At 50.8% G+C, this 142719-nt stretch overlaps 2 protein-coding genes across 6 annotated transcripts; one reads left to right on the forward strand and one right to left on the reverse strand.

Annotated features, from left to right (window-relative positions):
* Window positions 1-319: 319 nt before the first annotated feature.
* CUL1 (cullin 1) lies at window positions 320-30605 on the forward strand (the record flags this gene model as incomplete). The annotated part of the gene is made up of 21 exons (XM_084229737.1): window positions 320-459; window positions 9861-10035; window positions 11668-11835; window positions 12835-12885; window positions 13086-13176; window positions 13826-13989; window positions 14991-15153; window positions 15863-15993; window positions 17556-17663; window positions 17744-17850; window positions 21207-21255; window positions 21584-21715; window positions 22829-22946; window positions 23965-24041; window positions 24453-24584; window positions 25295-25387; window positions 28562-28609; window positions 28687-28769; window positions 29272-29377; window positions 29676-29789; window positions 30525-30605. 21 exons carry the CDS (start codon window positions 320-322, stop codon window positions 30603-30605), a joined length of 2331 nt encoding a protein of 776 aa, XP_084085863.1.
* A 4852-nt stretch (window positions 30606-35457) lies between these two features.
* Window positions 35458-90612, reverse strand: EZH2 (enhancer of zeste 2 polycomb repressive complex 2 subunit; the record flags this gene model as incomplete). 5 transcript variants are annotated; one of them, XM_084229341.1, is made up of 20 exons in its annotated part: window positions 35458-35518; window positions 36054-36138; window positions 36232-36312; window positions 36718-36799; window positions 37200-37295; window positions 39506-39684; window positions 40171-40296; window positions 40620-40660; window positions 41135-41229; window positions 41616-41785; window positions 42400-42640; window positions 43976-44067; window positions 47504-47667; window positions 48048-48150; window positions 49111-49251; window positions 49981-50101; window positions 56752-56868; window positions 67767-67895; window positions 68403-68526; window positions 90481-90612. In XM_084229341.1, the coding sequence occupies 19 exons, from the start codon at window positions 68517-68519 to the stop codon at window positions 35458-35460; spliced, it is 2241 nt and encodes a 746-aa protein (XP_084085467.1). The 5 variants fall into 5 exon arrangements, with proteins under 5 accessions (XP_084085467.1, XP_084085469.1, XP_084085468.1 ...); XM_084229343.1 differs by lacking the exon at window positions 90481-90612 and having other exon boundaries at window positions 67794-67895; window positions 68403-68519; XM_084229342.1 differs by lacking the exon at window positions 90481-90612 and having other exon boundaries at window positions 47489-47667; window positions 67794-67895; window positions 68403-68519.
* Between the last annotated feature and the right edge of the window lie 52107 nt (window positions 90613-142719).

Genomic DNA, 142719 nt, shown 5'->3' on the forward strand with positions numbered 1-142719 from the left:
CCTGGGCACGGTGACCTGGCTGGGGTGTGGCTGGGCTCCCGCTGGCAGGGCCATGTGCTGGCGCATTCCTGCACCCCGGGGCCTTGTCTTGGGGCTAGGGGGGTCCTGCCCGGTGGGGATGGTGAAGAAAGATTAACTGAGGCCCTTTATTTCTCCAGGTTTGCCTGCGATGAGACTGGGTTCTCTACACGGGACGGACATCCTTTCTGAGCTGCTGTGAATACGTTTGGAATGATCCTGTATATTTTCATCTAATGGAGAATTAGCTGAACCTCGGAGGAGGAGCGCTGCACTGACGACTTCAGAATAGCCATTCACAATGTCATCCAACAGGAGTCAGAACCCCCACGGGCTGAAGCAGATCGGCCTGGACCAGATCTGGGATGACCTCCGCGCCGGGGTGCAGCAAGTGTACACCAGGCAGAGCATGGCCAAGTCCAGATACATGGAGCTCTACACGTATCCCCGCCCCGCGGTGCCCGGCCGTGACGGAGGCGCCGGCTCATGTTTTCTCTTGCCGGTTCTTGCTGTGGTGTATTCGGAGTTCATTTTTAAGCTTTAAAAATTAATTCATTTAGTTCTTAAGATTTTTGATCGGAGGCGAAATCGGCTGGTTGTTGTCTGAAGCAGACTGTTCCCGACAGTGGCTGCTGGCCGTGTGTGGCCATTCACATGTAAAGTCAAACTTGGCCCCTCCGTTGCAGGCCCCACGTTCCAGTGCTCGGCAGTGGGTTCATGCACTTTGTGCGCGGCGCAGAAGGCGCTGGTGGCCCAGGGCCCGCCTGTTCAGAGGCTGTGGCTGCCGTCCCCCTGAGGGCCGAGTGGAGGAGCTGCCCCGGGGCGGTCTGTGCCGCACAGCCAAGGACAGGCCCTCGCCAGCCCCGGCTGGGGTGCGTGTGCCCACTCCCGGCCGAAGGGCCCCACGCAGAGCCAGGGTTGTGCTTTATGGTAAAGGTTTTCGCTGTGGCTATGTCTTGTGCTGAGAACATCCGCCACTGACCCATGGCTGGGCCCATGGTGTGGCGTGTGTGGAGTCATGAGGGTGAGAAGGGTGTGTCCTGTAACTTGTGGACGTTCTGATGCCCTTCAGGTGTGAGAGACGGGCGAGATCTGACCTCGGTCACGGGGCACGGGAGGCCGGCTTGCTGGTTCTTAGGTTTACAGTTGCTGGTTAGTTCTGTGGAGGCTTAGGGTGGAATCTTCGCGTGTCAGAGTGCCTTGCTGTCAGATGGGGTGTTCTAACTTAGTGCGCTCAGCTGGATGGTATCTGAGAATCTTAAAAAGTTAATTTTAATTCAAATACTTAATGATACTAACGAAACTTAAAATTTGTTGTTGGTTTCTGTGCATGTTCATGTGTATCTACACTTACACTGTGAAATGCTTTTTTGGAGACAGTTTTATTGCGATTTAATTGTATGCTATCTTGTTCGCCTCATTCTGATATGCCTGGCATCCGTGTCCCGTGGGTACCGGGTGGGTGCAGCAGTGATCGTAGGCCACTCCGTTCCCCTAGCCCTGAGGCCGCTGTCCAGCTGTCTCTGCACTGTCAGAAGGAGAGGTCACACACCTCCCGGCCCAGCCACCCTCTGGGTGCCGCCATGTGGTTGACCCGACTCTCTGGTCCCTGACAGCGCCGGGCTCCCCACGCCTGAGGTGAGGGCTGTTGTCAGGGCTTATGTGGACAAGGCCCTCAGCTCCTAGGCACGTGCCACAGAGGGACATTGAGGTCATCTGGCACATGAGGCCAGTAGGGAGACAGCTGCCCAAGGGCCACGCCATGTGCCACCCCCACCAGCTGGTGACAGCACAGAACCCTGCTCGAAGGCATCATGGTAGGCGCGTGCCCTTGGCCAGCGCAGTCTACCAGCCTGGGCCAGCAATCTCTGCTGCTTCTGCTGGTCTCAGGTCTGGGTGTGCAGGTTAGCTTGAGCGGTCACGTGGCTTTGTGGAGTCCAAGGCCTGGGAGGGCTGGTTCGTGGCAGGGGGCGCCCTCAGAGCTTGCAGAGCACAGCCCGATGGAGCAGGGCCGTCTGACCAAGTGGGTGAGGTCCCTCTTGGGCGGGATATCCTGTCACACCCCAGAATCCTTGGGCCTTTTCTCAAGCAGAACTGCCACCTTCACGAGGGCCAGAGTCGGGGCTGCATTCTTGCTCAGGCCTCCTTCTCTTTCAGCGTCTTGGGCTGCAGGAGAGAGCTCGATTTCCTTTCCTCTGAGCTGCAAATCCGTGATGGCATTTCTTCTTCAGTGTATTGACAGCGTTATGTTTCAGGCGCTGTTCTTGGCTCCGAGGTCAAGCTCGGGTCCTGATGAGCAGAGCGGGCCTTTCTGGAGGGGCTGCGGTGAGGCCGAGAGCGGCCTGTCGGTCCAGGCATCGGGCCATTGGTGGCAGCGTCTGTCTGTCTTGCTGGACCCCAGGCCCTGCCCTTCCAGGTCAGCTCTTTCCTCTGTGACCATCTTTTACAGCTTCCCTTGGAGTCACCTTGAACTTGCTTGTTGATTTGTTTTTTCTAGATAGAAAAAAATGTAGGTTCTTCCCGTAGTGCTGGGAGCTACATTTGCTCATTGTTTTCTTAGCCTGGGTAGATTTTCTGCTAAGTCCTCTTTTCCCAGCCCATGCACTAAGGACCAAACCTGTCTTTCCTAGTCCTGCTGCTTTCTTCTCCTAAGTCAGCCTCAGCACATTCAGAAACCACATTTAATCTCTGTCCCGATGCTCTGAGACACAACTCAGGATCAAGGCGTGCAGCCCACAGCAGCTGCCAGCATGTGCCATGCAGGGGACAGGCCAGGACATGCCGGGCCCGCTGCGCCCAGCACCCGCCAGCTGCGTGGCCTTGTCACAGCTGCCGCTCTGCCCAGGTGGGGAGGGCGCTGCGGGGGCCCGCAGCCCCCCTTGTGGGCCTCCATGAAACTAAGGGGGAAAAAAGGAAAGCAGATCAAACAGAATAACATGTTTTCACAATTGATTGGTGATGACCCTGAAGAAGCCATGTAGAGGTGTGCGTGCGTGCGTGCGTGCGCACGCTCTTATTCCAGACTCTCACTTTAATCTGATGCTGCCCACCTGATGGTCATGGTTTACGTTGCATAGACCGGAACGTGTAAGCGTGTATTTTTTTCAAGTGCAAGCCGTGTATTCAGAGACGTATCTATACTGCTAGGCCTAAGGCTCTGAAGGACATAACTGGTTCGCAGAGAGAAGAAATACAAATGATCGGTGGACACGGGGGAAATGCCCAGCCTCGCAATTATTATTTTTTTTTTTATAGAGGCATGTTTTTTATTTATTTTTTATTGGTTTGTTTGTTTGTTTTGTTTTATACAAGCACTGGGTACAGTCAGAAGCGCGGGAGGGTGAGAGGATTCACCAGAGCCAGAGCGGGGAGCAGAGCAGGCAGAAGGACCGAAGGACACTGCTGAGGGGAGCAGCGGGCGGCAGGAGAGGTCTGCGCGCCATGCGGGACCCTCCTCCGGTGGCCGGGGAGCAGCCGGGGATCGAACCGGCGCCGCAGAGGCCGCGGGCAGCTTTGCAACCCAGCGCTCAACCGCTGCGCCACCGGGGAGGCCCAGCCTCGCAATTATTAAAGAAGGGAAGAATTAAGCACTCCGTTTCCACCCGCCGGGCTGGGGACAGTGTTGGGTGCAGGCAACCTTGGCGGGCGTGCCGAGACGGCTGCTGTGCTCAAGCTTAGCATCAGTTTGCTCTGATCTTAGAAGCAAATTTAGAACTACAAATATGGAAAGATGAGCTTTGACTTGGTTTTTTTGTTTTGTTTTGTTTTGTTTTTTTTAAACTCTTAACTGTATCCCAAAGAAATGGTTGCGTTCACACTGCGCGTTGCCTGTTCTAACAATAGGAGCAGCAGAAAACAAGCCTCTGTCCTCAGCACAGAGGATTTGGTGCCGGGTGGCTTCTGTCTTAAACACTAGTATTTGTTCTTGTGTGATCTAGAAACAGGCACCTTTGTTTAGAGACAATAAAAATAACACTTTCCCCGGGTATCTTTGATAATCTTAATACTTTGGTCAGAAATAGGAATTACTTCAGCAGGCGGTTCTGGGACCTGGTGCCTTTAGCAGCACTGACCCAGGCCGACTGGCAGCGGCCCCGAGCATGGTGTGTTTCTGGTCACTCTTGCTTTATTTGTTCAGGTGAAGTTTAGGGTTCTGACCTGCATAGTGTAACTTTGTATCCTCGTTTTCTATTCTGCTCATCTTTTTTCTGGCCTTTTGCCTTTCTGTCATGTTGCATATATACATATTCTTTCTAGCTTTCCGATGCCTACTAAATGGGCTGGCTGGGAGAGTAACGGGACCTTGGGCTGGGAAATTCCTCTCGTGGATTAGCAGGAAGAACAAGACGGGCAGCGAGACCAGCTGATGTTGCCAAGGAGGGAGGAGCGTGCTGTCCCCAGGGTGGAAAGGCCCCTTTCGTGGGTTGAGTGGAGATGAGGAGGAAAGTCAGTGTTTCCTGGAGGGAAAAAGGTGCTCGCGGAAGTGGGAAGTGGCACCTCCAGGGCCTGGAGTTCGTCGAGGACTGGCCGTGGTGCTTGGCGTAATTGGCTACGACAAAGGATCCCGGGAACCTCAGAGGCCCAGTGAAAGAGTGTGTACATGCAAAAAGAAAAAAGGTGTATGTTCATAAAGATGGGTAGGACTTGAAAATGGATGACTTACTGTAAACGCGTGCTGGGCCGAGGATTAGTCTAGAAACTAAGTGGGATTAAAGCAGAACTGCGAGAAAGGAGTCTTCGTATCAGAGCCACCCGCTGTGGTTTGTGTTAGCAGCCTGGGTACACTGATAAGGGCCTTTTGTTGATGGCATCTTCCACCTACCATGTTTCCAAACTTCATCCATGTTGTAGCATTTATCAGTAATTCGTGTTTATGACCAAATAATATTCCATTGCTGGAAAGAACACATTCCGTTTTATCCATCACCCACTGACGGACGTTGGGTTGTTTCTGTTACAGGGCAGGGAGGGGGGCACCTCAGGCCCCACAAACCTGCCCGCGCAAAATAGGCTCTGCCATCGGCTGCATCAACACAAAACATATGAGACTTTCATGAAAAGGAACGTTAATACAATTAGTGAAAAATACAGGAAAGGCAAAGAATATACTTTCCAAATCAAGCACCCAAAGTGACCCGTCCCCTTGTGGGTAAAAGTCCACCCAAGCAGGATTGGCCCAGAGCAAGGCCCCAAAGCCTGTCTCAAGTCTAAGGCATCTTCCAGTGGGGACGCACAGAAAAGGATCAGAAACAACCAGACAAGTCTGAGAGGAGAAGAGCAAAATCAAAATCAAGACAAAAACTGCCATTGTCACCTCCCCACGGGTCTCACCCACATCTGTGTCACCCCGTCCACGACCAAAAGGCAAGCGCAGCTTCTTCGTGTGTCTTTCGGCTCCATGCGCCTCCTCCAGGGCTCCTTCTGGCTCCATCCTGCTTCCTTCCTTCCTCAGTCTCCTCTGCAGCTTCTTCTCTCCCTGCTCAGCTCCACCCTCCCTTGGGTGGGGCAGGAAACCTGGAACCTCCCCCTTTCCTGGACCCCCCTGTTACATTTCTACCTCTGGCTGTTGGTGTACTGGTATAAATCTGTCAACAGGTTTTTGCGTGGATGTGTTTTTGTTCTCTGGTAAATCCTAGGAGTGGAATTTCTGGGCCAGATGGTAGTGCTAAGTTGAACCCTTTTGAGACCCACCAGACTTCCAGAGTGGCTGCGCCATTTCATTTCCCACCTGCAGCACGTGGGGTTTCTGTCTCTCTGCACCCCAGCTAGCTCCGGGCAGTATCTGCCTTCCAGGTTCTAGCATCCTGGTGGGTGTGATGTCTCCCTGGATGTGTTTGTTTTGTTTTGTTTTTTAAAGAATTGTTCCTTTATTGTAAGATGTTTATTTTATTTATTTTTGCATAGAAGAACTGGGGTACAGGCCAGAGGTGCGGGGGTGAGAGGATTCACCAGAGACAGAGTGGGGAGCAGAACAGATGGATCCACTGAAACTCAACTGCTGAGGGGATCAGCAGGGAGACAGGAGAGGTCTTCTGCACCATGTGGCCTGCACCTCTCAGGCCAGAGAGGTGACAGCAGCAAGATTTAACCCCTAGACCACCACCAGGGAGGCCCCTTGATGTGGTTTAGATGTGCCTTTTCCTGATGACTCATGTGTCCATTGATTTTTACACCTCCCTTAACTGTGTATTCAGGTCCTTTAACCGTTTTCTAAATGGGTTGTATTTTTATTTTTGAGTTGTACTTTTGGATATATTGTGAATGCGGACACTCTATCAGACAGATGATTCACAGATGTTTCCTCCTGTTCATGTTATGGGTTGTCTTCAGTTTTCTCAGTTGTGTTCTGTGACACAAAAGTTTAAGTTTTTGATGAAGTGCGACTTTTTTCTTTGGTCACTTATACTTTGGTATGGTTTCTAAAAATCCCTTGCCAAATTCAAGGTCATGAAGATTTTTCTTTTTCTTTTTTATTTATTTATTTATTTATTTATTTTAGAGGCATGTTTTATTTATTTATTTGTTTGTTTGTTTTGTTTATACAAGCACTGGGTACAATCAGAAGCGCGGGAGGGTGCGAGGATTCACCAGAGCCAGAGCGGGGAGCAGAGCAGGCAGAAGTACCGAAGTACACTGCTGAGGGGAGCAGCGGGCGGCAGGAGAGGTCTGCTCGCCATGTGGGACCCTCCTCTGGCGGCCGGGGAGCAGCCGGGAATCGAACCGGCGCTGCAGAGGCTGCGCACAGCTTCGCAACCCAGCGCTCAACCGCTGCGCCACCGGGGAGGCCCCATGAAGATTTTTCTCTTGAGTTTTCTGCGAATGTTAGTAATCTTGGTTGTGTTTACATCTTTTATCTGTTTAGAATTGAATTTTATATGCGGTGTGGGGTCAGGGCCCCACCTGAGCTGTTTGCTTGTCCAGTCCTGTCAGCACCACTCACAGAGACACCATCGCTCCCCTTGAAGGGTCTTATCCAAAATCAGTTGTGCACAAACACACACACGGTTTCCTCTGGAGTCTCGAGTCTGTTCTGTAGGTCTCTGTCTTGTGCCAGAGTTGATTGCTATTGCCTTTTAATTGAGTTTTTTTTTTAAATCTTTATTTTTCAAGATTTATTTTTATTTATTTATTTATTTTATGTATTTGTACAAGCACTGGGTACAGTCAGAAGCGCGGGAGGGTGAGAGAATTCACCAGAGCCAGAGCGGGGAGCAGAGCAGGCAGAAAGACCGAAGTACACTGCTGAGGGGAGCAGCGGGCGGCAGGAGAGGTCTGCGCGCCATGCGGGACCCTCCTCCGGTGGCCGGGGAGCAGCCGGGGATCAAACCGGTGCTGCACAGGCTGCGGGCAGCTTCGCAACCCAGCGCTCAACCGCTGCGCCACCAGGGAGGCCCGCAATTGAGTTTTAAAATCATGGAAGTGTGAGTTTCTCAACTTTCTTCTTCCCCAAGATTGTTTTTGGAGCCCTTATAATTCCACGTGAACTTTAGGATCCGCTGTAACCTGTGTAAGAAGCTGCGGGGCCCTGCTGGGAACCACCAGCCGTGACTCAGTGGGGAGCACTTTCCTCCTACCTTTTCTAATTCAGGTATTTCAAGGTATAAATTTCTTGTGAGGATTTTTAACTTTATTCCACAAATTTAGATATGCTATATTTTCATTATCATTTAGTGCAACACATAATTTTCCTTATTTTTGTTTGACCCTTGGATTACTTAGAAATGTTTGTTGTTAGAAATAATAGTTGGAGTTTTGCATATCAGATCATTGGCAGTGATTTCTAATTTAATCCATTTTGGTCAAAGAATAAACTATGGATCCAGTTCTTTAGACTGTATTGAAGGCTGATTTAAGAAAATGGCCTGTTTGGAAAGTGGACTGTTGAAAACGGGGATTCTACAGGATGTGGATTGGTGGGGTGTCGACGGTGGTGCTGGGGCAGGAATGCTGCTGCTTTCGGGTCATGGCTGAGCACCTGTCCCCTGCTCCCTGTCGTGGGATGTCTTGGAGGCAGCCCGAACCTGCCGTAGTGGGGGGATTACACCCCTACACCTGGGAGGAAATCAGTTTGCCAGCATGCTGGGTTGAGAGCCAGGTGGAGGTAGTGGAGAGTGTCTCGTTATCTATGTCTTCATTGATTTTCCTCCCACTGCCCCCAGCTCCTAGGTCTGGCTGCTGAGAGAAGAGCGTTAAAAACCTCTCGGGATTGTGGACTTTTCTCCTCTCTTTCATTCTCTCAAATTTTGCTTCGTGCACGTTGAGGCTTTGTTTTTAGGAGCCTATACGTATATGTTTGCCTTCTGAGCGAGGGGACCCTTCCTCACTGTGTCATGCCCTCCTCTCTGGTGGTAGTTTTATGGAAGTCTGTTTTGTCTGATAGTTATTGCCTTTTTGGTCTTTTGATGCTTGGTGTCTGCATGATAATCTTCTCCCGCCCATTCGCTCAGCCCATCTGAGTCTTCACATCTGACTGTAGCTCCTGCAGCAGCACAGAGCAGCTGTTTGTCCTTCTGACCATCTCTGCCTGTGACTGTAGGTTTTACTCTCTTCACATACATTTCTGAATGTTAATAGGTTGATTTCAGGTCTACTTTTTTTTTTCCTGCTCTTTCAAAAACATTTCTTTTATTCCTGCTTCTTCCCTTTGGAATTATTTGAAGATTTTTAGAATTGCACTTGAATCTAGGCCTTGGCCTTCTAGCTCAGCATGTGCTCTCAGGCATTGCCACATACGTCCACTTTTTCTTTTCTTAACATGCTGGAGTTAATACTGTTTGACATCACAGCAATTATTGGGAGTTTCTCTGTGTTATTTCGTCTAACTTAGATATCCGTTGATGGAGAAACCTTACATTTTAACACACAGGAAATCTAACCACTAAGTAGTATCTTCAGCCCCTGCTGTCTCATGCTGCTGGCGCTTGGTTGGATGATGGTGATGCTAATTTGGAAATGAATGTGGAGCTAAACTCTGGGTGGGAGCTTTGATACAGCTTTTAAGAGGTTTCCTTTCCATTCATATTGTGCCTTTTGGTTTTGGGGGGTGGTCCTCTTTGAGGAGGTGAGCCTGGGAGGGAAGGAATAGCTTTGCCTCTCTGAAGAATACTTGGAAAGAACGAATTCAGTGGTTAAAAATTTTTAAACACTCAGCCCTGCCCTTCAGAGCTGTGAATGTCTGGATACATAAACTTAAGATTTTCCAACTTAAGCGACTGTTCCCCCTTGTCCTCCCTGCCACCAGGTGAATCCAGTTGCCTCTGTTCTGTGCTCAGTGAGGCAGCTGAGTAGGAGCCTGGAGGGCAGGGCCAGCCCGTCACAGTGTGGGGGCAAGGGTGCCCTGCAAGTCTCCTGCAGGCCAGGGCAGCCGCGCCGTCAGCCAGGGAGAACCTGCTCGCACCTTCCCTGCCCTGGTTTGAGCCGAGCAAGGTTTTTGGTGTCTCACTTTCTTCTGCTGCATCCTCCATGTCTCTTTCGCTTCCTCCAGTTTTAGGCAAAGTAGCTCCAGTTCTGGGGGAGCAGCTCCTTGGGTGGCACGATTGGGTTTCTCTGGGTCTTCACAGAGACCCCGGTGCCCCGGGCGAGCCCTGCAGCACCCTCCTCAGCAGGCACCTTGGATCTGGTGACTTGAAAGGCCCATTGTGCTCTTGGTGACCTTCCTGCCGAGTGTCCAGCCTCCTCAGCTGGTGCTCTGGGTGACATCCCACCCGATTGATTGTGCTGCCTCGGGAGGGGCTTTTGTTGCTACCGCCGGGAGCCGCCTGGTTCTGATATGTTTATTAGGAAAAGACTCTCGTATGAGTCGGGTCAACGACGCGTGTTGATTTCCTTGACGTTGCTCCAAGTCACGTCTACAACTACTGCACGAGTGTCCACCAGTCCAACCAGGCGCGAGGGGCTGGCGTCCCACCGTCTAAGTCAAAAAAGGGGCAGACGCCCGGGGGAGCCCAGTTTGTTGGCTTGGAATTATACAAACGACTTAAAGAATTTTTGAAGAATTACTTGACAAATCTTCTTAAGGTAAGAAGTTTTACGTACTAAGCATTGATAATAGTTGTATTTTGCGTGTGTTTGTTTTTTTTTTAAGTCGTGAAATGCTGGTTTTAACTTCAGTGCCAGACGTTTACTGTTACCTGTTCACTTTCTTCAGGATTAGGTGCAGAAAGGTGTTACCTGGTAGGAAGTTGAAGCATTCAACAATCATAAGCCATATTCTGTTTTTTGGTTAAATTAAAAGTTTCTGGTAACTGTTACATCACAATAGTGCTTCTCTTATTACTATTTTGTATTTAGTTGTTAGAAACTGGGGAGCCTTCTAATTTAAAGCACAGAATTGTGAATTCAAGTAAGCTACGCCTGTCCTGAGCCCCGTGGGCTGCGACGCCTTCCTTCCGGCCTCGCGATGATCAATGGCTCCTCCGTTGGGGCCACCACTGACCGAGGGTGGGGGGCCTCGGGCTCTGCCCAGGCTTGTGTTCTCTGGGTGTGACATTCAAAGATTTTTGACTTACACAGATAAGGCCACAATGGCAGCATCCACAGTTGTCTTAACATTGTCACAAACTAGTTGGCATCGTGCGTGTCACTGTGACAGGTCCTGCCCAGGGTGAGGTCACCTTCATGCTTCCCAGCCATGTGTCCACAGGCCCGAGGCCCTTGGCTCTTTCTGCTTAGTTGTTCCTCAGCGTTAAAATCAGGAGCCGCCTGTGAGCTGTGAGAAGCACGGGTGGCTGTACTGTCGGTGACATCGTCACATTTTTAAAACACTCACATAAATTTTAGCCCAGAATAGCTTCTTGTTAACATGTTACAGCTCACAACAGCTCACATCTTTCTTGGATTTCAGTGAACTGAAGTCTGGCTGTGTTGGGACAGGACCAAGTTCTCTCGGGCTTGTCGGGCCCCACGGGCGGGAGAACAGCCCCAAGGGGCAGCTCCTGGGTGGGGGGCTCTTCCCTCCTGGCCTGTCTTCGGCTCAGACTCTGCCTTTGAGGGCTCGGGTTTTGCAGACATTATTAAACCAAAGGAAAACTCCAAGTTCATTTCCATCAAATAAAAATTATGGTTCACGTCATGGACTTCTCAGGGAAAATGCGGTCTTATTAAAGAAGAAACGTGTACTTAGTTTATTCTCACGACAGTGGAGCTGATGACCACGAAAAACTTAATAGACTTTTATACTTTTAAGTAAATTTAATGAAGGAGGAAGAGGCATTAAAACAGTAATTAGTGTTGCCCTCATGACCTAGATTGTTAATAGGACATGTTAATTACATCTTCAACAGAAAATATCAAAATAGGGAAGATTTTGGAGTAAATTCCTGACTTGTTAACATGCAGGAATTATCCTCGTAGTCTAAAGTTTGAGGGCACCTTGCATGTGTGTATGTACGTAGTTCACGCCATGAAGGGAGAGAGGCCCATCCCATTTGAGGTACAAAAATTTTTATTAAAATTCCCTCTTGAGCCTAATCCTCGTGAGATGCAGGGGTGAGGATTTGGGTTAAGGAGCACGTTTTTGTAGATGGAGTGACTTGAAGAGCCCGTCTAAGATACCACATACGTCGGTGTGTTTTAGTCCAATAGGATTTGCCTGACTCTGACCTTTGTCATGTGACAAATGGCATCTGACCCCTGCTCACTTGTTCCCAGGACGGGGAGGACCTGATGGATGAGAGTGTGCTGAAGTTCTACACCCAGCAGTGGGAGGACTACCGCTTCTCCAGCAAAGTGCTGAACGGCATCTGCGCCTACCTCAACAGACACTGGGTGCGCCGCGAGTGCGACGAAGGCCGGAAAGGGATCTATGAGATCTACTCGGTAAGCCGGCCGCGGACGCCATCACCAGTGCCCTTTCCTGGTGGCCTGCCATCCTGAGGGGCGAGGCTAGCGCTGAGGTCTTCTCAGAGTAGCCGCCCCTTTCCTTGATGTTAGTATCAGGAGAGGGAGCACCTTCTGCAGTCTGTGGCTAGAGTGTCTAGAAGGGAGGAGGGTGAGCAGACTGGCTCCTGAAGTGCAGCCCGCACACTCAGCATGTGCTGTCCAGGGGCCTTCACCCTGCGCGGCCAGCCATATCAGTGCTGCAAGCCCCGTGTCCTGGCAGGCCTAGGGCCCCCCACCCGACTCGGCACCCCCTCACCTGGACTTGGTACTCCCTCACCTGGACTCCGCACCCCCTCCCACCCAGACTCGGCGCCGCCCCCTCCTTGGGACTTCACACCCCCTCCCCTGGACTCAGCGCCTCCCCACCTGGACTCAGCATCCCGGACACACACAAACACCCATCCCCATCCCCTGGACTCGGTGCCTGTGGGCTCTTGTGTCTGGGAGTCTGCTGGGGGCAGCTGGCAGCTCCATTCTCCCCTTTCACTTAACCAAATAGTAGGATCTGCCATGATTCTAGCAGAGTCTTAAGCTGAGAGGGTCTTTTTTAGATTGCAGGAAAAATACATTCTGAAAAGGCAAAATCTGTTTCTTCAACCAGTGGAGCTTTTACTTGGCCCATGGGCCTTCAGAGTGTGGTTTCCAAACCCACAGCGTGGTCCTGCCCACCTGCGGGGCCCCAGCCCAGACGTACTTCATTAGAAAGTGTTGAAGAAATGTCTGGGTTTTCTTTCTGTCCCGCCTGCTAGTGTGAGCTGGCAAGCTGCTTTGGTCAGATCCGCAGCTCTGACTTCACCATGATGATGGGTTTACCACGTTGGGATCTAGAAATCATGATGAGTGCACTTGGGGTCGGGCTTTTTCCTCTGCCTTCTCGGGACATCCTAGTGAACGCACAGGTGCTTTACACGTCCTTCTCCCTTTCTTCTCATGCAGCTTGCGTTGGTGACCTGGAGAGATTGTCTGTTCAGGCCGTTGAATAAACAGGTACCTCCTGCTCATGTGTGTTCATGTTTTCCTCGTAAAATCCATTGGAGATTCGCTGTGGGTGGGTCTCCCCTCCTTCTGGCTGTCTCGAGGTCATCTCTCCTCTTGGTGTGAAAGGTTGGGTGTTGACGAGACACAGTGATACGCGCTGTAGCCTGCAGTTTGCACGCCTTACCTGTTGTCCTGTGTCCTTTCTGAAGGTAACAAATGCTGTTTTGAAATTGATTGAAAAGGAGAGAAATGGCGAGACCATCAACACAAGACTCATCAGCGGAGTCGTGCAGTCTTACGGTACAGTTCCCTCATTTGGGTGACGTCTCCTCGCCGATGGCAGTCACAGCACTGCTCACCCAGACTCGTTGCAAATGTTTTATTACTATCAAGAATATTGTTAGCATTTGCAGTGGACTCATAGTCCTCTCTGGAGAGCCACTGTGATTCTCTTTGATTGTACAGTCATCATAAATATGCCTTTAAGGAACTTGGATGGGATAGACGTTGAATTGTTTCTGGTCTTATACTGAACTACTGGGATGATAATGTGATGGAGTCATTAGTGGAGCTGAGTCATGGCCAGAAATCTTTATCAGTTTGAAAAATCAAGATCAAGAAACCAATAAAGAAATACCATGTTTTAAAAACTTCAAGTAGCGTTGTATTTCTTTGGAAGTTTTAAATCAGGCCATTTTATTATTTTTAAGGGTTTTTTTTTTTTTTTTTAGAAACGTGAGAGTTCTCGAAATGAACTTAATGGGAGCTTTGAAGCATGCCTGACTAATTTTATGTATCTTAGGGTTTTTTCCTTTATTTTATTGAAACAGTAGACTTGATAATATGCCCTGCCATCCCACGCTTGTGTTTCAAGCGTAAGTTAGACTGGATGCTGCGCTCGGCCTGTTCTGTAGAACAGGGTGATGAAATGCAGTGTGTTTGTTCCCAGTGGAGCTGGGGCTGAATGAGGACGACGCCTTCGCGAAGGGTCCGACGCTAACGGTGTATAAGGAATCCTTTGAATCGCAATTCTTGGCCGACACGGAGCGGTTTTATACCAGGGAGAGTACCGAATTCCTGCAGCAGAACCCGGTCACCGAGTACATGAAGAAGGTGAGCGGAGCCCCACGCTGGCCGCCAGGAGCTGGTGGGCGGGAGCTGGTGGTGTCCACTGGGCTGGGGTGCTCCCGGCTGGCCAGCGGCTCTTATGTACTGACTTCAAGTCGTAGCCCAGAGCTGTGCTGTCCGGGGCACAGCGTGGCAGCTCCACCTGTGTGGAGAGAGCGGCCTCCGGGAACATGTCTGCAGCGCGGCAGCCACGGTTTGCTGTGTCTGTGAGGAGATAGGCTCTCAAGAAACAGACTTTCATGTCTGCAGACGTTGAGCTTTTGCTTCAGAAGTGCCCCCGACCATCAAAGTCGTACTAAAGCAGAGGCCCTTCCGAGACCCTGGGTCCTAAGTGCTGGCCTTGGCAGACCAGGCTTCTGCACCACGCATCTTGCTCTCAGCGCAGCGATTCTGTGAGGAGGCTCTGGGGCTTCTGACAAATACAAATACTCTGAGCTTTGTCACTTTCAGTCAAAAATAGTGGTTTTTAACTGGGTGTGCGGGTTTCTCTGAGTGTGAAATGGGGCTATTACCCCAAAGGGTGAAATAACCATTTACTGAAAAGTGTTGATATGAAGACGTTTGAACTGTTCGTAAGGAAAGGGGAATATTAGCACAGAGAACGTGGGACACGTCAGGACCATTTAAATCCTCTTGGCACTTACAGGGCCCCCTGGTCTGTAGAGGGTGGGTCCCAAGACCCACACCAGGGCCTGAAACCACAGGTAGCGCTGACCCCGTGATCCCGCCTTTGCTCCTGCTGCTGTGGACTGTAAGTGAGGCCCAGTAAGAGACAGTGACAGTGATAACAGCAATCTACTGCAGTGACAGGGAGGTGAGTGTGGGCCTCTCAAGATCCCTTCATTGTAGGTATTATTTTGGACCAGTGTTGACCGGGGTGCCCGAAACCAGAAGAGGGGGACTTTCTGTCGTGTCTTACCAGGCGGGGCTGCGGGTGAGCTGACTGTGGCTCAAGCGGCAGCCCTCACTCCTGACTGCACCCCCAGGCGGAAGCCCGTCTGCTGGAGGAGCAGCGCCGGGTCCAGGTCTATCTGCACGAGAGCACCCAAGACGAGCTGGCCCGCAAGTGCGAGCAGGTGCTCATCGAGAAGCATTTGGAGATCTTCCACACGGAGTTCCAGAACCTGCTGGATGCCGACAAGAACGAAGGTGAGCCGCCCAGCCTCAAAACGCGCAGGTCTTCGCCACGGTCAGTGGTTTGGGAATGTTCACGGCTCTGGACTCAGTTGACATTATCACCCCAGTCACTTTCAAAGCGGGGGGCTGTGCCTGCATGTCAGTGTCAGACCTCTGTGTAAGGTTCTGGAAGTGGCTTTAGGGGAGGGCGTCTTCCAACTTAACTTGGAATGTAGCTGGTGTTTTACCACCAAATACTCATACCCCTAATTTTTTCCTGGAGTATTTTTCCTGTGAAAAGCCTCCCAGGTGAGGTGTTACTGTGTTTCCCTGAGCCCTTCCCTGTGTCACTGGTACATGCCAGGAACTCAGCAACTGAGGTTGGCCTTTGGCATTGGGACTGTTCCTCTTTGGATCCCAAACACATAGTAAGTGGAAACTTTGGGGGCCCTTTTGTGACTTGTTTCCCAGTTGCGATGGGTAGTCACATATACCCCTTAAATTTTTTGTTCTTGAAATAAATGTGTTTCAGAAACCCCAGATGACGTTTCTGATTACAGAGATTTTTTCCTCTGCCAATGGTTTCTCACACGCAGGACACAGGGCCTTGGCTGCAGCGTGACGGTGTCCTCCCTGTAGCTGAACGCGCACACCTGTCTGGGGCCTGGCTCCTGCGGCCCGCCCTTCGCAGGAGCAGGTGTGCTTGGTGGGTAAGCAAGGCCTGTTCGCCTTCTGCTTTCAGACTTGGGCCGCATGTACAACCTTGTGTCCAGGATCCAGGACGGCCTGGGAGAGCTGAAGAAGCTCCTGGAGACGCACATCCACAACCAGGGGCTCGCGGCCATCGAGAAGTGTGGGGAGGCCGCGCTGAACGTAAGTGCCGGGCCGAGGCTCCAGGCCACTGCCGCCGGCGTGAGGCTGCGTGGCCCTGCACGTGGCTGTGTCAGGACTCAGTAAATCCTCCATAAGCCCCACCCCACCCCACCCCCGGCAACTTTTAGGCATTAAGAACGTCATTTCTTGACATCGTTTTCCCTTTGTGTTGTCTCACTATTACCTGCTGGCCTAGGGGGCTGCAGAGGCCCCGCCTGTGCACCCCACCTACCCCCAGGGGCAGGAACACTCAACTGGTTTTCTCTGATGCGAGGGTAGGCAGTGCCTGGAGTTTGAAGAGACGGCTAAGTGTCCGCTTCATCCCTGTTGCGAGCTCCCGTCTTGGGCGTGTGTGGGAAAGCTGTGGGGAGGGAAGCCGCAGGGCCGTGACTTACATGTGAACCAGAGAAGCGTGCCTTGTTACTGGCTCTGCGTGTTTCATGTTCGTTATTTCTGACATACAGTCTTTAATATGGTTTTAAAATCCTTTTCCACCTTCCATTTTGGGGGTTGCTGCCTCAGTGTCACATCTGTGAATTACTAGAGGGATGAATTTGAGCCCCTTCTGGAGGGTGGGAGGGCACTGACTTGGCACCAGGCTCTGTGAGAAGATCTCCAGGTGTCGGCCTGAGCTGGGGAGGAAGCGGGCACTGGAGCGGCGGTGGAGCGACGGGTGCGGGCCCAGGCCGTCGGGACTCACCCGGCTCCCCTGTGCCACACCTCGCGCTCCAGCGCATGTCCCCAGTGGGTCCATCCAGATCCTCCCCCCAGACTCTGGCCTGCCAGCAAGCACACCTGGTGGGGACCAGTTCTGGCAGAGCCTGAGCTTGAGGACAGCGAGTGGCGCTGCCGGGGCCATCCGGTTTGACTCCTGGGGGGACAGCGGTGCTGGGGCTGCCACAGGCCGCCATCCTCACACATCGGCAGCGCAGGCGTCATGCAGAGGATATGCTCCAGTTAGTCTCCAGCCACAACGAAGCCCAGAATATGAATTATGAGCAGCACATGTTAGTTAAGCAAAGCTATCGTTTCATAAACCTTTGTTTTCTGTGATCCCTTTTGATTTTTTTAAAAATCACTGTTTTTCTTTTTTTTAAGATTTATTTATTTATACAAGCACTGGGTACAGTCAGAGCGCGGGAGGGTGAGAGAATTCACCAGAGCCAGAGCGGGGAGCAGAGCAGGCCGAAGGACCGAAGTACACTGCTGAGGGGAGCAGCGGGCGGCAGGAGAGGTCTGCGCGCCATGTGGGACCCTCCTCCGGTGGCCGGGGATCGAACCGGCGCTGCAGAGGCTGCGGGCAGCTTCGCAGCCCAGCGCTCAACCGCTGCGCCACCGGGGAGGCCTGAAAAAATCACTGTTTTTCATACAAGCTTGAAATCAGTGATTTTGAGTCCCCAGAATGTGTTTTCTCTTACTGCACATAAACAGACATCCTGTGTGTTCTGAGGGCGACGCCAAGATGGAGACTTTGAGGCAGTGTCTAAACTTTGTCGGGATGTCTTACAGGAACAATTGATAATCCAGTTTAATCCCTGTAATTTTTTTTCTCCCTACGTAAGGACCCCAAAATGTACGTCCAGACGGTGCTGGACGTCCACAAGAAGTACAACGCCCTGGTCATGTCCGCCTTCAACAACGATGCTGGCTTTGTGGCCGCGCTGGACAAGGTGGGTGCCTGAGGTGGCGCCTCTGGCGCGTGAGCCCGCCAGCCCGCGTGCCCCCTAACTGTGCTGTGTGTGACCCACAGGCCTGCGGTCGCTTCATCAACAACAACGCGGTCACCAAGATGGCTCAGTCCTCCAGTAAGTCCCCCGAGTTGCTGGCTCGATACTGTGACTCCCTGCTGAAGAAAAGGTACCAGTCACTTGTGTTTTTCTCAGTAAACCCCTTTAATTCTCAACTATCGGATGAGAAAATAAAGTAACATTTTACATACATTAAATTATAAGTTTTTTAAATTTCACCTTGAGAGCTTTTGTTGAAGCACAGTGTGTGGAGACGCCCGGGTCTCGGGCGGGCCCCAGATGGGCCCTGCACGTGCTTCCCGCTTCCCGGCCCTGTCCTCATTGGGCCTTAGACTCTCGAAGTCTACTTTTGTCTTAATGAACTCCTTTTCTTCGTTTCTCTGTGTACCACGCGAGTGAAATCATGTCTTCCTCCATTTGACTTTTCCACCAAGCACAACACGCGCTCAACGCGCGTCGCAAAGGGCAGGCTTCGTCTTGCTATGGCTGAGCAGTGCCCCCGCGAACGCGCACGGCGTCTCCATCCTCCGGCGCCAGCTCCTGGCCTCTATGAAAAGGCTGTGTTGACCACGGGGTGTACGTGTTTCTTTGAGCTAGTGGTTCCTGTTCCCCGGGCAAATGCCCGGAGTGGGACAGCTGGATCCTGTGGAGTTTCTGATTTTGATTTTTATGCTGCTGCCGTGAGGCTGCGCCGGCTCACGCGGGCGGGCAGGCAGGCCTCCCTCTCCCCATCCCTGCCTGGTCTCTGGATGGAAGTCGTTCTCGCAGGTGTGAGGTGACGCCCAGGCCCGAGTCGCCTTCCCCTGTAATAGGAGGTGATGGGCCGCCCTGCAGGGGCCTTCTGACCGGCTGTGTGTCTTCCCCGGGGACAGACTATCAGGTCCCGGGGCGCCGGGTGGGCTGGCCCGTGGTGGGGTTGTGTGTGTGGTGTCTTCTGCGTGTGGTTTTGCCATGTAGGTGACGTTGGTCTCACAAAACGTGTTTGGTAGTTTTCCCTCCTTTGCGACCCTTGGACGCGGCCGAGAAGGAAAGGTGCTGGGTGACCCCTGTGGTCGGTGGCTCCCCAGAAGCCCGGGCCCTCCCCCGCCGGCCATTCTCTCTCTCTTCTGATAGTCTCGATGTCCACGTGTTTGCCCGCTTGTTCAGTTGTTGCCGTAATTGTTTCTGTCCTTTCTGTTTCTGTCGTGTCCTGTGTAGCTTCTCCTTCCTGGCTTTCAGTCTTACCTTCCCAGTGAAGCAGCTCTTGGTGTCAACAGTCTCCTAAACTGCCTTTGATCATTTTTATTATTTCCTTCCTTCCACTGACTTTTGGGTTGTGTTTTTTCTTCTTCGAGTTCCTTCGGTATAAGCTTAGATTTTTTGGAGTTTTCCTGTTTCCTGAGTTATTAGTGACTTTGTGTTTATTCTTAGTAAACCTATTTAAAATACTGCATTTTACATGCATCAAATTGTCACTTTTATTCTTTTTGAGAAAATAGCCTAATATGCCTCCTTTACTTCCCTAAACACACTTCATGTTTTATATCACACCCTGCTCACTTTCCCTTACGTTACCAACGTCCTGAAGAACTGCAGGGGACGCGACCTGTCAGGCGGCCCTCGCCCTCGCCCTCGCCCCTGCCGGCGCGTGCTGTAAGGAGGAGCCACTTCTCATCTCCTCCCCGGTGGGTCCTTCCTCCTGGCCTGCACCCTGTTTCTCCAGTTGAGAACTTTCGTGTCAGCTCCCACTGGTGGTTTTTTAAAACAGATGTTTAAGCTCCTTGTATTCTGGTACTTTCGCTGCTCTGTGTGTTTCACAAACCTGCCTTCACTTGGGGAGTTGTTTGCTGTTTCACGGTCTTTATATTTTCACCTTGTTACCTCTCCACCGGCGTTTCTCTGACCAGCATGCAAGTGTCCTGAGCTGGAGGCCACGAGACCTCACGCGGGCCCCGCCGTTGTCTGGTTTGATGTTCTCGGTTTTGTGTGTTTTTGTTTTCCTCAAATTCTCTTTCACCTAAACAGTTGCATTCGTTTCAGAAATTATCACGGCCTATTTATTTTACTTTTCCAAACAGCACATCTACAAGCGTTGTTGCAATAGTTTCCAGGCCCACAAATTTTACTGGTTTTGATACTGATAAATTATCATTTAAACAGTTCAGCCCCATTGCAATAAGCAAGACCAGGGGTGCTTATCTTCCCAAGAAAAAGACTGAAAATCAGCCTCACTTAGCAACAGTATTGTTGAAACTCAAGACATTAGCAAAGTGAATCTGTGAGTGAACTAAAGAGCGGTTCCCAGGACGAGATGGTGCTGGCAGAATGCAAGGCTGCCTCGACATGTTGGCTGGGACTCACCATCTGGCAGCACCGGGCAGAGCGCGACGTGGCGTCTGGTAGACGGGCAGAGCGTGTCACTGGCCAGAAACTTTCTCTTTGCTAGAAAACCGTTCCCCAGGCCAGAAAGGATTGAGCATTTGGGGGTTTTTTCCTATTTCTTGCACTGCCAGTCTAACGTGTGGCTTACTGGTAGCTTCTCTGATGTTGTGTCTCCAGCAGTGAAAGCAGACGTCACAGTGGAAAGGCCTCTTGTGACCTCATTTCATTTCTCAGAATTTTAGACACGAAGGTACTTGAGTTTGTTTGCAGAACACAGAAAGTCTTTTAATCCATTGTCCTTTCATCAGTGACCTCATCAGGCCTCTGGTTATGTGATCTGAGTGACGCTGCCGCAGCTGGCAGCGTGCAGACGGGCCAGCACGGCGCTGACCACCGCTGGGGACCAGGCAGAGTGGGCGCTGAGCTGGCCGCTCCAGGAAAGGGAGGTGCCGGCCTGGCAGGTGGGGCCGGCGCTGGGTGTCGCAGCTGTTTTTACGCAGCTGTCCAGCCAGAGCCCATCAGGTCTTTCTTAGGAAGGACTCTTGTAGCAAAACCTTAAAAAATCCATTTGCCCTAAACTGGCCTTCCAGTCGGTACTGGTTCACGGGACTGAATGAACGCGTCGCGTCCGGACAGACAGCCGCGGACAGAATGCAACCCTTAGCAGTGGTTAAACCCTTCATTGCCTTTCGTGATGAGGCCATTGAAAAGAAACCACACCTTTCTAATTTTTTAAAGCTAAAGCATATCTTAAAAGTGCCCCGAAAAGCAAAGCATTATAGAAAGCAATTTCTAAAATGAAGCTCATTTACATGTTTAAATTGACTGTCTTAAATGAAAATTCCACAATTGGAAGGACCTTTTCACAAGTATCTTCTGTTGATTTTCACCTTGAATATTGTACGTCATTGCTTCATAACCTGTTACCTCCTGGTGGAGCCATAGTGTGAGCCTGCGGGTCTCTGTAGGTGAGGAAAGTCAACCCTTCCCTTTCCCCACATGCTCAGCTGAAGAGAGCTGGTCGTTTCAGTGAGTCTGGCTGAGGTGATACCTGTGATATTTAATGATTTGTTTTAAAACACTGTCCTCTCTTAAATTTTTCAGCTCCAAGAACCCAGAAGAAGCAGAACTAGAAGATACGCTCAATCAAGTGGTAAGAGGCCTAATAATCACCTCCATTTCCAGTGACCATGTGTCTTCCAGTTGTTCTAAGGTTATTGTGCAGGGTGGCGGAAATGTGACTAGAAACTGAGTCAGTCAGATAACTTGGAAGCTGTGATTTTACTCCCTGTGTTCAGGCATTAATTTTAGCATCTGTCCTCCCCTCATACGTGCTAATTCTAGACCACCTTAGCATGGCTCAAGGGGTTGAAGACAATGGTGTCTGTGAAGACCCGGGGCGGTGTCCTTGCCGTGTGCGTGCCGCGTGCCGGGCACCAAGGCGGTGAGGTACTAAGTTGCTCTCTTGGTGGCTCTGCTAGATGGTTGTCTTCAAGTACATAGAGGACAAAGACGTGTTTCAAAAGTTCTACGCCAAGATGCTGGCCAAGAGGCTCGTGCATCAGAACAGTGCAAGCGACGACGCTGAGGCAAGCATGATCTCCAAGCTGAAGGTAGGTTTCATCTTTCCCTGAGACCTTCCGCTTGTTAAGTCCCCATTAGGTTCTTGGTTTCTCCGGGCCACGTGTCGTCAGTAGATAACGAGTTTGCACACCAAGCTCTGTCCCAGCTGGGAAAGTCTCCCTGGTGTGACCTGATGGGCCGTCCCAGGTCCATTCTCACAGGTGTTCCAGCCCCTGCCCACATTGGGGCCCCTGGGCCTGCTCACCTTTCCCCCCCGCCAAGATTTATTGATGCATACAAGAGCCGGGGTGTAGGCCAGAGGTGCAGAGGGTGAGAGGATTCACCAGAGACGGAGTGGGGAACAGAACAGGCAGATCGACCGAAGTACACTGCTGAGGGGAGCAGTGGAGAGATAGGAGAGGTCTGCTGCGCCATGTGGGTAGCTCCCTGGCCGGGGATCAAACTCAAGCCTCAGTGGCTGGGGATAGCTTAAGAGCGCTGTCTTTAACCCCTGCACCACCAGGGAGGCCCCCCTTCTGCTGGCTTCGGGCTGAGTGGGTGTCTGCTGCTGCTCTGGGCTTAGCTAACTGTTGATGACCTTTTGTCTGGGGGAAAAAGCTTCAGCGCTGCTTGCTGTTGAGTGTGTGTCCAGCCTCTGTTGCAGTCACTGCCCTGTGAGCTGCTGGCCTGTGTGTGTCACAGAGCATGTCTCCTGCCCTGAAATTGTAGTGACGTGGGTGTCTTCTTCAGCTTGGGCTATCGTGACAAAAACACACAGATGGGGAGGCTCAAACAGCAGGCATGTGCGCACAGCTCCAGGGTCTGGGTGCCGGCCAGCCCCGCGTCATCCTGGGGACTAGGGCTGCAGCAGCGGGTCTCAGGGAGCACAGAGGCACTCGGTCCACCAGAGTGAATAAGGAACAAATGGTGTCGTCTTCGACTGCAGCCGGTGTCAGGAGTCCTCACCCGCAGATGCTTGAGTGGTAGTCGTCTGTATTTAAAGACTTAACTCTTCAGTTTATAGGTGCATTACTTGTAAAAGTGTGTCTCCAGCCTTAGTGATAGTTACATAAAATTAAGCTCCTGTCGCGCTGCCACCCTAAGGTTCCCTATGTCCATGCATGTTTCTGCAGAAGATAATGGCGCTGTCTGCTTCCTTTCAGCAAGCCTGTGGCTTCGAGTACACCTCCAAGCTCCAGCGGATGTTCCAAGATATTGGTGTCAGCAAAGATCTGAATGAGCAGTTCAAAAAGCACCTGACGAACTCGGAACCCCTGGACCGTGAGTAACCCAGCTCGGAGCCCTGCCCCCCAGCCCGGATGAGGGGTGACAGGTGTCACGTCAGACTGGTGGACACACTGCCGGGACAGACGGCCATGACGCCAGGGCGTGCGGTCGGGCTGGTGCCAAGCACATCTGTGCGAGTGGCTGCAGTTGGGCTGCGCCTGGGTCCTGCTTGTAGCCAGGGCCACATAGCCGGGCCCTCTGCCAGCCTGGGCACCACATGCGGTTGTCCGTGTTTTGTTTTGTTTCCCAAACTATCCTTGGGATCATTTCTACGTTTTTTTTAATTGTGGAAGCCGGCTTGGCGGCGTCAGGAACAATCCCGCCGCAGCCTTTGTGGCTTCCGCATGGTGTGGGGCGTGGCCAGGCCCCTGCTGGCTCCCCTCGTAAGCCTGTCACCCCCCTAGTGAGGGGGAGGGTTACGCTGTGTCATCAGATGGAGTCCTGTTTTTTTTTTATGAAAAATGGGAGTTTCATTTTTCCACAATTAAGGAACTTCCATATTTAACTTGACAGTTGAGTCAGTGGGCGGTTGTCAGCATTAGTGATGAAGGACTGTGGTCCATGGTCACCATGCGTGTCTGTCACACAGAGTGTGCGCTCGCAGTGTACGTGCTGCACAGACACTTGCCGTGAGCCATCACCTCTGGGGTCCCGTGGCTCAAGTTTTGTTGAGGGCACTGGTGGCCCTGGGCCTGGCGAGCTCAGTCGGCCTTGAGTGACCAGAGGTTACTCACAGCAGGTAACTAAGGAAGATGAAGCAAGAGAGGCCGTTGATGTCAGAGTTTTGAGTTAGACGTAAAATGAAAAACTCTTTAGAACAAAAGAATCTCTGACTCACACCTTTTACTATTTTTGATTGGCTAAAATGAAATTAAATGCGTTCTATTAGTAGCTTTATATTGGGGTGGGGTCTTCACTAAGCGTGTGTTAATGCAAAGCCGCTCGCCTCTGAGACAGCAGCGTTGGCCCCGCCGTGGGAGACGCTGAGTGTGCCCTTAATTTCCACCCACAGTGGACTTCAGCATCCAGGTGCTGAGCTCGGGGTCGTGGCCCTTCCAGCAGTCCTGCACCTTCGCCCTGCCGTCCGAGGTGAGCCGCCTCCTGCTGGGCTAGTGCTGGGGACTGGCACACGCACCTCCAACCCGGTCTGCGGAGTTTCCCCGGGGCAGCAGGGGCGCCCACGCGGGGAGGGGGCAGCGGGGGCCGAGGACTGGCTGCCTCTGGGCCACCTCCACAGAGCACGTCATTTGCACGCTGTTCACGCTCGGGGTGGGGGCCTCGTTGGCCTGTGGTGAATCTTGACGTCCTTGTCTTGAAGCATGGCCTGTAGGGACGGTGCATCTCCGCGCAGTGGGCTCACGGGAGCGCCGGCCACCGGCGCTGGCCTGTGTCGGGCTGGTTTGTGCCATAAACCCCGAGCAGTGCGCTTCGGTTAGAGATGCCGGCTGTGGAGTAAGACGAGGTAAACCCTCCACATAATCCCACTCTCCTTCCGTCCAGCTGGAGCGTAGTTACCAGCGGTTCACAGCTTTTTATGCCAGTCGTCACAGCGGCAGAAAGCTGACATGGCTGTATCAGCTGTCTAAGGGAGAACTGGTAACAAACTGCTTCAAGAACAGATACACTCTGCAGGTAAGAGCCCTCTTGGTTTGGGTGTTTTTTAAGTCTAAGTGAAGTGAAGACAGGCGAGAGACCCCCGTCCCGTGATGCAGAAGGCGGCAGCAGGGCTTGGCCCAGAGTTGGGGGCAGCGGCTGAATCCTCCTCCTCCGTGGCCCAGACCTTAGGGTGCACCTAAGTATCAGGCGCCGGGTCCTCTGTCGGCGCTCACGCGCAGGAAGTGTGAAAATTAAATGAAAGGTGCCATGGATGCCCGGCTCCTCTCACAGAGCGACTCGCCAAGGCGTGTGGGGGGAACGGGGGGTTCTGGGTTGTGGAGAGGGTGCTATCAGGAGACCCCATGGACATCCGTGTCGGGACACCGGCGCAGCCCATTGCCGGTCACCTGAGGTCAATGGTGCGACCAGAGGCAGTTTTCTTCCACATTTGTGCAAAAACAAATCTGTGGCTGGTGGCTTGCCTTTCTCTGTGGGCCAGAGGGCACGCGTGTGTGTGGTGTGTATCACAGGGACGGGACACCTTAGACGGAAGTGCATTCGCTGGCTTCAGCAGGCGGGAAGCGTGGCGGCTGGGCCTTCGGCACGACTCCCTTTGAACTGGCCTTTATGTTTGGCGTCTGTCTGAAGAGTTAGTTGCGTAAACAAGGCCTTCAGACGTGGGCTGTGTTTCTGGAGTTTTCCGCACATTTAACTCTCCTTTTTCTTTCATGTGGGGAACCCCGAAGGCGTCCACGTTCCAGATGGCCATCCTGCTGCAGTACAACACGGAGGACGCGTACGCCGTGCAGCAGCTGACCGACAGCACCCAGATCAAAATGGTACCTGCCGCGCCCTGGGTGCAGGCGGCGGCGAGGGGGGTGGGCTGTGTGCTCGGCCTGAGAGTGCGCTCCTGCACAGAGGTTTCCTTCTGTGTTCGTCACAAAGCTGCCCCTACTGGGCACGCGCCGGGCGTCCCTCCTGTGTTTGGCCCGTCCTCGGCTCCCTCCAGCAGAGCTTTTCCTAATGCGCGGCTTCAGTCTCACTTCACGTCTCCGGTTTGTGGAGCATTTGATGGAGCCCGTCGTATCTTTGCCGTGGACGCTGCTGTCTGAGTCGTTGCTGCAGGGAACCCGCTCACAGCGTCCTCTCGTGCCACGGTCTCCCCCTGTGGGTGGGCCTGGCCGTCTGTCTGAGCGGCCGTCGGTGCGGGGCTGCCCATCTGTACTTCCTGACGACCCCCCACCCTGGGGACCCCACCTTTGAGCCGTTGGTGCATCTGGCTCTGTTGAGTCTGTGCGTGAGTGGGGCTGGCGGCGTCTCCGACTGACCTGCCTCGCGGAGCCCAGGCCCTCGGCCACCTGTGCCATCAGGCGCGATGTGTCCCCCTGGGCACATTCCCCGCGCGAGCGCGCCCATGGGCTCGTCAGCGTCTTAAGGAAGTTGTCGGGGCACCACACACCCCCCAGCCCTCGTCCTGACAGGCGTGAGCTGCGCTGGTGCCCGTTGGGTGCTGGCTGGCGACCGGGGACGTCAGCACCCTCCCTGCCTGTTAGTCCCTGGGTGTCTTCTCTGGAAGAGAAGTTTATTGAGGTTTTTTCCTTGGTTTGGGTGGGTTTTGCCCATTTTTTATTGGATGATTGGGGGGGTTTTGCTGTTTGAGTCCTGAGCTGCCGCAGTAGTCCACACACCCCGCGTCAGGCGTGCGCGCGCGGGCCTTCCTCTTTCCTCGGCCACCTCTTGTGTTTGCCGATAGCTTTTTGGTTTCATGTAGTCCCAGCTTATTTTTCATTTTGTTGCTTGTGCTTAAGTGTTTAGGCACTTTTCACGGCGCTGTATTTCATAACACATAAAAGCCGCCATCCCACAGCGCCCGCCCGCGTGTTCTGCGCAGCAGCACCTTGCTGGGCGCCGGCCGCCCGCTCCTTCCAGCCCGCGGGCTCTCTCTGCACTTCCTGTCTTGATTTTGATGACGTCCGCTTTTATTTTTCCTGGTGTTGCTTGCGCATCTGCCGTCGGTATCTCGGGGCCGCGGTCTCTCCAGGGCCAGACGTTCTCGCCCTGCGGAGGGTCCGGGCAGCCCCGTCGCGGTCAGGTCCCCTCCAGAGGGCGACTGTTTCTGGATTCCCCGGGTTCCCACCCATCTGTGTCTTCATCCTGATCCTTGGCTTTGTCCTGCCACGTTCTGTTTTTTGCTGTTGTTGGTACTGAGTTTTGGAACGGAGGCCTCCAGCGCTGCCCGCTTTGAGGAGCGCGCTGGCGTCTGCCCCCTCGCCTTTGCGCGCAAGGTCCGGGGTTAGCAGAAGCGGCAGCTGGGACGGTGGTAAGGATTGCATGGGGGCAGGGGTGTGGACAGCCTTCGCTACGAAGTCCTCTTACTCATGGACGTGCGACGTCTCCCCATTGATTTGGGTTGCCCTTAATTTGAAAGTTCCAACTTGGACAACTTCAGTTACGTCCGTCATGGCTTCTAGCGTGCAAGTCTCAGACGCCTTTGGTCAGCGTTGTGTTGTATCTAGTGCTGCTGCAGAGGAAACGGCGTGTCCATTGCTGGTGTTCGAGAAATACAACTGGTTATTCTCTTCCTCTTGGACCCTGCAGCCTTGCTGAACGCATTTATCCTGATACATTCTGGGTGACTTCTCTAGGGCGAGTCGTCGTTCAGTCTTGTCATCTGCAAATAGAGTTTCACCCTCCCTTTCTTACTGGGCCGGATCCCTTTTCTTCCTGATTTTTCTATCCTGATTGCTCCGGATAGAATTTCTGGTACAGTGTCCAATAGAAATGATGAGGGTCCGTTTTTCACTGGTGGCTGTGGCTCCCTGGCCGCCCTTTACTAGTGAGAAAAGATTCCCTTCCGTTTCTGCTTTGTCGAGTGGTTTGGTCATGAAAAGGAATTGGATTTTGCCAGAGTGCTTCTCCTGCTTTGCTGAGGCAACTGTGTGCGTGTGTTAACGTGTTGTCACGCCGGCTGGGCGGTTGAGCTAAACCACCATCGCCTTCTCGGAATCAACCTGCCCGGTCATGCTGTCTGTTAGCGCCTGCTGTGCGCTGCTGGGCTTGGCTTGCTTGTGTTTTGTGGACAATTTTCTTGTCTGGATTTGATTTCAGGGTATGACACTGACCGTGCAGAATGTGAATTAGAAAAGCCACGCATTTTTAAATCGTTCTCCAACTTACTTTCGAGTTCTAGTAACAACATGAGTTTCTGCCCCCCTGTGTCAGTCCTTCCTCATCCTTCGCTCCTGTCGAGGGCTTGCCCCGCGCCCAGGGAGGCGCTGCCTTTCAGCCCCTGACCAGAGGGGCAGGTCCATCTGGCCCACCTGGGCTTGGCTGTCCAGTCAGGACGCTGGCCTGTCCCGCCAAGGCCTGGTGTGGAGCCTTCTGTGGGAGCGGCCGCGCTCGCCCCGCCTTGGACATCGCTCGACGGCGTTGGCTCCTGAAGGGACGCCTTCGTCACGCCTGCCCTCCACGTGACCAGCGGCTCTCCAGGCTGGCTCCCCGGCAGAGGCCTCTCACTCCAGCAGCTTTAACGTGCACTCCCCGACTGGAGTGAAGTCCTGGGGGTAGTAAGCGAGGCCCCCGGACACGGGGGCTGTGGCAGTGCCCTCCTGTTCCCTGGGATCAGGACAGGAGGCGCCGAGGGCACGGGGAGGGCGGGCAGAGCCGCCGGAGACCGTCTGCAGCGGCCAGTGTCCGGGACGAGCTCGGGACGGGGAGGCCTCGTCCGTGTGGTCGGGGCAGCGGCGTGGTTCCGGGATTCACGCGTAATGGAGCCAGCAGCTTTTCTCCTGGGGGGCAGCGCAGAAAGGGGTGATTTCCCTTTCAGAAGTGGGTTCAGAGAGGTCGTGAGTTTGGGGGCGTTCTCGGGAGCGCCTCTCTCCCCTCCGGGTGTGTCTTCTGTGTGAGGGGCTGTGGTTTTGGGTGGAAAAGTGGGCTGCGGAGCGGCCTGTGTGGCTGCTGCTTCCTCCGGAGGGAGAACTGCCTCCCCCGACCGCCTCTTCCCTCCGTTGCAGGACATCTTGGCGCAAGTCCTGCAGATTCTGCTGAAGTCGAAGTTACTGGTACGTTCACGCCCTTCTCACGTTCCGTGGGGGAGCTGCTCCCCGAGCTGCAGCGCGGTGACACTTGTTCCCTGCAGGTCTTGGAGGATGAAAACGCGAATGTCGATGAAGTGGAACTGAAGCCAGATACCTTAATAAAATTATATCTCGGTTATAAAAAGTAAGGAGAATCTGCTGAGCAGGTGCTTCTCACCCTCAGCCCCTGGTCTGGCTGCAGGTGGGAGCTGGGGCCCCGGGGGGCTGCCCCGGGCGGCTCAGGGGTCTGACGTAGACCTTCCCTTCCCCCGCCGAGCCTGCGTGCTTCTCCATTGGACTGGCTTTTGGGTTCTTTATTTGGAAGATAAAGAAAACCCTTAAATGACTCACCCAGAGAGTCTGGTCTCTGGCTGCATTTCACCTGGTGAGGCGCGGGGTGGGGGGCCGGCGGAGGGGCTGAGTCTCCCGGGGCCCAGATACCCGGCTCGGGGCCGCCCGGGAGGAGCCCCTGGCGTTGGGGTCGGGGGCGTTTTCCTTCGCAGAGGAGGTGGTGGGTGGTGAGGACACCGCAGCGGGAGGCGGGTCGGCACGGGCGCCCCCACGGGGGTGCCAGGCACTCCCCAGAGACGCGACGCCTGCCTGCCTTGTAGACCAGGGGTGACGCGTGTCCGCCGTTTCCCTGACAGTAAGAAGTTAAGGGTCAACATCAACGTGCCGATGAAGACCGAACAGAAGCAGGAGCAGGAGACCACGCACAAGAACATCGAGGAGGACCGCAAGCTGCTGATCCAGGTGCCCGCGGTGGGCGCGGGGCGCGGAGGGGCTGGGCCGCACCGGCAGAGAAGCGTTGGGAAGCAAAGAAAAGCGGGCAGGCGGCGGCCTGGGCAGGCCGTCCAGAGCTGCTGTTCGCTGTTGTCTTAATGCTTGTGGCTGGGCTCAGGCGTTCGCTTGTCCCTAAGACCTCAGCGCGTGGCATCAGCTGTTCGGTGCTGGGACGTCACCGCGTGGGCGCGGGTGGCGCCTCGGCAGCCTTCGGTCATGACGGGTGGTGTCACGCTTAACGCACCTGCTTTCCTGACTTGGTTTCCAGGCGGCGATTGTGAGGATTATGAAAATGCGGAAGGTCCTCAAACACCAGCAGCTCCTTGGCGAGGTCCTCACGCAGCTGTCCTCGAGGTTCAAGCCGCGGGTCCCCGTCATCAAGGTACAGGGGGTGGGGCGCAGGCCTGCACTGGCGCGTAGAGAAGCCGTAACGAGAGGGCCTGGTCGCTGTTTCGTGGGAAGGAGCGTATCGCGCGCGTGGATGTCTGCAGAGGAGGCTTGAGGCCTCAGCTTTGTGCTGACACGATCCAGAGACGCGCGGATGGGAGCCCGCTGCAGAGCCGGCCCCCCGCCGGGCTGGACCCTGGCCGAGCCACGCTCCAGCGCCCCCTCCACCGGGCCTGTGTCAGTGGTTCTGGTGTTCACAGCGGAGGCCCAGGGTCACCCAGCGGGTCCCCTGGCGTGCTCGGTTTCGGGTATCACCCGTGGGCTGTTCAGGGCGGGAGGAGGCACGCGTGGGTGGAGGCGGTCCTGAGGTGGGGGCATGGCGCCTGGCCTGCATCTGGCCACGAGCCAGTTTGTTTCAGGAAGCCACCCCCCTTCCTGCTAGTGATGTGCTCATTAAGGGGGAGTCTGGCCCAGAGGGCTTCGGCAGCCCCTACCCTGTTCCGGTGTGGGAGGCCACGGCTCCGGGCCAGCTCTGGAGGACTCGTGTCACCCTCGAGGAGGATGAGGAAGAGACGCTGCAGGCTTCACCTTGGGGGCGAGCTTGCTGCCCCCCCCCCCCCCGGCTGTCGTGGGCGGGACCCACGCGAGGGTGGCTGGTTCCTGGTCTGATGATAAACGTGTTTTGCTCCCCCTTTCACTACTGCTCCGTTTCTTAAAAAACACCCCCCAGAAATGCATCGACATTCTGATCGAGAAGGAATACTTGGAGCGCGTCGACGGCGAGAAGGACACCTACAGCTACTTGGCTTAGCCTCCGGGGAGGGTCTCGCCGTCCGACCCGCAGCACCCGGTACCCGGCGGAGGAGCGGAGACCGCCACGTCCGCAGCAGCCAGCCTGCCCCGTCGGGACTCCCTGTTCAAGACCGAGACCCCGGCTCCCCCCGCCGGTCTCAGGCGCACATCAGAACCGCTCAGGATTGACACATTTCAAGTCTGTAAATATGGACGCCGACGCCATCGAGCCTGACCTGGGGAGGGCGCCGCCCGGAGGGCGCCCGCCCCGCATCTCCCCCCCGGCCGCCGGGCGCCGCCTGCAGCCCTTGGAGAGCAAGTCTGACTGGACCCACGTGTAACCTGCTATGGAAAACCATTTGTATAGTGTGTTTCATTTTTTAATGTGTGAAAATAAAGAAAATTAAAGGATTTCTGTACAAGTCGCATTTGCTTTTGTTTCAAGGTTTACTAATTTCTATATGTAAATAAAAGCTATAATGATTGTGCAAATTTATATTCCCAGTGTCTTCCTGTAGTCGAAAAGGCTGCATTCTGTAGGAATCTTTAGCATCTTCAAATTGTAAGCCCGTGTGATGTTTGTAATTCATTTTCTCCCAACACCGGGGCTGGTTCCTGAGACGCCGTCGGTCGTGCTGCACACCGGGGCCCGCGCGTGGTTCCTGTCTGCCGAGTGGTCCCGTCACCCCATCGGCCCCAGGAAGGCAGAGACGCAACGGCCACGCTCGCCAGCCGCAGCCTGCTGTCCACACCGGTGTCCGCGGCGCCCCGAGCCAGGCCGGCCTCGTTTCTCGCTAAGACCCCTGCGGTCCCTTCCCCGGCGGCGGCGGACGGCGGGAGCCACGTGGAGCCCCCCTCGCCCGCAGCTGCCTGCTTGATGCGGCCCCCGGGACGTGGGCCAGGCGACACCAACGCGACGCGAAGAGAGTGGACGAGGAAGAGGCCAAAGCCGCCTCCTCGCGGATTCCCAGGACATTTTAGAAGTAGCGGTGAAGCGGACGGAGCAGTGCAGCGGGCAGCTGTGCTGTGGACGCCGCCTTCCGGGCGAGTGCAGGGGCCAGTGGTGTCACTGAGCCGAGGGCTTCGGGGCAGCCCTCCCGTGAGCAACTCGGCGTACGAAGCGGGAAGCAGCAGGAGGGGAATTAGAAGCCTCCCGGGACGGCTTCCGAGAGGCCCGGAGGAGTAAAGCAGCTAGTTCAGTGCGCCCGGCGCTCACAGGCCCTTCAGGGGACACTAGGTCCTCACGCCCGACTTGCCACCTCTGCGCCCAGAAGCTGCACAGCAGCCACGGCTCCTGCCTGCTGGCGGGGCGTCCACGGGGCGTGTCCGTGAGAGCTCTCGCCGGTGTTTCCAGGCCCTCCAGGGTCAGAAGTGCCTGAGGTGAGTACCAGGGAGTTGAGGCCCAGGGGCCGGGTGGGCTGGGACGGGCACCCCACCGCCTCAGTTCAGTCCTGTGGGCCTGCCTCGCCCCTCCGGCGAAGGTCCTGTTCCCCGTGGAGGCCCCCGTTCTCCCCCAACTGCCCTAGCCCAGTGGGGGTGGCGCAGGGCCTGCACACCCCCTGCCCTCTGAGGTAGAGGTGTCCTGTGAGGAAGGTGTTTTCAGGGTAATGTCACCTCCCTAAGCTGCTCAGGGGTACCCGAGCACAGTCCTGGGAGGAATCCCCCCTCACACCCCCCGCAGCTGAAGGAGCAGGTGTCCCCGGGCTGGACTCTGCTGTCCACTTGCTGGTCAGCAGCAGCCTGAGAACCTGCAGGCCCGGGGAACGGGCACAGAGGAGCAGGAGATAGAGGACCAAGGGGCCCCTGGAGTTTCACGGGATGTCACTGAGCCTGTCAAGCTGACGGACCTCTTCTACTTTTACAAAGTTTAGGTGTTACCAGAGGAAAATTCTGAAGATCATTCTAGAAATCCCAGTGACGTGACAGTTAACTTGATGTTACCTTCACAGCCACGCGCCTGCCAGGGCAGGTGGACTCAACAGGTGAGTGTGGACCGGGCCCTTTTTGACCTGCCCGGGGTTCGGGAGGCCTTCAGCGCGTGGCACGTGTTAGATGCCCCGCGCCAGGCGATGCGTGACCCTCCCGGGACGGCTTCTAAGAGGCCCGAAGGAGTAAAGCAGCTAGTTCAGTGCGCCCGGAGCTCACGGGCCCTTCAGGGGACACTAGGTGCTTTCGGAGTCGTGTTCCGATGTGGTGGACATCAGGCCCTGGCGGCCCGGCCACCGTCTAAATGAGCCTTCGTAGCTGGCGGTGTTGGCTGGCGGAGGCCGCTGGAGACCGGGAGGCCCGGGGCTGAGCGTCGGCGGAGGGGCTGGGTGAAGGCGCGAGAATGACTGCGTCGGGGAACAGGAAAGCTGAGGCAGCTGGATTTTTCAGTAAATCACCGAATGCTGCAGAGAACCCGGACAGGCAGGACAGTGTTACCTCGCGGTGCCTCCCAGTCTGCCTGCGAGCTCGCTGGGGGCGGGTGCTGTGCGTGGCCTGCCGGCTTCCGGCCGGGGCCTGTGACCTCTGAGAGGAGAAAAGGCTTGGGAGGGGCCCGCAGGCAGCCGGCCAGGCGGCCCGGTCAGGCTCTCCTCCGCCTCCTCGACAACGTGGGCTCCCCCCAGCCGTCTGGATGAAGCGTCTCCACCCTGGTAAGATCCTTAACTCCGTGACCCTGTTCACACCCGTGTGCGCGCGTGTGTGCTGTGCACACACACCACGAGGGACACCAGTTCCTAAACCTAGTTTTTCCCCAAATTCATCTTTGTTCCAGGGTGTTTGAAAACCGGTGCGGGCGCCGTCTTTCCTCACCGCGGGGCCAGCGAGGGACGCCCTCCTGGTCTGGTCAGGGCCTGGCCAAGTGCGGAGGCGCTTGAGATCCAGCCGCAGCTGCTGCGAAGGGCGCCCCAGCGCGGGGCCGCGCTCCGTGGCACAGCCATGGGGTCTCGGGTCTCCTGGGTGCGGCCCCGCAAGCGAGCAGCGCTCCCATCACGCGGCCGGGGTGGCTGTTAGGGTGGCAAGGCCACAGCTGCGAGGAGCCCCCAGCAGGTAGGATGGGGGGCGGCGGGCAAGCGCTGAGCAGGCCCGCGTCAGGGCAGGGCAGGCTCGGGCAGCTGCTGCCACGGTGGCACCATGCGGGGTGGCTGGAGACGGCGGGGCGATGCCGTGGCCAGCGTGACGGCCGGCGGGCTTGTGGCCGTGGCAGCAGCACAGGACACGCGTCGCTGGGCTCAGGCACCGCGCGTATTTGCTCCGGCGAGTCCCACGTTCTGTCACGCACGCGTCCTAAAGGCAACGAGGACCCCGCGCTGCGGCCTGACTGCAGCTGTGCAGGGCTGCCGGGAAGCCGGCACAATCCGCGTGTTGCCTCTCAGGCCGGTGAGGAAGCCACTCGCACTGCCGTGTTTCCTGGTCTTTGTTTCATGTTGGAGCTTCTAGACGGCGCCCGAGCCGCGCGGGTGCCTAAAACCCGCCTCCCCCGGGTGTCACCTTCTGCATGGAGAACGGGATTGACACGCAGCCCCCCACTCACAGCCCCCCTCACAAACCCGTCGTTTGTGCTGCGTGAGCGTCTACCTTGCGCTGCTGACGCCCGCGGCCCGGTCATGCAGCTGTGCTCGGAGACGCGGGCCTGAGGCGGCCGCTCGCGGCGCCCTTGTCCGGACTGCGCGTCAGCCCTGCTGACCTGGGGAGCCGAGACGTGCCCCCCCTTCAGCTACGGGCGTTGGGTAGCCCCCACGGGGACGCCTGCTGCCCCGGGCCCTAGATTCTCGACCGCGTGGCCGGCCCTGAGCGCGGCTCGGCTCCTGGTCTGGGGCTGATGTCTCGTGAGCCGGGCCCAGAGGGGCGCGCGCCGAGGAAGGGGTGCGTGTCTTCTGGGCCGTCCCCGGCAGCAGGGCCGGGGCCGCCTCGTGCCCACTCTCCTCCTCCTCCGCGAGAGAATCGGGTTTGCCGGCTTTGGTTTTGCTCGAAGCAGCTCCTAACTGGTCTCGCGGCCCTTCCGCCGTCTCGTTCCCTCATTTCTGACTTTACTCTCGCGGTTTCCGTCCGACTCTGGGCTTCGCGTCGCGTCATCTAGTCCGGTGAAGTTCGTGTCTGCCTGGGGCGGGACCGCGGTTCCGTGTCCTCCCCGTGTTCTGGCCGCCAGGGCTCCTCTCGGGAGCCGCCCCAGGCCCGCCTGCGGTGCTGGCGGCGCCCGTCCGTCCGGCGGCTGCCGCACGCCCCCCCCCCCACCCCGGTTTTGGGGTCATTTTTCTGCCTTTTCCTGCTTTCACTGGTGACCCCGTAGCGTGTTCGGCTCCACGTGTGTGTTCTTCCCGCTGCTTACAGTGGCCGGCTGCCCTGGGGCCGCTGTGGTGGGGAAACGTGGCTGGTGTGGCCGGTGTGTGTCCCTGAGGTTTCATTTGCACGTGAGGAAAACGTCTATCCTGCTCCTGGGCTGGACTGTTTTGGGGTGCGCGGGCCCCCACCCCCGCAGCGCCGCTACTTCCCCATCGCCTGACCCCCTGCGCTGGGTGCCTGCCCTGGGGGGTGACTCCCCACAACTACCCCGTGCCCGCGTCCCTGCGGAACTAGAGGAGTTTTCTCAGCCGGCGCAGCTGCAGGAAACACACCCCACGAGAAGTTCAAGTATCTTTATTCAAAGTTGAAAAATGTACCACACTGCATTATTGCAAAAATTCACTGGTACAAAACACTTTGCAGCTGGTGAGAAGGCAATAAAAAGTTGATTTTTTAAACTCATCACTATAAATTATTCTTACAGTACTTCGCAAATTCAGAATTTCAAACTGTATTTTCTGTTTCTAGATCGCCCACAGTACTCGAGGTTCCTGAAGCTAAGGCAGCTGTTCCGTAGAGGAGGAGGGGGGAGGAGGTAGCAGATGTCAAGGAATTTCCATTTCTCGTTCGATGCCCACGTACTTGAGGGCATCCGCCTGGCTGTATCTGGAAGGACACGAGAAAGCCATGAGCGCCTCCGGCCCGCAGGGCGCCAACGCGCCTTCACTCAGCGCCTGCCCCAAACCGTCGCGCAGGAAAGCTCCGGGTGCGTCCAGATGCCCGCGGCGGGGACGCTCAGGCCTGGCTCCAGAAGTGCAACGACTCAGGCCCCGGTGGCCAGGGCCAAGAGCAGCAGCTGAAAGAACCAGGCTGCGGCAAGCAGAAGGCACCCCCACCCCTGGCGCCCCGCATGGGGTCACGGGCTCTGCCCTCTACCACGGGCCCTGGTTCAAGCAACTCGGCACTCGGGAGTTTCCGAATGGGGCGGGGGACGCAGGCGCAGCGTGGCCGGCGGTACGGGCCTGCCCTGCCCTGCCCTGCCGCTGAGGCTGCCCCTGTGAGCGCGAGACCGTCCGCTCCAGAAGGCAAGCCCAGGCACGCCATCAGGGCCCACCGCCTGCAGGAGGAAACGGGGGCTTTCTCGTGGCATTTTCAAGGCTGTGTACTTGGCTACAGCTACGCCCTGGCGCCCGCCACCAACCTGTAATCGAAGAAGAGCTCTTCGCCAGTCTGGATGGCCCTCTTCGCAAAAATCCCTATCCTGTGGTCGCCGTTGACCATCATGACTGGAAAGAGACAGGCGTCAGGGACGGGCAGCCCCCCGCCGCCCCCCATCCCAGCGGTGTCGGCGGGGGTGACCGGGCTGCTGAGACGCTCACCTTTTGCATAGCAGTTCGGATTCACCGAATGATTCGCAAAACGGATTTTATTGCCCTTGCGGGTTGCGTCCACCACAAAATCTAAAGAGGAAAAAATAGCACAAGCCAGTGAACAACTGGTGTTAGATCAAACGGCGAAGCGGTCATCATTCCGGAACCCTCGGCTTTGCCTTCGGAGGTGCTTAGACCAGGGAGCGCGGAAGCCCTGCCTCCCGAGCACACGCTGCGGAGGGTGGGATCCAAATGCTGCTTTCACACTTGGAACTTTGTCCCCACGTTCATGGGCAGCTCGGGCCTGACGCCGTCACCCCCGCGCGCCCCCCCAGAGCACAGCGGCGCCCTGCCCTTCTCCGGTCCGAGGCCAGCCGAGCCCGCGCGACACTCACGCCCCTGGCACGCATCCGCCTGCCGGGACGGGGGCTGGCGCGGACACGAAGGGGAAGGCGCCCAACGGCAACCCAGACGCCCTCGGCCGCAGAGACCTACCGTTATTCAAGTTGAAGAGGAAGCTGCACATGTATTTATCGTACACTTTCCCTCTCCTGTCTGCCTCATCTTGGGAAATAATCTGAAAAGACAGGGCACAGGCCGTTTTGGAGGTGACGACCAGGCCCGGTCGCCTCTGGACTTCCGGGCCACCCCCAAGACGCCCGCCGGGGGCGGTGTGGCACTTCACTCGGTCCCGTTCAGTTTCGACTCAGGAATTTCCACACCCAAGTCACTGCTCGGAAAGTCGTCAGCAGGCCCCAGTTCCTGCGTCCTCGTGCATCGGGCCAAGGATCAAGGAGGAGAGACTGTGATGTTCTCCCCAGGGTCCGCTGTGGCAAAAACTGACCGGGACTGACACAGACGCTTTAGACCAAACCCACCCGCGGGAGCCAAGTCCAAGTTCATCGAACCCAACGGATCTGCGCAAACCCAGCCCCGGGAGGGGTGCGTCACCCCCGCGGAGCTGGACCAGGCCTCACCTCACCGCAGTACTCGGAGATGAACTCGTTCTTCTGCACAGGGTCTTTGATGAAGATGCCCCAGCCCGCCACGTCAGACGGTGCCAACAGCAAATGCTAGAGAACGAAGCAGAATCACAGTCAAACAAGGAGAGCAAGAGTGGGCGGGTGGCAGCTCAACCACGGCTGGTCACTGCAAACTCCCAGACCTGCTCTACAGCAGAATGAAGGCCGCGGGGAGGAAGGCCGAGGTGCGCCCGCGCTGAGGGCACAGCCCAGGGCTGACCGCCGCTGCACGTCGGCAACGCGAGTTTCGCACCCACGTTCACCTTGAATGTGACACAGGAGACCAAGTCCGCTCCCCGGGACCTCGACCCCTTGCTCCTTCAAGTCCAGCCGCGGCCCTTCCGGCTCTCCAGGGGCCTCTGCTGCTCCCCAGGCCCCACGTCTCGCCCCAGCTGCTTCCTCCCTCCCCAGAGCACGCGGCCGCCAGGAGGTGGCAGGGGCCTGTGGGCCAGCACGCAGGCCTCAGCCAGTACGACGACCTTTGCTGGCGCCTTATTCTGCTTTCACTGCACATTTCCTTCCAAGACGCGTCCCTGATGGCCCAGGCCATTCCAGCCCCGCCTCGGCACCGTCCGGTGCGTTCCCAGCTCCCTCCCTGAGCGGCATGTGAACAGAGTACTGCTAAGTAGATAAAACCCAGTGATAGAAAAACATCAGTTATCTTTTCTGTTGTAGGGATCAAAGGGTTTCTGGAGGCGCACACGTCAGCATGAGCCGAATTACCCACTTTGTGAACAGAGGGAGTTTCTCGCACTACAGTAAGGATGGCGTGGTTGAGAAATGGTGAGATTTTTTGGTTGGAACGATGTGCCGGGGGCACTACCACCACGGCGACCTGAGGGCCTGAGTGGACATTAACCGCCTGGGGTCCGATGCCGTCACAGAAGCCACTGCAAGGCTGTTCGGGGTGAGCAGATCAGCCCCACACCCAGATTTTCTAGCACAAAGGGCCTGTATCCTCTGGCCAATGGCGTGATCTCAAGATACCACAGCGCCTGGGGCTGGTCTGGGGGCAGAAGGTACGAACTTGAATTTCTGCTCCTTTTAAGTCTTTTTTTTTTTTTTTAATAAGATTGATTTATTTATACAAGCACTGGGTACAGTCAGAGGCGCAGGAGGGTGAGAGAATTCACCAGAGCGGGGAGCAGAGCACAGAAGGACCGAAGCACACTGCTGAGGGGAGCAGCGGGCGGCAGGAGAGGTCTGCGCGCCATGCGGGACCCTCCTCCGGTGGCCGGGGAGCAGCCAGCCGGGGATTGAACCGGCGCCGCAGAGGCCGCTGGCAGCTTCGCAACCCAGCGCTCAACCGCTGCGCCACCGGGGAGGCCCTCCTTAAGTCTTTGAACTTGGCGTTTCCTTACCTATAAAATGGGGTTAATTATTCCTAACACCTGAGAGCGAAGGACTTAGTTCAGCACCTGGTATGTATGTACAAAACTACATACAGCTCTGTATGTATGTACCATGTTGGCTTTTACTGTTACAAAAGTGACTAGGGGAGAAGAAACACATCATTTACCCTGAAAAATAAGATACAGGAGTAAAATTCCTGACCACACAAGCCACCTGCCTCTGGTTCCCAGGCTGCTGCTCTGTAACTCTGGCTGGTTGTTTTCAAGGCGATTAAAGAAACAGGAACGGAGACGGCAAAGCCTCCATGGGAACCTCACGCTACACGCCAAGGAACCTAGAGCCTGGCCGACGAGGACAGCCCTGCCCGGGACGGGAGTGCTGCTGCACTCGGCACCGGGGACACCAGGGAAGTTTACTATTCTTTTTTTTTTTTTAAAGATTTATTTTTATGCAAGAGCTGGGGTGCAGGCCAGAGGGGAGGGGGGTGAGGATTCACCACAGACTGAGTGGGGAGCAGAACAGGTGGAGCTACTGACACACACTGCTGAGGGAGCAGCAGGGTGACAGGAGAGGTCTGCCACGCCATGTGGGTAGCTCCCTGGCTGGCCTGCCGGGAATAAAACCTGCGCTGCAGAGAGCTTCACAGCACTGCGCTCCACCCGCTGCACCACCAGGGAGGCCCTAAATGTACTAGTTCTGACGACTAAATGTACAAAGAAATTCCATCTGTTGCGGAACTAGGCAAATGCTGCTTACTCCAAATGTGGTACTACTAAGGGCTCCTCTCGTGCCAAGTACAGTGCTCTGGGGCGGGGGGAGGTGCGGGGGGGGCGGTGCCTCAGGATCTCAGCTGACTGGCCTGAGACCGCCCCGGCACTGACAGGATCCCCTGGAGGCGCCCCACCTACCTTTTTGGAGCCCCGCTGGATGCTGCAGTTCTTGCAGGACACATTTTTACTATCCCAGTGGTCAGCAGCCCCGCAGGTGAGACAGAGGTCAGGGTCGCACTCTCGGACAGCCAGGTAGCATGGGCACTGCTTGGTGTTGCACTGGGCTTTGCACCGGCATCCAGGAAAGCGGTTCTGACCTTGAGAGAGACGTTCTTCATCACCACCACCACCACAGAAAAACTCGCAGAACAGCAGGAGCAAGCACGGGGCTGAGGGGCCTCCCGCAGCAGAGGCCAGCCCAGCTCCAGGTTTCAAGGGCATGACAGCTCTACACGAAACAGGTGTGAAGGGGGCGGGGCTCAGAATACCCACGTTCTCGTCCCCAGGCGCAGACACTTCTGGGATCCCCGCTCACATTCCTCGACTCCGCAGAGTACACCACCTACCTCGGACGCCATCTCTGGCGCCCACCAAGTACCGGAGCGCTCTTCTGTGGCCTCTGCGGCCTGACCTGCCCGCTGCGCTCCCTAGAGACGCCTAAGCCCTAGGACGCTTGGGCTGTGGGGCTCTGGGTCCTGGCAGGGTAAGTGGGGTTCCTCAAGGACACTGGGACGCGGCCGCCTTCTCTGGTGACTGAAATGACTACTCGCAATTCCCATGCAGCAGCACGAAGCAACACTTACATTCTGAACTACACTGACAAAACTTTTCGCAAAAATTTTGTGCGATCACACAAGGGCAGGAGCTATCGCAAGGCTGCCGCGGATGGTCACAGGGCTGATAGTTGTAAACGTGGTTGGAGGAGCCGTCTGGAAAGACAACAGCGTGCAGGTCAGTCACCCACGGCCAAGGAGCCGCTCTCCCCAGGGAGCGGAGCGGGCGCCTTGCTACAGCCCTAGGCCCGGCTCCAGGATGGGCAGAACCACCCCCGGCCAGGGTGCGCGCTGGCGCCCCACCGGCCTCCACGCCGCAGGCACGGGCTGCCAGGGCGCCCCCAGACCTCCGCCGAGCTGGCCTGGTGCACAGACGTCCGTTACGCCAGAATCTCCCAAACTAACGCAGTCGCTACTCAAAACGAACGAGAAGTCGACATTTTTAAGTGACTAATGACGCTGAAGGGAACGCTGCTCACCCTTCTTCAGCTGTATTTTCCTGCAGTGCGCAGCCCACAACCTGCAAGAGCAGAGAGAACAAGGTAAGGCTTCCCAGGGAGCAGGAGAACGAGCACCGCACCCCGGCGGGGGGGGGGGGGGGGGGGGGGGGGAAAGAACACCCGGCTGCGTGTTCTCATGTGGCTTCTACTCTCTCTCAGCTCGGGCATCTGCCGCCACTCCGCTGAGCTACGTGATCAGAAATAAATTCCACTGAAAATTTAGCAACACCTACTACGAAAGCCTGGACTCCCGTGGGGACATTTCCCAAGCTGTCTCCTTCCTAAAGCACGCTGAGCCTGAGTTGATTAAAGACGCGCGCTCGCACCGTCGTCTGAGGCAAGTCTGCCGGGCCACGGCGGAGCCCCCGTCCGCTGCCCCGGCTCCTAACAGTGAGGTCAGTGCACAAAAAATGCCAGCAGCTGCCAGTGTTCGCCCACAGCTGCCCCCGGGAAGCGCCCCGCAGCCCTCCCTGAGGCCCGGCGGGCAGACTCACCTGTGTTTCCTCTTCTTCTTCCGAGGAGGGGTGTCCACATCCTCGGCGGGGGCTGGGGCGATGATACTAGACTCTTTGACTCGAAATTCATACACCTGACGAGAGCACAGACCCGTGAGCCCCTGGTTCACGAAAACTGGCCTGACGTTCCTTGCCCCCAGAACCGCCGCGGGTCTCCAGGGAGCGTCTACGTGCTGGGGCCATGGCAGGAAGCCAGACCACCGCTGCCTCGCCGGCCCCTTGCAGGGCAGTGCACTGGGTCACATTCAGAGCCAGAGTCACAGATCCGCACCCCTGCTGGCTTCTTGAAGGCACTGCCACCTTCACACCTAACCTGGGGAAACTGCGGCATGGCAGGAGGGCGTTCCCTCAGGCCTCTCGGCGGGCAGTGTCCCAGGAGGTAGCCAGGAGCTCAGTCCCCAGCACGGGCTGCACACGGGCCCTCTCCCCGAGTTCTCTTTGGCACTACCAGCCGGCTTACCTGTCTACATGTTTTGGTCCCAATTAGCCTAGCGATGGCGCAGAAGTTGTCATAGTAGGTGCCGATGAGCACCCTGAACATGGAGGCCTCGGCGCCGCTCCACTCCACATTCTCGGGAGGCTCAATATTTGGCTTCATCTTTATGGGTGTTTGACACCGAGAATTCGCTTCTACAAGACCAAAGGTAAGCACTGGCTGAGAGGCAAATGGGAGGCCGGCATCAAGTAAACCCCAGCGTGTGCCTCAGGAGGCAGAACGGGAACCACACTTACACGACACCGAGGCTAGAAACACGAAACATGGGTGACGTCTCCCCCGTGGATACCCGGAGCTGTTCTCCCCTCAACAGTCTTCCCCCCCGCAAAAGCCGACGGGGCTAAGCTCACTCTCGGGCTGCAGGCCCACTGAGACCCCCACCAGGAGGCGCTCGTGGCCGGCGGCTGTCCTGTCCTCTCCTCCCCGACCACTCCCGGGGCCTGAGGGCGAGCCGGCCGCATCGGCGCAACCTCGTCAGGCCCTGCCTGGGAAAGCAGGACGGCGACGGTGACACGGGAGAGAATGGACAGGACCGCCAGCTTCAACCAACCCGGGCGGGCACAGAGCGCTGGCCAGTCAGGCTGGGAGCAGAGACAGCAACAGGGTGCAGGGCCGCACCCGTGAGAAATCCCCTGCTCCGGGGCTCTCATTCCAGTGGAAGCTCATCAACCACCAGAGCTACTCCGGGCCCCCCAGCCCCCCACCGCACAGCTGCCGACCGCCAGGCGCAGCCCCAGGTCTGTCTCACCAGAAGAACTGGAGGTTTCGTCTTTCTTCTCCTCTTCCTCTTTGTCGTTGTTCTCGCCCCCCGTCTCAGCCCCAGCCTCCCTGTCACTGTCCGTGTCCTTCGACTCCAGCACGTTGATGGTGGGGGTGCTGGGGCGGCTGCTGTTGTTGGGGAGCCGCCCTCTCCTACGGCCCCCGGGGCGCTTTGGTGGGGTCTTGATCCGCTCGGCCGTCAGGGCGGCAGCAAACTCCTTCGCTCCCTCCTGCAAAGTGAGAAACGTAGACATCGAGGTCAAATGCCAAGACTCATCTTGATGGAGGGAGGACAACAAAAGCATGGCAGTAAGGCAGGTCACTCAAGAACATGTTCAGAAACGCCCCTCTATCACAGACAGCCCCTTGCATAGAGATTACTCGTTCTCCACATGCTTTTGATGGTCTGAAAACTTTAGGAAGGTAACTCTGAGTTCCACACAGGGCTCAAACGGTGCCAAACCAGGCACAGCAAGGCAGCTCTGCTTGAGAACCCTAAATAGTGATTGTCATTAGCAAACTAGCGTCGAGACTGTTTTCTGTAACGTGATCTATTTGAAGAGAACTTTTACAAAAAGACTCATTTGCCTAGCGCGCGTGTCCAGGCAGACTCCCCCTCACCCCTCTCCACAGTCATAAGTGAAGTGCACGGAAAGAAACCAAAACTAGCATGCCGGACACAGTCCCCTCCTTCCTCACTACTAACACAGCCAGCTTCGCCCGTGACGCACACAGCGCCCCCAGGAAGACACGAAAGGCGCGCTGGGAGTGAGGCTGGAGGGCTACATTCTGCATCACAAGGTATGATCATCCAGACTCAAAGCATGTAACGTCGGTAAGGACATGGGTTACGGAGATATTTACATGTTGCAAATAAAATTCTGCCATGTAAAGAATATTACAAAACAGTGCTTAATTCTATTTTTTTAAGTGGCAATAGAAGGGAGAAGTTGAGAGCAGCCAACAGTTTATACTTCATTCTACAAAAACCAAACTGCTTAAAAATAAGATACCTTCTGCAGGTGCCATTCAATGAATCTTCTGTCCAAAATCCAACGGGCAATATCTACCCATTTAGTTCCTAGGTGGGAGTGGCTTGGTTCAAAGAGGGGAAATGGTAAAAATAAGATAGTACCCATGAAAGAACAGACTTCCTACTTCCTATTTTCCTAACCCCTTACCTTTTCTCCAGAACATTAGAAAACCCTGTGGCTTGTGATAATACAGCCGCGGCAACTCTGGTCTGCAACTCGCCGGGCCCAGCGGCCGCCAGCTACTAACCCCCAGGACTGAGAGCCTCCGGCTCTGGGGGCCACCTGTGCCTCGCTCCAGACCACGCCTGGTCCGAGGCTGGCGCCTGGTCCTAAAGACTGCGCACTGCTAAGAGACGGCAGAGCGGAGCCGTCGGAGAGCAGCACGGGCCCGCGCAGGGCACAGGCTGGGGGCTGCAGCAGGGGACTCTTACTACACGGCCCACAGCAGGGCCCAGCCGCAGACTCTCACTTCATAGACCTCCCAAGTGCAGCCAAGCCCTGCACACCCTCTGGCTCTCAGCACGCGCTTACCAAGTGCTGGTAACACTGTGGCCCACAAGGCTTGTTGTCCAGAGCTGTCTCTGTGTTCTTCCGCTTGTAAGTGTTGGGTGTGGCGTGGAAAGCTGCAAAATAAATGAAACATAAAGTAGCCAAATACAACATGAAATATTTGCTATCCATCCCACTGTCCACCACCCCATGGAAAAGGTAATGAGCATGCTCAGGGCAGAAGTCCCCACCTTCCAGGACCTTCCCCCCTGCCCATGTTGCAGCACTATGCCGCCCACCAGCCCCCATCAGAGAAACTGCAAACCCTGCCATCTTTAGCAATATGTAATTTGTCTCCTTGCAAACAAAATCGATGCACGTAACCTCGAAACTCTGATTATAAATATTTGAGTATTTAATCACCATAGAAAAACAATTGATGCTTGTGCTATAATGAAATCAGACTTCCTACTTCTTCATTTTTAAGACGATGTCTTGATTTCTAAAGAAGGCTGGCAATCAGCTAGTCAAATGGGGAAGAGAACTGGGGCACCCCTTGTTGAAGACTAGTATTTTAAGATAAAGTAGACAGCCGCAGGACACTGAAAATCCATTTCTTTGAACCATACACAAGTCAGAAATCTCGTAAGAACTTGTAGAGTCCGCACCTTCTCACAGAAAAAACACCAATAAAAGGTTTTAAAAAGAGAAAGCATTTGAAATTTAAAATTCCCAAACAATGTGATAAGAGGAGGCCGTAAGTGAGGACAAGACAAGGGTGCGCAGGCCAGAGACCCCGGGGAGGCAGGAAACCGGCCCCCGCAGAGCGCTCTTTAGGGGCCTCCTCATAAACGCTGAAGGTGGTTTCGATTTGCATAAAAACAAGTGTCATATTCATGAAGCAAAATCATTTTCTAAATATTTGTAAAAAGCCAGACACCTTGGAGAGAAAATGAAGACAGAAAAAGGGAGGAAACGGTCAAACTGATTGTGTTTTTAAAGCAGGAATTCAAGGCTCAGATTCTGCTCCGAGTGTCTCGTTTCCCCAGAACGTGTGCTCGGCGGTGGCCGGGGCGCCCAGGGAAGGCCTCACGTGCGGTGCGGCCGCCCACCGGCAGCAAGCTCTTCGCAGCCAGAGCTCCCAAAGACAGTGTGGGTGGCTCAGACGGGCCCCTAAACTATATACACCACAGACTGTACCTACAGATTGACAGTCTCACCAAATTCAGAGAAGACAAAAAGTGCACGTGTCTGCGTGTGCACACGGCCCCTGCCAGTCCCGAGCTAGAACACGCCCCTTAATCAGAACTCGCTAGGGGAGACTCATCAGAAGCCACAATTACACAGTCTAAGATGAGCCAAGAACAAGTTCAAGCTACAGTAGAAAATTTACATAGTAGCAGTGCTGTAAAAAGCAAAGTATTTTTTTTTAAAGATTTATTTATTTACGCATATAAGAACTGGGATACAAGCCACTGATGAGGGGGGTGAGAAGATTCACCAGAGACAGAGCAGGGAGCAGAGCAGGCAGACTGACGAAGTACACTGCTGAGGGGAGCAGCGGGCGAGATGGGAGCGGTCTGCTGCACCATGTGGGTCACTCCCTGGCCGGCCGGGGATCAAACTCACGCTGCAGAGGCTGCGGATTGCTTCATAGTGCAGTGCTTAACCCCTTGCGCCACCTGGGAGGCCCAAACCCAAGTACTCTTAATTTCACATTGCATTTAGTTAAACAACACAGGACTGACTAGGAGGTTTCTCTTAGCAAAGTTCCAGCCTTCAATTCTTTAGGAAAACCAAGTGTATAAACAAGAGTCAGCAAAGCGGACAGAACTGTTGTTCCTTCCCTGGGGTGAGGGCTTGACCAAGGCCCAGTCCTTGTGGCTCAAGGAGGAAGAGGAGCCGCTCCAACTGCCCCGGAACCAGAACGGGGGGCCGCCCCCGAGACCCCAGCGAACATCGCCACCGCTGACGGGACTCGGCAAGAGAACTTCAGAAAATTCAAGAGGACGTAAAGTGCAGGCCCCGGAATGCAGCCCGAGAAAGGGCGTGCAGCCCGGCCTGCGCGCACCCAGGCACCTAGGCATCCTGAGGGATCTGGAAACGGGGGAGGGGGCTGGAACCACACTGCTATCAGGATAACTCCAAATGGAAAGGGCTAGAGGTAAGAAATGAAGCCTAAAATGTACTCAAACCCGAACAGCACAATGGGACACCGGTGACACCACAGTGAGTACCACTCGTGCTGCACAGTCTACACAGACGCAGCAGCACCGACACTGCCCGTCCATTGTCCATCGATTTAAAAGATATTTTAAGTGTGTTCTACTTCTTTGGTTCATTTGTACAACAAAAAAGGTACATTAAGGGTTTCATCTATATGACCAATTAAAAAGGTTATTTCAGTGACTCCAAAGTAGAGTTTCCACCTTTTTTTTTGTTATAGTGATCACTGAATGCAATTTACAATGGTCTTAATAAAAGTCAGAGGTATTTTATGAAATGACAGTGTATAAAGCGGAATTAATTCAAGAGGACTGTTCTTCAGGGCTGTGTGAAGACAACACTGACAAGTCCACTTACGACATCTCCTGAAATCTCACGTGCACACTGCTATTTCCAGACCAAACACTCATCAGCCGGCAAACCAGGCATGAGCCGCGGCTGATGGAAGGAGATGGAGCGAAGACTCAGTGAGGTGATACAGCTGCTCAGGGGGCTTACTTAATAAGAGGTGCCAGGGACTCGGAGGGGGAGATTCTGTAAAAGGTGGCACAAGACACAAAAAGGCAAGGCCATTGGGGCGTTTTACAGGGAAACAACTCACCCAGGGGAACAGGCCCCAAGGGTGCCACCGCGCCAGGCGGCCGCCCGTCCATGTAATGCGAGAGGCTGGCTTGGGTCAGGGGAACTCGGCTTACAGAACTGGGAGGTAAGAAACATTCACACATTTGAACGTATTGTTCAAAATATGTGCCTCAAAAGTAACAGAAGCGTACTTTCAAATTATGCTTAAAGAAATTTGTTACCTAGAATATTTACTAAAAAACCTCGTTTCCCAACAAACATCAGAAAAATACTGCATATATGATCACGGACACTTCGTTAAGTTTACGCTTACCTGCATTCAAGTGCAGGGATTTTTAAAAGGAAAAGGTGACGCATGTATGTGGAATTTTAGTAGTTTAGTTATATCGAAATAACTTGAGATAGATTTTTAAAAAGAACCGAAACAAAGTAAATTGAACACTAAATACTGGGCTCTCAAAAAACTCATGACACACTTCTTGCTTGAAAAACAGAAAAAATAGGTCATGCCTTTTCCAACAACCCCACAGGTAGAAATTTATATCAACAATCGTCTTTCCAGCCAACTCCTCAGCTGACACACTTGGTCATCAGTATGGGCAGCGCTGCCCGGCCCTCAGCAGCAGGTGCACAGTAACGAGTCACTGTAAAGCAGCCGCTTGGCCAGCAACAAGCCAGGAAGTCAGAGCCTGCTAACCCCGTGCTCATCTCACCCCCGTCGCGGCAAGTCGGGGCGGTGCCCCCAGGCAAGGTGGCACTTACGGTGCAGGAAGCAATCGTACTTGAAGCAGCGCCGGCAGAAGAGCGTGTGGAACGAGTGCAGGCTCTGCTCCCGCTGCACGGACTTGGCGTTGGGCCCGTCGATGTTCGGGGTGCACTCGGGGGGGAGCGCGCCTGGGAGCTGCTGCTCAGTGAGCTCCTTGTACCTGAGCAAAGCAATAAAACACAGTAAAGGTAAGCCGAAAGGCACTTTTCTGGACGTGGTTTCTGGGAGGTTTTCTGCTTGATGTTCACCCTGCCTGAGACCGGCCTGTTCAACACGATGCATTCACAGCAATGATCAAATCCAAAGATGCGATTCAGATCACAGCAAAGCTAGCATTTTCTTTTTAAATAAACATCAACTACACTAATATTTCTACAAGTGTCTACAAATTTTCTGTGTGTGTGTGTGTCTGTGTGTGCGCGCGCACACGCGCTCCCTCCAGTGACGAGAGCCCGCACACGCTGCGGGGCAGGGCGGGGCAGGACCAGGCTTGCCTGTCCATAAACCCCCGAGTCCCGTGCGTGCCAAGCAAAGTCTTACTTTTCTTTTAGTTCTTCTGCTGTGCCCTTATCTGGAAACATCGAGGAAATGGCTTCAAAAATTTTATCTGAAGGAAATTTTCGAGGTGGCCGGCTTTCTTTATCTTCACAGGGAAATATGAAAGGGAAAAACAGAAGCAAAGTTAACAAGCTTTCGATCTCTCGTTTTCTTCTCCAAACTGTATCTAAGCAAGGCTGATTTTCTAAGAAATCATCCATTTTGTGGTTCACCTACTTCAAATGGATTTTACATGTGCCTGGGGAATGCTGGTAGGTCAAGCTTAGAATTCAAACCGAGCAACAGAACGTTTTCAGTGCACCAGGAGGCGGGAAACTTAGGTTCTAACTGCAGCTCTGCTGCTCCCTGGCTTTGTGCCAGGGGCTGGCGCTGCCCCAACCAGGACTGCTTCTTTACCTGCATAAAAAGCTGAACCAAATGATCTCTAGGGTGCCTGCCTGTGATAACAATGTTACGCTTCTTTGAAATTGAAACTTCCTCCAAACTCTTCTATACTGGTGAGTAACGAGTTGAGCCCAGCCTCTGCGAGCTTGGGATCTTGGGATCCACTGTTTTCCTAGGAAGCCATAGCCAGTGCTGGGCTGAGTGGGTATCAGTCAGGCCTAGTCATCCCCAAGGTGTTCTGGGTTCTTTTTTGCCCCAACAGTTGGCCTGCAATAGTACTGCACCTTTGCACCCCCATCTCAACTAGAAAACAGACCCAAGGAGACACCACCTTGCGCGAGGAGCTGAGTGAGGAGGAGCACGTGGGCCTACAGCAGCCAGCTGGGGCCGGCCAGACGGGGCGTGTGCAGCACATGGTGATGACACCACCCCCCCCACCAGACACCCAAAACGCAGACTGTTCTTCTGCCAACCCAAGGAAATCAAGATGCTCACGTAGAGATTAAAATGTTACAAATCATATTCTAATTTTGATTATACTATAATGCATGTGATATTTAACAACGGAAAAAAACAGAGAAAGACGGAATCAAGATCTACTTGTATTGACTGTTTCTGGGAAAACGTCCAAAGCTCCGGGCGGGCCGGAGCCCAGACACACCGTCACGGCTGTCCTCCAGGTCCTTCTGCTTGTCTTCTCGCTCCTCAGGGTCATCCACCTCGTCGTCATCATCGTCGTCATTGTACTGGCCCAGCGCGTTCACCAACTCCACAAAAATCTCGTCATTTATAAACCCACATTCTGGCAAATCAAATAAAAGCACACGGAGGAAAGTGGAAGGTTTGTTTACATGAGCTTTTCAAATCTGGGCCGGTCAGAGCCTGCCAGTCAGCATTAAGACAACAGCGTTACAGTGGGGGGAGAGTAGGCTGGCCTGAGGCAAAGCCAGGAAGCAAAATCTAGCTGCAAAACCTTCACCTTCTTGCACCCCCCCCCCCACCACCCTCCAAAGCTTCCAGGCCTGGTACGATAACCCGGTCCTCTTGAAGCTCCCTGGGGCCTCTGCCTCCTCCCAAACCATGAATCTGAAGGACCTGCTTCCCAGTCAGCAACAGCTGGTGGTGACAACACACGGCTGCCCCTCCCAACACAGTGTCCCTGGCACAGGAGGCAGCAGCCACACTCTAATGGCCAAAGTTCGGTGCTGCTTAGTCAGCAGCGGGCCTATGCAAGCCCGAGTCCCACTTACTTGACTAACAAAATCTGCATCTACCCCAAAATTAAGAAAATTGTATTTAACGGAGATGGCACTGACAATATTCTTGTTTTAAACAACCATATAAATATCTAGTGCAATCATGATCTTTCAACTCAAAGACAGTGGAAACACTGAAAATTTTAGTCCTTTAAACCCAAGCCAGTACAACACAAAATGTAATCTTGTTACTTTTTCATGCCCTATGCTTAGAAGACCAAAGTATCTCTCAACTTTTTGGCCCCCCTTTCTAAGAAAATACACGTAAGGCTCACCTCTATCCCCGTGCACCTTTCCATCGTAATTTTTTATTAGTTCTTCAATGAAAGTCCCATCTTGGTCTAAAACCTCATCTCCCATATAAGGAATGTTATGTAAAACAGTTTCATCTTCTACCTAAAAGTGAAAGTACATACATACATTAAAAAAATTATCCTAATAAAAATATTTTTAATCAAAATAACTAAAATACAATGTTTTTCTTAGACGGTTCATCTTTCCCCTGCTACCACCTCTTCTCCGTATCTGAAATTACAGACGGCAAACGAAAAGCTGCAAGAAATAGAAGGTCCCTCCTCGCCAACGAGCACACCTGAGAAAACAAACTGGTGGGGGGTAGGGGGTTGGGGAATGTAACAAAAAACATCGCATGTGATTCACCTAACATGTTGTCAACTATTCAAGTCTCCCGTTCTTTTATGTGCCTCTAAGAAAGGGAAAAATGCAGCAAATTACAATTTGACCCACATTCAATCTGAACACATTTTTATTTCAGATGTTAAAATCTCAGAATCAAAGCATTACTACTTATGAGAATCAACTATAAACATCATCAGGTGCCCCCCTCCAAAAAAAACCTAGCCTAAGTAAGGAATACCTTGACCACATTTGATAATCTAGTAATTAAGAAACATTCAACATAGTAAAATTCTGAGGATATAAAACAGTATCAAGGAACCACTAAAGTTTATATAAAAAATGATGTGCTCTCATGCATAAATTAAGAACACTCCACAATACCAAACTACCTCAACACTGACAGCACTGAAATGCATGTGGAGCCAATGCCCAGCAGCCTACAGCAAGGTCTGAAGACAAAGGAACAAGAAGCGCAGCAGCAGGCGAGTGGCCTAAAGAAAAGGCCAGAGATGAAGCCCTGGAGACAAGCGGACAGAAGCGGCCGCTCAGCAGAGGCGCCTTCAGGAAGTGAGAGGCGCTGACTACAAGACAAGGACTGGAGGGTCCTGAGGTGCATGTCTGGAGACTAATCTCAAGTGAGACCGGTGCAGCTCTAAGATGCCTGTGAACAGGTGACTGGTTTAAACGTAGACATTGTGAGAGAGAATTCTGGAAAACAAAATGGACTGGCTACGTCTGGCTGGGAGAACACCACAACTGTTTAAAGTATGAGATGCCTTGGCCTGGGAGCATCCATCGGGTAGAATACTCCAGAAAAGGCCACGACACGCAAGGGACTATCAACCAGGAACAGCCAGGAAATAGGAAGAAAAGAAAAATTTCAAATCCCTAGAAAACAAATCCAGGGCAGAGGCAGTGTTCATAGGGATCAGCAGCACCTCAGAGAGCCAGGAAAAGAGCAACTTCGAGGGAAGGTGCGTGAGGGGCACAGGGTGAAGGCTGAGATCTCACTGTGCTGGCCTACTCAGACCCAAACTCGCAGCCCACTGGAGAATCCTCACTTCATCTCATCTCACTCTAACCTGTTTATACCAGGAGAGCCAGGTTCTTCGGATGCAAGCCAAAATAACTGACAACTGGGCCTCCCTGGTGGCACAAGGGGTTAAGACACAACCTATGAAGCCATTCGCAACCACTGCAGCGTGAGTTCGATCCCCCGGCAGGGAGCTACCCACATGGCACAGCAGACCTCTCCTGTCTCCCCGCTGCTCCCCTCACAGTGTATTTCAGTGGATCTGTCTGTTCTGCTCCCCACGCTGTCTCTGGTAAATCCTCTCACCCCCTCCCCACACCCTTTGGCTTGAACCCCAGCTCTTGTATACATAATAAATCTTTTTAAAAAAATTTAAAAAATAAGTGACAACCAACCAACTTAAGTTGCCAACTAACTGGCAACTTTGTGCTCCAAACTGTATCCACAGAACGTTCACTTCCCCAAACACACCCTGCGGGTAGCACAGTCAGCCTGGCCTGCCATGCCGTCTTCTCAGCAGGTGAAGGGCAAACCCGAACCCCAGCTATTCCCACATAATACCTGCCGACGACTTAGACACTATCTTCCTTCGGGTTGTTTGAAAACATGAAACCTGCCTTAAGTTCTTACAATATGATTCTCAAACTAAATGTTTTTGAAGGGTGTACAACTGTGGAAGAGGCTCTTAAGTTTGCCACTGTTACCCTTCTACTATAAAACTGTAAAAGTTACTGAAGACATCAGACACATGTTTTTTGTTCGAATCTAGAAACAATTCTCTAAAGTAGTCTCACCAAGGACCTTCTCCCACATTTATGTTAGCCTCCCTATTTTATGTATCAGGAAAGTAATAAAGCCAAGTGTTTTTTATATAACAACACAAGTAAGCATATCTGAAACCCAGAGCAAGCAAAGGAAGGAAATAAAAATTAGAACAGAGATCAATGAAACAGAGAAAACTCAGTGAAACCAAATTTGATTCTTTAAAAAGACCAACAAAATTGGCAAACCTTTATTTAGCCAGATATGCTGAGAAAGAGTAAAATTAGTAGAATAAGAAACGACAAATGAGGCTATTAATACCAATCTAACAGAAATAAAAAGGGATTTTAAGAGAGTACTGTGAAAATTTGTATACACCCCAAATTGGATAACCCAGATCTAATGTACAAATTTCTAGAAACACTAAATCTACCAAGACTGAATCACAACAAAATACGAACAGACCTGCAAGTAGTTAGGAGATTGAATCAATCTTCCTGTTAAACCCCTGTAACCTTACATTTCATTGGTGAAATCTGTAAGAAATTTAAAGAAGAATTTGTAGGACTCTTTCCCAAGCTTTTCTAGAACACTGAAGAGGAAACATTTCCTGACTCATTCTATGAAGACAGCAATATTCTGAAGCCAAAGACAAAAAGAAAACTACAAACCAATATCCCTTATAGACGATGATGTAAAAATCACATAAAATACTTGGGAACAGAAATTGGAAGCATATTAAACTGAATTATACACCATGACCAAATGGAAATCATTCTGGAAAAGCAGGGACGGTTCGACATGTGAAAACTGATCAGAAGAGTAAACACACAGCACAGTCAGGACAAAGGGAAAAACACCCACATGATTATCTCAGTTGATGCAGGAAAATCATGTGACAAAATCCAATACCCTTTCTTGACAAAAACACTGAATGGACTAGGAATAAAATGAAACATTCAACAGTGAACATCAAGTTCAATAGGAAGATTGACAGCTTTCCTGCTATGAACAAGGCAAGAGTAATCTCTCTCATTCACCACTTCCATTCAACCTAGGCCTAGGAGCTCTAGCCAGAGCAACTAGGTAAGAAAGGGAAGCAAAAAGCATCCAATAGGACAGAAAGAAACTATCACACTGGACAATACGACCTGTGGTGTCAAAACCCCTAAAGACTGCAGAAATACTGCCAAACTCCTAAATGAACGCGCAAAGTGGCAGGATGCAAAGTGCACACACAAAAGCCAACTGCATTTCTGCACACAACGAACAATCTGAAAAGGAAATTACGGGGCCTCCCTGGCAGCGCAAGGCGTTAAGCACCACACTATGAAGCAATCCGCAGCCTCTGCAGCACAAGTTCAATGCCCGGCCAGCCAGAGCAAAAAATCCACATGGCGAAGCAGACCTCTCCTGACTCGCCCACTGCTCCCCTCAGCAGTGTATTTCAGTCAGTCTGCCTGTTCTGCTCCCCACTCTGTCTCTGGTGAATCCCCTCACCGCTTGCATCTCTGGCCTGTGCCCCAGCTCTTGTATGCATAAATAATCTTTTAAAAAAAAATGAAAAGGAAATTACGAAAGTAACGCTATTTACAGTAGCATCAAAAAGAATAAAATACAGGCCTCCCTGGTGGCACAGGAGGTTGAGCGCCGCACTACGAAGGTATCCGCAGCCTCTGCAGCGCGGATTCGATCCCGGCCGGCCAGTGAGGGTCCCACATGGCGAGCAAACCTCTCCTGTCTTCCCGCTGCTCCCCTCAGCAGTGTATTTCAGTCTGCCTGTTCTGTTCCCCACTGTCTCTCTGGTGAATCCTCTCACACACACACCCCCCCCCCCCGCATCTCTGGCATGTACCCCAGCTCTTATATGCATAAATAAATAAATCTTTTTAAAAAATAAAATAAAATACTTAGGAATTAGACTTACAAACCAGGTGAAACACTTGTACAATGAAAACTACAAAAAACAAAGACAACCTGGGGGTGGAAGCACATCTCACACTCCTGCCCCGGAGACCTACCGTGCTGGCTGGCACCACATGAGCACTACCCAAGACCCTCCCTACCCAAAACCCCACTGCTGCTTCAGGCAGAAACAGAAAAACCTATCCGAAAATGCACATGGAATCCCAAGGGACCCAAAGTCAAACCAATTTTGAAAGAACAAAGTGGGAGGGACTCACACTTCCTGCTCTGGAAACTAACGGCAAAGCTATAGTAGCCAGAACTGCAGTGGGATGGAACCAAGGGTCCACGAGAGGCCTCCGCAGACAGCCAGGTGACCTGTGACAGAGGCGCCATGAGCAGGCAGCACCATAAACAACGGGTGCTTGAAAAGCTGGACATTCACAGTGAAGAAAATAAAGCTGGACCTTCACTTAGACATTTATAAAGATTAACTCAAAATGAAGGAGCTAAGTGTAAGCTCTGAAGCCAAACTCTCACAAGAAAGCATGCAATACAAGCCTCATGCCACTGGTCTGGCTTTGCTCTCTTAGAGGTGCACCAGACATAGAAAAGGAACAACAAGACAAACTGGATTGTATCAATTTGTTTTAACATTTTGTGCATCAAGAAAATCATCAGTGAAAAATCAACCCACATACTGGAAGAAATTTTGTTGTGAAACATTTACCTGGTAAGAGGTTAATATACATAGATACCGAGAATTTCTAAAAGTCAACAACAAGAAACCAAGCTTGTCTCAAAACTGGACAAACGACTCAGACAGATACTTCTCCAAAGGCAACACTCGAATGGCCTGTAAAGGTGAAAAGCGCTTGACATCACTAATTATTAGGGAAGTGCCAATCAAAATCACTAGCTACACCTCTCACCTGTGAGGACGGCTACCCTTAGGACAGGAACCCAGAAAACCACCAGCACTGGGAGGAGGCTGTGCACTCTACGGGGGACAGCGTCAACAGCACAGCTGCTGTGGCCTCAAAAACTAAAAATACAGTAATTATATGATCTGCGATTCTACCTCTGGATAATACTCAAAAGTACTGAACACAGGGTCCAGAGGAAACCCTTGTAAATTCATGTTCATAGCAGCATTATTCACAGCAGCTGAAAGGGGAAAGTGCCCAGGTGTCCACTGCCGGAATAAACGGATGAGCAGCTGGCTGCGCTCACGCAGGCATGTTACCCGGCCACAACGCACACCTTGAGAACGTTCCGCTAAATGAAATACACCAGTGACAAAAAGACAAATGCCACAAGCTCCCACTTACATGAGCTATTTAGAATATAAAAAAAGACAGAAAATATAACCATGTTTGCTAGGGGCCAGGGAGGGTGAAGAGCGAGTTGTTCGGGGGGCACAGAGGTTCAGCTCTCTAGAGGAAGGCGCTCTGGAGCCGATGGCAATGACAGTTCACTGCCCCGAGTGGTGTCCTCCAAAACGGCTGGGGTGGTATAGCTCATGGTATGTGTATCTTACCGCATCCTCCGCCACCCAACCTCTGTGAAGAGGCACTGAATACTGACAGCATCTCATGACAGAAGCTACTGGGCTGGTGCTGTCCGCAGACAAGAGTGCGGGCTTCGTTTTATCATTTAACAACATGCTGCCTGAAACCACTGTAAGCAAAAAGCTCTCAATTAACAAAGCCTCAAAGCCAGACTGAGATGACAGGATACTTTAAGATTTATAACAAGAACTCTTTTACATTTATTTTTAATCCTAAGGTTGGTTTTTGCTTAACACTTGCGATTGAAGATATCTCAATTAGAAAGACAACATGAGAAAAGCAACCATGCAAAGGGTTAAATCTCTACAGATGACATCATTTTGTTCAAACACTAGTGGGAGAACGAAGAAAGCTATTCAGGGCCTCCGTGCGCGTGGAGCCTGCCTGTCCACCCGCGCCGGCGGGCATCCCGTGCAGGGTGGGCCCCTCCTCGCACCCTGAGCTGCTGGGACCGGCTCTGGTCATCCGGCCCCTGAACCAGAACGAGCATGATGGAAAATGAACGCAGAAATACAAGTTAGTGCTGAACATGACACGTATGTGGGTCTCCATTTACGCCCCTGGTTATGCTCCTGTGACCAGAAACATGCCACAGGAACCCAACTCTTGCTTGCATCGATTATTGAAGGTCAAATTGGGCTTCATTATATGCTTCAAGGAGTAATTTCCAAGAATCTGTCGGTGACATGAAATGCAGACGTACTGCTGTGTATTGACCAGTTAGCCCATTGTTAACATTTTGAGAGCTTTTATTAATTTTCTTTTTTTTTAAAGATTTATTTATTTTTATACAAGAACTGAGGTAAAGGCAGGGGAGGATGAGAAGATTCACCAGAGACAGAGTGGGGAGCAGAACAGGCAGACCGACCGAAGACAATGCTGAGGGGATCAATGGGCGAGGCGGGAGAGGTCTGCCGCGCCATGTGGGTATCTCCCTGGCCGGCCAGGAATCAAACCCACGCTGCAGAGGCTGTGGACAGCTTCACAGCGCTGCGCTCAACCCGCTGCACCACCGGGGAGGTCCTTGATAGCTTTTTTAACTTACAGTGTATCTTGATTCACCTTGACAAGATAATTACCTATGCTTTTTTAAGCAAATTATTACCAAATAAGCAGAAGATACATTATTTACTTACCATAAAATTCTGCTGCAGGGGAGACCAAGAATACATTATAGGGACTGAAGCAACCGCATTCAGAGTCTTTAATGGGATGACTTGTGTTGGAAAATCCAAATCACTGGTCACCGAACACTAGAAAAGACAAAATAAAAGTGACTCATAAGAATAAAAGGACCCCTTACGTCACAGTTATCATGTTATATAAAAAGAGGGGCGCTGCCTGCTCTAATCATCTTGAAGAGGAAATTCACCTAAGACTGCAAAGTTCATTGCAGCAAGGACTCTCTTCCCTCTCTCCTCTTTTTTTTTTTCCCTCTCTCCTTTTTACTGAAGGAGAAAATAAAGCTTCCAAATTTGCACATTTTCAAAACCTTCAACTTCCCATACTTACCGGTATCAAAACAATTAAAAACAGTATTTAAAAGTTCATCCCAGATTAACTGCTCCGTGCTTTTACTATGCATTTCCTATTTCAATAATTAATGCCTTTCACATCTCAATCATGTGGAATAATAATATATACCAAATATGCTACTTCAACCTCACTTAATAAGAATGTGAACACTTGTTAGATTAACCTTTCTTATCTCTATCTTTCCTTTTAAAAAAATTCAAGTGTCATTTGCTGATATCATGGTACACAAATATTAAGAGTAACAGATCTGAGTTTCAATCACAACAAAACAGATTCAAATCAATTCTCTAAGATTATAATCTCTAATAATGATAGCAAAACTACCCCTAAGCACTTTCCACATCTAGGCACTACTTTAAACACATTATCATATTTTGTCCTCGTTACGACACTGTAAGATGGGTACTACTCTTAGTGTCCATTTTACAGGTAAGAAACTATGAGAGAGAAAGCATGAGCAGCTGGCCAGAGCCAGCCATTAGACAGGGCTAGAGTTTAAACCCACAAAGTCTGCCTCTGGAGTCCCTGTTCTGCCCCACAGAGTGGTACCTTAGTCATAAAACCATCTTTCTGGAATGCCGAGTGCACGCATTCTCTTGAAAACCGTATTTCATGCAATCTATGAGACGTCAATGTCAAGGCATATATATCATCATCTCTTGTATCACTAGGAGAACCCTGCTGGCAATTAAACTATAACACAATCATTTCTGATCACAGGAATTCTGAGATGCATGCCAATTTCAAATGTTCAAGTGTTAAAATCTTCGCATCTTTGATTCTATGAAATACGGTAAAACCTGTGCACTTTGCATTGTCTAGGAATCCAGCTTTTCTTGACAAGTACCATTACCTAATCATCAGGCCTCCAGCACCTTCTCAAAAATACCCTGGACATAGATTCATAATCCAGAAATCAATGAATATAGAGCAAAAAGAAACACAATCGAGGCAGCAAAATGAAACAAAAAATGAGATACATACACACACATAACTACTAAATGTTTAGTTTTATTGAAGAGTTCTTAAAAAACAGCAGGACCAATTTGGTGAAATCAGAGTGGACATCTTTGGCATCAAGGCCATGCCTGGCCCTGCATTTCACCAGGCCAGAGGCCACCTGACAACAACAGTCAGTCACTGAGGCACAGAAGCAGCTCCTTCCCTGGTGGAACTGGAGGGTAAAGACAGAGCACTTAGGAGGAACTGTGACAGTGACTAATCGTTCACCTGCTTTCGCAGAGGGCAAAGGTAAAGATAACAACACTAGAAAACACATGGCTCCACCAACTAGGAAGCTGTGGCCTCTTAACCAGTCTTCCCGGGCCTGCACCCCCTCCCTGCTTCACTCTTTGGCCCCTGATTCAGTTCTTCAACCATCCATTCAACAATGCGACAATAACAGCAGTGAACATTTATTGAGCACATACTATGTTGCAGGCACTGTGCTAAGTGTTTTATAGTCCTCACCTTGGCCTTCACACATGAGGAGACTGAGGTTCAGAATATTAACCTGCCTAGAGGCAGTGGGGTGAATCACCCACCCAGGATGAAGACCCAAGACCGACTCCAACACCAGGAGCTTAATCAGGGTGCTGAAGTGCTTGCCCTGAGAGGCTTGTGGGTAAAAGCCCAGTGAGCATGCCAACGCAGGAGGCGTGGGGTTCTCAGCACTCCCCCCGTGTCATCCTCTTCTTCCCAAGTCTTCTTTCCTCTACTGAATTGGTAACTTCGGGACAAGGAACCGTCATCAATACTGAACAAAGGATTACACATTGCCCGGTGATTTCAAGTAAAAGATAAATTGCATTTTAGTAAAACAACTGGAGTTTGGGGTTTTGTCTTGTACTGGGGTGGGGGTCCTAAATCTATGTGCTGGCCCCTCTGAAGTTTTGGAGGTAGGGAGCAGGCTGCCCCTCCAAGCCTGCTCATTGGCCTGTTTTAATACCCCAATCCAAAGTCACACGAAGGTCAAGCAGCTGAACATTCCATCAACCACTAGACACCTGTTCCATCAAGAGATGCGGAAGTGCTCCGAGTCTACTGAGCAAGGTCAGCTAGTTCTTCCTGGGAACAGAAGGCCTTGCAGAAGCACAGAAACCAAGCCAGAAAAGCCTGTGGCACCAAGGCCGCCTCCAATCCCAGCCTCACCATAATCCCATGACCCGGCTCTCTCAACTGAGTTACACAGGGCCACTGATGGGTGGAAATTAGCTCTCTTTGGAGGGCCACAGCAGTGAGGCGGAGGGGGGCTCTACCTCTGTCAACACACTCAGCACAGTGTCTCAAAGCAAACGAGTAGGCACTCAAAAAATGTTTCTGACATCACAGGCCACATCGGATGTCCCCTGATGAAGAACGCAACCTCCATCTCTCTTGAAAGCTGAGTGCACCTTTTTAGAAAGCAGAAGGCCTACACCCAACACCATTGTCTTTCAAAGTATCCCTAGAAATCGATCCCATTCTTTTACCTATTAACCTTAACTATCAACCACATTCCTTTCACTTATGAAATAATATTCAAATGCAAAGGCATTTGTAGGTGAAAACAAGTGTGGGAATTCTTATTTATGACTTACAGGAGAAAAAAAGTACTCAAAAATCCCAGTTACTTACCAGTAATTTTTTTTTCTTTGAAAATGTATCATCCTTGACAGTTTACATAACCAACTTTCAAACCACTCGGAGTACTGAAAAGGATTTTGACCTCAGGTGTCTCCACAGCATTTTACCTGATCAGCTGCATGGCCTAGACTCAGGGACTCCCTAGGAGACCTGTACCGAGTTACACTCTCTAACCCTAGTTCCAATTTGAGGATCATGCAAAGAAGTTGCTAGTTAGGATTCACCACCAAAGGTAAGGAAAGAAAAAAATTCTATGAGTTATCAAGGATGCTACATTTTCAGAGAAACACAGCCTACTGGTAAGAAACCAGGTTCCTCTGAGGATGGATAGACTTACATCAACCAGCTGGTACAATAGGCGACTGTGTGGCTGGACCACTGGGAGCTGGAGAGGGAAGTCAAGCCAAAAATAGTGCTGAAGGAGTACACAACCCAACTGAGACTCTTGGCAGAAGGCTGGTTCCAAGTAAAAACTGTGTTATGGAAAATCGTAGAGGGAAGAGCAGGTGAATGGCCTGCAGGGAAGGGAAAGAAATTAACACACCCTACTATGTGCCAAGCACTGTGCTAGAGACTTTACCAAAGTTTACTTCTTTAAAATTCACAACTACCCTATGAGGTAGGTATGACTCCCCCTCTTACAGCAGAACACCCCAAAGGACAACAGCCATAGCTGCTCAGTCCCTGAATAATCTTCAACATCAGGGGGCTAAAGTTCAATTCCATACAACAAGGAGACACAGGCCAAGTTAAAAATATTCTTGGATACTGGTTGGTCCATTTAACCATGCCAGAGACACAATGAACTGCTGATATTGTCTAACATTCTTTTTCCAAGTAAAAACAGTAACACACTGTATCTCACACCCCAGTGTCGGTAGAACATCAGCCCAGGAGTCAGGAGGAAGCCCTGGCTGCCGCCCAACTCTAGAGACCCACCAGGGTCAACTCCCAAACTGCCTGCGTAAGTGGAGAAAAGATAACACCCAAGTTTTAAATTAGCTAGCCTTTCTGATGAAATGGGAGCATATGTAATTTAATTTCAGGTCCTGAAGGAAAAACTGGAATAAGAGAAATATCAAGTGTGGATAAGAAAAACTTGATCACATTCGAGAACTCATAACCGGGTTTGGAAGGCAAACAGGAGAAGGGTAGTTAAGCGGGGGGAAGCGTTTCATTCAAATAGAAGAGTCAGACTGAAAAATGGGGAAAAGTTAAGATCCTGACACAGACATGATCAAAGCAGCTTATCCAGGGTGTTGGAGCTAAGGACTGAAAAAGAGAGAGTGGCTCATGCCAGACTTTCAGTTATTTCAATTTTTGTTGTTAAATATTTATGTTACAAGCCATTCGGATTAGGGGGCAAACCCTCTCAACCCTGCAATGTAAGGTTATTGCTTCCAAGTTCGCTTATAAAAGAAAGATGTTGTCTTCTAAGTGTCAATGGTTATATGTCTTCTCAGGGGAAAAAAATTGTGTGCGTGTGTATGTGTGTGGTGTGTGTGCACACGCATGTGGGCATTTAGCATGGAACACAGAGCATTTGTGATATAATTTCAGAAAGGTTAGACCTTTAAAGCTCCTCCCTGCATTCTACCTTCAGAGGTCAGGCTCTAGATAAAAGGGATCAAGAAATACACAAACTCACTTAATCCTATTAAAACCTAATGCACTCTGAGTCTGCAGAGGACGTTTAGGGCAAATCACCCCCCTCAAAATCTGCAGTTTCATTTGAAACTCCAGTTGTGTTAAAATACTGCAGATCCGAAACACGTAGTTGCAGGACATAAACTGGTAAACATAAAAACTACAGAAAACATGAAGCAAGTAACCTGAGCAGTGTTCCTTCGTCACGCGCAAACGCAAGTACCTGGTTAAAAACAACAATCCCAGTTACGTGGAAAAATAAGACCATTTCTGTCATTTAAAAAACCAAAAAAAGAAACGGAAGACTAAGACGCAGAACGGAGGGAGCCACGCATGTGTCAGCCCTGCGGTGTGAACAGGCTAGTGGGTCTGGGCAGCGGAGGCCTGGGCGTCCTGAGGAGCAGCTGGCCTGCCCGGGCGGGCGCCCCCTGCAGGTGGGCCGACTGCATGGATCTGCCAAACAGACTCGGGGGCGCTCAGAGCTGCACTAATTATCTAGTGAGGGGTGTTGAAAAACAAGGAAAGTAGAAAAAATTAAAACCCAAATCCCCTACTCGTTCTTTACACCAAAGGGTCCCTGACAGACTGAATACTATGAAGTAAAAATGAAAACAACTAAAAGGAAAGATGAACAGACAATTTTTAATCCTAAAGTAGAGAAAGACTTTCTAAGCCTTTAACAAACACAGAAAGCAAAGAAGTTCTAATTTGACTACATAAACATCTGAAACTTCCATATAACCAAAATACCAGAAATAACATCAAAAGGTGGAAAAAATCTTTAAAACAGATTAAAAAAATTATAAAGTCTTTAAAAATCCTAAGAGGGGCCTCCCCTGGTGGTGCAGCGGTTGAGCGCTGGGCTGCGAGGCTGCCCACGGCCTCTGCAGCACTGGTTCATATCCCGGTGCGTTCCCTGGCCGCCAGCAAGGGTCCCACAAAAAAAAATAATAAAATAACACATAAGAAAAAGTCCAACCTAGGGCCTCCCCTGCTGGCGCAGAGGTTGAGCGCTGGGCTGCCAAGCTGCCCACAGCATCTGCAGCGCCGGTTCAATCCCCAGCCGCCGGCAAGGGTCCCACAGGGCGCGCAGACCTCTCCTGCTGCGCCCGCTGCTCCCCTCAGCAGTGTATTTCGTCAGTCTGCCTGTTCTGTTCCCCGCTCTGGTGAATTCTCTCGCCCACCCGCACTTCTGACTGTACCCAGTGCTTGTATAAATAAATAAATCTTAAAAAAAAAAAAAAAGTCCAACCTAGTTTAAAAAGAACCAAGACCAAAATAACCAATTCATCAAAGAACAATAACCAGCTCTTAAACCTCACTGAAAATTAAAGAAAGCAAACAAGCAAACTGTAATTATTATTTACCTATCACACTGAAGACTGAAACTTGATAATATACTGAGTTGAAAAAACAGAGATGAGCAGACATTTCCACAAACAAGTTGACAAAAGTGTAAATGTAAAACCTTTGATGGGGCAATTTGTAATACCTACTAAAATATTAAATACGCATATCCTCTTGAGCTACTTCTATTTCTGGAACTTATCCAACAAAATTACTCCAAAGATGCAAAGATATACATAAAGAATAGAAATACTAATTGCAAAAATAATAACCTTAATGGTCATCATTTAAGGCAATTAATGATGGTCTATCGTAGCCTCAAACATCACATATTATTAAAGAGACTGGAGACCGGGGCTGAGGTGGGGAAGTGACAGCCCTGAGCGGCAAGTCTGTTTTATCTGGCCAGTAATGTCTTAAAACATATTATTAACATGCGATCATACTTAAGAAGAAAAGAAATCCCAAAGACTCAAAGCCACAGGGGGTTCGCCTACTGCTTTATATATTTCTCTTACTTGAATTTCTACAATAATCATTTTGCAATGACCTTTTAACTGGAGAGACAAATAAAATAAGAGTTTCACTGATCCAGATGACATTAGCTAGTATAAAACTGAATCATTCAGCTGCAAAGGCAGCCCACAAAATCTGTCCAACCCTTTGAAATTGGAACTGAAGTAATACTCTCCTACAAAACCTAGTAAAGGAAGATAAACAGAATCCCTAAGCAGTAAATTTAAGTCAACCCACATTATCAAGGGGACTTGTGACAGAAGTTTTAGGTCTAATGAAATGTTCTTATTACTTCAAAACAAAAAACAATGTTTAACACTACGGGCTGGACAATCATTTCTTTCAGTTTTGAAATAGCTGTCTCTCAGTTTTTGAAATAGCTGTCAAAATTTGTTTCTGCAATTTGGAAAGAAACTTGATCTGTGTAACAGTCAATTTAACAATAATTATCCAAACACACACAATATTCTAGGGAAAAAACAGCAAATTAAGAGAAACTGTTGGTTTATCAGTTGCACAAAATAAACATTTGAAAATTTTGAAACGTGTACTCAAACCTCACAAGTTATGTGCTATAGCTTTAATATATGGCGACACAGAAATGCAATCACAGCTGACTTTTTTTAAAATCACCTTTTGGAAAAACAAAAAAATGCTTACATTAGTTTCCTTCCAAAAGAAAAGGAATCCCTCCTTTAAGAAATGTTCCATCTTTCATTTCTGCATAGAGACAGGCAGCGAGGAAGAAAAAGCTGCAGTGACATGAAAGGCTGAACAGGCAGGAAGGACAGGCAGTCACCGCTCCATAAAAACACCAACAAATGGTTGAAAGAGGCAAAGAGCAGCAAGAGCAGCTAAGAAACCGTTTCCTGGAGGCACCAAGAAAGGATGGAGACATTCGGACTAGGAGTCAGAGCAGACACTTAAAAGGGTCATCCATTTATTTCTAAGACGTGGGAAAAATAACCCCACTTCTGCCGCCTGCCCAAAGGCTCACGAGAATCTAGACCTACTGGGCCAGATTCACGCTGGTTACACAGGGATCGACGTGTGTCACTGCCCTGGAAGTTAAGTGATCATCAGAGCGCTCTAAACATTCTGTGTTACTTTGACAGATGCCTCTCCCCGACCTCAAAAAAATAACAAAATAAAAACACTTCATTTGCAAGTAACAAATCACAGGGGGCAAACTAACAATCCTTTCATATGTTACCAGGAAGGGCAAAGTGCCTGAATTCCTTCTGAACTGGAAGGCACTGGCGTCTTCCTGGTGCTCCTTGTAGGTCAACATTCTGAAGTAGCCCCACATTTAAATACATATTTTAAAAATCTAATGCTTCTCATTAGCAGCAAGATAGAGAATGCTTACAAGATTATATTCTCCTGGGCATCTCCAAATGCAGCTGCAGGATATAAATTACCAAGCCAACTAACCGCTTGCCCAGGTGCTGGGTGCACAGGTGAGGACCCAACATGAAGGGCCGGTGCCCGGGAAGGCGCTTGAAGTTTGCAGCAAGAAACAGATGGATGTACAGGAAGAAATGCACTAATAAGAGTAGCTCCTGGATCCGTTTCTTCTTTAAAACTGGAAAACCCCACTCACCAAAGCCTGTGCACCAATGTGAAGACTTACAGAAAACAGCTTCCAGATAACGACTGAGAAGACAAAGTGACGAAAGTCACCTAGTGACAATCTTCTGATGAAGTCACTTATGATGGTGACCAAGTGTGCAGCCTCTGGCCTGTGTGTACCTTCCCACATTGTTAAGCTTAATGCTCCTTAAATGATTAACTGGAGAGCAAAGGAAACAAATGTAAAACATATCTGTCTTCAAGTCAGAGGTGGTTTTAAAGGAAAAAAGACACATCTTCTGTATTAAACTGCACCAGACGTCACCCATGCTCTATAACCACAATAACAAAAAACTAGCTCCTAAAAGTGACTTAAAAACACTCCATATGTAATGGAAGAAGCCAGTGTGGCCCATAGAGGTTAGGGCACCCTCAGACCCTCTGCACTCACTCCAAGCTGCAGCCCGGCCAGGAACATCCAGGAGGGAAGAAGCACAAGACGCCAGTGAGAAACAGAGCTGCAGAGGACTCAAACTGCAGACAGCACTTCTAAAGGATCAACTTAGAAAAATAAGTACTTAATTGAAGCAATGTTAAGACAGCATTTCCAAACATGGGCAGCCTTAGACCTGGGGTAGTGGACACCTTACACCTGCTCCCAGGAAAACCTCAGCCAGACAGGCTGACTTACTTATCCTTCTGCTGCTGACCTACTTTGAACACCCAACTTTTAAAGCATATAAAAGAAATTGATATTTAGCTGGAAATGCTCAGTGAAGAAAAAATAAATAGGGGAATACTCTCGGCTGAAAAGCAGTATTAGACTACTAAAGTCCTTCCCAGTCCTAAAACTTTGATTTACTGTGTTAACAACAAAAAGCTTATCAGCAACTGTTATGAACCTTCAGCAATAGTCAGCGATGGTTTTACAGGGGCAGAAGGGAGGTGGTGTGCAGGACAAGCTCTGGAAACAAAGTCCACTCTTGGGAGCAGCTCAAAAATGAACACGTGCCCTGAGTTTCGAAGCAACAGAACCTAAAGCTGGTGGCTGGAGACCACTTTCCTCCCTCTGCCCGCCTGCCTCGGAAATGGTCTTTTCTCAACCTGTGTGGGGTACTGTGAAGTACCAAGTTTAGAAAAGAATTGTTTTATTAAAATGCCATTTTTGTCTTACAATTTCTCACAAAATTTACAATAAAAACTGAGGTATCTTTACATTCATTGACATTTATCTGTAGCTGACAAAATTTAAAGTAAAATTCAATTAGTAAATGTTGTTTCCAATAAGCTATACTCTTAAATTTAACACCCAAACTTACATCATGAGCAATTCAAGCTGTGCATCAATAATGAACTTCACTAATTTCTTGATGTGTCTGAGTAAAGCAAACTCTTCTGGGCCCTCATCAGATCTTTAGAGCAAGCAAGCTGACTTGACTCTGGTAAAGCTTAGTTTCCTCAGCGGGGACCAGGAAGTGGGAGGGGTACAGAGGAGGGGGGCACAGTACAACCACCACAAAATCAAAAGTGTCCCGGTGTGCCAAGTGCCCAGCTGCTGCTGCCCTCTTTCATTACGCTTTGGGTTGCACTGCGAGGCTTGTGATGGGTGGCAAAATTTCTAAATTTTATTCCTACGAGAAAAATAAATGAGGTTTCTTTTTCCTTCACCTCAAAATTTCCGAAAGGTCAGACAAAACTTTCAAAGGAATTATTTGTTCCTTTCGAGAACATTCAGAATATTCTGGCTAGCATAGAAAATAATCCCTTTCACACTTGGTATATTAATAAACAGCCATTTGCCTCTAATATCTGGGCCCTGACCTGTCCCAGGTGATGTGGAAGCTGTAAGCACATTATATATACTTACATATATAATTGCAAGTCAGACTTCTGAAAAGTTGTTACAAGAAAAAAATGCCTAAGTAAGAGTCATTCCAAGCCCGTGTCACCATCAAGACCACCATGACGTCACTGAGACCATGTTCAGACAATGTTCCCAGCAGACTCTGCCAGAGACAGAACTGACACTACTCGGGAGCCAGCACGTCACAAGGTCAACAGATCTCAGACGACAGCGATTTATGGCTTGATTGCTGTCTGATATAAAAATAGCTACTCACTGAAAACATTTTCAGAACAAATTCCATTCTTTTGATGCTTCCATCTATTACATAGCATAATTTAAATTCTAAATCACTTTCTTCCCTCTTCCTGATTCAACTCTAAGTGGCATTCCACATCCTATGCCAGCACTTTCAATACGAAACAAGTACTTAAACAGATGCTTTAACCAGAACCCCACTAACTTGTTCTATCCTCTTTAAACCTTTGCCATTTTTTTTACACCTTGCTGCAACCATTTTCATGTGTTAATTATAGAATCTATCACAGGCTCACTGCCTTCCTTTGATATCAGAAACCTGACCAGGGCCGACCTCATTCAGAAAATGCCACAGAAAAAGGAAATTCCAACCTCTCAACACCAAATTAAAAATACCTATGGTGAGCCTCAGAGTTTAAAACAAAGTGTATAATAAAAACCACTCTCAGTCCATGAGTACGAGAGGAGGAAACAGGTGCTAGGCGTGGCTAACTCACACTGGTGGGGGGGTGGACAACTCGCGTCAGAATGGCTTGTTCTAAATAGTGATCTGATGAGGACGTTACAGAGCATTTAAGAGGTTTTACTTAAGTCATAAGAATCAAATTCACTTAACAACAGTGAAAGTACATCCTAGACACTACAGCTCTGGAACCAGTGTGGCCTGCGTGTCCTTAACAGCTGCGGATTAGAAAGAAACAGCAATAAGAAGGCGGCCACCTCGAGTTAGTAACTTGCGCTCAATAACCAACCAACATTCCAGCGGCAAAGCCCAGCGGCCCGAGTCACTGCAGCGAGTTCACCAACCTCCCTGGTCCCGCGCAATGAGCTCACAGAAGTCAGGATGTGCACGGGCTGGATCCTTCGCTGCTTCCATTCTTGGTTTAAGATCTCCGTTCTTTCCAAAATTTTCTGACGGTTGGAACTAAACATACTCTTTAAAAAAGATGAAGGAGAAAAAGTGTTCATTGTTAGAAAATCTGTCATCTCTAAGACAGGCTAAAATCTAGGGTTTCTCCACGATACGGGGAACATGCCCTCATCTGCATGTGGCATTAGTCTAGACGGTCGTCCCCACATTCAGATAATAGGCAAGCGCCGCGCGATGACTCTGTTGAGAGTTGGGGGGGGGGGGACAGGAAATTCCTTCCATTCTTTCTTTGTTAACATTGTACTAAAAAAAATCACAATGACTACAAACATGAAACCCCTTCCTCTGTGTCTGGGCCCAGAGTTCAGCGCAGGACCGTGTTTCAGGGGCGCGCGGTCCCCGTCGGCCACCATCGGCCCACGCCGGGGGTGCTGCACGGGACCGTCTTGCAGGAAGACAGGGCCCCGCAGATCCCAGTGCTCATCGCTCCAACTATAAAAAACGGTCCCCATTTAAGTTAAACGTCATTGGGGGGGGCCCTAACGCACAGCGTCCTGGGGACAACGCCGTACCTTGACTTCGTCGGCCCTCCGGAACCGCTTGAGCTGCCGCAGCCGCATGTACTCGGACTTGACGCGCTTCCGCCAGCAAACGGGTCCCTTCTCCGACTTCTTCCCAGTCTGGCCCATGGCTGTTCTAAAAGCAAGGGTTTCGCGTTAAAAGCGTTAATTTAACCAGCCTCAATATGATACGTGCTTTGACCCCCAGCCAACCATCCACCACTGCAAGAAGCGACACACGCACCCGCGCAGCTAAGGGGGTTCGGCATGCACCGCTGCTCTTACAGCATTTCCTTCAAAGCACCAATTCTCATCCAGTATGACTTTTAAAAAAGGCAATATTATTCACAAAGATTCTCCACTCCTGACGTGGACAAATGTAAGCCCGTGACAGGATTAAAATACACTGTAACAAGTTACTTTTCACCATGAGATCCACACTTGTGAAGGGGGAAAAAATGTAGAAACACTAAACTTTTATCACTAAATTAGCTGTTCCAGACATAAATGCGTAACTTCAGATAACTCCATAAAGCAAAATATACAGCACCAAAAGTAGAAAATACACATGATGTAATAAATGCACACATTACCCTCATTCCACTTACATTTAACTTTAACCATGCTTCTCACCTTAGACAGTGACTTGAAAGTCTGCATTTTTCTATCTGGCACCACCTATTTACCACAGGGGTTTTCAGGCAGCAAGACTAATGGGAAGTGAATCCGCCCATCGTTAGCTGCAAGCTCCAGCAGCTAAATTATGTTTACATGTGCGGACATTATTCCGGATGACCAGTGTCTAATCTCCAGTGGAGCCACATTTCAAATCTGAACACGGGTCCTCTCCTAGAACACTGAAACCATCCTTGTATCTTCAAGGGGTTAGAAGGAGTTTCTCTGATAGGAGAGCAGTGGAAAGCTCTGGAGGTGTAAGTGCAGGAGGAGAAATTGCACAGAGAAAAGCCCTGCAGCCCAGGGCAAGAGGTGGAGAGTGAACCTCAGGTGAGGCCAGGCCGCCGCAAGTCTCCAGACAAGAGGTGCTGGCAGTTTCAGCAACTTACACCCGTGACCAGAGAAAGTGACTCAAGAATTACTTCCATCAAAACTTGGAAAGGATATAAAAGTGGCAGAAGATGACTCTCTGGCTGGAATATTCGAAGTCTTCAACGAGGTGCTTATATAAACCCCCAGGCATAGAGAAAAGTGCCTAAGGGGAAGACTGAGAGGAAGAACAAGGGCCCAGAGGTCAGCGGGTAGCGAAAACCACCCAAGAATGCAAGCAGCCGGTGGTTTGGCAGGGCGGGAAGAGGACACAGCATCAGGGGAACAGCGGGAAGGTTGAGCAGAACACAGAACTCGCGCTTATGGGGGCAAGAGGGCGGGAAAAGAAAACATCCGGTGCGACACAGACACAGAAACCCGGGGGAGCAGACTGGGGGAGCAGACCGGGAGGCGAGAAGAGACAGAAAGAGCCTTGAAAGTCAGTGGATTTCAAACAACAAAGAACGAACACAGGCAGCCCGCGGCCAGCAAGGGATAGGTGCAGGGCAAGTCAAGGCAGAGGTCGGACTTGACCTGTGAGAGGTAGCCCCAAATGACAGGGTCTGCGGGAATGACGAGGAGGAGGAGACTTCCAAGAGGAGGAGACTTCACACCCTGGATCAAGGCTGGGGGAGCTGCAGGGCGGGGCTGCTCTGTCCAGGGGCGACCTGCTGTGGTGGCAGAGGGGGAGCAGACAGTGTGCTCAGAACTGAAGTCTGAAGACAAACCCCAAATGACGGTCTCTAAGGGGCAGCAGAAGAGCGCAAGAAGAGTTCGGAGGTGGTGAGGAAAGGGCCAGAGGACACCAAAGTTAGGGACAGGTGAGTTTTATTTTTAATAATGATTCTGCGGCAATTCTTTGTTTCCATATCTATTAGTTATTGAACAGATAAGCAAGTACTTTCATGCAAACTGTTTTCAGACAGTTAGCACGTCAAGGGCTGGGAACGAAAAAGGGGTTATCTGCGCCTGCACCAGCTCAGAGCAACCACCGCCAGCCCACGTGGCCCGCGCAGGACTGCCCAGGACGCGCCTGACCAGACTCCTGGCGCACAAGGTGGCGCCACTACCGCCCACTCCTCTGAGGGCACAGGCCTGGCCCACTGAGGGCCACCGTCCCCCGCCACCCACACTGCTTGGGATAACACCACCACCGTCTCTGACCAAACTAACAGTAAGATTCCCAAGACAGCATCTCAAAGGCGACTCTAGAGCCGTCTCCATAAGAGGCATACATGGATAAAAACCCACCTCGGCGAGTGCCACAAAGCTCTTCCAAATCAATAAGCACAGAAATGAAGAGCTGATGCTACTGGGCAAGCTGGTGAATGTGCAAATGAATGATTCACTTTGGAGAGTTTGTGAAATAGAAATAAGGATCACGCCCTCTTAATCACAGCCTAAGAAGTAAATCTAAAAGTATTCAGACCGATCTGTGAAAGTATGGGGATAAACACGCATATCCATGAAGAAATAGTAAAATTTAAGACACCATTTGGACAAGCCGCACCGCCGGAGTATTCACAACATGTTCAAATCAGTCTCATGCTTTCCACTCCCGACCCGACTGAAGGCTTTCCAGGAGCAAGAGCCATTGTTCCCATCTCTGAAATCCCCGAGCTGGTTGTGTGACTGACAACCGGAAGTTTAAAAACACACACCACAGGCACATGGGCCTGCCCTGAGGACAGGGCAGGCCTCCCCACGGCACGCAGCCCCGACCTGGCTGCCGAGGGTGTGGGAAAGGAGGTGGCCGCTGACAGCACAGAAAAAGAGGGAGAAGCGCCCCACTATCAAGAAAGCCCAGAGGACGTGACCCTCGGGCAGGCAGGGGACCGCTGCCTCCCGGAGCTCTGGGATTTCCGCACGAGGCAGCTGGCGCGGCCGTCCAGACCCTGCCCCGGGGCGCCGCAGCGCCGACCTCAAAGCGGGCCCCACAGCCAAGTGCCCCGCGCCCGCCCCCCGGCCCGCGGCCCGGACCCGCCCGGGGACGGCTTCTCCCCCGCCCCGACGGCGCCGGCTCCGGGCCCGCGGCAGGAGGAACCCACGAGCCTCGGGAGGCGGCACCGCTGTCCAGCTCCTGACCTTTGAATTTCCCACTGGAAGGGCGCTTCCCGCTCCGCAGAGACGGAAACGCTTCTGAGCGGAACCGCCGCAGCGCCCGCCCGCGAGGCCGCCGCCCCCGAAGGCCCGGCCGGGCCCCGGCGCACAGCGCGGCCCTCGGAGCGCGGCCCGCCCGGCGCTGGCCCCGGCCCCGGCTCCCGACGACGGCGGCGCGGCCGCAGCTGGGGTTGGCACCTCCCGGGGCACAAGGCGCCCCACCCCGGACCGCCACCTGCGCGGGGGCGCTGGGTCCTCCCTCCCCACGAGGCTCCCAGTCCAGGGGGTGTCGGCACCCCGCCCCAGCGCCCGGGGCTCCCGCCGCAGGGCAGCGGCCGGCGGGAAAAGGTGCCGCTTCCGCTTCCGCTTCCGGGGTGGCCCCGCGCACCCAGGCCTCGAGGCGCCCAGGGTGGCCCCTCAGCCACGCCGAGGCCGCTGCCCGCGCCCCACCTCCTTCGCGGCCTCGCTGAAGCCGCCCTCGCTCGGGCGCGGGGTGCACGCACGGAAGGGGGGGCTGCGCGGAGAGGGCGCCGACCCTCCCCCCCCCCGGACGGCCGGTTGGCAGCAGGTGCGCGCGGCGGGGACACCACCCCAGGGGCTCTCCGGGGCCCAGCTCAGCAGGACAAGGCCCCCCGCGGACACGGGGTGCAGGACGGGGAGCCACGCTCTCCAACGCAACCAAGTCCCGTCGTGACCGCAAGACACTCGGGCCTGGTACAGCCCCAGTCCCAGCCGCGCGCCCGCCGGGCTGCGTCAGGCTCCCGACGGCCCCGAGCCGCGAGGCGCAGAGGGTGCGGGCGCGGGGCGTGGGCACCACCACGCGGAGGGCAGCTGCGGAGGGCAGGGCTCGCACAGCTGGCAACCGAGCTCATCGGATCGGGACAGGCGCGCTCCCCGGTGGACGCTGCGAAGGCGCAGACTGGACAGAGGCGCCCAGGGCCGCCAGGCCCAGACATGAACTCTCACCGCACCAGCGAGGGCTCTGGAAGCGCCGCTCGCGCGCACAAGAGACTGAAACAAAAGGAACTTCCACAGGAAGAGCCAGGTCTCCCAGCGGCAGAGAAAGAGAGCGCGTGCCAGGCAGCGTGGACTGGAGTCAGAGACACCTGCTCCAACTCACTTGTTCAAACAGATGTGCAGACACGAGAAGCAGCTCTGCCAGCTGAGATGGGCAGCAGACAGCACCGCCCAGCTCCGTGCACAGGCCTGGCGGGGCTGACACGCTGGGAGCCGACACCCGGTCCTCACGACGTCTTCATTCTCAACAGCAAAGTGCAAGGAGGCGGGCTCTGGAGCAGGTTCTAGGACAAGGACAGAAAAAAACACAAGCCCACATCAGGGAGGAAAGGAACTCTGTCTGACAAGATGCAAGGAGGGGGACACGCCAAAGGCAGGCCCCAACCCAGAGGGCCTCCCAGCGCCGTCCAAGGCGCACCTGAGCAGCCTTAATGGCATCATAACCACGTCGCTGAAATAAGGACCATGCACCCATGAGACACGTAAGTGACTAAATAAGTGGGAGAGAAGGGGCGATTCTCCCTCGACCCAAATAAGAGACGTGTTCGCAGCTCTATTCTGGAGCGAGAGCTCAAGGCCCTTCCCTGGAAGACGCAGTGACTGTTCCCAAAGCGGAGCGGCTGGACAGGGAACGATGATGTCACACAGAGAAGACACCACCTGCCCCACGTGACCACGGTCAGCACGTGGGTGGAGTCGAGGAGCACAAGTGTCCTGACAAGGTGTGAGCAGAGGGCACCCACCTCCGTGGGCCCTTCCCCAAACCTCATAACCCATAACCTCAGTTTAATCCACAGAAACAGCAAATCAACCCAAACTGATGGACATTTCTACAAAACACCTGGCCACCGCTCCTCAAAACTCAGGTCATAAAAACAAGGAAAGAATGAGAAGCTGTCACAGATGAGAAGAGACTAAGGAGCCGGCCAACACACTGGGCGTGGTGCTGGCTGACAGCCGAGGCCCAGTCGTGAGAAACTGGCAGGCTCCAAAGATGGGCTCCAGCTCAGGTAATGGTAAGAAAGCGCTGGTGGTTTCTAAATTCTGACAGATATATCAGTTGCAGAGATTTTAAATTATTCCAAAATAGATATTACTTTCAGAAAATTAAGTCACACAGCAACCAAATGTAAATAAAGATACTCATTTCTAAAAATGACATCCACTTTAAATGAAAAACAGAAGTATATAGAAAATGTTAAATTGCTATGCAAAATGTAAATAGAAAAAAATATACAAAGATGATATTAGATCTATTTAAAAACACAAACTTAGAGAAAACCAGGTACTAAATTCAACAGCCGTGCCTTTGTAATTCTTAATTTCAAGGGAATTTGAGGGAAAAAATTCCCACATGTAATCCTATTTTAAAACTGAGACATCATTTGAACAATTTACAAGTGGGGAAAAGAGCTCCATGAGCTGATGAGATGATCTACTTGAGGTGCGATAAGGCTTTCCAGCTACGCTGACAGAAGTCAAGAGCCTGAGTCCAGGCGAGGGCCACTGACACACATGAGGAGGTCACACAGACCAGAAGGGGCCCGCATAGGTCCACGCTCCTGCGTGTAAGCCTTTGCCCCAGCAGGAGACCTGAGTCAGAAGCACCAATCACAGAAAAGTGCATGTGAGTTTGCTGTTTGAATAGAGAAGTGTCAATACACACTCATTTGACAAATATTTATGGAGCATCTAGTTAATACATGCCAGGTACTATTAAAGACACTGAAGACTTAGCAATTAGCAAAACAGACAAAAAAATGTGTGAACACAAAGAACTTAAAATCTACGTGGATAGGGCCTCCCCTGGTGGCGCAGCAGTTGAGCGCTGGGCTGTGAGGCTGCCCGCAGCCTCTGCAGCACCGGGGAAGGGGAGGGTACCACCAAAAAAAAAAAAATTCTACGTGGATGGAAGCAATCAAAAACAAAGGTGAATGTTTAGCACAAAGGACAGTGTTAAGAGCTGTGAGGGGCAGGTCTACATAGGGAGGACGGATCCAATGAGGTGGCAAACAAGGGCACCCTGACAGCCTGGTGGAGTGCAGGCCGCCGCCTTGCACGCTGCTCCCACTACCAGCCCCAGTTCATCAACGGCAAGTCCAGGAGTAAAGCATGTCCTAATAAAGATTCCAAGAGTAACTGAAGTGCAGGTTTCTGTGACAACACAGTGCTTAGGTGACTGACACAGCTTTCCAGAATCTTCAACTGGCATATAAGGGTTCTGACCTGTTGCTGTTAGAGGAACTACAAAGAAAGGCTAAAAGATAACGTGACTTATAAGTCATTTTTGTGCAAACAGCCATTGTGTTGGCATTAGAAAGCCATATTACAGAAACAGATTTATTATAAAACTGGCCCTGAAGCTGTATCCTTCTAATAAGCTCTAGTGCCAGCTATTCAGTTTTAACAAAACAGCATCATTAAATGTACTGTAGATTTAATTGTATTTAATTTGTAACTTTCGTTTTGCCACAAGTTTATATATCTGTAAGCTTTTAGGGGGGACATATTAATAAAATTAAAGCAACGTCAACCCTGGGGTTCCATTCAACATTCAGCTTTGAAAGGCATCAATTAGAAGAAAGTGGAGTGCTGAAGTCCTTCAGGAATGGAGGGACTAGGGTGCCGGCTGGGTCCTGCAGCGTAAATGGAGATGCTCTAAGACTGAAACCGCAGCTGTAGTCACATGAAGGACAGACAAGAGAGTGAAGAGAACACAGGCCCCAGGCAAACCACCCTAGCAAAGAACCTGGACTTCAGGATACAAACTGAGACATTAGCGAGCATAGAGCTGTGACTGGCACAGACACACCGACCAGGCAGGACGCTCAGAGAAAACGCCACACGCCATTTTTGAGCATTTGGTCTCAGGACCCTCTTATTTATGGGCTTTAATCTATATTTATTTTTAGCATATTGGAAATTAAAGACAGAAAATTTTAAAACCTCAATTCATTTAAAAGTAGGTCTATTGGGCCTCCCTCGTGGCTCAGGGGTTGAAGTCTCAGCGCTGTCAAACTACTGCCAGCCACTGCAGCCTGAGTTCGATCCCTGGCCAGGGAGCTAACCCACATGGCACAGCAGACCTCTCCTGTCTCCCGGCTGCTCCCCTCGGCAGTGTATTTCAGTAGATCCACCTGTTCTGCTCCCCATTCTGTCTTTGGTGAATCCTCTCACCCCCCACACCTCTGGCCTGTAACCCCAGTTTTGGTATGCATACATAAATCATTGAAAAAAAAATAAAATAAGACTATTACATGTTTGAATAAATAACATTTCAAAAATCATCTTTTGGGGCCTCCCTGGTGGCACAGGGGGTTGGGACACAACCTATGAAGCAGTCCACAGCCTCTGCAGCATGAGTTCTATCCCCGGCTGGCAAGTGAGCAACCCACACGGTGCAGCAGACCTCTCCTGACTTGCCCGCTGCTCCCCTCAGCAGTATATTGCAGTAAGTCTGCCTGTTCTGCTCCCTACTCTGTCTCTGGTGAGTCCTCTCACCCCCTATGCCTCTGGCCTGTACCCCAGCTCTTGTATGAATAAATCTTTTTTAAAAAAAAAGGAAAAAAAATCTCTCTAAAAAAAGTCAGTGGCATCGTTTTACATTTCTGCCAATTTAATACCTGTCTTACTGAGTTTTTTTTTTCCTAAACCTGTCTTAATAAAAGACAGCTGGATTCTGAGCCTCCCTGGTGGCACAAGGGTTTAAGCACCGCACTATGAAGCAATCTGCAGACTCTGCAGCACCAGTTTGATCCCTGGGCAGCCAGGGAGCTACCCACATGGCACAGCAGACCTCTCCTGTCTCACCCGCTGCTCCCCTCAGCAGTGGATTTCAGTAAGTCTGCCTCTTCTGTTCCCCACTCTGTCTCTGGTGAATCCTCTTACCCCTGCCCCCGCATCTCTGGCCTGTACCCCAGCTCTTATATGCATAAAGAAATCTTTAAAAAAAAAATAAAACACAGCTGGATTCTCATATGTTTCTGCACTTAGTCTATTGTTTGGTTGAAGAATATGAAGAAAATATAGTCCCAATCAGAGTATTTAGCTAGAATAGAGTATTTGAATACTCTTTTAGGAACCTCATGCTTGGATGCTACATGAAAACTGTTCCATGAAAAGAAATTCACCCTGCAAGCCAGCCTGCATGCTGCTCCTGAGGAGGACACTAGTCTCCAGCAGTAGGTGCTGGTTTCTGAAAGTTTAGTTGCCATGAAGCATCTGAAACTGTATCAAAGAACTTTTCCTGCTCTGCTACCTTAAAATGCAAAGTCTAGCCATTCGGAATGGCTTGATTTCATAACATCATCACTCCTCACTTGAAAAACACCAGTTCACTAAGTTAACGCAGATTTTCCAGAAGTAGTCATATCACAAAAAAATCATACTTGATAAGTAGCATGGGGTTGGACCCCAAATCAATTCCAAGAGTTCGAATACTGTGCGAAAATAATGAAATCCCTAAGCCTCATTTTCCCAAATACACATTGGCAACAATGAAAGTTGTTGTAGCAATTAAATTATAGTACATGTAAAGTTCTTAGCTTAATGTCTGTCACAAAAATGTTCATAACATAATAATCACAATAACTAATATTCATTATCAATATCAAAACATCTAAAAAAAAATCATACTTGATAACCCACTAATCTCATCAGAAAGATCTCTATTTATTGGAAAGCCTGCGTTTAGTTACAGATACAAGCTTTCCAAAGCTCCTAATTTTTGCTTAAGGATCAAATGTTATCACCACCACAAATACAGCCAGTTGTTTTCCTAAAGTAACAAACAGGTTCCTTTTGCTGAAAAATGTTCACCAAACACCCAAGTCCAAATAAAGCCCTGTTCAAGGAAAGCTGGTGTTCCCAGCACAACAGTGGTGGCATAGCCACCGGGGCGTGAGGGAATGGGCCCTTCCATTTCTGCACAAATATAAAGGGCATGTGCCCTCAGGATCAAGAGTCAATGAAATTGATGACTTTTATTACTCCATCAAGGACACTCTTACATAAAATTGACTTTTTTCATACACCAGATGCTAATATGCTGGTGGTTTTTATCCACCATTGCCACGTATGTCAACACAGTAGAAAAAGTCTAATAACGGGCCTCCCCGGTGGCGCAGCGGTTGAGCGCTGGGTTGCGGGGCTGCCCGCGGCCTCTGTGGCGCCGGTTCGATCCCCGGCTGCTCCCCTTCCACCGGAGGAGGGTCCCACATGGCGCGCGGGCCTCTCCTCCGCCCGTGCTCCCCTCAGCGGTGTGCTTCGGTCCTTCTGCCTGCTCTGCTCCCCGCTCTGGCTCTGGTGAATTCTCTCGCCCTCCCGCGCTTCTGACTGTACCCAGTGCATGTATAAACAAAACAAACAAACAAATAAATAAATAAAAACATGCCTCTATAAAAAAAAAATCTTTAAAAAAAAAAAAAGAAAAAGTCTAATAACAAGAGCATTGCCACTGAAACAGTTTTAACCTCACAGACCCTCTCTGTGGTCCAGACCACACTTTGAGAACAGCTGCTGTAGCACATGCAGACAGTGCAGGAATGAGAAATCACAACACCCGCCTTTTGCTCACCTAGCAGAGAGCCTCCAACAGGCAGGACATTCAAATACTTCTACAAGACATTATTTTGTAGGAATTGAAGCCTAAACCACCACTTACAACTAAAAAAAAAAAATCTATGAGAATATATAATGAGTGAAACTTTCCTAAAATTGCCAAATGAGTTTGCCAAACATCTGAGCCAAATTAAGAGACTGACAGCTAACAAGACGTGCCAGGATTTTATCCTACGTCACTACTCTGCAACAGCTCACCAGCCAGTCACACTCCTGACCCTCCTGCTCCCCAAAACAACCCCATCCTACCAACCAACTCCTCAGTAGGCATACTTCACTCTACCTCCATAAAAGAGAAAAAAAGAGTCTGGCTGCAGGGAACTTTTTGCCTCTACTTTTATCCTGCAAAGAGAGGACACAAATACACGAGTTCACTGCTTGGGGACCCAAACATTCTGCCCTGCGACTTGCAAAATGCTAGTGAAACCTGAGTTTGATGTACTTGGAAAAGCAAGGAATAGAAAGGAGTATTATCAACCTGTTGATAAGAATTTAGCAGCATTCTGAAAGTGCTAAATCTGGGAGCCGAGTGAGAGACAGGCCAGAGTCTCCTGGAGGCTGCTGGCCCTGCCGTTCTCAGGCTGCAGACAGTAGCAAGGGGTCAGGGCTCCCGGACACTGGCGTGCAGCGCTACTGACTGAAGACAGGTTCTTGCCAGCCCTGGCTTAGTGCTGAGGCAGCACAGGAATAGTAACGTGGCCATTGCAGCTGAGAGACAGAAAAGATTCACCTGATGAAACATAAAACATATGGACCAGAGGGCCTCCCCGGTGGCACAGCGGTTGAGCGCTGGGTTGCGAAGCTGCCCGCAGCCTCTGCAGCGCCGGCTCGATCCCCGGCCGCCAGGCGAGGGTCCCACATGGCGCGCAGACCTCTCCTGCCGCCCGCCCGCTGCTCCCCTCAGCAGTGTACTTCAGTCCTTCTGCCTGCTCTGCTCCCTGCTCTGGCTCAGGTGAATTCTCTCACCCTCCTGCGCTTCTGACTGTACCCAGTGCTTGTATAAATAAATCTTAAAAAAAAAAAAAAAAAAAAAAAAAAGGACCAGAAACTAAACTATGAGCCCCTCAGTATAATTCAAAGATGAGACGCGAGATACATACTCTCCCTTCCACATCCCACCAGATGAAGCACTAAGAATAAAAAGGCAGGTGAAGCCCGGCGCCTTTCTAATTAGTTCTGTTGCTTTCCTTCTAGAAAGTCAACTTTAAATCTTACATCTCAAATGAGCCAACATGTAATCACAATCTAACATGCACTGAGTAAGATACTACGGCCATCAGCAGTGCGCTTCCCCAAGTGACTCCAGCACTGACCCTTGCGGGTGGACGGCACCACACAGCGCAGCCCCGAAGCGCACACCTACAATTCTGCACTCAAAAGAACAGTAATCTGTTCTCACACCAGAGGGAGGACGGGCTGGGCTGGCCCCAAGAAGAGGGCATTGATGATATGGCATTTTCTAGCAACTTCCATGGTCATTTTGCTGACATGTTGTTACCATGTATACCGACCCTCAACATTCTGAAGGCAGAATCATAAAATGGACTGGGTGGCTCAAATTACAAATCCTCAAGTATTTACAGAACCTCAGAATTCCAGGCACAGAAAGAAAAAGAAAAATCCTGGGTGGTCTCATAGCAGGAATCTAGAAAACCTAAATAAGGGACCAGGAAAAAGAATAACTATAAGAAAGAAAAAATCATAATCAACAAGCAACTATAAACCAGAGACACAAGATTGGGGCGGGAGGGAGCCCACACTCTAAGGAGGATGCAATTGTATGGGGAATATAAAAAAGAATAAAAAGAAAGCGAAAACAAAAAGAATTTCTATAAACATTGCAAAAAAAAAAAATTCCAGGCACCCTCCAACCAAGTAACCATCAGCTGGTCGTCGGGAGCTACAAAGTGCCACTTCTTCAGCCACTGGACCCACAGAACTGCCCACACCAAGGCGAAGACCCTTCAGAAACTCCTTTGGCTCCTCTGGACCCTGAATATCATTTTCTCACCCAAAAAAGTGGTAGTTTCAGGAAGAGGTGGAAGTAAAGGAGGCCGGGGCAGGTTAGAGCTATAGGCATCTGTTATCCCCCACACTTAAGGGTACTGCTGAGGTCCTAGAAAACTTCAGGGCCTGAAAGTATTACTTACATCAGTAGTCATCTTTTGATGTTTTTTCTACCAAATACACTGTCTACTGAATTACCTCATTACTAGAATATCACTGATCACCAATAATTAAGCCCTGAGAAAATGCATTTTGAGGTCTCAAGAAATTTACGGGAAAGCTACAAAAATTGACCAACTACAGGGAAATCAGTTGTATAATCCCTGCCATTATGTCTCTGCAATTTTCAGACCAATACTCAGATTTTCAGGCAGGAGAAAGTGCTTCCCTCCCAGCACACACATGTTGGAAAAGAAGAAACAAGGGGGACCTCAAACTCGGGGGGCTAGAGAAGACAGGGCACTTGACAGTCAAGGTCTAATAGCTGGTATTTCTGTGGGTGCAGCCTCCTAGGGTAAGGAGGAGGCACCCAATAAATACTTGGAGAAACTTCCTTCACTAGAGAATGCGTATGGCCAACAGCGAACTGTTCATTACCTGCCGTTAGTGGGTAACTAGTAACAGCAGAGAGTAGAGAAAAGCTGTTTTATTTATTTTTTTTTTAGATAATAAATTTTATTGTTATATTCCCCATACAATTGCAGCCCCCCCATTCTGACCCCAATCCCTCCCCTTCCGCCCCCGCCCCCCTAAAAGTGTCTCTGGTTCATAGTTTTTTGTTGATTTTGATTTTCACTTTCTTATAGTTATTCATTTTCCTGGTCCCTTATTTAAGTTTTCTAGATTCCTGCTATGAGTGAGACCATCCGGTATTTTTCTTTTTCTTTTTGGCTTATTTCACTGAGCATGATCCCTTCCAGCGCCATCCATGTTGCTGCAAATTGCATGTGTTTATCGTTTTTGAATGCTGAGTAATATTCCATGGTATATATGTACCACATCTTCTTGATCCAGTCATCTATTTTTGGGCCTTTGGGTTGTTTCCAAAGCTTAGCTATTGTAAACAGTGCTGCTATAAACTGTTTTATTTAAACCCAAGAGTAAATTCTATAGGAAGCGCTTTAAAGTATGAATATGCCAAAACAGATCTGTGTAAAAAGAAACTCTACCACTTTCGTTTCCATTACACACAATTCCGTGAACAGAACTGCACTTCTCTGACACTGTGGTCACCAAATGCGTGGCAGTTTTTCTTTCCCACACCCAACAACTCTGCAACACCAACCCGGCGTTCTCCAGTTTAGCTCACGTCTGACACTAGCCACCTGGAGATGGCAGCAGATCCCACAGGGCACAGACCTGGCAGTTCCAGGTCTCCCACTCCAAAGCCAATCACAAATCCAAGCTAGAGCCTGTGCTGCTGACCCACAGCCTTAAATCAGTGGTTCCCATGACTCCTTCCTAGAGTTTAATTTGCTAGGACAGTTCACAGAACTCAGGAAAGTTCCTTTACTATATTACCTGGTAATTACAAAAGGTGATGCAGGAGCAGCCAGAAAGAAGAGGTGCAGACGGCAAAGCATGAGGGAGGGTATGGGATACCCCTGCCGTCTTCGAGCCCCGCACTCGGCGCCACTGTCCCCAAATCTCCAGGTCCTCAACGACACACAACCCCCACCCCCACCCCTGCCTCCAGCCAACCTCTTTGGGTTTCAAAGGCTTCATTCCAGAGACTAAAACACTGGCCAGTGGTGACTGGGCTCCGTCGACAGCCCCCCGGCTCCCCTCCTCCACTTATCAGGCTGGTTACCCTGGAAACCAGTCCCCTTTCTTAGGTGCTTCCCAGAAGTCTTCTCATTAACATAAACTCAGGTGTGGCTAAAAGGGGTTTGTTATAAATATCAAAAGACACCTTTAACATTCTAATCACTTAGAAAGTTGCAAGGATTTCAAGACCTCAGGGCCAAAAAAAAAAAAGAGAGAGAGAAAGGATTAAGACCAAATAAGGAATATAGCATTCCTGATGATAAGTTAGAGTATCCCAATTTGATTGTTTGCGAAGCCAACCTAGTCAGAGACGTTTTTTGTCCCAAAAAGCCTTCAGTGCTGCGGCACCGGCACCGCTGTTGCAGGGGGCAGGGGGAAGATCGGCTTAAACAGCGTCCACTATTATGAATTGACAGAGAAAAGAATTTGAGAGAAATGAATATGATTCAATTAAATACCAGCTGGGGAGAATCACAATTACCTGTGATATCAAGCGATGGCTTGGTATGAAATCAAGCCCAACTTGTCAACCTCTCCAGAAAAATAGCTCGAAGTGGGCAGCAGCAACCAAGCGCCAAGCACCCCATCCTCTGACACAGGGAGGAGGCCAAAGCCGATTCTATAGGACCTGGTCCTAGCAGCTGTGTGAATCCAGGCAAGTCACTCTCCTCCTGGCCTGTTTCTCTATCTACAAATGGAGGCGCCTCCTTAAAGGTACCCGGCAGACCCTCAACGACCACAAGGCAAGGAGCAGGGGAGCCACAGAAGCTGCTTGCGCAGGAAACAAGCCTGCTGCCGGCAGAGCCTCGCCCAAGGTCTCCGCACCTCGTCCCCCCAGCTTAACCGGAGCTCTGCATTTTGGGCAATTGTTCTCCAAAGGAGTGAAATTACTGACAGGGCAAAGTGAGACGGCTCGTTCCGTCCTTCCTCCTCTAAGCCTGGTCAAGTAATGTTTCTGTCTCTTACAAGTCCTTACTGCGATGCTCTAGAAATGTATTTTCCAGACTTTTCTGACCCATAAAGACTTCATGGTAACACAGTACCTTCTAAAGGTTTTAGAAATAATTTTGGAAATTCTGCTTGCACTAGTAAGCAATTCAAATAAACATTTGAGGCCAGAATTTTATAAAAAGGATACCTCACTGCAGCTTTTCTCCACCTACACTAGATCAGTATACTTTTAAAAATGACAAACTTCATCTTAATAGAATCTTTTATAATATTCAAAAAGAGACAACACTTTCCCCATTTAACAAATAGTAAGTGGTGTTTGTTTTTAAATAATTAAAATGCTCAATTTTCAACAAATATCAAAAGTAATGTGCTCGGGCTAGACACTGCATGTACCCCAGGTGCAGGGCCAGCCTCAGCCAGCAGTGTTAATTCTGTCACTTGCAGCCACACAGCAGGTACTACTGTACCTGCAAAGAGAACACAGTGGAATTGCACAACAGGCTATGGCATTAAAACCAAAGAAAAGCTGCTTTTAGTGATGAACTTCTTCCACTGCTTAAAGAATTTTAAATGTTTATATTTTGCTTATAAAGCACTTCTCAAATGGTGTTTAGCATCAAAAGCCAAGGCACTAAAATGGATGAAAAGTCACGGTGCTTTATCTTTTTGACACCTTTTTTTTTTTTTTAAACGTACTATTACTAGAGACATCTTGAGAGGCTTTGTATGGATTTAACAAATATGAGTGCAACTGGAGAATAAAGATCCTCAGGTAAGTTTGCAGAATCATTCTCTTATGATCTCAATATCAGAGTTTCTCAAGCTGTTGACTTTGCTCAACAACAGATTACAAATATATCATAAATTAAAATCCTGCAACAAGAGCTGACACCACGGAGCCCAGCTCCCTGGGGGCCTGCACACAGCAGCCGAACAAACTCACCCGCAGCTTGAAGACTCTGCTTTGGTGGGGAGGGGTTGATCAAATTCACAAATATTTTATTTCTATCTACTATGTACAAAACCCTTTCCCACCAATATTTGCCACAGAGGGGTTTAAAAAAAAAAAAAAACACGAGCTTAAACCACAGGGAAGCAACAGAAGTGCCCTTGGGCTGAGGAGGGTCGGGCTGGGGAGGTCCAGAGGGGAGGGGAGGAGAGGAATGGGGGGGTGCTAGGAGCCAGGGGGCAGACCAGCGCCTTAGAGGCAAAAGGTGGGGAAGGTGTTTCAGAAAGAGGCCCGCGGTGGGATAGTCAGCACGTGTCAGGGGCCACAGTGTCAGGTTGTGGTCACTGGATGCGTGTGGGATGGGGAGAAGAGGAGGCCCCCCCCAACAGCCACCACAAGACCGTGACCTCATGGCAGCCGGCACAGTGGCTTGGGGAAGGTTGGGCAGTTTCTTATAAAGTTCAATCAGTATTTGCCACGTGACCCAGCATCCAAATCCGAGGTGTGTACCCAGGAGACACGGAGACATGCCCGCAACAGACCAACACAGTGGCCACTCTACTCCCAACAGCAAGACCACGGCCCCGCTCCATCCAGAGGCGGGTGGACACAGCCGGTAACTGGGGCAACAGAACACCCCTCGGAAGCGAGGGGACAGCAACACGGGTCACTGGACGCGGGGAAAGGCAAGGGCGGCCAGCCGCGAGACCACACGCGGCACAATTCCACTCACACGACACCCGGACAGGAAAGTCTGCTCGGGGACGGGCTCCATGTCAGCGTCTGTCTGGACCGAGGCGGTGGGTGCGCGGGGTTTCGCATGCGCCAGCACTCTCCCACTGCCCCCTCACGCGTGCGCATCTTACCGTATATAAACTGCACTCCAATAAAGTTGATTTTTAACTGAAAAATTGATACCTTTCCAAAAAGCAATCTGACATCTAGTCCAGGTTGAAATGCGCAGGATCTTGAAACACCAGCTCCCGTGCGGAAAGCTGTCACACAAACGCTCCAGGACATGAACGTTGTCCACTTCCTTCGAGGAGAGAACACAATGTCCACCAGAGGACTGGCTGGCGGAGGACACACTCAAACTAAAACATTCCGCATTCTACTCACAAAACGGCCACATAGCCCGGAGCAGGGAGCAGGGAGCAGCGAGCGCCTTCTGCAAAGGGCCACATGGCAAGCATTTTAGGCTTGGCAGGCCACATCAAGTCTCTTCGCTTATTCTCTTGGATTTTTGGTTGCTGCTTTACAGCTGCTTAAGAAATGCTAAAATAACTGGTACTTCCTGAACCTTACAAAAATTTTTTAAAAGCCCAGCCTCAAAGTCTGCGTTTCGAAACCAAAGTGCTCCAGTGCACTTTGCCTGAGTCTTCCACAATCGAGTTGTTACCTCACCTCTAGGTCGAGTCAGTACAGTATCTATACAAAGTAAGTGAAAGCACTTGGGGCCAAGCAGAGCAAGCTCTGAAGAAACAGTGGCTAATTCTTAACAAAGTAGATCTCTCTGTCAAACCTAGGAAGTTTTCAGAAGGAAATACAGTTCAACCCTATATTAGTAAAATACATGTATAAAACATTCATAAATGAATGTGCTGGAAAGTTTGGGAAGAACATAGTAGGGGACGGGATGATGGGGTAACAGCAGCTTTGTGGACAAACATCTACATTGTGTCAGCATTTTAAACCCAACACTTAAGTTAGATGTCCTTCCATGAATGAGAAAGCACTTGGACTCTTTAAAACAATAGCAATGCAGCAACAGGAAGTCACTTGACAAACATCTGGTGTCAGGTGTAGTTCTGAGGGCTTCGCCTGCATGGATTCACTCAGGCCTCCACAACCAGTGGGGTAACATCACTGCGACGCACAGGGAGGGAACCAGACACCAGTAACACTCACCCGGGGCACTAACTGGCTGCTCCAGGGCAAGAACCCGAGCAAAGCAACGCCAGAGCTCACACTGAAAATCCCACCGTGGACACACAAAACAGGGTTCACACCATCAAGCTCGGGATGAGAAAGAAATCCTCAAACATCTCTCATTCTACCCAGGGCATCAGAGTGCACCTCCCATAAAACCACTGTTATGTGTTTTTAAATCAGAAAGTTTTCTGATTCAAATAAATTCACTTTTCTTAGAGCCCACGTGTCTTTAATTACCCAAGAGACAGGTAAATAACAGGGAGCAGACTATGTGGGTCCAACAGAATGTAGGTTTGGCTCCTGACCGCACAGTCCCTAGCTGGAGACTTCTGGGTGAACCCTGACTGCCCTCTTGGCCTTATCTGTAGGCTTGCCAGGCGTACTTTGTTGTTCTTTTATTGCAAAATCTATATATAAACATAAAATTTCCCATTTCAACTATTTTTAAGTGTACAGTTCATGGCATAAGTACATTCAAAATGATGTTCAACCATCACCACCACCGATGCCTGAAGCATTTCCACCATCCACACAGACACTCTGCACCCACTAAACAATAGCCCCTCACTCCCTGCCCAGCCTGAGGTCCTGCACCCTGACTCCAGGCCTGCCACCAGGGCTGGCCTACTCTAGGTAGCCCCCTTTTGGAATCACATGGCAGTTTTTTTTTTCCTTTAGGATCCGGTTTATCTCACTGAGCTGGTTTTCTTTTTTTTTTTTTTTTTTTTTTTTAATAGAGGCATGCTTTATTTATTTGTTTGCTGGTTTGTTTGTTTGTTTTGTTTATACATGCACTGGGTACAGTCAGAAGTGCGGAAGGGAGGGTGAGAGAATTCACCAGAGCCAGAGCGGGGAGCAGAGCAGGCAGAAGGACCGAAGTACACTGCTGAGGGGAGCAGCGGGCGGCAGGAGAGGTCTGCGCGCCATGTGGGACCCTCCTCCGGTGGCCGGGGAGCAGCCGGGGATCGAACCGGCGCCGCAGAGGCCGCGCGCAGTTTCGCAACCCAGCGCTTAACCCGCTGCGCCACCGGGGAGGCCCACACTGAGCTGGTTTTCAAGGCCCATTCGTGTTGTGACACATATTGGAGGGCTGAGTGGATATGCCACTGCGTGCACACCACATTTTGTTCACCCATTCATCTCCTGATGAACCGGGGGAGGGGGTTAGAAGAATTAAAAATAAGGTATCTGATGTGACTGTTACCACAAGGAACACAATAAATGAGTAAAGCATCCAGCAAATTGCAGGCACCTTAACATTAAGGTCTTTTTTCCCCACTTTCTTTGGTCTCATTTCTGCACCAAGGAGGGTGCAGAGGCAAGACAATGGCGGGGGGCGACCATCTTAGAGATGGGTGGGTTTACTGACTACATTTATCACACCACTTAAAAGAACAGCCAGGAGTATCCCAGCAAGTGATCCACTGCTACACTGGACTACCTCCTTCAGTTTTACCCTCAAAACCTACCTCCAATCATTCTAATAAAGAACTCATCAATTGGAACTAGATATCTTTTCAATTAAAAGATTTAGCACTCTCGCTAATGCTTCCTCTTTTTGCATTTTTTATACATGGATCATCAATATTGACATCAAATCAAATCCCACAGCTATTACAAGCTAGGTATCAGGATGATTCATCAAGCTCCTCTCTGGCTGCTAGAAATGCCTAACACGAATACCAATAGTAGCAGCTAAGCCATATCCAATTTTCAGTACCTCAGAGTATTAAACTAGGACACTCGTTGACACTTATTTTTCCTTGTAATCACTTCCTTTCAAAGAAGGAGAAAAACACCTTCTAAGTCGCTTGTGGTGGAAATATTACTATGCCTTGTTTACTTTGCAAATTCTTTTCTCAAATTGTACCCCCTCCACTTCATATTTCCATCATTTATTCAACTATTAAATCCCCATTCTCCAGCCACCTACCAGCCAGTGTGCTGGGTGCACAAAGAAAAATGAGAGGGAGCTTCTGCCTCATGGCACCTGCGTGCAGGAGGCCGTGAACAAGTGCTCACAGCACAATTTGATACACGAGATGTTGAAATCCGGACAAAGCTCTGGGGACGGGAGTCAGGGAAAGTCCAGAGAAGGTAAGTGCATCCTCTGACCAAGAACCTTTCTCTGACTTGAAGGAATTACCCCTCTCCACCAATGCTCTCCTCCCAACAAAAGATTTCAAAAATGTCTTCATCCCATGCACTGACCTAAAGCCCTTGCCGGTAAGTTGTCCAAGGGGCCCCTCCCCACCACCGCCAGGAAGCATATATCCTAGGAGGGCCCTTCCCCGCTGCTGGTCTTTGAAAAGCAGATCAACTTTCTTTATCACTATTTATGGAGGCCAATAGAAAAATTAATCCACACTCCTTGCGCATGCCAGCTCGGAGGGAAAAGATGCTGAAAAACCTCAGTGTAACCTAAAGAAAGGCACTGGAAATGTTTAAATAGCAACGCAAAGATAATCACATGCAGGCGCAGAAGGCAAAGCTGGTATAAAAGTATGAGAACTTTTTTCCCCTCACTACACCAAGTCAACAAGTGTTTTTTCAATCACTTCTTAAATTAAGCACATTCTCATAAACTTATTTTAACAAATTTTTTTTTAAAGATTTATTTATTTATTTATTTATTATTTATTTATTTTATTTTATTCTGGGTACAGTCAGAAGCGCAGGAGGGTGAGAGAATTCACCAGAGCCAGAGCGGAGAGCAGAACAGGCAGAGTGACCGAAGTACACTGCTGAGGGGAGCAGCGGGCGGCAGGAGAGGCCTGCGCGCCATGTGGGACCCTCGCCGGGTGGCCGGGAAACGAACCGGCGCTGCAGAGGCCGCGGGCAGCTTCGCAGCCCAGCGCTCAACCGCTGCGCCACCAGGGGAGGCCCTTATTTTAACAAATTTTTAAACCAATTCCCCAAAATCTTTTCTTTAAATCTTGTGGCAAATCCAAAGACAGTGATTCTCAAATACCATAATACACGAGAAGGGAAAAGTTAGAATTCATCCCAAATACAAATTTCTGCCAACATCTGCAGAACTAGCCGATCTCATACACCGGGCAAGACTGCCAGTAAGGCCTTTTTAACACGTAATTTTTGGTACCACGGTGAGTGGGAACACTCACCATCTGAACACCAGGGCAGCACCTGGAACACCTGTCAGTTCTGCTCACCACCCCACGGGCGTGAAACACACACTTGGGCACCGCTTCTGTCTCCATTTTCTGGAGCCTGAAGACAGCAGCACGCTACAGCCTGTCAGGCAGAACACTGTGCCCACGTGCTCCCCAACTCCTTCCTCCGAACACACTCACTTTCCATGAAAACTGAAAGTTTTAGTGAACTCTCCCCAGCAGCTCCGGGGCTTCACAACATCTCCCCTAAAACGGCTGCAAGTGGAAAACAGGACTCTCTGCAGTTAGGACTGGAGTCCCATCTAGCGCTAGCTTGAGACTAGGAAAAAGGAAATCAGAATGTGTCCTCGCGACTCTCCTCACCTCGCAAATAAAGTCACCGGGACGCGCGCCCGGGCGGCGCACCTGCGCCACCTCTCCTTCCCCAGGACGCAGGACCCGACACCCTCCCGGCGCCCTGGGCGCATCCACCCCGCTCCACGGCGCCGCTTGGCCGTTCGGAAGGACCGTCCGCATGTGTGCGTGAGACGCCGAAACGCCGTCGAAATGCCACGGCAGACTCTGAAAGCTCGAAAGTGGTCGCGGGAGCAAAACATCTCCCAACCCGCGCGGCGGGCGCGCCCCTCCCAGACAAGCTGGAATCCGCAGGCTCCGGGCCACCAACAAAGGAAGTTTGGCCGAGCGGGGACCGCGCACTCCGCGCCGCGCGCCGGCGGGTCACCCAGCGCCGAGGGCCCCCCGCGCCCCCGCGCCCCCGCCGGCAGGCGCCCCCGCAGCGCCCGGCCGGGGGCCCCGCGTCCCGGGACGGGCGGCCCCGGCACCTGCCGCCCCGCCCGGCGGGACCCGCGGGCCGCCGGCTCCGCCGAGGTGCGGACTCCGGAGCGAGCGCCGGGCCGAGTTCCCCAAGTTCGCCGCCCGGACCCTCCTCGGCGAGAAGCGCCCGCGCGGGCCGGACGTGGGGGGGCCCGTCGGGCCGGGGGGCCGGGACCGCGCGGAGCCCACGGGGGGCCGGACCCCGACCGGCCCGCGGCCGGCAGGCGGGGGCGCGGGGCCGCCTCGGCGAGCGGGGGCCGGGGGCCGGGGCCGCGGGGGGGTCGGCCGCGCGGCCCCCGCGCCCCGCCCGCCGCCGCCAGCCGGGTCGGGCCCCTTCCCGCGCCGGCTCCCCGCGCCCGGCCGTCCTTTGTCTGGGGCGCACTCGGCGGCGCGGGCCAGAACTTGTGGCGTCCCGAGCCGGCGCCGCCGCCGCCACACAAAGGCCGCCCGCGCCCCGCGGCCCCCCGCCCCCCGGCCCCCGCGCCCCCGGCCCCCCGGCCCCCCGGCCCCCGCCCGGCGCCCCCGCGCGCCCCCCGCCCCGGCCCTCGGGGTCCCGCCGCGCCGGCGCGCGGGGCGGGGGCGACGGGCCGGCGGGGGCCCCGGCCCCCTTCCGGGGGGACCCCCGCCCCGCCCGCCCCGGCGGCGCCCCGCGCGCCCGCGCCCGCGGCACCGGACGGGCAGACGGCGGCGGGGACGTCCGGGCGCCGCCGCCCCTCGCGGGCTCCGAGCCCCGCCGGCCGCCGGCGCGCCTTACCTGCGCCCCGCGCCCCAGCCCGCGCCGCTCCCGCGCGCCGCCGCCGCCGCCGCCGGGGCCCCGCCGCCGTCTGCGCCGGGGGGTGTCGGGCGCTCCCGGACCGAGCGCCAAACCCGGCAGCCCAATCGCCATCGCTTTTATTTGGCCCCCCCAGTGCCACCAAGCGCCGCCCCGATTGGCGGGACGCGCGGCGCCGCCGTCCAATCACAGCGCCCGCGGCGCGCGGCGCGCAGGCCCCGCCCCACGCCGCGGCGCCCCGGGACCAGGCCGGGCGGGCGGCGCGTGCGCGGGCGCGGGGAGCCGGCCGCGGGCCGAGCCGGGCGCCGGCTCTTTGTTCTTTCGCCGGGCGCGCGGCGCCTCGGGAGGGCGGCGGGCCGGCGCGGGCGGGGGCGCGGGCCGCGGCGGGGGCGGGAGCGGCCGGGCGGGGCGGGGCGGGGCGGGGCGGGGCGGCGCGGCGCGCGGGCTTGGCGGGAACCGCCGCCTCGGAGTTCCCGGGCCGGGGCGGGGCGGGGCCGAGAGCCAAGTTTGAACCAGTTCGAAACTCGGGGGCGGTAACGGTCCCAACCGCCGCGCGCCGCCCCGCGCGCCCAGCGAGGCCCCGCCGCGCCCGGCCCGGCGGGGTGGGGGGCGCGGGGACCCCCCCGCCGCCCGGGGGTCTCCTCGAGCCGCGGCGCCTGAGCCCGGAGCAGCGGCGCCCCTCGCGCGCCCGCCCCGGGGGCCCCGCCCGCGCCCGGCCCCCGGGTCGCCGCCCCCGAACGCGCGTCCGGCCGGGGCGCCCCGGCCCCAGGCTGACGCCCCGCGGGGTGCGCGACGCCCGCCGCCGTCGCGATGCCTGAGGAGAAATGAGCGTGGGGTGAAGCAGCCTGCGCCCCGGGGACCCGGCATGCGCTGCTGGGGGTGCAGCTCCCCCTTTGCGTTCTCTGGCCGCGAAGTTAAGGTCATTGTGAAGTTGCAGGAGACGAGCAGGGGGAGCACGGCCGCCCGCCCCCGGGTAAAGGGGGTGCGTTGAGCCTGGGGGAGTGGGCCCCCGAGAACTGCCGGCCTAGAAACAAAGACATTGTGTGGGGTTTTGTTGGGGTGTTATTTTTCATCTTCGATTACATTCTCGAATGACAAGATTTTCCATGACTGTTTGGTGATTGAGGGGTGTTATTCCATAATTTCCCCACTTTTCCTCAGCGCCCCAGCTCTCGTGTCCATCCCAAGTGGACTGGCTGGTGGGCGTGTACGTGGGAGAGACCCGCGGACTCGGGAAACCGCGCTCCAGTACAAGTGCGAGTCTGATGAGTGACGAGAGTACAGAAAGAAGTAGGTTGTGTGTCTGAAATATGACAAATCAAATTTCGTCTGCCGTGCCCCAGACCCTGCGGGCATCTTCTATGGTAAGGGCTGCCAGCAGACGGGCAATTTACAGTCACTTTTTGAACCGCCTAGTTAAAACTCAAAAGTTAACTACTTCTCCTTAGATTGCTTCTCATGTTACGGGTCTTGTGCTTTCTGTTAAAACTTAAAAACTGGGCATTTTTTAGATAAACACATGCATTTTGCAGCAACATGGATGGCGCTGGAAGGGATCATGCTCAGCGAAATAAGCCAGAAAGAAAAAGAAAAATACCGGATGGTCTCACTCATCGCAGGAATCTAGAAATCTTAAATAAGGGACCAGGAAAATGAATAACTATAAGAAAGTGAAAATCAAAATCAACAAAAAACTATGAACCAGAGACACTCTATGGGGGGTAGAGGGCGGGAGGGGAGGGATTGGGGTCAAAATAAGGGGGTTGCAATTGTATGGGGATTATAAAAATAAAAAATAAATAACAAAAAAAACTGGGCATTTTTTGAAAAAAAAAAGTCATCAGATTTTAAGAAAGCAGATCAAAACAAATGGTGTGAAACAGATCAATTGTTAAGGCATTTAGAATCAAAGAATGATGATGGATCGAGATGTAAAGAAAAAAAATAGCAAATTGTAGAACAGGACATTTCAGCTGGCCCCTGGAGAGGCACAAGATCTGGATTGATGGGCACTTGAGATGGAAAATGGGAGAGGAACTTGCATGGAACAAAAGGCCAGCGCTCCAGCTGGGGCATCAGTGAGCAGGCTAGAAAGCTGAGGGGGGCCTACACTAAACAGGAGACTGTGATATACATATTTATCGATAAGTTAAATGTGGGGCGCTGACTAGGAGGAGTAAGGATGTCACCGGCTCACCCTACTGTCTTAATTCAGTAACATCATTCAGTGATGGCAGGGGAAAAAAAAAAAAGGATCTTTTGAAAACATCACAAAAGGACGTCCTAAGGTGTGGAGAACGGTGATGTCTTGCAACTTTTTGTGTGCCGACAAATATTGGGAAGTTGCGGGAGTATTTCATTTTTAATACTAAGAAAAATTATCTGGAGATTTCCAGCCAGAAAAAGCAAGAAAATAGGCGTGCAAGTGTGTGAGTGTGTGTGTTGTGTGTGTGAATGCTGGTTATTAAAGGGGCCTATGTGAACAGAAAACCAGGGTAGAATCAGCCTTTTCTTTTTGTTGAAGATTCTCAGATTAGTTTCCATACTGTACCAGGGGGGTCCCCAGGGAAAGGGGAGGTTCCAGGTTCTCTGCCCCACCCAAGGGAAGGTGGAGCTCGCAGGGAGGAGGAGACCCTGGATAGGAGTCTGGGAGAAGGGAGCCCTGGAGGAGGCGCAGAGAGACATGGAAAAGCTTGAGTCTCTGCCTTGGACTTGTACGCGGTACATAGAGGATATGGGAAGAGACCCTTGAAACAGACGTGGGTGAGACCCATTGGGGAGTTGACAATGGTGGCCTTTATCTTGATTTTGAGTGTGCTCTTTTCCTTCCAGACTTTCCTGGCCCCTTCCTCTTTCCTAGGGTCCCCACCGGAAGGTGCCTTAGACTTGTGGCAGGCTAACAGGCCTCAGTGGCCCTGCTTTGGACCAACCCTGTTTGGCTGGGCATTTACCACGAGGAGATGGGTAACTTTGGGTGCTTGATTTGGGAGCTACATTCTTTAATGCACACGAATTGTATTAAAGCTCCTTTCCTTTGAAGGCGCTAGAATATGTTTTGTCTTGAGCAGTGGATGGCAGAACCCATTTAAAGTGGGCCGGTTTGGGGGCTTTGGGGTGCCCTCACCCTGCCCTTTAACAATACTACTGGTAGGTCATTCTGATTCACTAGTAATGGGTTAAAACCAAAAACAGAAGTAAACTGAGTAAGGAGCAGCTCTGCACTGGTCCCAGCTGCATCCTCTGTCCTGTCCTCAGGGTTTGCCTGGGGAGAAAGTGAAGTGTGCCTGAGTCCACAGCACCTCCCTGCTCCCCTTTCCACTAAAGAATGGGATTTCCTCCACACATCTGTTCATTCACTCAGCATTCCGCAAGCATTTATGGAGGGCTTACTTGGTGGAAGAAAACTTCCAGGGGCAAAACTTCCAAGTAAAAGAAAAATCCTCACTTTCCTGGTGTCAACTTTCCAACGGAGAGAAATAAGCAACAAATTAGGTAGCATCTGAGACGGTTAATCAATAAAATGGAGAACGACATGGGCTGCAGGAGTCAAGTGTTGAGTGCAATTTTAAAAGAGCAGCCAGTTTTAGCTTTAGCCAGTTTTAGCCACTTTTAGCTTCAGCAGTTTTAAAATACCTTAGGATAGACTTGAACTTTTTTAAAATAAATTTATTATTTTAATTTGGGGGGTCATGTTTTTATTCCTCCATGGGTGCGCATGGACCACCCACTGTCCCTTCTCCAAACCCCTTACGCCAATAAACTGTCCATTTCCCTCCTCCATCCCCTCCCATCCCATCCTCCCACCTTCCCTCTGTAACCAGTAAATTTTTCACTAAGTCCAAGGTTTGTTTTTGCTGTATTTTGCCAGTGTGTTTTTTTAGATTTATTTATTTCTGCATACAAGAACTGGGGTACAGGCCAGAAGTGTGTGGGGTGAGAGGGTTCACCAGAGACAGAGTGGGGAGCAAAGCAGGCGGGCCTACTGAAATTGCTGAGGGGAGCAGTGGGGAGACCGGAAAGGTCTGTCGCACCATGTGGGTGGCTCCCTAGCCAGCCAGGAATCGAACCTGCGCTGCAGAGGCTGCGGAGAGCTTCACAGCACTGCGCTCAACCACCTGCACCACAAGGGAGGCCCCGAAAGGTGAAATTTGAAGAAAGACTTGAGGGGTGCTCATAAGAGACAAGGTCCAGGCAAAGGGCAGCCCAGCGCTGGGCCTTTGGTGGTGCTTGCCGGGGTGGTCAGGAACTGGAGAGGGGAAGTGGGAGAGGTGGTACAGGCAGCAGGGGGCCCAGGCAGATCTCAGGGCCTTGGGGCCCTTGTTCAGGCTCCATTTCAGACTTAAGTGAGGACTGAGCAGAAAGGCCACCTGATCGTGAACAGGGAGAAGGCGAGGGCACAGACACAAGCACAGTTTCTGGGGTGGGCCTCGCAGACACTCCCTCCGTGGGCACCACTACCCACTGGTCGTTAACTCCCGAGATGGGCAGCCTCTGATCGGTCTGCAGCCTGTCAGCACGAAACTGTTCAGACCATTATGTTGTGACTTTGCATTTTTTGCAGCTCTCCCTCCTTGCTCTTAAAATAATTTCTCAGTCCTAGCAGAGATAGAAAACTGATGATTTGAGGTTTTACGCATACAGAATGCAGAACAAAAGTGAAAAATCTGAAAGATTTTGGAGGTTCACATCTCTGCAGCTCCATGTTATCACACCGCCTGCCACCCAAGACCCATCGCCTCCTCCAGGGTCTCCCGGGGCCCTCCCCGGCCCCCGCCCCGGGCCGCTCAGGCCTGCAGTCAGAGTCCCAGGCTTGGTGTGGGCTTGGTTTGGTTTTGACTGTTCCTTTGTTTAGTTTCTTTATATTCCACATATGAGTGAAATTATGGTATTTTTCTTTCTTCTTCTGACTTATTTTTCTTAGCATCATCCCCTCCGGCTCCATCCATGTTGTCGCAAATGGCAAGAATTCATCTTTTTTCAATGGCAGAGCAGTATTCCCTTGCGCATGCGGACAGCATCTCCTTTGTCCACTCAGCTGTCCTTGAACACTCGGGTTGTTTCCACACCTTGGCTACTGTTAACAGGGCTGCAGTGAACACGGGACTGCATATTTCCCTTCAAATTAGTGCTTTTGTATTCTTTGGACAGATACTAGGGAGTGGAATTGCTGGATCATGTGACAGATCAATTTGTAATACTTTTTGAAATATCCACACTGTTTTCCATCAGGGCCGGATCAATTCACATTCTGACCAATACTGAAAAAGTTTCCTTTTTCTTCAGCATGAGTTCGATCCCAGCCAGCGAACTAACCCACATGGTACAGCAGACCTCTCCTGTCTCCTCACTGCTCCCCTCTGCAGTGGATTTCAGTAAATCCACCTGTTCTGCTCCCCACTCTTCACATCCTCGCCAACATCTGTTTCTGGTCTTTTTGATATGGGTCATTCTCACTGGTGTAGGGTAGAATCTCACTGTGGTTTTTATGTCAATTTTCCGGCTGATAGTGGTGAGTATTTTCTCATGTACAGTTATCACTATAAACTTAAAAGGGAAATTTGAACAAGTGAAATGAACAGATATAAAGAAGAGGACAATCTAGACATTACCTGGCAGTTTTAAAGGAATTCAGGTATGAAACTGAGAAATACTTAACCAAAATATGGTTACAAATGACTCTGGGGCAGAATATCATTTTACAAAAATGATACTTGTTCTATAAAGGACTAGTGAGGATTTGAGGAAGCTAAAAATTGATGAATCTGACCATTATCCTGAGCTGTATTGAAAAGATCAACAAATACTAAAAGACATATGAAAGAGAACAATCACTTTAGCAAGCAATAAGAGTAGGGAAGGAAAACTAAAGCTGATAACATGATTTTGTATAGAGATACTCAAAATAATCTTCAAAGTATCAAAATTAATGAAGTTAGCAAGGTCACTGGATACAAGCAAGTTTACAAAAATCCATTTCTGTATACCAATAATAAACAAAGTAAACCATTTATCTTTTTAAAGATATCAAATACATAGTAACAAATCTGATTTTTAAAATATATAAGAAGGCCTCCCTAGTGGAAGGTTAAATCTCAAGGGTTTAAGTCTCAGCACTCAGAAGCTATCCGCAGCCACTGCAGCACGAGTTCGATCCCCGGCCAGAGAGTTGACCCACAGGGCGCAGCAGACCTCTCCTGTCTCCCCATGTTCTCCTCAGCAGTGGATTTCAGTAGATCCACCTGTTCTGCTCCCCACTCTGTCTCTGGTGAATCCTCTCACACACACACCCCAGGCACTTCTGGCCTGCACACCAGTTCTTTTTATTTATTATGCATAAATAAGTGAATCTTTTAAAAAAATAAAATATTTAAGACCCATACACTGAATATTACAAAACAATATTGAGGAAATCAAAAAAAGACTAAAAATAGAAGGAATGTCATCTTTTATGATTTCGCAGTTACACAGACGCAACACAATTCCAATCAAACTCCCAGTAGGGTTAATGAGGGTGTGTGTGCATGCGTACATGCATATGTAAATGTACAAGTTGATTCTAAAATATATGTGAAATGCAAAAGGCCAAGAACAGCCAAGACAATCTCGAAGAAGAAAAATGAAGCTGGAAGATTTCACCGCCATATGTCAAAACCTAGCTTTTAAAAGTTATAGTAAGACAGTGCTACTGAAACAAAGACAGACAAATAGACCAACAGGAAATGAGCTGGCGTGAATAGTATCAGACCCACACCGCTGAGGTTACCTGACCTACAACTGGCAGGCCTGGCTGTGTGCTGGAGGGAGGGCAGTCTTTGTAATCACTGGTCTGAACCTCTTCCTGGAGGGAAAAATCTTAGTCTCTATCTCACACCAGATGAGTCACTGATCTAAATGTGAAAGAAAACAGAGAGAAACATCTTTATAATCTTGGAATGGGCAAAAAGAGCTTAAAGCAGAACAAAACACTCACCATAAAGAAAACAATGATAAATCATATTAAAATTTAAGAACTTCTGGGCCTCCCCGGTGGCGCAGCAGTTGAGCGCTGGGCTGCAAAGCTGCCCGCAGCCTCTGCAGCGCCGGTTCGATCCCCGGCTGCTCCCCGGCCACCGGAGGAGGGTCCCACATGGCGCGCAGACCTCTCCTGCCGCCTGCTGCTCCCCTCAGCAGTGTCCTTCGGTCCTTCTGCCTGTTCTACTCTCCGCTCTGGCTCTGGTGAATTCTCTCACCCTCCCGCGCTTCTGACTGTACCCAGTGCTTGTATAAAAAAATAAATAAATAAATAAATAAAAATTTAAAAAAATAAAGTTCAATGTACTTTCTCTCCTTTAAATAAATAAATAAAATTCAGAACTTCTATTCATCAAGAGATGCCATTAAGTTATTGAAAAGGCAGGCCAAAGAATAGAAGAAAGTCACAAAACACATATCTGAAAAAGATATGTCATCAAGTTATGTCAAGAAGCCCTACAAAACAATTAGAAAAAGAAGCCAAAATATTAGGAAATAGAAAGCCACCTTGAAAATATGATACTTGTCCTATAAAGGACTAGTGAGAATTTGGGGAAGCTAAAAATTAATAAATCACCCAAAAGAGTAGATGAACAAACATCTAAATAAGCATATAAAAAGATGCTCAATTTCACTAATTATCAGAGAAATGCAAATCAAACCACAATGTAACACTACTATATAGCTACTGGAATGGCTAAAACCAAAAAATACAGAAAGTACCAAGTTTTGGCACAGTTATGGAGCAACCAAAATTCTTACACACTGCTAATAGCAATAGAAATTGCATTACAAATGGCCTCCCCAGTGGCACAGTGAGTTGAGCGCAGTGCTGTGAAGCTGTCTGCAGCCTCTTCAGCGTGGGTTCAATTCCTGGCCGGCTGGGGAGAAACCTACATGGTACAGCAGACCTCTCCTGTCACACCCGCTGCTCCCTTCAGCAGTGCTTTCAGTCCCTCTGCCTGTTCTGCTCCCCACTCTGTCTCTGGTGGGATACTATGGATGATGTAGCACATTTTCTAGTCTCACGCCTCCCTTTTCTCTGTCCTCCTTCCCCTCACAAGGGATGCTGGATGATTAGTCTAAGAATAAAAAGGCCAGGGTCTTGCTCTTTCAGCACCGTCCTGCCTTGTTCAACCTGCTCCACGACTCCGTTTGTCAGTGCGGTGTTGTCAACGCAACAGGGGAGGGAGGCTAGGGACACCGAATAGGAATACTCAAGAAAGCAAAAGGAAACCAAGAAAGGAAGGGTGGGGAGGGCGGAAGGACAGTGGGGTTTGGAGTCGAGGGGTCATTAGTAATGTCACCGTCAGAAGATGGCCCAGTCAGCGACAGGTCACCGAGACTTCTCCCCAGAGCAGAGTGAACAGGTCCTCTGCAGCCAGTTCCCATGACCTGCAGGGAGGGGCATGGTTAATTCCCTTGGCCTCTAGAGTCATCTTTGTCTAGGATCTCAAAAGCAGTGTGTGTAACCAGGACCCTGAAGTGAGGACCAATCTCCAGGAAGCTTCTGGCGGAGCAATTCCTGGATCCCAGGACAGGATAGGGGATCTGACTCTGGATAGCAGACCTTCCTGACAAGATCCTGAATCTACTGTTTCCCGCTGCCCCAGGTCCAGAGCCACACCCTCCTCCAGCTCTTGAGTGTTCTCCTGGGTTTGAGCGGCACATTCTCCATGCCCCTTTGTGTCTTCCCCCTGTTAGGGGGAAATGATGTCCTGAGCTAATCCCATACATTCGGGGTTGCTCTACAACACCCCCACCCCATCCCCAGTGGACCAGTGGCACAGACCCCTGGGGACATCGGCTGGCCTCAGCTGGCACAGGACTCCAGGCTGTTCTTTTGCAACTCTGGTTTTGCACCAGTCCCACAACAGGCGACTGACATGCTGCTTGACAATTCCCAGTGTTCTATTGACTGGTGACTACAGACTTACCCCTGCCCTTCACAGAACAGCATGTTCCAACTCAGTATTTTTAATATAAGCAATGTTTCCAACTCAGAAATTCATTCCTAACTTGAGGAGAAAATATTTTCCTGCTGATGAAATTTATCAAACTGGTGATAATCTTCTGGAGGAAAAAAATAGTAGCAGTGATAAAACTTCAGCTGGGAACCATATGTTTTAAAAAACAGCCATTTAAAACTAAGGGCAATATATCAATGAGCATGCTGATCACTTTACAATGTTGTCACACACATTCACCTATGAAACTCCTGCAAAAAAAAAAATCACTGACTAGATGATTGCATTGGAAATTGACCTTGAAAGTTACTTTTCTATAACCTTTCCTACAAGGATTACCCTAGGATAATCTTGAAAGAATGATCAGTGAGTGGCTCAGTAGTTTATATTGTGTAAATGCAAAAGAAGTTAGTGTGTACCAATTCATGGGCATTGCAGAACCATTTTTGCCCCTAATTTTATTATGTTTAATATCTTGTTTATTTTACAAACCCAATGTTCTTTTAAAGTAGGCTGGATTCTGGGCCTCCTCGGTGGCGCAGCGGTTGAGCGCTGGGTTGCGAGGCTGCCTGCAGCCTCTGCAGCTCCGGTTCAATCCCGGTCCCACATGGCACACAGACCTCTCCTGCCGCCTGCTGCTCCCCTCAGCAGTGTACTTCATCAGTCTGCCTGTTCTGCTTTCTGCTCTGGCTCTGGTGAATTCTCTCACCCTCCCGCGCTTGTGACTGTACCCAGTGCTTGTATAAATAAATAAATAAATCTTAAAGTAGGCTGGATTCTAGCAGAAAATGATGAAATTAGTACACTTTTCCTGTGGTGTTTATATTTTCAGATTGTAATGGTTATATGAGTGTCAATGTCATTTTAGAGAATCCACACTCTAATGTCTATTCCAGGTAACCGTTTTTTGCCCTGAATTCCCAAACTAGCATTGTTCTGCAGTTTAAACAAGCCAATCCTACCCTATTGGCTGACGAAATGGACAGGGATTTTTGAGGTCACTTTCCTCTCTTATATTTTTTAGACTTTTTTTCTCTAACATTTGCGTTTGGGGACATTCTTGTTTTTTCAGATTACAAAAGAGAGGAAAATCGCCCCCAGCCTATCTCCCAAAGAAAACTACTTTGACCATTTTGGTGTGTTGGCTTTCAGTCTTGAAAAGCAATGTTTTCATTTAATTTAAATTTTTTTCTCGTTATAAAAGGAATGCATGCTCATTCGAGAAATCTGTCAACGATCTTGATAAATGTGTTGCGTTTTTCAAGATGTGCTGTTAGTGAAGTGCAGGGACCTGAGGAAACGGGGCTCGAATGGGGGGACAGGGGGGACAGTGAGCGGCAAGTCTTGGAGGAGCCTGGCCTGTATTTGTTATCGAGATGCCTGCGCCCTCGCAACTTGAGGCTCCATTTCTCGGAGTCTTTCTTACAAAAATCCTTGCCCATGTACAGAAAGATAAGGCCAGACACTGGCAATGTTTATAGTAGAAGAAATCAGGAATCAGCTTGATCTGGATCATTGAGGATGCAGCTAGATGAATTGTGGTACAGCTGTGTTATACTTACTTATTTTTATTATATTAAAAATGCCATGGGGTGGCCTCCCTGGTGACACAAGGGATTAAGACACAACCTATAATGCTCACCACAGCCACTGCAGCATGAGTTCGATCTCCAGCCAGGGAGATACCCACATGGCACAGCAGACCTCTCCTGACTCGCCCACTGCTCCCCTCAGCAGTGTATTTCAGTCATTCTGCCTGTTCTGTTCTCCACTCTGTGTCTGGTGAATCCTCTCACCCTCCCGCATCTCTGGACTGCACCCCATTTCTTGTATGTATAAATAAATCTTTTTTTAAAAAACTAGAATGAATGAATTGAAGTGAATAAAGTCAAATATATTTTTATTTTTTGAATGAAAAATATGAGATAAATCTACATAACACCGAATTAAAAGATCTCCCAAGATGATGGGAGAAATCAAATATGCTTCGAAAATGAACAAAGATATAAAATAAATAAATAGGGGCTCCCTGGTGGTGCAGGGGTTAAACACACAGTGCTACCAAGCTATCCACAGCCACTGCAGCATGAGTTTGATCACGGGCCACGGAGCTAACCACATGGTGCAGCAGACCTCTCCTGTCTCCATCTGTTCCCCTCAGCAGTAGATTTCAGTAGATCTGCCTGTTCTCCCCACTCTGTCTCTGGTGAATACTCTCACCCCCATCTCCGGCCGTACACCACAGCTCTTGCGTGCATAAATAAATAAAATAAATCTTTAAATAAAAAAAAAGAAAGAAAGAAAGGGAGGCTGGGAAGTTGACTATGCAGTGAAAGAGGATGAGCTTGTCAGGACTGGCCTTGAAATACCGGAGTCACAGCCTCAGGCTGCACCTTCTGTCACCTGAGCACGCCCAGGGTCCTGTTAGCGGGAAGGAGGGAGACGACTCCCGGCAGACAGCTCTGCACAGCCGCCCTCCCATACCTGGTCTTCCTGACTTTACAGAGACGGGAAACCAGACGTGGACTTGGGGTTTTACTCTTTTTTTTCCTCTTGGTCAGTCAACTGAAATTCTTCTGAGCGTCTGAGTAAGCAGCAGAGACTGCCCTTCCCCCCAGGTGTTCACACAGGGCATTGCAGGGACTCCTCAGAGCCCTGCAGGCCATAATGTGACTAAGACACCCCCCAAGTCAACTCAGCCTTTCCACCTGGCCCCCCACAGTACACGGCACAGTGGTGTTTGGCCGATCGCTGCTGATTCGGATGTAGTAGTATAACAGGGGGGTCCCCCGGAAAAGGGGAGATTCCAGGTTCCCTGCCCCCCCCCCCAGGGAGGGTGGAGCTGAGTAGGGAGATGAAGAAGTTGGAGAGGAAACTGGAGGAGAAGGAAGCAGGATGGAGGACAAGAAGGAGACCTGGAGGAGGCACATGGAGCTGAGAGACATGTAAAGAAACTGCGCTTGTTTCTTGGTCCTGGACTGGTTGGAACATGTGGGTGAGAGACCCGTGGGGAGGTGACAATGGCAGCTTTTTGATTTTGCTCTTTTCCCCCCCAGACTATTCTGACTGTTTCTGACCCTGTTCTATGGATTCCCCGCCAGAAGGTGCTTCAGACTGTGGCAGGCTTTTGGGCCAATCTAGCAAGCCCAGAGATTGCTCTGGGCCAATCTCATGTGGGTGGACTTTTACCTACAAGGGGACAGGTAACTTTGGGTGCTTGATTTGGAAACTATATCCTTTGTCTTTCCTCTATTGCTCACTAATTGTGTTAAAGTTCCTTTCCATTAAAGGTCTTGTATGTTTTGTCAGAACCTATTTAGAGCAGGCAGGTTTGGGGGTCTTGGGGGTGCCCCTCTTCCTGCCCTATAAAAGTAGTATCTTTCCCCTTTGTTTTTTTTTTAACTTTTTTTTTTTTTTTTTTTTTTTTTTTTTGTGGGACCCTCACCCGTGGCCGGGGATCGAACTGGCGCTGCAGAGGTTGCGGGCAGCCTCGCAACCCAGCACTCAACCGCTGCGCCACCAGGGGAGGCCCATCTTTCCCCTTTGTAACCAAACTTACAATTGAGGAACCTGATGACGACTCAAATGGTAAAACAACAAAAATGATCCTTTCACTATTATCGTGGCTCATTATGTTAAAAGTAAAAAGACCAAAAGTTAAAAACTGAGTCCCTGCTTCAAAGCATGTCATAATCAGGCATCTAATTGCAAAATATTTCACCTGGGGAACTTAGCTCCTGCTGCTGGGTATCTATAATCTCCGACAATCTGCTCATAACCCATTTAGGTCATCAAGCCTGAGGGGTGGGGGCAGATAATGTTATTAAGTTATTAAGTAACATAGGATTACTTTTAGAAGTATAAACTCTTTTGAAAATACAAAGTTCTGGACTCAGTTGTTAAGTCTATTTTTTTTTTAAGATTTATGTTACTTATGCATACAAGAGCTGGGGTGCAAGCCAGAGGTGTGGGAGTGAGAGGATTCACCAGAGCCAGAGTGGGGAGAACAGGAGAATCTACTGAAATACACTGCTGAGAGGAGCAGCGGGGAGACAGGAGAGATCTGCTGCACCATGTGGGTTAGCTCTGTGGCTGGGGATCAAACTCATGCTGCAATGGCTGCCAATAGCTTCATAGTGCTGAGATTTAACCCCTTGTACCACCAGGGAGGCCCTATTAAGTCTATTTTCCCCCCTTAAGAAAGGCCTGTAGTGGTGTTGGAAATAATCTTGAAAAGAGTAACCAAGGGATAGGGCTGGAAACCATGGAACTAGGATAGGAGAAGTAGGGTCCATAATGGGAGGCCCTGGAACAGCTTTAGGAACAGCCATATGGGTGGCTGGGAGGCAGAAGTTAGAGGGTATAGGGCATGTATATCATGGCATAACTATTCAGATTCTGGTGCACCAAAAAAAAAGAATTATTACCACTGAACAAACATTTCCTGATTTGGGGAGGAAGACAGTAGGCCCTGTTTTAGGATCCCTCCACTGTGCCATCAAATATCAAATCAGGACCTCCGCTGGTGGCGCAGGCGGTTGAGCAACGTGCTGCGAGGCTATCCACAGTCTCTACAGCGCCGGTTTGATCCCGGGCGGCCAGCGAGGGTCCCACATGGCGCAACAGAACGCTCCTGTATCGCCCGCTGCTCCCCTCAGCAGTGTATTTCATCAGTCTGCCTGTTCTGTTCCCTGCTCTGTCTCTGGTGAATTCTCTCACCCTCCCACGCATCTGGACTGTACCCGGGTTCTTGTATGAATAAATAAATAAATCTTAAAAATATATATCAAATCACTTTAAAATGAGTCCTTCCAATTAGAATGTCAATCACCTTACAATTTAATATTCGCTTTACATCACAACTAGACCATGAGGATAGGGCACTTGTGGGTGGGGCATTTGAATAACTGTTAGCATTTGAGTCAATCCAATTTATCAATTTGATCTTTTGTCACAGAAGTCTGAGGTTTTTTTCTTTTTTTTAGTGAAGTTTAGAAATGTTTTCTTTTTTATTAGCCTCATGTATTCTTTCATACAAGGTGGTAATTGAAGTGTATAAAAATATGGTGGTAAGCTCTACCCATGGGCCCTAAAGAGCATATTAAAAAGTAAATTTCAATTAAATTGAAACAAAAAATTATTAAAAAGCATGCTAAAGGTGTAAAAGTGAACTTATAAACCAAATATAGAATTTGGTTTTTCCCACCCACTCCATTAGCAAATCCTAAGTAATTTTGACATAAAATTTCCCAATTTTAGTTGCTTATTTTTTTTTAGTTACTTATTTTTAATGTAATCTTTTTAATGTCAATAAAAGTGAAATTCTCTCAGCATTTTTGTTGTTTTATGGTATAAATCAGCCTTAGGTAAGCTTAGTTATGTGCCGAAAGTTTTGAATCATGCACCACATTAGTTCATTAATGGGGTCACATTACTGTATTTTCACTCTACGATCAAGTCTGTACAAGGTACAGGATGGTGAAGCGGGGGGCACTATAATAATGACAGCACTGAGCTGTGTGGCACCCAGAAGCATCTGGTAAAGACTTGTCACCATCATCCTCACTAAAGCGTTGCTCCCTGTTCATTAAGTCTCCTTTGTAAAGGAAGCTACACAAGTAAGAGATGGTGCTGGGGGTCTGTATACAGTCATTGCTTAACGACATTTCAGTCGATGCCCATTGGCACACACCACGGTGGTCCCAGTGGACTGCACCGTCCAGCCGAGGTATACAGTAGCTGGACCACCCAGGTGCGTGTGATTACACCCCACCATGTCCGCGCAGGAACGAGGCTGCCTTGGGGTGCATTCCTTAGAACTCGGGGTCTTGTAAGCACCGGCGGCTGTGTGGGTGATGCTGTGGTCCTCCCAGAAAGAACCAGTTGTTACATCTTGACCCGATGTTCCAGCCAATCTCCGATCAGAGATGGCCAATCTCTGATCCCCAAATCAAATCAGAGATGCCCAAATCACCTCCACTGACTACCCTATGACAACAAACCCACACACGCTTGACTGACAGGGTCAGGACACTGATTTCCAGGCATGGCTGCTGGAGTCTGCCCCTTCCTTTCTTGTCACGCCTGGCAGCAATGAAGACAAATTTCTGGTACTAACAGAACGATGACGCAAAATTCATTCTTGGGGCCTCCCTGGTGGCGCAGGGGCTAAAGTCTCAGCACTATCAAGCAATTGCCAGTCACTGCAGCCTGAGTTCGATCCCCAGCCAGGGAGGTGACCCACATGGCGCAGCAGACCTCTCCTGTCTCCCCACTGCTCCCCTCAGCAGTGTATTTCTTAGATCAGCCTGCTCTGCTCCCCACTCTGTCTCTGGTGAATACTCTCACCCCTGCATCTCTGGCTTACCCCCCAGTTCTTGCATGCATAAATAAATTTTTAAAAACTTAAAAAAAAATTCATTCTTGGGTAGAGAAAAAAGTATATAAAGGAAGTAGACCAGAAAATTGTGGGGTAAATGTAAATCATTCTTTTTCCTTTGTTCTGACAAGAAGAATTTGCTTTTCTATTTGAGTCCGTTCTCTGCCAGGCCAGTCAAGCAGTATCACTGGCAACTTCACGCTTAAAAAAAATCTAAGTTTCTGGCTCAAGTTATCCACATTTCCTCTCTAACCACAGACATTCTCCACAGCTCTTTCTCTTGGTCTCTTTGGGATTCAGTGCTTTGCACACCATTCTGAATTTGTGAAGCCCTGAATCATTCTGTAAGCAGATGTGAAATGTCTCCTGAAGAGTCACAGCCCAGAGAAGATGGAGAATTTAAAGGAGAGGGCCTCCCCAGTGGCGCAGCGGTGGAACACTGGGTTGCGAAGCTGCCCGCAGCCTCTGCAGCGCCGGTTCGATCCCCGGCCACCGGAGGAGGGGCCCACATGGCGCGCAGACCTCTCCTGCCGCCCCCTGCTCCCCTCAGCAGTGTACTTCGGTCCTTCTGCCTGCTCTGCTCCCTGCTCTGGCTCTGGTGAATTCTCTCACCCTCCCGCGCTTCTGACTGTGCCCAGTGCGTATATAAATAAATAAATAAATCTTTTTTTTTAAATAATAATAAAATAAAGGAGAGATGAGGACTCTGAGGGCTCAGACAGTGTGGACGGGATCTCGGTGAGAGTCTGGAGCTGAGCCGTCCGTCCCTCCCGGCCTCACAGACCCGCCAGCCAGGCCCCGCTGCAGGAGGGTCTGGGCTCGGGTGTCAGCCTGTGGCCTCAAGATCCTGTTTCCTCCCTGGCTCAGCCCAGTTATCTAAGGCAGGTGCTGCTGGAAGCCCCTGGTCACTGCCTTCGAGCCCACGCTACACCAGCTGCCCCCCATGTCCTGGCTGAGATGAGTGACCCCAACTTTTACCAGGCTTCAAAAGGTGGGTGAAGGCCTGGGCCCCAGGGAAAACAGCATGAAATTTCTCCCTGACATAATCAAAAGCACAGCGACTTCACATCTACTTTCTTTTCTTTCTTCCCTCTCTGCTTCCTCTTTCCTGGTCTACACACATTGACAGCAGAGACCTGCCATTCTGGTCATTTTGTGAGTTATTTCACTCTTGTATTAAAGACGCCCTGTATAACAGAGCTCGTAGTTCATGAAAATTTATTTCCATACATAGGAACTGGCAATTGCAAAGATGCCGATGCATATAAAATTAATAAACCTGAACACAGCCTGAGAGCAGGACCATGGTGAAATCTACAAATTGAAATTACTGTTGCAGCCCAGAGACATGCGCATCTCAAAGCTAGATGGGTTCCTAACTAAGAAACCCACGCCCCAGGGTGAGCCTTGTGGGGTGGGAAAGGGGTACAGTAGGGACACGTGTGGGATCCCCGGCCCTCGTTGTTCTCAGGGGCATGGTCTCGGTGCCCAGAGTTCCTGCTGGTCAGCTAGGCAGGCAGGAGGCCTCTCACCAAGGACCAAAGTCCTAGTATGGAACATACTTGGAAACCAGTATCCACGGAAAACAACCGGCAGGTATTTTGACCAGATTAGCAAGATCAGCTCGGAACACCTTACTCCTTACTCGTAAGGATTAGCAGGAAGTTAGGTCAGAATAGAGAACAGGGTAATATGCTTGACAGGCAGGACAAGGGAGTCCCCCAAGTGATAGCCCCAGGTCACTCCGCCCTAGTTTACAAGCCCAACAACTGCGCACCCCACACCTGTACACTCCCTACGAACTTGCCCCACCACCTTTCTTCTTGACTGTAACAAATCCGAGATGGCCTTTGGATGGGATGGCACGTTACTGCCCGTGTCACGCCTCTAGGCCTTCCGTTGCCCTGGCACGCTCAGAATTTGGGGGATCTTTCCCTCCTCGCACACGGCTCGCAGCGCTGCCCTTTGCAGGGCAACAGACACGTTCCGGCATCGACATCAGGGTAAGATCACAGCAGACGGTCTAGAGTGGGGGCCAGGGAACTGTTCTGGACACACACAAGCGTGGACAGGAGCCTGAGTGACCCAGGCTGGCCCAAGCTCTTGCATCAAATGTGGGGGGAGAGGCCGGCAACCCCTGGGTCAGCCTGCTACCCACCAACCACCCGTCTTCCAGGGGAGGGCCCCCCTTCGAGCAGATCTTGCAAGACATTAACAAGACCTTAATTAATTGAGGGTGCGCTCTGTTTCCTCTGAGGCAGGGGATCATACTAAGCCTCAGTTCCCTGATACGAATCAGCACCACGTGCCCCCCACATCTGTCTCCAGCTCGTGCTCCTGTCAGCGAGAGCTGGTGGGGCAGCTTCTGGGGTCCCCAGGCCAAGCCCTCCAGCTGGTATCTCTATCCTGCTTCCTCAGGTTTCTCCAAACAAGGTGAACACATGACACCAGGATCTTTTCTCCAGGGGCCCACAGCTCCGCCACTGCGGGTCTCTTTCCTCGAATATTGTGTCCTGAGTCCACGGGAACACTCCAACAAATGCACATCTGAATGCGTTGTGCTCCTGGGAAATCTGACTTTATGTCTCCATTTGTCTAACTCCGCCTAGACTGCAATGTCTATGTATTTCACGATCACTGTAACAGAGAGCAGCAAATCTTTTCATTTTCTCTTCTGATTTATTCAGTTACACCGCTGTGCATCTAGAAAAAGCAAGAAGATTGTTTCTCAAAACATTTGAGAAGCTGAGGCCATTCTGCAGGATCCAGCTGTGCACTTGCCAATTTCTCTGGAGTTTTACGCTCCTGGGTTTTCCTTGCTTCCCACCCACCTTCAGCAGATCCCACCATCACTTTTCTCAGCAACAGGAAACTGACTTTTAAAGCATTTTAAACAATTTTAGACCGGAAAAGTTGGAAAACAATACAAAGAATTCCCCTGGACCCTTCACTCAGATTCCCTACATGTTTTTCTACATGTTCACATGCTCTCTATAAAAAGACATATACTTTTTTTCCCCTGAAATATTTGAAAGTAAACTATCTGCTGGTAATAGTTGGCAGTTATCCTTACCAAAGCCAGGACATTAGCACTGATACGGCTAATAAGAGTATTACCCCGCCACAAAATTCAGATCTTACAAATTACCTTACTGCTTAAAAAGAGGCAAATAGGGCAACAGTCTGAATTTCATCTTGTTATGCCCTTTCTTTCCATAATTCTGAGCAGGCAGTAGAGCTCTCAGCGGTTTTTTTGACTGAGAAATGTTTTTGATGTCGACGAATAGAATTTCCTTTGGTCAAAGGCTCTCCCAATTTCTCCTGAAAGCCTGGCTCACTGAAGGTGTAATCCAGATGCCCTACCTGGGGGAGGAGGGAGGAAAAGTGCCTTGAAGAGTAAAAAGAGGCAGGGGAAGGGCTTCCCCTTGGCCTGGAAGTGGTGGCCCTCCCCAGAGCTCGCTGCTGCCTCAGGGAGGGGTCCCACAAGCAGCCTCACTGATGCGGGTAGAGAGGGAGCAGGGTCTGCCAGCAGAGAGGACTCTGTGGTGTCCAGCGTGGCCAGAGGCCTCCCCCTCCCAGCAAGCTTGAATGAGACAGACGATCCTCAGCCCTCTCTATAACCCCGGGGGAGGGAGATCCCAAAAGACAGGACCCCAAAATGAGGTTTCTTCCAACTCAATGAACTAGAGTCTCAGAGTAGGATCTCAGTTGACATTAAGAAAACAAAGATGATTTCAGGTTAAACATGGCAGACTGGGGCCTCCCTGGTGCAGCGCCGGTTGCACAGCCTCTGCAGCGCCGGTTTGATCCCCGGCGGCCAGCAAGGGTCCCACATGGCGCGCAGACCTCTCCTGCCATCCACTGCTCCCCTCAGCAGTGTATTCAGTCTGCCTGTTCTGTTCCCCGCTCTGGCTCTGGTGAATCCTCTCATTCTCCCGTGCTTCTGACTGTACCCAGTGCTTGTATAAATAAATAAATAAATCTTTAATAAAATAAAATAAAATAAAAACATTCTGGGGCCTCCCCTGGCTGGTGAGGGTCCCACAAAAAGAAAAAAAACACCACTCTGACAAGCACAAATTAATTTCCCAACTATATTAGGATAACAGAGGTAGGGATTTGGGTTGAAGTATAAACTCTCATTTTTCAGAGTAGAAAATCCATATGATATGTTTAAAATTGATAAATCAAGACCCAGTTGTAAAAAGCACATTATTTGGAAACATGAAAGTTACTTTCAGGAAATGCAGCTAAAAGAATTAAAAGTGGTTATCTCTAAAGAGAGGATGGGATGAACAAGAAAGTCCTTTTTCTTGTAGAAATCTGAAATATTTGATTTTTAAAGCTATTCATCACCTATACGGTGACTAATACACCTTTCTTATTTTTTTTTAAACTTTTTCTTTTTCTTTAAGATTTATTTATTTATTTATACAAGCACTGGGTACAGTCAGAAGGGTAGGAGGGTGAGAGAATTCACCAGAGCCAGAGCGGGGAGCAGATCAGGCGGAAGGACCGAAGTACACTGCTGAGGGGAGCAGCGGGCGGCAGGAGAGGTCTGCGCGCCATGTGGGACCCTCCTCTGGTGGCCGGGGAGCAGCCGGGGATGGAACTGGTGCTGCAGAGGCTGCGGGCAGCTTTGCAACCCAACGCTCAACTGCTCTGCCACTGGGGAGGCCCACACCTTTCTTATTTTTATCTTTTAAATTGTTTTATTGTTGAATAAAGTTGGTTTGCAACACTGCATATGATTCAGGGGAGTGGGGTCACGCCTCCTCAGGTGGAGATCATCACGCCAAAAAGATGAGGAATGTTCATTATAATATCAAATTTCGTAAGATGCAAAATGATGGCACCAGTTCCATTTACAGTATTTATACAACTACCGCGTATGTATTATAAAAAAGACCAGAAGAGGGGCCTCCCTGGCGGCGCCAGGGGTTAAGCACTGCACTATGAAGTGTCGGCAGTCACTGCAGCACGAGTTCGATCCCTGGCCAGCGAGTGACCCACATGTCGCAGCAGACCTCTCCTGTCTCCCCGCTACTCCCCTCAGCAGTGTATTTCAGGGGATCCTTCTGTTCTGTTCCCTGCTCTGTCTCTAGTGAATCCTCTTACTCCCCACACCTCTGGCCTGTACCCCAGTTCTTGTATGCATAAATAAATAAATCTTTAAAAAAAAAAAAAACAGACTAGGGCCTCCCCGGTGGCGGTTGAGTGCTGGGCTGCGAAGCTGCCCGCAGCATCTGCAGCACCAGATCACCGGTTTAATCCCCAGCTGCCGGGTGAGGGTCCCACATGGCGCGCAGACCTCTCCTGTCGCCCGCTGCTCCCCTCAGCAGTGTGCTTCATCAGTCTGCCTGCTCTGCTCTCCCCTCTGGCTCTGGTGAATTCTTTCACCCTCCTGCGCTTCTGACTGTACCCAGTGCTTGTATAAATAAAATAAATAAATCTTAAAAAAAAAAAAAAAACAGACTAGAAGAGGGGTAGAGACCATGAGTCACCTGCCCTGCCCCAGGTCTTCCTTAGTGGATCCCTCCATTTCTTTCTTTTTTTTTTTTTTAAAGAAACTGCCACGCCACGTGAGTCATCTCCCTGACCAGGCATCAAATTCGTGCTGCAGTGGCTACAGACAGCTTCATAGTGCTGTGTCTTAACCCCTTGCGCCACCAGGGAAGGCTAAGCCCTCTGTTTCTAACTGGGTCTTGGATTCCCAAAGAAAGACCAGATTACACTCCCCCTGGGACCAAGATCTGGCCCATGAGGTGCAAGCAGAAGAACTGTGTGGCAGCTCCCAAGAACTCTCCCTAACATCTGTTCCAGGCACTCTGACCCTCTGTAAGGTAAAAGAATCAGGCTTTTCTGCCCGCCTGCCATTAGGATGGATGAGGGAACCCTGTGGTCCCAAATGCATGCCTGATGGCGGCACCTGGAGTGGGGTGTGGGCCTAGGGAGATGGGATTCACCTGGGCTGAGACTGGGCTTTTAAGGGCGGCGTCACAGAGAAGCCAGCAGGAGCAGAGAAACCAAGAGAGAAGTAGAGCCATGAGAAGAGCAGAAAGAATGTGAGAGACGGCTGGAGAGCCCAGAGTGAAGACCTGCTGGGGGCTGGGAGGCCTCCCAGACTCCCGGGCCCCCCAGCGCCTCTGCCTGCCCTGTACCTGGTAAATCCCAATAAAAGCCTGCAAAAGCCACCGAGGGCTCCAGGACTCCTCCTCCTTTACCCCGTCTGCATAGAATCATAGAAAACCTGCCCTGTGGCCCATTCCTGCCATTACACCCTCCCTGCCCCAGCCTCCTCTCTGTCCTGCTGCCCAGACTGGGCAGGTGATGCCTGGACGCTCCTTGCCAGCAGGGTCTGTGGGACCCACACCTGGGTCCAGCGCAGGGATGGGGTATGCGAGGGGAGGCCTAGATTCTCGCCGTGGACAGTCCACTCCCAGCCTTACCACATGTTGTGGCCTGAATGTGTGTCCCTCCCCCATGCACATAGTGGAGCCCCAACCTCCTCTGTGATGGTGTTAGAAGGGGGGGCCCTTGGCTAGGTGAGCAGGTGGAGTGCCCAAGAATGGGACCCGAGGTGACCACGTGTGGCCCCAAGAGCCAGCCAGCGTGGCGTATCCATTCAGCCAGGGATGCCGGTGGTTCAGAGGCAAACCTTTGGCATTTCTACAAAGTAGCAGCTGGGAGGCCAAGCAGGACCAGGACAGTCTTGGAAACAGCACATGGAGGGTGAATTGCTGCTGCCCCCGGCCCCATCCCCCAACAAAACCCTCAAAATAAAGAGGAAACAGATGCCCGCTAAGAGGCAGAGTGGAGAAATCAGCTGGGTGTGGGTGGAAAACAAGTCCCACACCCTCGCGCGCCAAGTCCTCACAACACACACATCCCCCAGCTGGGGCTCATCTGAGTCAGACCCGTGGGGCCCCCGCCTGCCCTGCCCACACCCGCGGGTCCCCAGGCGCCCGCGTCAAGCAGGCAGACACTGAAGTCTTCACGTCCGCCTCTTCTCCCCGTCCCGGTTCCCCTTGGGGACACTCACCCTAAGCCTTGGTTCTCCCTCCATGAAATGCTCTTTCCGCCCCAGCTCCTGGTTTCTGTCACGCTGGGCTTGTGGGGTCAGTGCCAGCAAGAGCGACAGGTGAAAGGAGTTTGGAAGTGGAGCTCTAACTGGGGAGCCCGCCACCCCCCTGCTAGCTCCTCAGTCCTGGGCAGCTCCTCAGAGGGCGGGGAGACCCCAGCCTGCAGAACCTGCCTGCCAAGCCCTGCACCAGCTGCCCAGCTTCCTATTGCTAAGGAACAGCTCCTTGTTTTGCTGTATTAAAGGCGAGTATTTGGCTCACGGTCTTCAAACACACTCAGTCAGGTCAAGTCTAAACTAGACTTGAAGGCGTGTAGTAGGGTTGGTGAGAAGAGAGGAATCCTCAAACCCCAGAGACAAAATCTGCAGACCTCGCAGACTAAATAAATGTGGGAAGTGAGAACGAGGTGGGAGGGCGGCAGCTCATCCCGATTGAGGCCCTACTGTGTGCCAGGGGCCTGGGCGGTGCTTCACCTACACCCCCATCAAGGCAGCCTGCATCACCCATCTCCGGCCGAGAGGGGAGCTCGGAGAGGTGAGGGACTTGCCCAGGGCCCTAAAACATTTTCTCTTTTGAAGCAACATAACCCGATCTTCAAATGGAGCCTTAAACAAAAGTCCAGTTTGTAGACAGATCAGCTCCGGCCGGAACAGGGTAAGGGAAGGCAAACTATGAGGACCACAAAGAGATCAGAGGCTGCCAGGGGCGTAGGGAGGGGTGAGTCGGTGGAGCACAGAGGAGTTTTTAGGGCAGTGAAACCACCCCGCATGCTATGACCGGAGGATACACACGCACGTTGCACATTTTGCACAGGATGCACAACAGCGAGAGCAAACCTCATGGAAACTACGGACTCTGGGTGTCCCTGCCGGCCCATCGCAGTGACGATGCCCCCCTCGGGGGGAGCCAGAGGGGAAGAGGGTACATGAAAAGTCTAGACAATAAAGTCTGTTTGAAGACAAAAACAAAAGACAAGAGGCCTCAGTCATTCCCCTTCCCACCTCTCTCCTCTCTTCGGGGTCGCTGGTACCTCCAGAGTGCCACCAAGGACCCTGCCAGAGAACAGCCCCCCTGCATCACCCACCTCGCACCACACACCGGAGGGCCGGGCAGCTCTCTCCTCAAACGGCTTTGCATTCTGATCCTGGCCTCCTCCGAGGTGGGGACCAGAACCTTTTCCTGGGGCGTGACCCCGCCAGGCACTAGCTCCCCCTGAAGCATCTCAGATCACAAAGCGCTCCCCTGTCAGGGGAACTAGAACCAGACCCGAGGATGTGCTGGCCCCAGGCTGCAGCCCCCCTGAGGCTCTTCAGGCCCTGACAGCGTCTCAGCCCAGCCCCCAGCTTCCCACCCTACCCCATGGGAAAAAGAGGCCTGACTACATGATCGCAGGCAACTCCACCTGCCGCTGTGGGCGTTACTTTCACTCGCTCGACAGCCCGCATGAGAAGGCTGCGAGCTGAGCTGGCCGGAGAAGCTCCAAGAGTTCACACAGCGCCTGCCTCACTTGACAGATCGGGGTCACGCCCTGGAGATTGGGGGAGCTGCCTCTCACGATCCGGCACACAGCTGGTGCGGCAGCAGAATAGGGCACCCTGACAGCACTCGCCTGCAAAATCTCGGGCTGGGGATGAGTTTTCTCAACGGCTCTTTCCAATCATTAAATCGATTCTGACTCGTAAACCATGCATCTTTATTTCCCCATTTGAAATTAAAAAAAAAAAAAACCCTCCATTCAACCCAGCTGAACGCCGGAGACTCAGAGGTTGTGACTGCAAAATTATGTCACCACAGCTTCCTTGACTTTGATGCTTAGGAATTAGGAAGCCAGCGAATGAAAAGTTTCATCAAACCATCAAGAACTGAGAGGCCACGTTTCGTACTTGGCTTCGAAGGTCCTGTTTTCACTAACCTCGTGAACCTCTCCAGGCTTTTAAAAGCCCCAGAAGGTCATCACGGCCAAGTTGAGTCACAGGGCCGTGTGTGAAGAGCCCAGCTCCTGCGCTCGTTCACCACCGTCGTCACACGACGTGCTCCACGGACACGCTCCGTCCCCGCCTGCACCCCGGGGCTCGGGCAGACAGATGAGCGGGCGCACACCGCTTTCCTTGCCAGCGGGCGAGATCGCCCATGTGGCGTGGACACGGGTGTGGGTCGCGGGAGGCCCCGGTCGCCTCCGGTGACGCCGGAGTAGGTCAGCTTGAGGTCTGCGGGGCTCGCCCTAAGGAGCTGCTCCAGGGAATGGAAGGCAGCTTGTATGACAGAAGTGAGACAGCGCCCCAAAGCCTGTGCTGGTGAAAAGGGACTTTTCCACTGCACCGGGAGAAGCCCTGGGTGGATAAACGCAGTTCAAGCCTGGCCTGGTCTGCCCCGGTAGCCACACGTGAATGCAAACGTCCTGGGCCGGCAGTGTCTGCCCCCTTGTCAGCCGCGACCTGGGTTGGTCCCGGTCGCTCTGGGTGTCCCGGTCGCTCTGGGTGTCCCGGTTGCTCTGGGTGTCTCAGTCGCTCTGGGTGTCGCCAGCCTGGGTGGGAGCAGGCAGGGGTGCCCAAGGGCCACTTTTTCTGCCACTCAGGGCTTCTTCCTCACTGTCCCCAAGTTGTTCTTTTTTTTTTAAGATTTATTTTTTTTATGCATATCAGAGCTGGGGTGCAGGCCAGAGATGCGGGGGTGAGAGGATTCACCAGAGACAGAGTGGGGAGCAGAACAGGCAGACGGACCGAAGTACACTGCTGAAGGGAGCAACGGGGAGACAGGAGAGGTCTGCCGCGCCATGTGGGTTACTCCCTGGCTGGCAGGGATCGAACTCGTGCTGCAGAGGCTGCTTCATAGTGCGGTGCTTAACCCCTGTGTGCCACCAGGGGGGCCCTCCCCAAGTTGTTCTTAAAAGCATTTCTCTAGCACTTGACCCAGGGGCGGTCATTATTACCCTGTGGTCCTCCCCATTTAGGCTGCCATGTCTGGGCAGAGAAATGAGGTCTGCGCTTGCTCGGCCCCCCAGGGTGTGCCTGACACAGGCAAATGCGCTGGTCCCACCATCCCTCGGGGAGCGGCAAGTGCAGGTGGGAAGAGGCGGCCGAGGTGATGTGGATTTGCAACAGAACAGATTTTTCTTCCCAGGCAGCTACCTCTACTTAAAAAATCCACTCACGCCCTCCCATCGTGTCTCTTTGTGTAGGAACTAATGACCTGGACTGTGGTGGAGGTTCTTGTCACTGTCACCACCTGCTGCACAGCTGTCTCCCGGGCACCTGCCGCTTACTCAGAACCAAACTGAGAGCACCCCCGACGGCGCCCCACGCATGCCTGTGACTCACCCTGGTGGTTGGGAAAGACAGGGGAGTCTTCTCAAGAGTTTCGGAGACAGGACCCCGTGGGGCACGCTGAGCCCCCGTCCCAGGCCCAGCTGACACGGCCCCAGCCCTGCGTCTCCACCAGCTGCGGGAGCCTCGCGGCCACCACTGGCCCCATCCTGTTCCGAGAACAGGAACACGGAAGGGTCTGTTTCACAGTGCCCTGGGCCAGGCCAGTGATGCCAGGTGCCCGCCGGGCCAGGTCAGGACAGGACACCAGAGCCAGCTGGGCAGTCGCTTCAGAAGGGAGCTGGAATTTGCTGGGCGATCCCTCCCCACAGTTCCTGCCAAACCCTGAGCTGGCTGCGCTGGGGCGGCCTCACATGCTGTGCTAGACGCTTCTTTCCACACAGCCTCTCCTCTTCCTCCCTGATCGTCACCAGTGCACCAAGGGGGGCCTCGTTCCGTTTCCAAACGGCCTCGGGTCTCACAAACTGTGCTGCTCGATACCAGCTGGCGGGGTGGGGTCTCTGGTGACAGGCCTTCTAGTCGCCTTGGCACGGATGTCAAGGGCATCTGGCAGGGCCCTGACCGGGGTGCCAGCCCACACGTACTCTGTCAGCTTCACATGGAGTTGCTTTCTCCGCAGGGGAATCCTACCCTTCCTGGCCCGTGCAGCTCTGCCGGCCTATGTTTCGGGGAGCCCCCTCCTCAGAGAGGAGGAAGGTGAGAGCGGAGCCTCAAGCCCCACTGGAGAGTCAGGAGGCCTGAAACCAGCCAGGCTCCCAGGTTCTGACCCCAGGCAGCGCCTGGGACAGGGGCTAGGGGTGGGGGGTCAGGGGTCAGGCACCTTCAAAGCCAATACTGACACCTCATCCTCACCAGGTGAGAAGCAGGGGCTTTCCCAGGCTCCCCTGCCAGCGGGTCCCCAGAACCTGTGTGCTGTCCACAGAGGACTGGACGCCCTGCCAAGCCCCACGCCCCTGTGCTCCTCCGCTGGGCTGTTTATGGGGCCGGCGCTCCAGCTTCCAGAGGTACAGAATTCTGGGTGAGTTTAACTGGCAACCTAGCTGGGCCAGGGCTGAGAGTAAGTAGATTCGGACAGTCTCCCCTGAGGGCAGCTCCAGCTCAGGGTCCAAAAGTGGGGACAAGGACAGAGACGGCGCTTTGGCCCTTTGAAAGCAGGGTTCTGTGATCTCAGCATAGTCCTACTCTGCACCCCCATTTCCTGCACATTATAGGATGTTTCCTTAACAGCAGCTCTGGCCTCCACCCAGCAGATGCCAGCAGTGCCTCCCTCCCCAGCTCTGACAACCAAGTCTCCAGACGTTGCCAAATGTCCCCCAAGGGACAAAATCACACCCCCACCCAGTCCCAGCCCTGTTTCAAAGCAATTTGCCAGAGAAATTTTATGTCTGTTTGATCTAATAATACAAATATTGGGCCTTGAATGTTGTATGTCTTGGTTGCTTTTTAATTTCATTTTTCGAGTAATTCATTTTTATTGATTTTATTAAAGTATCAGTCTGCAAGGCAGTGGGGAAATAAAAACAAAACAGACACGTCTTTCACCATCGATGGCTCGAGAGGCCCTGTCCCGGGAAGACTACAACAGACGCCCCAGTGTTAAGGCCCATGGGACGAGCAGCATCCATCCCTCGACTCCTGCCCTACCTCAACTGGAAGTAGCAGTTTGTGGGGCCCGGTAGAGCCTTTGAACACTTTAACCTCTTTATTTTTTTTAAAAAAGATTCAATTTTATTTATTTATGCATACAAGAACTGGGATGTAGGCCAGAGGTAAAGGAGGTGAGAGGATTCACCAGAGACAGAGTGGGGAGCAGACAAAGTGGGGAGTAGAACAGACAGACTGACTGAAATCCGCTGCTGAGGGGAGCAGTGGGGAGACAGGAGAGGTCTGCTGTGCCCTATTGGTCACCTCCCTGGCCAGGGATCGAACTCAGGCCACAGTGGCTGGCGATAGCTTGATAGCTCTGAGACTTTAACCCCTGCACCTCCAGGGAGGCCCCCCAAATTAACCTCTTTAATGTGTGGCCCAGGTACATGGTACAAAATGGCAAAGACACAGCCCCCAGCCACACAAGTTTCCCTTTCGGCTCACCAGCTTCTCCTCTGCGGGATCTTCCTGGGCAGAGGGACCCACCACCCAACCTTCCTCTCCCTCGGGGCAGACTCCAGCCGCTGGCAGGGCTGGCAGGTCGTCTGCACCTGGGGCTGGCAGGTAGTGCTGCAAGGCAACTTTGCAGGGGTTCCTCCCCGCCCCCCATTTGAAGGGAGGAGGTTGCCATTGGCACGTCTTCGGGGGTCATGTTTGAGTCTGGGAATGCTATTACCATTAACATGGAGCCTTCCCAGACTTAAAACACAACCCGCCAAGGCGAACAGAACAGGAACCTGCTCCTGTCCTGAGGGGCGGTCCCTGCCTGGGCCAGCAAAGGCAGTTCTGATAGATGGGCCAGAGCTGATGGCTTCCAGCTCTCCGCGATGATATTTTTACTCAGTGTCATCAACTTCAGCTCAGTACATTAATATTTCCTTTTCTGATTACAAAAGCAATAGACGATTATTATAAAAATTCAAACATCACAGAAATATGTGACTCTAAATGAAAAAATACTTCATAATCTCATTGTGCTGTGCTCCTTACCATAACCACTGTGAAGTCAGCTGTTCAGTATTCCAGAGTCATCTATATATTATATGTATATTTTTAAACAAATGGGGGTCATACTGGGTATTATCCTGTCATTGTCATCCTTAATTACTGAAGGTTACCCACAAAGCACCTTACATAGGTCTCTAACAATCAATCCAGACCAGTTGACAAGAATCTATTGTAAAGCAAAGAATGACCGTGAGAGCATCCCTCCAGGTCTTAACAATGAGAGAAGCTGCCGATGCGCAGCCATATGGTATTATGTTTATTTCCTGCAAGTTCACCCAAAAGAATTGTTCTCATGCAGAATTTATTTAAATGTATGTTTTCTGTCGAACATTATTGAACAAAATAAATATTTCTCCGGACCAGTCTAACCATCTTATTAACAGTAAATTGCATTATCTGAAATGCAATCAATATTTTTCTGGTATACAATGCTCCTAACATATAATTCTAAACCACATTAGCAGAGGGAGAAGCCGGCAGAAGATTTAACAGGCTTTGTCTTGTCCAGCTATTGTTCAGATTCCTTCATCCAAACCCTGCAGTCTGCACTGAGCATTAATTATCAGGGAAGGGAAACGTCATTTAAAAAAAACAACCTTTGACAAATGTAGGTAAAAAGACGGCACTTTCAGATTTGGAGACCCAAATCAAACATTCCTTCCCAGAGTGTGTTTTAGACTCTAAGTGCTGAGCTGGGTGCTTTGGGTAATAGAATGACAGTTTAAACGCAGTCTCTGCCCTTGCAGAAATTTTAAAGATGTTTTCTCTCCTTAAGAAAGGAGAGAAGAAAACATTCTACTGTGGGCTGGTGTGAGCTCATGCACTGGATCTGAAACAAAACCAACTGCTTTCAAGTATTGCTGCTGCTTAGGGGCATTTGAATATCCCTTTATCCGCACAGACAGCTGGAAAGTGGCAAAACCTATGGCTTTCCCGTTCTATGTAGGGGAAAACCCAGTTCTCTCCTCCTGTTTTTCTTCCCTGAGTATCTCTTTACTTTCACTCCTGACACCTCCACCACAAGGAATCCTCTGGACACCAGCTGGGTGTCCTGCCATTTAACTCAGTCAGATACTATCTGTCTGGAGTCATGCCAGATGCCCCAGGTGATGGGGTCAGCCCCAGGACTGACCCCACCCTCTTGGGGTCAGAGCAGCTCACAGAACTCAGGCAAGGGCTGCGTTTATTAAAGGATGAAGGACAGGGCCTCCCTGAGGGTGCAAGGGGTTAAGTCTCAGCACTATGAAGGTATCCGCAGCCGCTGCAGCACGAGTTCCAACCCTGGCCAAGTTGCTGCCCACATGGCAGAGCAGACCTCTCCTGTCTCACCCGCTGCTCCCCTCAGCAGTAGATTTCAAGAGATCCCCCTGTTCTGTACCCCACTCTGTCTCTGGTGAATCCTCTCCCCCACCCCGCACCTCTGGCCTGTACCCCAGTTCTTGTATGCATAAATAAATAAACCTTTAAAATAAACAAATAAATCTTTAAAAAGTAATAAAATAAAGTCAATCTGTTATAGGACAGGGAGAGGGGCAGCCCAAACCCCGCAAACCTGCCTATTCTACATGGGTTCTGCCATCCGCCGCATCAACACAAAACATAGGAGACTTTAATGGGAAGGAACTTGAATAAAACTAGGAAACAATACAGGTAAGGCAAAGAGTCTAGTTTCTAAATGAAGCATCCAGAGTTACCCGTCCCCTCGTGGGTAAAAGTCCATCCAAATGGGATTGGCTCAGAGCAAGGCCCCAAAGCCTGCTACAAGTCTAAAGCATCTTCCAGTGGGGACCCACAGAAAAGGGTCACAAACAACCGGACAAGCCGGGAAGGAAAAGAGCAAAATCAACATCAAGATAAAAGCTGCCATGGTCACCTCCCCACGGGTCTCACCCACATCTGTGTCACCCAGTCCACGACCAAAAGACAAGCGCAGTTTCTTTACGTGTCTCTAGGCTCCATGCGCCTCCTCCAGGGCTCCTTCTGACTCCATCCTGCTCCTTCCTTCCTCAGTCTCTTCTTCAGCTTCTTCTCTTCCTGCTCAGCTCCACCCTCCCTTGGGTGGGGCAGGGAACCTCCCCCTTTCCTGGGGACCACCCTGTTACAATTTGGATTCACCAGAAACATTTGCCTTTTGACATCTGTCTGAATTCTTACCTAATTTTTTTTAGGGCTTTAGGCTAGACAGCGAACTGTACCATGTTCTTCCAAAACTGTATACTTACAGAACCATCTGTAATCCCTTCAAAGCAATCTCTGCAAGTCACTACTGGAAAGCACGATGTTCTAAATTCTGCTGGCTCACAAACTACAGAGCCGGAGGCCTCCAGTGAGGGGGCGATTCTTCATCCCATACGCCCCCTCTGACTCCCAGCTTCACCTTAAGGAGGCCAGGCATAAATGACCAAAAGCATTTGTTCCCAAAACCCTTCCTGCTTTCACCTCTCCAAGCTGTACCAATATTTTCATGTACAGTGAGACCAAACCCCTAAGCCTTTAAATTAAAAATGGGAATTAGGGGAGAACATGCCAGTGTGGGGCTCCCTAACACTTTGTCTTCCCAAGCCACGTGTAAATACTCTGTAGCTGAACTTTCCAAGGTCTGAGGGGCTACAGACACAGACAGAAGACAGATATTAAAGTCACAAACTGAACCCAGCCTCTGTTGGTCGGCAACACCATGCTGCTAAGCGTGGAGCAGGCTGCATGGTACAGGACACTGCTGAAGGAGCAAGACCCTGGCCTTTTTATTGATAGAATAATCATACCGCGTTAGTGATGTGGGGTAGGAGGACAAAGAGGAAAATAGGGGTGAGACTAAAAAACATGCTTATGTCATCTAGGGCTTCAGGGGGACGTGAGTCTGCTGACCAGATAATACTCATCTGCTTGATAACCAAGTGTTGTCATCAAACCAGACCCCCGGCCATGGTTCCGATCTCATCAACAAGGCATCCACTGATCAGCTTCTGGGGTCCCTTAGCATACATCAGTCAACAGCCCCCCAGGCATTCCCAGTCATACATCATGAGGCACACCCTTCTCAGGGTGATCAAGCTTTCTGCTTTTGGTTGATTTGAAAGGCACCTTGTAGGGTTGGCCTCCTATGACTGATTGCCCGGGCAGCTCTCACCTCGTGTAGGAATGCAGACCCGCAAGTGACAAAAATGGTGGCCGAACAGGCTGCTGAAGTCCAGCAGACCCACAAGCCTCCCCAAGGCAAACATTCGGGTCATCCGTGCCTCCTGTTCCTGGGTTCTCAGACAGGACAGACACCAGGAACTTAGTCCCGTAAACTGAGCTGACACCTCCCCCCCCCCCAACAAGTCCCCATTGCAGATGCAGACAGAAATGTTTACATTAAAACAGTGGCTGGGGCCTCCCTGATGGCACAAAGGTTTAAGTCTCAGCACTATCAAGCTATCAGCAGCCACTGCAGTATGGGTTGGATCCCCAGCCAGGGAGCTACCCACATGGCACAGCAGACCTCTCCTGTCTCGCCCACTGCTCCCCTCAGCAGTGGATTTCAGTAGATCCGCCTGTTCTGCTCCCAACTCTGTCTCTGGTGAATCCTCTCCCCTCCTGCACCTCTGGCCTGCACCCCAGTTCTTGTATGTGATGGAGGATAAGAATATAAAAACTGGAAAGGAAATACAAGGTCAAGAACCTAACTCACACAAGGAGGTGGGGGCAGAAGGGATGAGCGTAAGCCACTAACCCAGTTATAGAAACCAAGATCCTTAGGCATCAACACCCAGATCAGGAGGCGCAACACCCAGAAATTATCAGACTGCTACAGGGAGTGTCAAGAGCACAAACCCTCCACCCACAAGGATGAGCCCCTCCCTGAAGATGATAAGACCTAATGTAGCCCCCACAACAGGGCAGCACTCCGTCTGCCCACCTGTGACTACGCAGGTGCTTCCTTCCACCAACTCTCCCTCTGCAGGGCAGCAGCCTCCTGCCTGCCATGACCTGTACCTGCCGGGACTTCTCCTCTCTGACCTCCCTCAGTGGAGGCCGCTCTCCTCAAGGACCCCACCTGTGACCATGCAGGCCTCTCTCAGCCAACCTGTCCCTTTCGGGGCAGCTCTTCCTGCCTGCTGGTGTCTATGCAAGTATCTTTTACTGTCCTATCCCTTTTCTAATAAGCCTGCTCTCTAAATATCACTACCGTCTCTGTCTTGTGGAGAAACTCGCTGCGTGGTGCTGGAACAGGAGCTCTGGTGACACCTTGCCCAGAGTGACCCCAAGGGCCCCGCACTCTAAAAACCCCATATAGACATAAATACATATATACATATATATATGTATATATATTTTTTTAAAGCAGTAGCGCCTTTAAAAAGTAAAAACAGTGGCTGCTTATCACCCCAGCCAGTTTCCTCTTAACAGATAACCACTAAGAAGCACTTTCCATAAGTAAAAGCAAGGGAGTCCTCTCCGACATGCACGTGTGCATTAGAGTGCTGCTCTCCCTCCAGGGCCCGGGGCCACGCTTGCTTTCCCACCCTCTCCGAGCTCGTCGCCTCCACCCAAGCCGGCAGATGGACACGCTGGACACTCCCTCACGCAGCGTGTCCTTGAGCACCTCACCCTACCTGTTCTCTCCTCTAACCTTTGCAGTGACTGATGTGTGTGCTGTGACGCTTCCCACTCAGCTGATAAAGGAACCAAGGCACAGAGAAGTCAAGGCCCTTGCCTAAGGTCACACAGCTAGGCCAGCAGTAAGGAGCCCCCGGGCACTTGGGCTGAAACCTGGAGCAGGAGTCACTTTCCAAGGCCCCCAGTGGATGCCTGAAACCCCAGATGGAACCAAACCTGCACAGACTGTCTTTCCCAGGCACATGTGCCTATGATGAGGTTTAATTTAAAACCGAGGCACAGTGAGAGGTTAACAACAAGTGAAGGAGCTAATATCCAAGATACATAAAAAACTAAAAGAATTTGAGGAGTCTGGACAAAAAAAGATAATGAAAAGAGCAACACCCAGGAGAAAAGGGAGGTGAATATTTAACTGAAGTATCCATCACCTGAAAGACTATTAAACTTAAAAACAATGGAGAAAACAGGCAGAAGATGAGACCACTGAAGAGCAACCCAAGTTGTCTCATCCCTTGGCAGCCCCTCTGGCCGCATGAGTAATTCCTTCTCCAGTTGATGGAGAACAAGAATAGAAAGACTGGAAGGAGGTGCCCCAAGACCAGAACCTGACTCAAAAAGAGGTGGGGGTTGAGGGGAATAACATGACCATCAACCCAGCTGTGGAGGTCGGCCCCTTGGGCACCAGGGCCTTGTCACAAGGCGTGACACCCAAGCAGGATCAGATGCTCCGGAGTGGAGCACAGGCCTGAGGGGAAAGATATGGAGATTGGGCCCACCCTGGAATCTCTGGTCCCTTTCTAATTTTGCCTGGTACCCACCATCGGCATCAAGCAGCCCCTTCACGGAGGCCTGTGTCTCCCAAAGAGAAAAGGACTCTATCTCTGCAGTCTCTGCACAGGCTCGGGGCAGCACCACCCCTGCCCGCCTGTGACTGTGCAGGTGCCTCTTTTCACCAACTCTCTCCCTCCAGGGCAGCGGCCTCCTGCCCACCTGTGGCCTGTACCTGCTGGGATTTCTCTTCACTGACCTCCCTCAGCAGGGCAACTCTCCTCAACACTGCCCACCTGCGACCATCAGGCCTCTCTCAGTTAACCTGTCCCTTTCCGGGCAGCTCTTCCTGCCCGCTGGTGTCTGTGCAAGTGTCTTTTTCTCTTCTGTCCCTTTCCCTAATGTAGGGTAAAGAAAATGTCAGGCTTTTCTGCCTTTCCGCCATCAGGAGAGATGATGGATCCTTGTCCTGAATGCATGCCTGATGGCGGCACCTGGAATAGGGTGTGGGCATAGGTAGATGGGATTCAGCTGAGCTAAGACTGTGCTTTTTAAGGGCGGCATCACGGGGGGATAGCAGCAGCAACAGCAGCAGCAGCAGCAGCAGCAGCAGCAGCAGCCAAAAGAGAAGCCAAGAAGCAGCAGCAGCAGCAGCAGCAGCAGCCAAAAGAGAAGCCAAGAAGCAGCAGAACGAACGCTAGAGAGCAGCAGCAGCAGCAGCAGCAGCAAGCAGCAGCCAAAAGAGAAGCCAAGAAGCAGCAGAACGAACGCTAGAGAGCCCAGATAGAGTGAAGACTTGCTGGGGGCTGGGAGGCCTGCCAGCCTCCCAGCCAGCGCCCCTGCCTGACATATGTCTGGTGAACCCCAAATAAAAAACCTGCAAAACTACTGAGGACTCTGACTTCTCCTTTACCCGGTCTGCATGGGATCAGAAAACCTGCACTGTGCCCAGTCCGGCCCTTACAATTGGCGTAAGTCGGCAAGATCCCTGAAGACGGGTATTGGAGCCCTCCGAAGACCTGGAGGGACTAAGGAGTAAAAGACTGCCTGTGACGACGCTGGAGGTGCCATGGCGGTATAGAAGATGGATACGTCCATGAGCTACAGGACAAGACCTGGCGTGAAGGAGATGCCCGAGAGGACCAGCCAACGACGCCGGAAAGGACCAGCCAACGACGCCGGAAAGGACCAGCCAATGACCCCTGAGGCAGCAGGCCGTTGCTGACGCAGGGAGAGGCCAATGGACTTGAACTGAGGGACTGATGGACTAGGACTGACAATCCTGCCAGAAGGCGGAAGACCTTGCAGGTTGATATGTTTTGGGACCCTGGGGGTGGAACAGTTTTGTTTGTAAACCCCAGGAGATGGGAATCTGGGGGTGGCCAGTGGGCCTAGATGGCCAAAAGCAGCCTGTGCATGCCCAGCAGCCAGGTGGAGGAGAAAAGCCAACTAAGAAAGCAAAAGCTGGTACTGATGATAAGTTGAGAAGCCCTGAGTGGCTGTTAAGCAGCCTGGGTATGCTGAAGACCTGTGAGTCTCGTAAAATCACCTGTGGGTGATGCCCTGCTCATTCTTGAGTGAGGGTGAGGACCTGAGGAACCTGTCCTTGGGGGATGGGTGGGGAACGTGGCTTGGGGTGGAGCCCAAGCCAAATGTAGAGTTTGGATCCCCGACCCATGTGCTTGTGCAGTGAGTTGGCTTGAGTGCAGGGGTCTGCGAGTTGCATGGATGGCCATGAAGGCCGAGTGTTGGAGCGACCAGACAGAAACCCTGAGGGTTGGCGATTACCCCCAACAGAATAAAATTGCCAATCCCAGAGCTAGTGCATCCTGGGGGTTGATGCTGTGAGTGCCTTGTAGCCGAGACTACAGCCGGAGAAGGCCAGGAAGCCTGATGGCTCCTGGTATGTTATAGTAGATGCCGTGAGTGATTCCCCTCCCTCGTATGAGCAGTGCCTTCGGCAGCAGATTTGGTGGCTCATCTGCTGGTACCAATAATTGTCTTTTGCACTTGGTTGGTGCCCTGCCCGGACTTATTTGTGTTCTGTTGTATTTTGTTATATTGTATTTTGTTATATTTGATGTATTTGCTTTTGTGGGCCATGGCTGCATTGTTTGTTTGCTTAGAAAATTATATATATATATATATATGTACAGACTGTATGGCAGAAAACCCTGAGGGGGTGGACAGTAGGGTAAAGAAAATGTCAGGCTTTTCTGCCCTCCCGCCATCAGGATAGATGATGGATCCTTGTCCTGAATGCATGCCTGATGGCGGGCACCTGGACTAGGGTGTGGGCATAGGTAGATGGGATTCAGCTGAGCTGAGACTGTGCTTTTTTAAGGGCGGCGTCACGGGGGGATGCCAGCAGCAGCAGCAGTAGAAGCCGAAGGAGAAGCCAAAAGAGAAGCCGAGAAGCAGCAGAATGAACGCTAGAGAGCCCAGATAGAGTGAAGACTTGCTGGGGGCTGGGAGGCCTACCAGCCTCCCAGCCCCCCAGCCAGCGCCCCTGCCTGACATATGCCTGGTGAACCCCAAATAAAAAAACCTGCAAAACTACTGAGGACTCAGACTCCTCCTTTACCCGGTCTGCATGGGATCAGAAAACCTGCACTGTGCCCAGTCCGGCCCTTACACCTAATAAACCTGTTCTTTAAATATAACTAAGGTCTCTGTCTTGTGGAGAAACTTGCCTGGGAAACTCGCCGCGTGTCGCTGAAAGGGGAGCTCTGGTGAAACCTTTCCCAGAGTGAACCCAAGGACCCCGAACTAACTCCAAAAACCTCATCACAGTCATGTCAATAGTGGTCATATTCTACTAGAGAACCAAAAAGGCAAAGAAAGTAGTGTTAGGGTCTCGTTGGTGGTGCATGGGTTAAGTGTCAGCACTATCAAGCTACCATCAGCCACTGCGGCATGATTTCTATCCCTGGCCAGGGAGCTGACCAGGGAGTTGACCCACACGGCGCAGCAGACCTCTCCTGTCTCCCCGCTGCTCCCCACTCTGTCTCTGGTGAATCCTCTCACCCCTGCACCTCAGTTCCTGTGTGCATAAATAATTTTTTAAAAAATATTAAAAAACAGGGCCTCCCTGGTGGCGCAGTGGTTGAGCGCTGGGTTGCAAAGCTGCCCGCAGCCTCTGCTGAGCAGGTTCGATCCCCGGCTGCTCCCCGGCCACCAGAGGAGGGTCCCACATGGCGTGTGGACCTCTCCTGCCGCCCGCTGCTCCCCTCAGCAGTGTGCTTCGGTCCTTCTGCCTGCTCTGGCTCTGGTGAATTCTCTCACCCTCCCGCGCTTCTGGCTGTACCCAGTGCTTGTATAAATAAATTAAAAAAAAATCTTTAAAAAAAATATTAAAAAACAAACAAACTCTGGCAGCGCAAGGGGTTAAGATGCAGCCTATGAAGCTATCCACAGCCACTGTAGCATGAGTTCAATCCCCTGCCAGCCAGGGAGATACCCACATGGCGCAGCAGACCTCTCCTGACTCACACGCTGCTCCCCTCAGCAGTGTTTCAGTCAATCTGCCTGTCTCTGATGATCCTTCTCATCCCCCACACCTCTGGCCTGTATCCCAGTTCTTATATGCATAAATAAACAAATGTTTAAAAAAAACCCTCTGTTTAAAATAAACAAATGTTTAAAAAAAAACCCTCATAAAGACTCAAATGAACCTTTATTGGGTGTGCATGACCTGTGCAATGCACTAGATTAGGTACTTTTGACTCCTGTGAAAAAACAGGGAGAGAAAAATGCATGGGATAAGAAGTTGCTGCTGGCAGGTAAGCATTTACCTGTTCCACCTTTTACAGAATGTGGTCCTGGGGGAAGTTATTCATTTCCTCTGGTTTAACTACCTGATGGATTGTTTTAAGGGTAAAATGAGGTAACTCTACTAAATCTCTTAGCTGGGCAGGGAAGTAAATCTCAAAATCACATTAAAGGGAGCTGGCAGTGCTAGGACTAAGTGCTCTGGACATGGCAGTGCTAGGACTAAGACAGTCTACAAAGATGTGGGGCTAACATCCTCTCCCCACACACATGGCCCCCACCTCTTTGATCAACACCTGTTCAGATATTTCATGTTATTACCTTTAGGTCAGTAAGAGGAGGAGAAAAATGTTTCCTCTACACTCTCGTGTTCTGTGCTGGAGGCCTGTGAATTAAGCTGAAAAAAAAAAGAATAGTAAGAGGGGGAAACCAGAGTTTGTTTATGGTTGTTGCCCTCAGACATGTGGGAGGGCTCAGTGATGCTCACTAAAAGGAAGGTTAGAATTTGAGATTTAAGTATTTAACATAGTAGGGGAAAGGGGAGGAGAGAAAAGGCCAAGTGAAAGAACAAATGAGCGTCTTTAGGAAAGACAAATGGGTTTGGGGGAGAATAGGAGATAAGAAAGCTTGTGATCATGTTTGTCTACTATTTTCAATGGCCGCTCTATCTTCAGGGCCGTAAAACTCCCCAGAAAGCATTTAAGGGCAGACCCACTCCAGAGAGGAAACATACAGCAGTTTCATTGCCCCGAAGAGGCAGCTTTTGGTCAAAAAAGGGAAACTTGGAGAAGGCTTCTTTTTTCATCTGTTGATTCTCAACCGCCTTCAGCTTAAAATAATTTCATGCCAAAATGGCATATTTTAGGGTGGCACATTCACACGAGTCCCTTCAAGTCTAAAAAAAATTACTACAAAGAGGAAAAAAGTCCATGTATCTACCAACTTCTAAAACAAAGATAGCAGTAACATAATATGAGATAATATAAAGAAATGGTTATGCAAACTACAATGCCTAGTATATAAATTCCCACCTTAGTTAAAAGACAAGATCTCATCAAGCTGTCGCTAGATTGATGACCCCCCCCTTTTAAAACGCAGCATTTGACAACATTACTAATATCTTTCTTAATCTACTGTCTTTCACAGATTATATTTCACAGGTATTTTTTAAAATTACTGAGTCAGCTAGCTTAGACTTTAGAAATCTCTAAGCTTTTTGCACCACTGTTTTTTCTAGAACAATTTTTAAATCTTAAAGATCGTAAATCTGTTTTTCTCATTTTTCCAAAATTCTCAACCCAGCCCTTAGGTTACCTATTTCCAAGGTTTCTCTCACTAACCACAATAGCACATTCGGAAGTCAACTTGGGTCTTTTCTGAACTACTTCCTGGTTTTGTCTTTCCAGGAAGAAAGCACAGTGAGTTACCCGGAAAATCGTAAGAAAAATGTTGAATTCGCAGCTTCAGTTTGAGAAAAGTGCAGGAAACCGATCCAAGTTTGCCAAAAAGGATTTGTTTAATAATAAAAAATTTATTTTTATTTAAATTTTTTTTCCTATCCTTAGGAAAAAATCAAATGAGATCGGTATTTCAAAGGCCCCATTAATTAAACCTATTATTCTGGGACGTGATTCATACCCTCCACACGAAACAAGGTCTGGCCCTGTGTGTTCACCGAAACCGTCTCCCTGAAGGGAAAAAACATGTTTTCTTGGCAATGGCTGTTTATTTGCAAACTACTTCGGCTTCGGCGTGGGGGATCTGCTCGTCCTAGACCCTGCAAGCAGGTGGAGCTTCAGGTGACTATTCCCAGCCAGTTCTTGAAAAGAAGGACCTGCCCGGAAGTGGGCTGCGGAAGGCGGAGAATTTCTCAGGTGACTGAGATACCGAAAACTCCCAGAGCGGGCGGGTTTGCTTTGTGTTGAGTTCACGGGGGACTTCTGGGGGTTCTCTACAGCCTTGGGGAGGAAGGAGGGGGTCTCGCTGGGGCCGCCTGCGCGCCTCCTCGTCAGCGTCGCCCCCGACCCCGGGCAGGGCGCCCAACAATGACGGAGGCTGACGGGCCCCCACGTGCGCGGGCCGGCCGCGGCCACGCGCTCCCGACACTGACGCGCAACTGGCGACGCGACGGGCCCCGCCCCTGCGTTTGCGCGGGAAGCCGGCCGGGCCCGGGCTTCCGGGGTCCTGCGGCGCGGCGGGCCTGGGGGCGGTGCTCGCCGCGGCGGCCAACCTCCCGCCCGGGTACTCGCGGAGGGCGGGAGGCGCTACCCACAATGCATTTGGAAAAATGACATGCAAAAAAGGTTACTGATTAACATAATCCTTAAAAAACACCACTTTAAAGGCCAATTTTTTGGTTTACATTGCACTTAACATTGCATTTAATTGGAAAGTTGTATATATCTTATTTTTCGTGGTTGTAAGAGAGCTCAGAAAAAGTCTCCTCACTTAGAAAAGAATTTCTTTGGGCACTATAAATAGTCAGCGTTTTACACAAGTTTCTAGTTGGTCCGAGGGCTGTGGGTATTGTTAAGCTGTTTAACATTGTCTCCCACCCACAACCGTACTTGACTGGCTTGGTCTTTTGTTTCACTCAAACGTGAAATTGGCTGTTTACATAGATTTATCAAAAACGCTCTATAAAATTAACTTTTAGCTTATAACTTGGATAGAGAAGAATTTTCAGCCTATGTGATGATACCTTTTTCTAGTAAAGTTAACAGCAGCATTGTATCCTTCAAAGTGCCTGGGGGGGGAAAAAACCCTACGCTAACTAAAAGAATAATTTTATTTTAATTAACTTTAAACATATTAAGACAATCGGTTTTTTGGGAATCTCATAATGAAGATTGTTAGCTCGTGGTTAAACAGCTATGTTAGCTCTCATTATAAATCAGGAGGAAGGAGAGGAAAGTCAAGGGAAGAAAGTGCCTTTCTGGCATAATCTCCTGTCTGAGTGTGCATAAAAATACATGTGTATATTTGCATTATCGGTCAATAGAAATCATGGGGAAGTAGACACCAATTATTAACAGTGTTTACATAACTCTTGAGTGTGAGATTTCTGGTGAGCGCATTTAAAGAAACTTCCAGAATAAAAAAGGCCTAGGAAGTTGCTGTAAATTTGATAATTTTGTAGGTGTCTGTGAATGAGTAGATAATGTGTATTGTGCTTTGTTTTGCTGGTATTCACTCGTTTATTTGTTTCACTTATTAAAGTACAAGATTAACGGCCCAGGATGGACATCCAATTTAAAACCAGCCGAAAATGGAGGCGTAAGTCAGTCCCTGCTCCAAGGTGAGCCTTCCCTGCTCCAGGTCCATCCATCCTGTCTGCGGTGTCCAGCCAGCAGCTGCCACCCCTTGGTTCAAGTGTCCGGATCAGTTAGCAATTACAAGATTTCAACACCCTGGCTCTCTTCACTAGCCAACAAAGTTGACTGCTTTGTTGAGAAATAACGCGCCCTCTGTTGTAAATTTGCTGGGGGGAGCTTGAAAACACTGGCGAGAAGACAGTTTGCTAAATCTTGACACCTGCGTGGTCAGGGCAGTTCTTAGCTGGAAAACCTCCCCAGAGGTCACCTCCCAGGCTGGCGGCAGCTTGTTGAAAACAGTGGGGTGGGGGCTCTGACTTTGCACTTAAATCTTGAATTAAAAGGCCCCAAATTTTAGGCAACTGGTAGTCTAGAATGTTAGATTGACATGCCTTTCATGTGACAGGCACTGCAAAATCTGTTTCAGATGATTTTAAAAATCTATTAGAGGTGAGTTTTCCCCTGGGGCGGAAATGAAGATCTACTTCTCGCAGCCCCACCACCCAGGCGCAAGATAGCAATGATTAAGATCAGTTCATGTTCCATGTGGCAGATATTTTTTCCACAAAAATTATCTATTTTGTAAAAAAGGAGACCTTACAACATAACAAAAACTTAAAATTTAAAAACAATCAGATTATATATTAGAGAGTAAATGTTATGCATTTAGATCTAGTTGAAATGTGTGTTATTATTCAGTATCATTCAGCCCTGTCACTCACGGGTTTATACAGTCATCTGACTCCTTGTTATCAAGCCCTTGAGTAATCGCTTCTCCTTTGGGGAGACCTGACCTTGTTGACTCATTTCTAAGAATAGGGCCAAGGCAAAAGTAATGGGGTGTCCCCTCTGAGGTGAGGTTAAAACAAGACTAAATTCTAGGGCCCTTCCTCTCTCTCCCTCTCCCCTCACTGACCCCGGGGGGCTCTCTCTGCTGGCTCCCCCCTTGCCTGGACCTGGGCCTCAGCTGAGCCCCCACTATCTGGGGTGGGACAAACGGCACGCTGGCCACATGCCTGCCAATACATTTTCTTTTCTTACTTTCTCTCCTGGTCCTCCCTTGTCCTCACTGAGAAATAAATGTTTGTGGTGGAAGGCACAGAGGCTCAGTAATTTGTTTCTGCCGCCTGAGCTGACTGAGACACCCCTCCCCTGCACCTCCTGATTTCATTTCTGCCACATGCTAGCAGCTTGTTCACTAGTTACTCTTTGGAGGCTCACTTTGCTCATATTTGAAATGGCTATCATGAGACAGGGTGGTAAGGTCCTTGGTGATGATTATTTGGATTTGACACCAAAAGCAACAAAACCCCAAATTTTCACTTGAAGTAAAAAAAAAAAAAATTAAAGTAAAAATTTCTGCGCTACAAAAGACACCAACAAACTGAGAAGGTAACAGATCCAATGGGAGAAAATGTTTCCAAATCATATAGCTGATGAGGGGTTAATATTTAAAACATAGAAAGAATTCATAAAACTCGAGAGCAAAATAAAAAAAAAAGGCAGATCTTAAAAATAGGCAGATCTTAATAGACATTTGTCTAAAGAAGACATGCAGGGACCTCCCTGGTGGTGCAAGGGGTTAAGATGCAGCTCTGTGAAGCTGTCCGCAGCCACTGCAGCACGAGTTCGATCCCCAGCCAGGGAGATACCCACATGGCGCAGCAGACCTCTCCTGTCTCCCTGCTGCTCCCCTCAGCAGTGTACTTCAGTCAGTCTGCCTGTTCTGTTTCCTGCTCTGTCTCTGGTGAACCCTCCCATACACACACACACACACACCCCACATCTCTGGCCTGCACCCCAGCTCTTCTATGCATAAATAAATAAAATCTTTTTAAAAAAGAAGACATGCAGCTAGTCAACAGGAACCCACACAGATGCTCCCCACAACCATCACCAGGGAAACGCTGCCCAAGGCCGTGCGCACAACCACCTCGCACCTATTAAATGGCCAGCATGGAAAAGATTAAGAGTTGGGGAGTAAAGTAGAGAAAAGGGAACTCTGGTGCTGTTGTGGGAATAAGCACAGCCAATATGGAGAACAGCATGGAGTTCCCAGCCACCAGATGGCCTGGCAAGTCCACTCCTGCTATTACCCAAAGGAAATAAAAAGTCATTCCAAAAAATGCATGAACACTGCCTTTTGGTGACCCGAGACCAATTTCCACTGGGGGTGTAGGTAGGCTCCCCCACACGGCGAGCAGTTCTCAGACTTCAGCAGGATGTCTGAGAATTCAACTCAATTCTGACACTATCCAGCAGGCAATAATGTTGGGGGGCCTTAATCTCCCAAGACCTTCCTTCCCCTCACTTCCACCTTCACCCCCAAGGCCAGGCTGCCACCTGGGCTTCCTACCAACCGACTTCAGACTGGGGATTTCCACCACCTTCTCCTCAGGCTTCAGGGGCCACCAGCAAACCCCTGATGATCATTGAGCTTCTGACCCCCTGGCTGTAGATCAGAGGGTCCCAGGACCCCCTCCCCGGGCTCCATTCATTTGCTAGAATAGCACACAGACCTCGTTTGCCATTAGGTCAACCGTTCATTACAAAGGCTGTAACTCAGGAGCAGCCAGACAGAGCAAAGGCGCAGGCGAAGACTTGGGGAAAGGCAGGCACTTCCACGCCCTCTCCAGGCACATCTTCTCCTCCAAACATTTACATGTCCCCCAGCCTGGAAGCTCTCCGACCTCACTTTTTGGACTTTTACAGAAGTTTCCTCACATAGGTCTACTGATTAACTCATTGGCCACTGGCAACTGAACTCCCTTCCCCTGAAGTCAGGGGGCAGGACTGAAAGTTCCAACTCTCCAGTCACATGGTTGGTTCCCCTGGCAACCAGCCCCCAGCTTAGGTGCTTCCCAAAAAGTCACCTTTTTAACACAACAAGAGATACCTTAACGCTCAGAACAAGTAGGAAATTCCAAGCCTTTTGGGAACTGTAGATGAGGACCAAATGCACATGAGAAATACATGCTGGCCATCTGAAAGACCAACTATGTATATTTCCTCTAGTCATAATATTGTGCATGTGCATGTTTATTGCAACATGATTTACAATAACCATGACATGGAAGCAGCCTAAGTGCCCATAGAGAGAATATACACACACACATATATACCTAGGGTGGAATATTATTCAATCACGAAAAAGAAGTAACTCTTGCCATTTAAGACAACATAGATGGCTCTTCAGGGTATTTTGCTAAGTGAAATAAGTCAGACAGAGGAAAACAAATACTGTATGATCTTACTAATATGTAGAATTAAAAAAAAAAACAACTCAACCTCAGAACAAATTGGTGCTTACTGGGTAGGGGCAGTAGGACTGGGGGACAGGGAACAGGTTAAGTGGGTCAAAAGGTACAAACTTCCAGTAATAAAATAAGCCATGGGATGTCATGTATACAGCATGGTGACTAGTCAGTACCATGTACTTAAACATTGCTAGGAGAATAAGTCTTTAAAAATCCCCTCATAAAAAAAATTTGTGGCAATTAGCACAGTCCCAACCAGCAAGAATTCAATTAATGTTATTTAACTACTATAACAATAATTACTCTCACCTACTCCTTATTTCCTGAATGATCTTTTCCATATTGCACAGCTGAACGACGCTTTGGTATAAACAACACTATGTGACTCTGCTCTAAGGGTCGCAGGACAGAGAAGGAACTTGCACCTGATCTGAGAGCCCAAGGACCAGCAGGGCCCACCTGCTCGTGAGTCTTGGGTTTATTCTCACCGCCCCTCCTACACCCCTGCCCAATCTTGGGGTCTGTAGGGTAAAGAAAATGGGCCTCCCCGGTGGCGCAGCGGTTGAGTGCTGGGTTGCAAAGCTGTCCGCAGCCTCTGCAGTGCCGGTTCGATCCCTGGCTGCTCCCGGGCCACCGGAGGAGGGTCCCACATGGTGCGCAGACCTCTCCTGCCGCCCGCTGCTCCCCTCAGCAGTGTCCTTCGGTCCTTCTGCCTGCTCTGCTCCCCGCTCTGGCTCTGGTGAATTCTCTCATCCTCCCATGCTTCTGACTGTACCCAGTGCTTGTATAAATAAATAAATAAAAATAATAAGACTGTGCTTTTAAGGACGGCGTCACGGGGACGCCAGCAGCAGTAGAAGCCGAAGCAGAAGCCGAAAGAGAAGCCGAGAAGCAGCAGAACGAATGCTAGAGAGCCCAGATAGAGTGAAGACTTGCTGGGGGCTGGGAGGCTGGCAGGCCCCCCAGCCAGCACCCCTGCCTGCCATATACCCGCTGAACCCCAATAAAAAACCTGCAAAACTACTGAGGACTCTGGCTCCTCCTTTACCCGGTCTGCATGGGATCAGAAAACCTGCACACTGTGCCCAGTCCTGCCTTTACAGGGTCTCATCCACCAAGTTGTCCTCCACCAGCTCTGGGTCTAAGACAGGGACTTAATCTCAGTGTCCAGTCTTAAGGCCTTGCTCTGAACCAGCCAGGCCAACACCCTGATGGGCCAGAGGCTCCCCCACCCCACAGCTGACTTTGAAGCCTAAGGAGAAGACGAGGAAGTGGGGTGGGCATGGCCAGCCGGTTTGGCCAGCTCGGTGAGGGCCTTACCTTCACACACTTCTGCCTGGCCAGAAGGGGCCACACTCCAAGCTGGCCCCTCCCGCCCCCTGCTGCCTGGAGGAGAACCTACCAGAAGAGCCCGTGTGTCCACAGGATGAGCAACAGGTGTGGGCTGAAAGAGACAAGCACAGAGGAGAAATGAATAAGAATGAAAAATGGAATTGGGGTGAGGGGTGGGCAGGCTGCTGCCAGGGGCAAACTGTCCAAAGTAGAACCCACAAAGCGCTGCTCCAGGTGGTGCAGCCTCACCTGGCTTTGAGGGGTCCACCTGGGCCCAGGGGCCCTGGAATGTGGCTCTGAGCTCCGCCCACCTCCTAACAAGCTCCAGAGGAAATGCTGGCTGCTGATCCTTCAGGGAAGAGGCCCCAGCACCTTCCCCAGAGGTGCAGGCTGGCCCTGCCTGGCCCACAGACCACCTGAGCCACAGGTGGGCCTTCTGGAGGATTCCCCAGGTGATATCCCACCCACAGCTCCAGAACCCTTGCCTGTTGAATGACAATTGCCTTCTCAAAACCCAAACTTCCCCAAGAGGAGGGCCAGTTAACTGGAAACACCGGAGGCAATCTGTGTGTAAGAATTTTCCTTTGTACTAGCCCGGCCTAATTCCCAATTTTAAACCTGCATAACTTTCTCAAATAAAAGTATAAAAACATACTACGTTTCCTATTGTTAGATACCATCTGGGGAGACAGAATTTTTCTAAGGGCCAGGGGTACATGTGGCGGCAGGGGCACCGCTCCCAAGGCGGGTGTGGACAAAGGGCTCAAGAGGATGAAGCCAAGGGCAGAAGCTGTAGCGGCGCCATTTCTGCATCAGCCACCTGACATCCAGCTGCAGGCCCGACCTCCTTAACCTGCGCTGCACACATAATGCTCCTCTACAAAGGCAGGCGGCTCTGTGGACAGAGGCGTTCCACTTCACTGTGAAGATTTTTTTTAATATATTTATGCACACAAGAACTGGGGTACAGGCCAGAGGTGCAGGCGGTGAGAGGATTCGCGAGACTGAGTGGGGAGCAGAACAGGCAGATCTACTGAAATCCACTGCTGAGGGGAGCAGCGGGCGAGACAGGAGAGGTCTGCTGCACCATGTGGGTTGCTCCCTGGCTGGGGATCGAACTTGTGCTGTAGTGGCCGCCGGTTGCTTCATAGTCTAAGACTTAGCTCCTTGCACTACCAGGGAGGCTCATTCTGTGAAGATTTCTTAAAGACTTTAAGAATGACTGGTATTGAGAGCATTGGGGATCAGCCTCTGGTGGGGGGTGGGGCTGGAGGATGACACGAACCAGGAAACTCGCAACAATGCACCTCCACAGTAAGGTCACTCCCCAGGGCTGGAAAGTGACAGGGGAAGGGCAGACCAAGACTTTCTATTTGGGTTCAGGGGAGAAAAGATTCCTTCAGGTTGAGGAGAAGAGAGAAACAAGGCCTGCTGAGAGAGAGGCGACCTCAGAGGTGCCTTTCCCGGAGTGGGGGGTGTGGTGTGCACAGGAGGCCAGAGGGCAGGCTGGAGGGTGTGGAACAGAGAGGGAGGCAGGGCCGAGGTGTAAGATGTATCACTTAATTGCAGGTAGCTTCCTCATCTCCTGGTGGCTCCTGAAACAACTTGAGATGACTTGGATTCCCCAGGGCCTCTGGTGGCCCAGGTGCCTACCCCAGAGATGGCTTTGCCCCTCTCCCAGTCCGGCCTGCAGTCTCTCCTGCCCACCCCCCACGGCTGGCCTGCAGCTGGGGTTCTTTCAGGCTGACACAGATCTCAGCCATTACTTGAATGAGGCTGGTTTGCAAAATGCAGAATCCAAGTGACAAAACGAGCCAGTCTGTCCCCCCGAATAGTTACCCCCAGGACCCATGAGGAGGTGCTCAGTCAAACTCCCAGGAGGTCAGGGCCAGGGCGGAGCAACGCGTGTCCTCAGCAGTCCCAGGGCTTTGCTTTCAGCTCATGTCACCCTCAGCGACAATTCTTGTTCTCCTGTTGCAGATGCTTCTCCAGCTCCAGACACCACCCTCCGCCCAGGCAGAAGGAAGAACTACAAGTGTATCTTCTCTTCCTTCCCCACCCTTTGGATTATTTCACTCTAGAGGTTACCGAGGAAGACGCTTGGTAGGTTCAGGCTACCCTGTCGGACAGGAGCTGACGGCTACATTTAATAAGTTGTGGGTGTAGCTACAAGACTCCTTTCAAGTTAGACAAGAGCAGATGCTTGATCGCCCTGGGGCAATGGGTCTACATGCCCAGGTATGACTGCGAGCGCCCAGGGAAAAGGTGACTGGTATGCTTTGCGCCCCGGGGACTGATCAGTGGAACGCCTTCTTAATAAGCTTGGAGCCCTGGGTGGAGGTCAGGTGTATATCATTGGACTCATCCTCCCTAAAGCCCAAGATCCAGTGTTCAGTTTGACCCACGGGTCTCTGTCAATAAAAAGGCCAGGTTCTTGCTCCTGAGGGGTATCCTACATCCTGCATCCTACAGCCTGCTCCATGACCCCCATTTCTTTTCTTTAACCCCGCAGTGTTGCTGATGCCACAATAAGTGATAGTCGAGACCAGAATGACCTCACCCAAATAAATGGGCGGAATGAGGGAGAGAGGAAAATATCTTTGCACTGACCAGGCTTCCAGGGAATCCTAGCTAGCCCACTTTGGCAACTGGTGCTGCTCTAAGCGCTGCCTCGGAGACAGGAAGGATGAGAGTGAGGACTGAGTCTTCTCTATTTTCCTTCCTTCAAAAGGCTCAGTCCTTTGCTTGTCTGAGGCCCAGGTCCTGCAGAACGATCCTAATCTCATTTCAATTACTTTTAAAAATGTCCCGTTACCGACAAGAGTTCAGTGCAGCCTGCAAAATTATTCTCAGAAACTGACATTTCCTTAGCATTCAAATTAGTCATAATTTTGAAGACATATTTTCTTCTGCCCTTGAAGCCTTCAATAACTTCAATGCGTAGCATTTTACAATACGAATGATCAAAATGGGAAAATTAAAACTTGGCAGGCACAGATAGTAACTAAGATTTATTGATCATTTTCTGATCCTTGGTCTTCTAGTTAATGTGGGGTTTCTCACCCAAAATTTGGTGAGGATGCTTTCTTTTTTTTTTTTTTTAAGATTTATTTATGTATACAAGAACTGGGGTACAGGCCAGAGGTGTGGGGGCGGTGAGAGGATTCACCAGAGACAGAATGGGGAAAAGAACAGGCAGATCGACTGAAACACACTGCTGAGGAGAGCAGCGGGTGAGTCAGGAGAGGTCTGCTGCACCATCTGGGTAGCTCCCTGGCTGGGGATCGAACAAACTCGTGCTGCAGTGGCTGCAGATAGCTTCACAGGTTGCGTCTTCACCCTTTGTGCCACCAGGGAGGCCAGAGGATGCTTTCATCTAAACTTTGGGATTTGACCACCACCAACAAAACCATCGGTCCAAGACTATTTTCAGCACTTTATGGATGCTTTTACATAGCAGCTGTGGTCTTTCTTAAAGGTGAAGGTTAGGGTCACTTTAAACTTGTTATAACTACTTCACTTATAACTGTCAGGGATTATTAGGAGAAGAAGGGAAAGTCTAGAAAATAACAACTGGGGACATGAACTGTATTCTTGGCTGAGAAGTTCTCTAGCCAGAGCTCAAAGGAGAAAGTGGACAGAAAGCAAATCTTCTGTGTGTTACTGCCATCTGCTGCTGTCTTGAGTTAGGAAGTGGTTTTGCAGATCACAGACACGAAGGGGGTAAAAAAAAAAAAAAAAAATCAAAGTTCATTTTGTTAACATTAAATTCTTCCTATTTTTTTTGCTAAACACTTGGCACAAGTATGTTCATTATTTTTTTTCTGGAATGCCTGGCTGTCCTGAGATATTTGTGAAGGACAAGAGGTTTCCAGCTGGTGATTTGTTTCTATTTCCCATGATGCAACTATATTTACTTTGAATATCAGTTTGTGTGAAGATATTTAAAATCCAAGGGAAAATCATCAAGAAGTATATTGCTTTTTGTAGCATTCTGTTTTCTGGCTCAGGTAACATTAAACATTTTTGACAATGATTTAAAGCCACTCATCCTAAGTTATTTAGAGTTGCTCCTCAAGAGATTTATATAATGAAAGTGAAAGTAGCTAGGTTGGCTGGTCCGATGGTAGTGGGTTATCAGCATTTATTAACGTTAGTGTACTTAAGTCGGTATACACTAAAGTTGGTATACAACCCCCCACTGCTAAATTTGACTGGCTTTTTACTGTCTCCCTGTCTATCAAATCTAAGAGATAGCTTTACCAAGAGCTATTCAATTTTGGGGACAAACACTGTTAAGTGAATGCACTCGCAACAGCTAAGAGCAACATCATTCCTTTTCGAGCTTTAGTAACAACTGCATAGCCTTCCCCCCCACACACACTTTTTTTTTTTTTACCAGAAATGATCTTGTGCAGATTTAATCCTTTCATTTGTACTAACCCTAAATGCAAAGTTTCCTGCATTCTTGGGTTGGTGCACCTGCCCTCTGGAATCCCCTGAGATGGAGCCAGAACAGCCCTCTGGGAAGGGTCAGCCCAGAGGGGGCTGGCCAGGGGGGCTACTCAGTAGCTTTCTGGACACCAGGCACAATCTCACCCTGTCTTTTCTGAGAATCAAGGCTCTCCTGGGGGATGATGCTCTGTTGCCAAACTGCAAATACTTGTCAATGACCCATCTGTCAGCATCCCTCAGTGGCTAGCCTGACTATTTTGTTCAGAGGAGTTTCAGGGGTGACAGCTACAGTGCAGGGCAAAGGGGGAAAATACACAAGGCTTTCCTTGACCTTATTCTATAATAGTTGCTGTGGTTGAGAATGATAGCAGTAATAAAAATAATAAAATCTGCATCATCTTTCTCTCCTAGAGAACGAGACTGGTCGTGGGAGAAAAAGATAAAAACAGGGGTGATATCATTCTCAAAAGCTGCTGGCTTGGAGGAAATAATATATGTATCTTTTTCTTTTTTCTGCAGTGGAGAAGAAAGGCAACGGTTGGGGCCTGGGTCACTAAAAAGAGGCCGTTTGAGTTCCTAGAAATACCACTTTCTGATGATCTCTGGTTTAAATCTCATCATGGTTACTTTGAAGGAAATCCCAGATATCATATTTTCCTCAAATGCAAGTGTTGCAATGTATAATTGCAAAGGAAAATAGCTCTTTTAAAATCATATCCTCAATACTATTCCCTACCGAAAAATCTAACAATGATCCCTTAACATCATGTTGCTGTCTTATTTCCCTGATGATAAGATTTTTTTCCAGCTTATAGTTTGAATTTGGATCCCGATAAGACCCATGCACTGTAATAGGCAACATGTCTCTGAATTCTCTATAAAATGTTCTTATTAAGATGTAATTAGATATGTCAGATTAAAATATAATAAATATATCATATATAACCTATATATAAGATATATAATATATAAATATAGAGACTGGATTAAGATAAAAGAAATATTTCCCATATAAAATCTTTTAAGGCATACAATTCAATTCTTTTTAGAATATTCAAGGTTGTATAACCATCACCACAATCAAATCTCAAAAAGAAAGCCCCATCTCAGCTAGCAGTCACCTCCATTTCTCGCCTCCCACCCCAACCCCTGGACCCTCCAGCCTTTCTGTCCCTGGAGAGTGAAGTGATAACCCGGCTCCCAAGACCCGCAGCGAAGCCGGCGGGGCAGGTGGTCTGTGTGCCTGGAAGGAGGCAGGTGGGCGGACCAGAGCGCCAAAGTGAGGTTTCCTGGTGACTGTAGGCGTCTCCCAGGGCCGCTGTGACCAGTATTGCAAACTGGGGCCTTAAAACAAGAGGAATGCACCGCTGCCAAGTTCCGGGGCTGGCAGCCCGTCCCAGCAAGCGGGGACTCCTGGGCAGCTGGGAGAAGGGGACCTGGCGGCGCTGGGCAGCCAACTCGGCCCACCTGCCACCTCTGCCATCCCGGCCACCCTCCACCTCTGCTTCTGCCATCACGGGGCTGGGAGGCCAGCTCCTGACGCCCTGCGTTTTCCCGTCTGCCCCCCTTTTTGTAAGGACATCCTCATAACAGGCCACCCTAGGGTCCTAGGACCTCACCTTGACCAGTTACATCTCCAACGACCTCGCCGGTGAGGAGGTGACGTTCGCAGGTTCAGGGTTAAGACTTCAACATATTTCAACCCATCGCGGGGAGCCAGGGCCCCACACGAAGTGAGGTTGCCCAAATGGCACAAGCTGGAGTGGAGAGGAGAGGACTCACCCCGCTAGTGGCCCGGCCTCCTCTGCTGGTGGGCGCTGGCCGCACCCCTCTCTGGGGTCAGGCTGCTTCCCAGTTGCGTCCATCTAATCCCAGTTTTTCCTGAAACAAGGAAGAGGCCTAAGGTCCACAAGGGCCTGGTGACCACAGCCCGGTTCTGCTGTCCTAGTCGACTTTCCCACCATACAAGATAGTTCCTTAATTTCCTCTAATTTATGGGTTAATTTTTTTTAAGATTTTTTTTTTTTTTTTGCATACAAGAACTGGGGTCTAGGCCAGAGGGGGGTGGGGGGTGGGGAGGGATGAGAGGACTCACCAGAGACAGAGTGGGGAGCAGAACAGGCAGATCTACTGAGACACACTGCTGAGGGGAGCAGCGGGGAGACAGGAGAGGTCTGCTGCGCCCTGTGGTCACCCCGGCCGGGGATCGAACTCTTGCTGCAGTGGCTGGTGACAGCTTCACAGTGCTGAGACCTAACCCCTTGCGTCACCAGGGAGGCCCCCTTTAGGGGTTAATTTCTAATTG

Source organism: Talpa europaea (genome assembly GCF_964194135.1).
Source record: "Talpa europaea genome assembly, chromosome: 3".
In the NCBI taxonomy this organism is placed as follows: Eukaryota; Metazoa; Chordata; class Mammalia; order Eulipotyphla; family Talpidae; genus Talpa; species Talpa europaea.